This window comes from Adiantum capillus-veneris, chromosome 2, assembly GCF_014529385.1.
Source record: "Adiantum capillus-veneris isolate H3 chromosome 2, ASM1452938v2, whole genome shotgun sequence".
NCBI lineage: Eukaryota > Viridiplantae > Streptophyta > Polypodiopsida > Polypodiales > Pteridaceae > Adiantum > Adiantum capillus-veneris.
In genome coordinates this window covers 109,449,009-109,563,067 of record NC_140932.1, presented here as the reverse complement: position 1 = coordinate 109,563,067, position 114,059 = coordinate 109,449,009, and the positions used below count along the sequence as shown (strand labels likewise).

Genomic DNA, 114,059 nt, shown 5'->3' with positions numbered 1-114,059 from the left:
CCTTAGTACCTTTATTTGCCCTAAGTCCCTTGGCCTTGGGCGTTCCCATGAGAAACGGAGTCTGCAACAGTAGTAGATGGCGATGGTGGCCGCTCGGAAGACAGCACAGGCCGCTACAGGCCGCAAGGGAGAGAGATATAGAAACATGAAATATACCCCTGCCCAACGCGAGCTCATCGAGCTCAAGAACTCTTAATTCTGTGCTGGTCGATTTGCACCCTCCCCGGCTAAGCGAGCCTGCACGCGGCTCGATTCATCGGCTTGCAAGTAGTCAGTCCCACGCCCGACACAGTCGACTTTTGTTTGTTCATGGAAGTAGCCAATCCCACACCCGACACAGTCAAATTTTTTCGGATCTCGACTTCGTCCTCTTCATCTCCATAGAATGCCTGCCCTTGCATGAGAGAGAGAGAGAGAGAGAGAGAGAGAGAGAGAGAGAGAGAGAGAGAGAGAGAGAGAGAGCGAGACCATGCAACACCATGCAAGTGCTAGGCTTCAGTCTTCTCCTTCCTCCATGGCTACTCCTCCATGCCCTTCGCCCCTGAGCTCTGATACCAATGTTAGACAAGGGGAACTAGAACCTAGGAGTCCTCCACCCAACCACCCATTATATAGGCAAGCCCCTGGCCCTTTGCCCTAGTTGGACTCCCCGTTCCACACCGCCTAGCCCGGCCCTGCCCTTGTCTAGTCCAGCCTTGCCGGTGTCCTGACAAGATAGAGAGAGTTTCCTAGGTTATCCCATGTTGTAGCCTTGGCAGCAACACTATTGAGGGAGGGAGAGGGAGAGAGAGCCTTTCCCGTTGCGCACTGAGTCGTGAAAGAGAGAGAGAGAGAGAGAGAGAGAGAGAGAGAGGGAGGGAGAGGGAGATAAGAGAAGAGATTGTGGTCTGATTATCTTTTGGGGAGACTTTCTACTTAAAAAATAGTAAGTTTCTTCCTTTCAATTTTACAATTTTAAAGAAAACTCTCTGCACCACATTGTCTTTGATTCTTCAAAATTTGTGTATCAAAAGTTAGAGCAAATTTGGCGAGCTGCACTTAAAACAACTTCAAGTTCACTGAACGTAATCAATATCAGTCACTCTAAAGAGTATTTGTGAGCGATACCTATATGCCTTGACTCCTCTTGAAATGTATATTCAATCTGTGAAATCGGGTCATGTTGTTAACTAAGCCGATGTCAATTAAGAGAAGTTGTTGAAGACCTAAGCCCTATGAATGCACATCAAGGACAAATATACAGAAGCAATAAAGATTGGAGTTACACATTTTTTACATTTTCTCAAAATGGCCATGTATTGTAAATTTTTGATTTATTTCAAGCCATTGTAATATTGTTATGTGTTATAGGCTCAATGAGAGTTCCAAGCTATAAAGAATGGGTCAGTTAATGTTCTTAGGTTGTAGATTCAGTAAGACGTGGAGCCTTGAAGGCCTTGGGCGCCTGGAGAATGCATATTTTTACCTTAGGTATATAAGGTAGTGTGTAAATGGAATTAGGGTTCTCAACCTCATTTGTTGAGACCGCTCTTTAGTGAGAGCTCATGAGGTGTGTGGCTATGAAGTCCTTGAGCTTCTCCTTGCTCATGTGACTTGATTAACACTAATCAATGTTTAATTCTCTTTCACTATGCCTCTCTCATACTTTCTATGATTGTCTATGATGCTTTGATTAGCTAGATTGCAACTAATTAGTGGTTAATCTTGCTCTAATCTTGTGTGATTGCCCTTTACTCTTTGTGTGTTCATGTAGGTTTGATTGGAGTGTGGATGTTCAATAGATCTATGTGTGTGCGCTTTGTGATTAGTGTGTTGCATGATGGGATTAGTGATGTGTGCAAAGAAAAGGTGGACATTTTTGAAAGAATTGTCCAAGGAATCCGGACAACGCGAACATAACAACTGCGAATCGAAGCACATAGAAAATTGGAAATGCTAAATTCGATGTAAGTGCATCTAACTTATCATTTTTTATGCAATCATATGATTTTGCATCACTGTTAGAAGCACTAGTAAAAGCATTGCAAGTTCAAAATCTGCGTAAAGATGCACAGGCACCTCAAAAAATTAAATTCATCCTCTGAACAACAAATTCTTGCGTGAATTTAGTCAAATAGTCTAGTTATCACCGAAGGTCGAAAAGAGTGTTAGGTTTTCAAGTGATTCTTCATCCACAACCAATAATGTGCAATCATTCACGAGTCTAACAATTAATTATGTCCAGTGATAGATCTAGAAAGGATGGTTCATTTTAGAGGAAAGAATCTATTACAGCCCATTCTCTCTAGAGTTGAATGACATTACTCGAGTGAACCCAAAAATCTGTCCAGAGCCAAACTCTCATCCATCAAAAGTCAAGCTTCAACGCCCCTTCAACGTTACGACCAAACCAACATATACTTTGACCAAAATAAACATAGATATAAACGAGAATCTATAATCTATGATGCCTTGGGTTCTGAAACCACATAATCTCATGTCATAGGAGACCCACGGGATAGACCTATGACAAGAACCTCATGTCTTTTTGCACTTGGAAAAAATGTGGCCTTTCAGCTGTGGCCAACCACAGCTGGAAGATGCTCCTAAATTTGTTAGCATATCCAGAAAAAAACGAGCAGAATACTGAGAAATCATTTTCACCACCATTCAAATAGGTTCAAAGACCATCATAGCTCCATTTCATGTGGTAATAGCAAAAGATATACCACATAACATCATATTGGGAGTGCCACTAGCCCAAAAGGTTTTAGAGATACAGAGTTCAAACAAGATGCAACAAAGAATGAGGTTGACAACACAAAGTCCTCAAGCACCATATGCCGTGTTTTTGGTTTTGGTATCCATATCTGCATGCTACCTCTATAGTAATCCTGTTCTTTTAAACTACACTGTGATGCTACCCATCCCATGTGTTTGTCTGTTTGTGTTAATTTTTTGTCTTTAATCCACACTGGATCACTGACTTTTACTAGACTGCTTGGAAAAAATACTTGCTTGACTCTCATTTGCTTCGATGAGTGCATGGGCTGAAATACCTTTGCTTTTTTGGGTGGCTGCCTAGAGATTTCATTTGGGTCAGTGATTGATTGGGTGTTTATAAAGCCTGGCTTGCTTGAAAAATTTGATCCATGGTTCTTTGATGTAGAGGCATATGATGTCACACCTTTTGTGCTAATCGATGATAGGTCCACTTTAGCTTTACCTTTGTCTGTAAGATGTGTCCTTGATTCTTGTGACATTTGCAACTCTGAATCCAGCATTAATGGTAACTGTAACTATTGCTTGCTACCACTTGGAAATAAAGTAATAGCATTGTATCTTACTTGTAGGCTTTGTGTTGGTCTAACCATTGATGTCCAAGGATGACATCTTCAGGCATGTCTTTTGAAGGCTTTACTTGAAACTTTACCTACTCTTCATGCTTCTGAATGCTAAGAATAGCAACCATTTCTCCTTGACTTGTAGCCTTACCTCGCATTGCTTTGCTATCTTGTTTGCATGGAGTAATCTCAAGTATTCTCTAGATGCTCTCTGAAACCATATTGCACTTTTCTTCTTTATCCAGTATCGCATTGCATCTGATGCTAGATTGATTTGCACTGCGGAGGATTATAGCTATTCTCATTAGTGGTTCTCTTGAAGATCTTTGTCCAGCTCTTGCCATATCTCTCATCTTCATCTAGCTTAGTCTCTATGGAAGGTGATTTGAGACTTTGGGTTCCACTAGGATTTCCATATGTTCTTTCAACTAACATTGACTGACAAATCTTTGGACTTCCTATTGCTTCCTGGCTGTCTGCAACCATGATCTTCTTAACTTTTGGCTTTGATGACATTTTCTACTCAATAGCTTCCATGGTTTTTTTTTCTCTGTTTGATCTGCACTTGCTATTGCTTGATTTGCTTTAAGCTCTTCATCACAGATTGGAGATGAATCATCTTCAATAAACTCTGCTTCAGCATCAATGTCCATTTTAACAGGGAAATCAAGAGCCTCCCAAAGTAGAAGGCCCGCTAGGTATCCACCTCAACAATATCCCAGGATACCTAAGAAGCGACAAAACAAAAGAACAACACCAAATGCTACTCAAGTCTACCACGGTTCTCAAGAGGATACAAAACAGAGATGGATTTTAAAGAATCTTGTTTTTGCACAAAGGTTCTACAAAGGCTATACAAAGATTTGGCTACAAGTCAACCAAAGGCCACTTGCAATTGAGACATAGCTGCCTAAGTCTTCCAATGATCCTAGTCAAAAGATAGATTCAATAGTCAACAAAGGCCAGCAAGAACATCAAAGACTCCTTTCAGTAGGCCCAATTGGAAAATCAATCGGAGAATGGAGTCTTCAAAGTATAAGAAGAACAACCCAACCAACACAGATGCAGATTCAAAGATGAAACAAGTATGGCAAAAGAAACCCTCAATGCCAACTTGGTCCTTCACTAACCCACTTTATGAGGATTCAAGCTTATTTTTACCAGAAGAAATGTTTGTAGTAAGCTCAAGAATGTAAAAAGTCGTTGCCATGGTGCAAAAAACACTCTTTGGCATAGTCAAAGTCAGGTTGCTGAGCCGAGAAAAGAGCAAAGCGTTACTCCCAAAGCTTCAAGTCTTAATAAACTCCGTGCTAAGAGTCATAGTTATTAGGCTTACGCTCATGCACAGTGCACTGTAAGATGATAGCACATATCCTCGACAACGACGACCCTTCTTAAAGGGGTGTCAACTTGTAAGTCACGTCATATGCTACACCTTCTTTCTGAAGAACCTCTAAAAAATCTTTCTTGCACAACAGATTGTTTTCCATGCATTTTTGTGTATGCATATATAGAATGTCCCATCATTGGATATATGCATTAGACACTCTTTTTTGCTTCCACCTATGCACCTTGAGTAGACTACAATAAGCAAACCAATGTTCCATCATACTACTCTCATATACTTGTTGCCCTCTTATTTCTATATCCATCAACAAATAATCTCTTCGATACTCTATTAATATTTCCCATGCTAATAAGTACTCCCATAATGCGCGTATCCCAAACACACTTTTTTCCCACTAGGTTTTTTTACTTTGGTAATTCAGGTATTAGACTCTAATTTTCTCATCATTCTACTTCCCTTGTACATACTCATTATAAATAAATAAACAATAGCCTCACCATTATGCTGCTATAACAGTGACAAATGGACATCATCACTCCACTAGAAATGACCTTGATCAATTAAGATGCTACAATGGTATGAATCTCATTAATAGATTCAACGACAAAAGAAGCAAATACAGCCCGTCAACAACCAATCAACAACCTTCCACCCTCTACGAACACTTCTCAACAGTTCTCGAGGATGGACGCTAAAATTGAAAGGGGAGAATGTTAACTGAGCCGACATCAATTAATGGACGCTGCTAAAAGCCCAAGCCTTATACTCGGGGGGGTCACTTAATATTTATGTGACTATCATGCGAGTGAAGCAGAAGGGGTTATTTTTCTCATATTTTTACATAGAAAAGGGTACTGTAAAATGAAATTGGGAAAAAAATTACAGATTCAATAGATAAAGGGTGTATTTTATTTGCCAAAAATTCACAAATAAGGATTTTTAAAAACAGTCCTTGAACGCATGTGATATACACAATTTATACATAGTGACCCCCCCTCCCCTCCCAAGGCCTTATGAATGCACATCAAGGACGAATGCAATGAAGCAGTAAAGATTGTAATTACACATTTTTTTAACATTTAAAAAAAATGGCCATGTATTGTAATTTCCCGATTTATTTTAAGCCATTATATATTTGTTATGTGTTACGAGATCAATGAGAGTTTCAAGTTATAAAGAATAAGCTAGTTAGTGTGCTTAGGTTGCAGATTTAGTAAGATGTGGAGCACTAAAGGTTTTGGACGTTCAAACAATGCATATTTTTAACTTAAGTAGTTTGTAAATGGAATTAGGGTTTTCAGTCTCATTTATTGAGACCACTCTTTAGTGAGAGCTCATGAGGTTTGTGTCTATGGAGTCCTTGAGCTTGTGCTTGCTCATTTGACTTGATTAACACTAATCAATGCTTAATTCTCTTTCACTATGCCTCTTTCATACTTTCTATGATTGTCTATGATGCTTTGATTAGCTAGATTGCAACTAATTATTGGTTAATCCTGCTCTAATATTGTGTGATTTCCCTTTACTCTTTGTGTGTGCATGTAGGTTTGATTCGAGTGTAGATGCTCAATAGATCTATGTGTGTATTAGTGTGTTGCATGATGGGATTAGTGATATGTGTGTTGTTGCAATTGTTAGTGTGTGTGACTGGGTTGATTTGAGGTGAAGAGAAGTGGGTGTGGAGATTGCTAGACATCGTGGCTTAGCTCCTCCATAGGTCGAGAAGCTCATCTCATAGAGTCGTCATTTGTGTTGCCATGATTAGCTCATCAATCGTGGGAGTGTTTTTATACCCTAGTCGGGTAGCTCATCACTCCGGATTAATAATTGTTGTTGGTCATTGGAGTTATGTTACAATGGTACTCCCAACACATGTCATGATGACAAACGCTGTGGATCTTGACCCATGTGTTTCCAAAATCTTTAGCTATGGCTGGACCACTCTCTTGTGCTAGTCTTCAACTACCTGTTCTAGTTCACACCTACTTCACACTGAGTGTACACCAATTTTGGTGTGGTGTGCCTACCCTCCCAAGTTCACACCAAACTCACACTTAGTTCACGTTGAGTTCACACTAAATTCGGTGTGGTGCACATACCTCCCGAGTTCACACCTAGTTCAAACGACCCGAATTGCACCTGCCTCGAGACGCTTAATGTGGGCCATTGATCCCACCTCCCTAAGGAGGTGTAGTGACGAGGCCCTCCTTCAAATTTCCTTCTAATATTAATGGCTGTGTAATAGTGTGGTGTGTGGTCGTCTGTCCGACCACCTAGTGTGGCAGGACACCTCTGTTGTTCTTGGAATGTAACCTTTACAAGCTAATATAAGGAGGTGCGAGACGGGAGAAAAGGAGGCTCATTTAGTCTCAATCTTGCTCTACATTTGGGTACACCACATTGGTGGAGGAGACGGGCAAAGATTGGTTAGAGACCTTTTCTTTATTTTCTTGGGGGATCCCTGCGTCAATGATGGTGTTCCTGCTTGACATGGGGTAGGTGGGGTAGGTAGAGAGAGAGAGAGAGAGAGAGAGCTGTTTCGAGAAGGGTTGGAGTTGCCATCCCATAGGCTCAGCGGCTTCTAGGCGACTTCCAGCTTGATCAGAAGGAGAATTTGCTACCCTCATCACCCTTTCAATATTGTTCATCCCCTGCTTCACGAGTCAGGTAGCCGTCAAGAACCCTGGCAAGCGTTCATATTTCTTGCTACCTTTACTTGGAGTCTCTGCAGATTACCGGTGTTCAAAATTCCACGAAGTGCAAGCACCAACAGCAACGTCAACGTAAGCTTCTGCTCCTCCGAAGCCCTTCCAAGCTCTCCTAGCCCAACAACTACCAATTGCTCTTGCTACACCAACTGCTCTCGCGGCTCCTGTTGTGTCGGCTACAACACTCAAGGAAGCATCAACGTCAAAGACAGCAGCACCTAAAAAGGAAACCCCAAAGAAAGTTGTAATGCCAAGCCCAAAACTGCTAAAGCTGCCCCAAAATCACGTGCCAAATCCTTTACATCAGCTTGCTACACTTTAGAATTGAGCAAGGTTTCTAAAGCCTTGAAAAATGTGGAACAAAGATGCAAGAGAGTGCAATGGCCAACTTGTTAATGCATTTGGATTTTTCATGTTTGACGAGACGGGAGTTGCTGCATTTTGGTTGCAGAGGTGCCCAGTCTTTATTCTCTCATAGTTGTGATGTAGAACCCCACAGTAGATCTTTTTTACGCATTTAGTGATAGTCTTTTGTCATTTCAGTCTTGTCGACCAATCCTTATCGTCACACCAAACCCCTTATGGAGATGGATGTATGTCGCAAAAATAACATGTCAAGTCCTCAGTTTGTCCTTCCTCGTCTTGTCCATTTCATTGGGATAGCGACCTAATGTTTGCACAAGCGAGATGTATGAGTTCCATGCCTTGATGATGATCGGCATGATGTCGAGTCTAGTCCCCCAAGCTCAGTTTCTTAGCCCCGAAGCCGTTGTATGATCACTCCCCCCAGATGAGGCGTTGGAGTTGATCCCTCTTTTGTCGAGTCCCTTCTTCGTCCAAATTTGTAAAAGATGTCCATCTTTTTATCCCTAAGGAGAGAGGTGTGGTGTGTGGTCGTGTGTCCGACCACCTAGTGTGGCAGGACACTTGTGTTGTTCTTGACATGTAGCCTTTCCAAGGCTCAATATAAGGAGCTGCCTCACTCGTTGAGGGCAAGCTTAGTTTGGTCCAGTCTCTCTCTCTAAGTGTCTTGTAGTGAGCACACTAGAATAGCATCTTTATTATATTAGCTACATATTAATAGCATAAATTCTTTTCCAGCGCTCTTGCTCTTCGATGCTGCGTGTTTCTGCAACGAAATGCATCCGAAGCCGGCTTTCTCAGAGCTGTTGTCCTGCATGGCGGGATCCATTTGAACCGCTCTACGCTATCGATCTACCATGCTGCCATATAAGAGGTAAGACACTCTCTCTCTCTCTCTCTCTCTCTCTCTCACACGCACACGCGCACGCGCACGCACACGCACACACACACACACACACAGGCGTTAAAAGTAGCTGTGCAGTTCTCGCGAGTGCACTACTTTTAAACACCTGAGAGAGAGAGAGAGAGAGAGATTTTACTACCGTCTTTCGAGGTTATGAGACAAATCAATATACAACTGTGATATTTTCTAGTATCTCAGAAAATGTTGACATCTTAAAAAATGGGGTAAAACTAACAGAGTTGCTGAAATTGAGAGCTAAAGCTACAGGGGTGACCGACTGGAGTATACAATAGCTGATAGAGGGTGAAATAGATGAGGATGGAACTCTATGGCTAGAGGCTCAAAATGCAAGACACTGTGATGGGCAAGACTCCTATATATCCGCCCCCCCCCCCCCCCCCCCCCCCTTTCCCTTTCCTTCCTCCTCCTCCTTCTGGTTTGGCTATGGCTCCTCTCGATTCTCCCCTCTGTCTCTACGCTGGTCCAGGAGCTCCTAGTATTCAATGGCATTTGAAAACTTACCACCCATTCAAATCGACATTCACTTGGAAGTGCTCTTGGGCTTGCTTCCCATAGGGCTTGACTCGTGCAACTTTCCCTCTTTTGGACACCAACCCCTGAGCTGTTAGACTTACACCACTCTGCTGCTTCACTCAGGTCTAGGGAATACATGTATGGCTAGTGTGTCACCCGGGCTGGCCACCCATTGCATATGCATCCAGGTTGCACCATTGTCCGGCCCGATTTTGTCCGGGTGCCCATACTGTCAGTATTTGGTCCACTCACTTATATATTTCCCAAATTATTTGGTCGTGGGTTTTTTGGCGGTGTGACTGACCCAGCGCTGGCATCTTATTTAAGCATGCCCAGGGGGGTCTCCTCTACACACACTGTACATTGCAGGTTTGTGGTTGGTGGTAGTCACGGAGGGTTGATCGCCCCCTCCTCTCACATCTAGCTTTTTGTCTCTCTCTCTCTCTCTCTCTCTCTCTCTCTCTCTCTCTCTCTCTTTCGCACACGCGCACTCTCACATGGTATCAGAAGCTTCAGGCTCTCCATGGTCTGGGTGCTTCCGCATTAGGTTCTTCTCCTCCCAAGATCAGATCTGCCAGCGTTTTTTTTGCATAAGCCAGGCAAGCGACAGGATGCTGAGTTTTCTGTCGTGGAGGACCCCATCTCCACTTGTGTTTTTGTCTCCACACATGGCGATCACCAGTTTTGGCTGCTGGCGCTACCTTTTTGGACACTTTCCTCGCCAGAAAAACCCTCTGCTCCATTTGCATTTTTTAGCCAGATTTGCGTTTTGGGCAAAAGCAACATTTTCAAGACTGATTCCATAGTCACAGGGGACGCCCATTTCCACTTGCCGTCCCGCCCTCTTTTTTACACAAAATCCATTTGAGCCCCGTCCTCTGTCCCCACTCCTCGGGACGCGTCCCTTGTGACTATGGCTGATTCAGCAGCGTTTTTGCAAGAGGGGGGCAGCGCATCCGGTGCCTTGCCGGTGAGATTCCTTTGATTCCGCTAGAGATTTCAGCCACACATACCTGCTGTTTTCTCTGTTTTCAGCCCACTTTGGGTTGCTACATTGATTCCCTGCCCTCCCAAACCCCTTGCACCTCTCCGGACCATGCTGGGAGCGTACGAGCACGCTGAAAATCGCTGGACAGCAGCGTTTTCATCACCTCGCAGTTGTGTTTTTGAGTGGACAACAGCCACATGGTTTGTGTTTTTTACAGAGGACGTTGTAACAAACTGCTGACGTGTCAAAGCCTAAAGAATGGAGCCAACTTACAGATGAGAGCAGAAACCCTAACCCTAATTTCTGCTCCCCGGCTGTTGTACTTTGCGAATCAGCAGTAATATAAAGAAATACCGAAAGGGGCGCCAAGGTTTGGGACCAATACTCTCTGGGGTGGAATTTCGCCACTCCGTGTCGCGTGTCGTCTCTCTCTCTCTCAGTTCAGTTGTTATTGAACAATTGTTATTGAAGTGCTAAAAGTCTGTTCAGTCTGTTCTTTTCTATTGGCACGTGGTGCGTGCCTTGTGACAGTGGTATCAGAGCATCAGGCGTGTGCTTTTCTGAAAGCATACCGGTCCTACAAAAGGGTAGACAGAGCTATTGGAATTGAATTATATTTGAGGTATCAGCCACTCCCACCCTTACTTCATCGCGCATCGGGCGCGCTCCTGTCTTCACTGCTCATGTCTTACATGGCATAAGCCATGCAAGAGAAGGATCCAGATTTGTTTCAAGTCACTATTTTTCTCAGAAGCAGTGCCATGCAGATGTTGATGTCTATAGCTACCAAGCAGCATACTCCAAGTACTTGGCAAGCTTTCAAGAAAATTTTTGCCCGAAGTTATATGGTTTCTGACATCTTCCTTCGGAGTGCAACTTCTGGCAGAGTGGGGTATCCGGAAATGCTTGCCATGAAAATCCTTGCAGATCATAACTTGAAATTTCTCGACATCTCTCAGTAGATGTCTCTTCACAAGCAGATGACCTTGGAGATTCGGTGCGATTGCTATCTTGGGACTACCATCGCTGCCAAAGAAACACAGTCTGTCCAAGAGCTGATGGACCATGCTGTGCTCGGCTACGGCCTTACGGAATGAACCTAACCCTAATTTTTGGTGCAGGTTCCAGGATGGAAAGTCCGTCGACTTTTCGAGCTCGACTGATGTCGAGATTGCGTTTTTAAGTTTGAAATCTGTTTGAGAACTTGTTTGGTGATCCTGTTTGAAATTTGTTTGAAATTGATGGTATCTGTGTTGAACCTGGCTTGGTGCCGATTTGAATTGTTTGACTCTGGTTTTAATACTGGTTTCAATGATTGGTGATTTTACTCCCGAGTGGAGTAGTGAGAAATTATGTTTGAGAATGCTTGTTCATACTCATTGCCCGGACCCTTGTGGTTATTTGCGGGGGGAGTATTGAATGATTGAAAAGTGTTGTTGTTACTCATGGCCCGGACCCTTGTGGTTATTTACGGGGGGAGTATTGTTGTTGTTACTCATGGCCCGGACCTGGATGGTTATGCGGGAGGAGTATTAAGAAGTCTGAGCAGTGGTTACTCTCAGCACCTCCAAACGACGCAGGTTGCGGTCTGGGGGGCGTTTGGTTGTAAAAGGCCTCTATATCTCATGGCCCGGACCTTTTTAGGTTATTTGCGGGAGGAGTGATGAGGGAGTCGTTGAACAGCTCATGGCCCGGACCTGGATGGTTATTTGCGAGGGGAGTGTTCATCGGCGGCTTTATGTTTCTATGTCTTGTAACATGCATATGTGAGCATTTGTGTTGCATTGTGATGTGCCAACCATTGAATATTCCTAATTGGATGAGATTGCCTGGGTATGTAATTTTAGTGCATCAAGACACCCGAGGAAGATCAGTACGGTCTGGGTGTGATGGCTAATTTTACTACGCCGGAATATCAAGAGTTCCGATCTGGACGAAAGGAGAAGCTAACTCCTTGATCAAAACACCCGATAGGAGCAGCTAACTCCTTGATCAAAAGAGCAGAAAGGAGAAGCTAACTCCTTATTAAAAGAGCAAATTGATTGTCCCTCGGAATGTCCCTCGAAATGACCCTCGAAAATTTTTTGAGCTAACTTGAGTTGTTTTGCAGATATGGTGTAATCGCGGACGATTACTCTTTCAAGAAGGGGAGATGTAACAAACTGCTGACGTGTCAAAGCCTAAAGAATGGAGCCAACTTACAGATGAGAGCAGAAACCCTAACCCTAATTTTTGTCAAAAACCCTAACTGTTGAAACCCTAACCCTAAAAACTGCAAACCCTAATTCTAGAAACCCTAAGAAGAACAAGCAACAAAAGAAGAATTCCTACCAACTTATGGGGATCCCGTCCGATGGGGTCCCAAGTGGCATAAAGGCATTAAAAATAAAGCAGAACACACTCAAAAGACTTTGCACATCAAAATATGATGATGTGGCACTTGTACGGACGTCCCGGAATTCGAGGCGGATTTTTAGGGAAATCCCGAAATTTTAGGAAAGTGAATTTTTGGGGTCAGCTTTTCATATTTGATGCTTTTAGGCTTTGGGCCTTTAAATATGAGCCTTGGGGGCCCTCTCTGGCACTCTTCAGCGCGCAGATTGCAGAGGAGGTGCTCCTCGGCTGTTGTACTTTGCGAATCAGTAGTAATATAAAGAAATACCGAAAGGGGCGCCAAGGTTTGGGGCCAATACTCTCTAGGGTGGAATTTCGCCACTCCGTGTCTCGTGTCGTCTCTCTCTCTCTCTCTCTCTCTCTCAGTTCAGTTGTTATTGAAGTGCTAAAAGTCTGTTCAGTGTGTTCTTTTCTATTGGCACGTGGTGCCTGCCTTGTGACAGACGTTGATACCTCCTGCCAGGCACCATCTGATGGTGGTCCATGAGGTCTCTCAGTGACTGTTGCAGTACACGGTATCTTCGACGTCAGCTTGATCATCTATGGGCGTACGATCCTTGGGAGATCCATTCATTCCAGCCATCATTCGGCGGTTGCACACTCCAAAGGGGGTGGTGACTTGTGTTTTGCTATTGACACACCTATGCACTCATCAGAGAAGTTCACACGAGATATGACCATGCTCATGGCATATGGGATTCCGACATTCCCAGAGAAGACACCACGATCTTGGGTGGACAGACACTTACCACTTGACCTCGACACGTCAGATCACTTGCTTACACAGGAGCATATACATGGACCTATGGAGAGGATCTTGGATCTCTTCTTGGACAGGTTTATTACTTGGATCTACATACGGGAGTGGGACTTCAATTCTTAAGACTCTTTTGGAAAGTTTACCCGCAAGATACGGGAGATCAGACATCCCACGACTACATTCGAAGTTACTCGGAGCTTGGCTTGGATGGTAGTGCAGTCTCTCTTCTACACTCCTCTCATATCTAGCATTTTGTCTTCTCTCTCTCTCTCTCTCTCTCTCTCTCTCTCTCTCTCTCTGTGTCACAAATTGATGACGTGGCAGTGCCCGGACATACGGACGTGATGACGTGGCTGACAGTATGGATCTCGGCAATTCACGTTGATTGATTGACATAACAGCTGTACGGAATCCCGCGATTCACACTGACCTGCTGACGTGGCAGTGCGTACGGATCTCCACGTTTCAGCTGGTTGTACAGAGTTCCGCGATTTTCGCTGGTTGCTTTTGGCAGCGCTAGTTTTTGGAAAAAGTTGCTTTTGAAGTTTAATGCATTTGGGGCTCTGCTTTTAGCATCCCTTGTAACCTTTATAATGAACCCAAGGGACTCACTCTGCAGAGCATCTAGGTGCAGAGTCTGAGAGCGAGCACCCACGGGCAGTTGTTTTTTGCTCAAAGATCAATATAAGAAATACTGAAGGGGCACTAGTCTTTGGGGCCAGTACCTCTTGGCACCGAACTACGCCGGGCCGTGTCGACTCTCTTGATTTGGTGAAGTGTTTTGAACTGAATCTCTGCTATGTCGCGATTGAATCTTGACTTGGGGTGTCCAAGTTTGTTACAATGGTATGAGAGCACGACCGATTTCTCCTCTACTGGGAAATCCGATCCCTTTTCTCGCGACACTCATGGATTCCGAAAAGAATCAATCGACCTCTTCTGCAATCGCTGAGGCGGGAGGAGGCAACGTAGAAGATTTAAACGACTTAACAAAAGACGAGCACGGGCCACCTCGGCCTACACAGTATGAACTTTTGGAGATACAACGTCGACAACAAGTTGATGAGTGCACAAAAAGCAGATACTTCAGTTTGCTAAAGATCCCTAGTTTGCAAAATTTTTGACTCAACAGTTCATGGTTGAAGTGCATACTTAGTGGCAGAAAGCTACCGAACCACCAATTAAACCGGCAATCAAGAAACCTCCTACTCCGAGGATGTTTACAGAAGAACTTTAAGAGGTGGTTCAGACCCAGATGAGTCAGCTTTTGGATACGAAGAATCAATCGAAAAAGCAATTGAAGAAGGGGATTGACTACCCTGGTTACTTGGGCTGTCAATCTTCTTTTGCATCTGCAAGAAAGTAGAAGAAGCTTGTGCGTTTTGAAGGACTACCCAATTCTTCTTCTCTCTTCTTATGATAGTTCTTCTAGCTCTTCCGACTCGAGTGAGGAGGACAGAAAGAGCAAGAAGCGAAGCAAAAAGCAAAGCTTTGGAAAGAGCAAGAAAAGGCAAAGAAACTCAGATTTCGGCCAGTTTTTGATAGCTCTACGGAGGAGTCATCCTCTAACCTCCGACGACCACATGTTTTATGCGAAGAGGAAGCACTTTTACAGAGCCAACCAATACGACTTCCTCGAAGATAAGAGCAAGAAGACAAAGGCATTTAAAGAGGGTGGACAATCAATAAAATTTGAATCCTTTTTTGGATTCCGAGATGCTCCGAGGGCTTTGGCGTTCATCCAGCAGTTTGACATAGCCTTCACTGGAGGGCATTACTCAGAGCCCTCCATGATCAGGAGGGCTGCATCTTTTGTAAAAGAAAATGCTTGAACATGGTGGTCCGCTCTTCTTCTGAGGAAAGAAGCTCTAGTCAAGTGGTTGAAATTCAAACGGCTCTTTATTTCTTCTTGGTTGACTTGGGAGTACGAATGAGATGTAAGAACCGCTTGGAACCATCTTCGGATGACCAAGGGAGATTCTTTGGATGCATATTGCGAGAGGTTTTGGGACTCTTTTCTACCGACCTCTTCATTTAAGAAGGAACAAATTGAGCGATTTTGCTGTGGACTCCCTACAGAGATGCGAGACTATTGCCTTGAACAAAAGTCGGACTCTATTCAAGAATTAATGGATCCTGCGAAAAGGGGTTTCTCGATACATTCGGGGAACTTGACTTATCCCATTGATGAAATCTTAACTCAAAGGACGAGACAGACTTCGAACAATGAAAATAGAAAGAAAAAGAGTCCCCAGGAAAAGAAAGATACACGACCCCGACCGACTCTTAGAGAAAGGGCTAACTATCTCAAAGAGGGGAAGTGTTTTGGTTGCGGGGAACAAGGGCACATCTCCGCAAAGTGCCCCAAAAAGACACAACAATGATAGACTTCTAGAGCGGTAAGAGGAACGTGGCAGAAAAGGCAAGATGAAAACAGGACTGATACCAGATTGCATGGGAATCGACCCAAGCCAGATAGATGAAAGTATAGAACTTTATCGAGCTTGGGGCAAAGTGAAAGATCAAGAAGCCCTTATCTTTTCGATGGAGGAGCCAAGGCCAACTTCATTCCACTTGAATTGGAGGCGTGGCTCGAGATTACGCCCTACAGGATAGGGCTACCAGTAGAGGCAGTTCTAGCGGCGCCTGGACGAGATGTAGCCATTACGCTTGTCATTGGCAAACTTCGTTTGCATTGTCAGGGGTATTTAGGGCACGAGGACTTCTACATCATGCCTTTGGAAGGGTGTGATGTCCTCCTAGGAGTCCCTTGGTACCATAAGAACAACGGCGTGGTCGACTATCGGGCCAAGAAAGCAACTTTGACAAATGAAAAGGGTAGAAAAATTGTACTAGATGTAAAATTGAAGGGCGACTCTGTCCCTATTGTGTCGGCTTCCGCCATTTTAAAATTAATAAAATCCGGTCTTTTTGTTGACTTGATCTATTTGAAAGAGTTGGATGATGAACATCGCACAAACATGTCTGAACTAGACAAAGAACGCCAAGATTTTCTCCACACACATGCTGATTGTTTCTCTGAAGGCTTGCTAGGTGAGTTACCCCTATCTCGTCCTGAGGATCATATATTGATTTGATTCCTGGAAGCACACCACCGAACCGGCCACCTTACTATGTTAGCCGAGCCCAGAATGAAGAAATCATGAACCAAGTGAAAGACCTTCTTGAAAAGGGTCTTATCCAACCAAGTACTTCACCCTACTGCTCTCCGGTTTTGTTGGTATTGAAGAAAGACGGATCTTGGAGAATGTGCATTGATTATAGAGCTCTCAATAAAATCACTAACAAGAAAAGATTTTCGATTCCAAGGATCGATGATATTCTTGACTGACTTCAAGGATCCTTTTGTTTCAACAAGATTGATTTGAAAAGCGTATATCATCATATTAGAATCGCTCCGAGAGATGTCTACAAGACAGCCTTTCGAACAAGTTTTGGTTTATACGATTTTTTGGTAATGCCTTTTGGACTTACCATTGCTCCAACGACTTTCAACCAAACGATGGAGCATCGATCTTTTGTTTGCATTTTCTTTGATGATATTATAGTTTTCTTCAAGGATGAAGCAGAACATCGACACCAGCTGCTACTAACATCTTGTCACAATTTCACTTCTAGATTGTCCATGTTCAGGGACAGAAAAACTTGGTGGTAGATGCATTGTCTCGGAAGCCCCTAGTCTTGGCTATTTTCGCGATTCATCATAGAAGCTTCGATTGATCAGTACGCTACCGATATGGATTTTTTCGATGTTTTTATATGGGATGGCTACTTGATGAAGAAAACGATGTTGTGTGTTACACAGCTGTTGAGGAAAAAGGTTTTGATTGAGTGCCATTGTTAAACTTTTACGGGTCACCGCGACATCGACACCACCTTGAAAGGTGCGGAGCGTTATTTCTTTTGGCCGAGACTGAAGAAAGATGTGGATGACTTTGCTCGCAGTTGTTAAGTATGCGAGAAGGTCAAGTTTGACAGGCATAAGGCACATGGATTACTACAGCCTTTACCTATTTCCACTTGCCCCTGGGAAAGTATTGCAATGGATTTCATCTTTGATCTCCCGAAGACACAGAGTGGGCACGATGGCATTTCGACTGTCATTGACAGATTTAGCAAGCAAGCTCACTTCATTGCTCACTTCATTCCAGTGAAGAAAACAGTCAAGCCGGACCATTTAGCGAGACTGTTCATTGCATAGATATTTCGATTACATTGCATACCTGAGACAATAGTCTCCGACATAGATCCCCGATTCACGAGTTTGTTTTGGAGGGCCTCCGCTCCTTTGTCAACAGATTACCTTGATTTTGGAATAAGGTCACTGATGTTCCCTTTGGGTTTCAGGGATACTAATGGGCTGACCAATATTCTGCTGTATGACTTTATGAAATGGAATTCCTGAAACTGAATATGATTGATTTGTACTCTCTCACTTGACTTGTTTGAGTGCAGGAATTGAAAGACGAAGTGACTGCAGCATTTCGGTCTCATAAATCTCTATAGACATGATCGCAATAAGGATTAGTTAGTCGAGCATCAGTGAGGTCCGAACTGGATCTAGATGCGATTACTAAATACGTTGCTGGCAGTCATGGTTTGAGATTTGGAATGAATTTTTCTGTGATTTGTCATTTGATGTCTTGTGATGTCGAGTGATGCCCTGTGATGTGACTGTCGTTTTTGTACAAGTGCTAGATGTGTCGTGTCTAGTGCGTCGGTACTAACAATCAATGTTTACTAAGACAGTTTATGGCCTCTGTCTGTTTTGCAGACGTAATCGAGGGCGATTACAATTCTTTCAAGAGGGGGGTATGTCACAAATTGATGACATGGTAGTGCCCGAACATACGGACGTGATGACGTGGCTGATAGTACGGATCTCTGTAATTCACGTTGATTGGCTGACGTGGTAGCTGTACGGAATCTCGCGATTTGCGCTGACCTGCTGATGTGGCAATGCGTACGGATCTCTGCGTTTCACGTCGATTGCACGGAATTCGGTGATTTTTGCTGGTTGCTTTTGGCAGCGTTGGTTTTTGGGAGAAGTTGCTTTTGAAGTTTAATGCTAGGGCTCTGCTTTTAGTATCCCTTGTAACCTTTATAATGAACCCAAGGGGCTCACTCTACTGAGCATTTGGATGCAGAGTCTGAGAGCGAGCACGCGCGGGCAGTTGTACTTTTGCTCAAAGATTAATATAAAAGAAATACCGAAAGGGACGCCAGTCTTTGGGGCCAATATCTCTTGACACGGAACTACGTCGGGCCGTGTCGACTCTTGATTTTGTGAAGTGTTTTGAGCTGAATCTCTGCTGTGTCGTAACAAAATCTTGACTTGGGGTGTCCAAGTTTGTTACACTCTCTCACGCTTCCGCACACGTGCACAGCTTGGTCTGACTACACCTCTTCTCAGAGGCCCTTCACAGCGCAGACTATTGAGTCTGGCTTTCCCCTCATCTTGGATTACCCAACCTATTGACAGGACACCATCAAGTGGTGGTCCGTGTGGTCTATCGGTGATTGTTGCAGCTTACGGTAGCTTCTACAGTGCAGACTGCTTAGTCTGGCTTTTCTTGTATTGGAGGACGTTTACGGCGCAGATTGCTACATCTAGCCTTCTTGGAGTTTTTCACAGCTTAGCCACCTGGCCACACTATTTTATAGGTTCATGCATTGACAAGCTTCCGGTTTTTGTCATGACGGTTCCTAGGCTTCCCCATTTTCTCGAGATGGTTTGTTGACTACAGACACCACATATCCTATTAGGCAGGACACTTGCAGGTCTATTGGCACTTCTTTTACGACAAGGAGTTGTTTTCACACTCAGTTCGAGACTTTCACGCAGTACCTTCACACTGTATCGGCGGAGTACATCAATTTGCTACACTGCTCGTGACGGCACTTTACCATGGAGATTTCTTGGCGGTCGGGACACCGTAGACTGTTGCTACACTCATGGAGTATCCTTTAGTGGACATGGCAACAAACATTTTCATCATTTGCCTCACATCTTCGGCTTCATACGGTTTGTTCAACATCCGATGCTGAGAGGGGGTGTTAGACTCACACCACTTTGCTGCTTTACTCAGGTCTAGGGCTTACATGTATGGCTAGTGTGTCACCCAAGCTGGCCACCCATTGCATATGCATCTAGGTTGCACCGCTGTCCGGGCGTCCATACTGTCAGTATTTGGTTCACTCACTTATATATTTTTATTTGGTTGTGGGTTTTTGGAGGTGTGACCGACCCAGCCCTGTGTCACGTGACACATCCAACCCTATGTGTCCGTGGACAAGCTACAATACGACAAGGGTTCAGTCAGTCCAGTCAGTCTAGATTTAGAAGTGATCTGGCACTTTTGTGAGTCTGTTCACAGATCGTGCATGTCCAGGCACTTAGTGTAGATGCATATCCCTGGTTGCACACAGCATGATCATAAGCATTCCCATCAGAATCCATCAGAATTCTTTAGGGGAATTTTCCAGTGCATTTAGCCTAATTTTCCTATTTTTGACATTTTTCACTTATTATTTTTAAGTGACTTTTGTTGGAAAGTAGGTAGGGCAAATTGAGTAAGTTTGTATATAAGCAAACCTAGGCTAGCACTAAATGCCAGAAGAGGCAGCAGGAGCCAAGCTCAACAGGCAACTTCTCAAGCAAGACCCTTGGTGGACTTTCCTCCAAGCAAAGACATCATCGCCAAAGACCCCCTTCCCTAGCGTTTTTCTCATCAGCATCAGCCTGGCGTTTTTCTTCATGAGGATCATCGCCTAGCATCACAGATACATAGCGGTTGCAGCAAATCTTCACCGCAAGAAGTCCCAACACCTAGCGTTTCCAGATGGCAGCCCTAGCGTTTTGCAAACCAGATCACCCTCCCTTTCTGGCTGGCGTTTTTCAGCAATGAAGCGACAACAGATTCAGCCCGAAAAGACCATCAGTTTCAGCCCTTAAGAACATCAGTCAGTTTTCAGCCCTAAGACCGCAGAATTTCAGCGACAGATCAGCAGAAATCAGCCTCAAAACCAGCGTTTTTGGATTTGCAGCAGATTTCAGCCCATAGCGTTTTTGGACAGCAGATAAAGACCTTCAGTTTTCAGCCCTAGTGTCGGCCTTGTCATCCCCGTCGTCGTCGTCGACATAGCCTAGACTTGCATCAGTCTCATGCATACCGTTTGTACTAGTTTGTGCAATCATAAGTAGACCACTCTCGCCGACGAGAGTGGGGCCTTTGGAGGAGGGTTTTACAACGTCTCTGGTGTCGTATTTCTCTTCTCTCTCTATCTTTCAGTCTCATATACTTGCACGCACAGTGTCCATTCACTTTGTTTGTGATCATAGCATTCTCTCATTAAGAACGGAAGGCTCTCCCTTCCATAACAACAAAAGGAACCTTGAGCACAGTTCGGAGCACTCATCTTGAGCAAAGCGCAAACATTCATTCCGTTGCACCTAACACCTTGGCATCTTATTTAAGCAACCCGGGGGGGTCTCCTCTACACACATTGTACATTGCAAGTTTGTGGTTGATGGTAGTCATGGGGGGCTGATCGCCCCCTCTCACATCTAGCGTTTTGTCTCTCTCTCTCTCTCTCTCTCTCTCTCTCTCTCTCTCTCTCTCTCTCTCACGAGTTGGATCTTGGGTCCTGTGCTCGAAAAAAGCTTTTGTCAAAAAACTTTCCAAATCTACATATGAGAAACAATAGAGGTAAATTGACTACATTTGAAGGTTATTACACCAAATCACGCTAATTTTTAAAAACTTTTGTAGGTTTTCTCGCCTTAAAATATAAAATTTAGTGGTAAATCTCAAAATTTGTAGGTGGGATTACACTAAACCTAGATGTATTTGGAGCACTGCTTGGGTCTCAACGCCTCTCGCCCAACATGGGTGATCCTATTCACGGGCTTTTCAACCAACCCGTTTGGACGGTCCTCATTGTGAACTCCATTGTTATCTTCTAACATTCTCTCCCCCTTCAACAAGATCATTGTCCTCAATGAGCAATTTAGGGAAGTGTTGACAAATGAAGTCCTCTCCTTCCCAAGTCACTGTTAAGAGTTTTGGCATCTCAAGTGAGCTGCCCAATGTGAACCCATTATTTAGTTTGGCACTTAGGTATTTATTTTACTTATTTGTCAAAGTTTGGGTAAGTTATTCATTGCTAAGGTTGGTTGGTTCAGGAGACTCTCTCGTGCTTTCTTCCCTTGGTCTCTACGCTTCCACATTGTCAACTTTGACATGGTATCAAAGTCTTGGTGGAGCAAGGCGTTTTGCTGAGAAGAAGAAAACCCTCGTCATCGCCAGCATCCATCTCTCTCCATGGTGTCCCCCGCGTTTTAGAATGTTGACTGCCGGATCACCCTTTGCTTCTTCCCGGAATCTTGTGGAGCGCCAGTGAGCCATTGCTGTCGCCGACGTTTTGAAACGCATGCGTTTGCAAGTGACACCGCCATCGGCGCCAGCTTCCTTTCCTAGCTTCCCCAACCCCGGCGTTTTGAAGCCCTTGACAACGACGAAATTGCCCTTTGTGGTGCATGCAACACCCTCCCCTGTCCTTCGCGTTTTGAAACACCTACGACAACGGCGCCTTTACCCTCGGCTGCGTCGGTGCACTGTCCCACAGCTCCCAACGTCTTGAAACGTTGCCCAGGGCATAAGCCATAAAGAACCTCAGACTACACGTGTTCTTGCGGAAAATCTAACAGAGATAACACGGCAAAGGAAAGTTGGAAGTTTGGCGTGGGAACTGAAAAGAAGAATGAAGATTTGGACAAATTCTTGGTGGGAAAGTTTGCCAGAGCGGAGTACAAACATCAACTGCAGGTTGACACATGTGTGAAAAGATTGATCAAGTACTCTAGAGACCCCAGATTTGCAAAACACCTGAAGAATTACTTGATTGATGAGATGGCGAGAAGCCATTGATTCTCCTCTTAGGTCAAGAGGAAAGCTGAAAGGACAGATGAGTGCAGAAAAGCGGAACCTATACTCGCAGAAAGAGCTGGACAGAACTCTTTGAAAAAAGATGACCCAGAGGACCACTAGAAGATAAGCCCGAGAGTTACAGAGCAGCTACTGAGCGTGGAAGGAAAGGAAAGACAAAAGCAGGACTGGTACCAGATTTTGTGGGACCGTTGACCCTGATCTGATGAACGAAAGTACCGAACTTTGCAGAGCATGGGGCAAAGTACGAGACCAGGAAGCCCTTATCTTCTTTGATTGAGGAGCCGAGGCCAACTTCAACCGAATTGGCGGCTCAACTTGGAATTACGCCCAAGGAAATGGGTCCACAGACCGAGGCTGTTCTAGCGGCACCCAAACGGGATATTGCCATTACACCTGTTATTGGCAAACTACGTTTGCATTATCAGGGGTATTTAGGGCACGAGGACTTTTACATCATGCCTTTGGAAGGGTGTGACGTCCTCTGAGGAATCCCTTGGTTTCCCAAGAACAATGCCGTGGTCGATTATAGGTCAAGGAAAGCCATTTTGAAGAATGGGTATCGGCTTCAACCGTTTCAAAATTAATGAAATCCAATCTTTTTGTTTTACTCGATTTTCTTGAAAGAACTGAATGATGAACAAAGGATCTACAAAAGGAACGAGAAGAATTTCTACATGCGCAGGCTGATTGTTTCTTTGAAGGCTTACCAAGAGGGTTACCTCTGGCACGTCCAAAAGATCATAACGATTGACTTGATTCCCGATAGAAAACCACCTAACCAGCTACCTTACAGAGTTAGCCGAGCCCAAAATGAAGAAATAATGAATTGGAACAGATTCCCCATTCCGAGGATCAATGATAAACTCGACAAACTTCAGGGTTCTACTTGCTTTAGCTGAATTGATCCGAAAAGTGGTTATCATCAGATCCGAAGTGCTCCTGGAGACGTCTACAAGACAGCTTTCAGGATGACTTTTGAGTTTGTATGAATATTTGGTGATGCCATTTGGCCATACAAATGCTCCGGCTACATTCAACCCCATGATGGATAGGATTTTCAGAGTATACCGATCATTTGTGGGCACTTTCTTTGACAACATTATTGTTGTCACGAGGCTGTGGCAACCACTCACCTTAGTTGTTGGTTTCTTTCCCTTGATTTTTATCTAATTTTTGGGACCCTCTTTTTGAAGTCACAATTGGCCGGACATTGTGTGGCTAGTGCCGACGATTGAGAGTTTCACCCGCAGTCCGCAAGGGCAGGTCACCACGAGATGGTCGGCCTGTCACAACACTGGAATTTGAGTAGTAAAGGGTGTCTAGGACTCTAGGCTCAGCTCAAAGTCATTTAGGCCCCTCTCTACACTTTAAAAGTCGGTGGGTACTAGGAATTTAACTCAAAAGAGGCAAAGTGGACACTTGGTGGTTGTAGATGCAATTGCCAGTCTCATCTCAAGAGGGGCGCCCAAACTAAGAGAGGAGGCTGATTTTTGTTCTTTAAGTGAACCACTCTGTGTGTGAGTAGTGGGTGGAGGTGATCATAGCTTTAATGGAAAGCTTGCCTTCTCCCTTGTCTTATGTAGTGCGATGATTCCGCTCGCGCACCTCTCCCCCCCTATGAATATAGAATTGTAATGCCCAACTCAAGGGCTTTCCATCTGTGTGTACATTTGTGTGGGTTCCTGCGCGTATGTTGAAACAAGAGCCTCTTGTTTAGAACTGGATTAGCTAATTGCTAATCCCTTGCAGGTACATGTGAATTCGAAGAGATTTCACGCGAGAAATCTCGTCCGATTCAAAGGGCAAGTAGCCCTACAGGTGCGGGAGTACGAGGGCTTGCTACATATGTGATCGGCACGTGAAACGGAGCCCAAAACAGTAAAATACAGCCTGCTGTGTATTTTTGCAGGTTTAGGGTTTTGACCCTAATTGATCCCTAATACCCCCGAGAGCTTTGGGGAAGCGATGGGATCGCTGCATGGGTGATCTGGTGCATTTTCGGGGCAAAAAACAGAGAATTCAGCTTGCTGCAGATCCTCGTCAGGTTTGGGAAAGTACTTGTATGGGCCGGGGAAGTCACCTTTTGCTTGGGGATTTTATCTGTGAAGCCTCCTACTGCGGTTATGTTATTGAAATCGGGCTAGAGTAGGCCATGTTCAGTCGGGTAAAAGCAGGACAGTTCGTAGGAACTTACAAGTTCTCTCCAGGTTGTATAAGAATAAAGAAATACGAAAGGGGCACCAGTCTTTGGGGCCTACAGGGTTTCTCTGTGTGCTTGGGAGCGCTCTAGCTACCAATCCGTGTTTTGTTTTGAAGCGTTGAATTCTAGTCACAAGCTTATTCATGAAGTTCCTTTGTGTCGTGAAGCTCAAGTAAAGCTCGTCAAGAAAAGATTCTGTTCGTGTGTTGCTATTGATTTCTCGCTTGGAGTGTCCAAGCCTGTTACGGGATCACAAATTGACGCAGTGTTAGTAGCATCAAGTCATGAAGTCACCATAGTGCCTGTCTTTGGCAAATTTCGGTTGCATTACCAGGGTTACTTAGGGCAAGAGAACTTCCTCATCATGCCTCGAGAAAGGTGTGATTGTCATAGTGATGACGTGGTGATCGACGAGAGAGAGAGAGAGAGAGAGAGAGAGAGAGAGAGAGAGAGAGAGAGAGAGAGAGCTGACACGTGGCAGTAGACCCTTAAAATTTTGGCGTGATTCATGGGTTGTATGGGTGCCGACGTGGCAAGCCATACGAAGCGTTGACGTGGCCTTGCTTTTGACTGCTGAGTTTTATGTGTCAGCTTTCATTAGCAATTGCTTTTGTAAGGGGCTCCACGTTTTTGTATTAGTTGCTTTTAGGTGCAAAGTCTTTATAAGTGAGAACTTGGAAACACTCTAGCATGTCAATGCATGGTCACAGAGTTGAAGAGTAGCTTTCTGGTAGTTTTGACTCTGTGACCCATCAAGATAAAAGAAGTACCAAAAGGGGCGCTGAACTTTGGGAGATTACGGCATTGTCAATGCCAAACCCGTTACAATGGCATAGAGTTTCAGTCGATTCCTCCTCTAGGGAGGATTCGGTCCAACTTTTTGCAGCACGCACCATGGATTCTTATACAGAATCTGATCAGGTGGCTGCATTGTCAATGCCATGCCGGTTACAATGGCACAGAGCTTTAGTCGATTCTTCCTCTATGGAGGATACGATCTTACACACGCCATGGTTTCTGACAGAGGATCGGATCAAGGACGGGGAGTCATCCCACCTATTCTTCTATGGGATGAAGAATTAACGGCACTAGAGATTCGAACAATGACATATCGAAATTGACGAGGAGTTGAATGACCAACTTGAACAATCACCTTTGAGGATCCACAGGTTGCAGATATTCAACGGAAATTGCAAGTGAGCACTTTATGAAGTATTCTAGGGATCCCAAATATGCAAAATTTCTAAAGCAACAACCGCTCCCAGAATTTTATGAGAGCTTGTAGAAAGTGAAAGCAAAGCAAAATCTAATACGAAGACTTCTCTTTCGACATCAGAGGAAATTGATCGAGCTGTGGAGCGAAAGATCAATGAAATCATGCAGTACAAGAAACACTCGCAAGGGACAAAAGTTTGAGTCTTTCTGTCATATTTTGAGGATTTGGCAGAGAAGGGGTAAAAAAGGAAACACTGTTGACGTATTCAATTTGAGGACAACTCGAGTTCTCCTTCTTCTAGTTCCAGTTCGAGTGAGGAAGAAAGATGGAAGTCGAGGAAACAAAGCATCGGAAAAGCAAATCAAGAAAGAACCACAATAATTCATGCCGTTAGATATAGATATTCCATTTTCTGATGACTCCAATAATGACTTTTACAGCTTCATAACTACTTTTGGCAGAAGAGGAATCACTTGATTCGGGTACCAAAGTATGACAATTTGGTACGTACAAAGGGCAAGAAAGAATTAAAGGATGATGGTCAAAGCATAAAGCGATACTTTTTCAAGCAACAAGGATGCTCTAACGACTTGTCCCTTATTTAGCAGCTCGACACTGCTTTCTCAAGAGGCAATGTCACATGCGGGAGCGCATAACAATATAGAATACATTCGGATAAATAGGATTTATCACTTAATACTGAAGCCAAAGGATATAGAGAGAAATAAATAGAGAGAGAGAGAGAAGATCGACACAGTACTGGGGACCAGAAGATGGGCTGGCTCCCCCCTTAGAGAGAATTCTTTATTAGGGAGAATCTTTTTACAAGCACAAGAACCGAAGAAAACCCCTCCGTTCTAAATCTCTGACTCGATGGTCGTTCCTTCCCGTAAGGGAGATCCGACGAGCTCTCAATCCTTTTTCCGTTTGTACTCGGAGTCAAGACTCCGCAGACAATTTCTGAATTTCGTTCCCGGAACTCCCAAGCGTAGGCCGAAGTCTTCTCGCTTCTCCTTCGCAATGAAGTACCCGCAAACACACATGCAAACACGCGACAACAATTCGTATGGCGAATCCACAATAGATACTAGTCGCTCTTGCGCGGGAAAAGCGACTTCCTTGCTTCGTAGTCTCGCGATCTCTCGCGTCTTCCGGCAGCAGAGTCTTCTCTCGCTGGCGTTGGTAACTCCTTTTCAGTGAGGGCATGTGGTGCTTTTATAGCTCCTTGACCATGGCACGAATAGCTGCTCGCGTAGAGATCGCGTTTGTTTATTATCATTTTTTTTTTGTTGCTCTACCTGAAATAGGGAGAGAGAATTCGCTGGCTGGTTTTGTTGCTTTATTTTCAAAGTGGCTGCCCACTTATTAAGTGGGCGGTCGGCATATTTTAAAATTGGTATGAACCTGCACAAAAACTCAATAAAACCTTATAAGTTTAAAACAATGCTTTTTCACAACACTTTCCAGGCGTCCCTGAATGCAACTACATGCACAAATGCAATGCAGACATAGATTCCTCGTGGGAAGCGTCTGCTCTTCCCGGAAAACTCGTTAAAATATTCTGCTTTTTAAGAAAAGCTTCTCGAAACCCATCTTTATCCTTGTGCTTGCATCTTTACGCGTATTTCTCTTTTCCAGTTCGGATTTTCTCTCGACTATGGATATCCCCTTTCCGATGGACTCGTCACCCACCTTGTGACGCATCAGGAATACCTATCACCTAGTTCTTTCCTACCGAACTTACGGTACAATCCCCTTCACGATGCTCTATGTCACCCATCCTATGACGCATCAGAGATGTCCGTTCCTGGATGGTCGGATGCTTCTTCCCGATGCTCCCTGTCACCCATCCGATGCGATGCATCAGAAGTACCCGTTCCTGGTGGCCTTACAGATATTCCCGTTCACAGTGCTCCCGTCATTACTTTGTCTGTACTCGGATGTCTCCAGTGAGAAAAATCCTCTTACTTAAAATTCCAATAACTCATTTAGAATTATTTTTCCTTGGTGTTCCAAGCGAGAAAACCCTCTTACTTATAAATCCAATAATTCATTAAATGAATTATTTTTCTGTCAGATAAAGCCAATTTAGCAGCATCCCTCTCACTTATAAACAGTTGTCCTCAACTGTAGAGGTCCAACCGAATTGCCGGGGAGAAACCGGAAAGATTCCAAATCTTGCTCAATGGTGAGTTAAGCTAGTCCTTTCTCAAAAGAGAACTTAAAAATTAAATTAAACAATAATTCAATAATTCAATACTTACCTTACCGGTTTGTCTTTCCTCTAGTACCTCGAGGATATCCTTCACCTTTCATTAAAGTTACGAGCCATGTAAGAACTCGTCATTCGCGTCTTTCCAACAGATTGGAAGTTTCCTCATCCGAGAATCTGTTAACTCAATTCCACCTTCTGAATTCCGACAAGAATAATCCTCCTAGAAATAATCTAGGTCTATGTCCTTGCGCATAATTTTGCGCTATTAGTCCAGAGGGTATTAAACCTCTTGTGTCCTCCCACATAGGGAATGCCCAAGTCATAGAGCATTAAGCTCGATGTCTTTCTTTCACAAACACAGTTTGGGATAACATTAAAGAAGGTTCTTGTTCCGGGCTATTGCTCAACGTAGGCGGACGGTTCCAATCCGAAGATTCTTTGTGCACGGCGGCACTTCCTTCCAATCTTTTCCTCCTGCAAGTTATTACCACCAACAGTGTTTTCTCGACGCCCATTAGAGTCTCTTTCTTACAGAATCATAAAAAATGATTCACCTCGCGAGCATCAATGACGCCTTGCAAAATCTCAGGCAGATAGGATTCTAGCCATAGCATTTTCTGAACGTACGTTCAAACCTAGTTCACGATAGAGCTAACCCTCTTTGATTCTTACCATTTTGAAACGGTTGGCGAACTATATTCTTACGAACATAATAGTTCGAATTTATTCCAGCAGCATGTAAATGCTACTTGACCTGCTCATGCAGAAACATATACCGTAACCAAAAGTTGCTACTGTAATCGTAAAAGCACATAGCGTACTCAATGATCAACGACCGTAAGAAAACCTCTTCTCCGTAGAGAAACTCAAATTCCTTCTACCAAACACATCTCAAATAGAGATTCTCGTGTTGGAATATCCTTGCACGCAAAAAGGCGCTCAAGAGAGTATAACAAACTCTCATCCAGTTCCTTGGCATAGGTCTGCATCTTCGTGTGTTATCCATGTACTCAAAGGTGTACATAATTCTTAAGCTGTGTTAGAGTTTCGGTGAACCTAGGAAATTTCCTTCCCTTCATAAGATCCTTAGACGAAGACGCTCAACGTGACGATCCCTTGGCTTGATCTTAGAGCAAAACCGGCTCATCAAATAAACTAGGATTTCAATCCTTGGATTCCTCGAGCACAGGCAGTAGTCGTCACTTGTTGCTTCCCTCGTAAAGAGTGTTCATTCACTTGTGCGAAAACCACTACCATGTCTTCCCTGACTGGGTAGGGGGTGTTGGTTCATAAGCTTAGTGAAAGCTCGGAATGGTTCCTTGGTTGAAAGCTCGGAATGGTTCCTTCCTTTCTGCCGTCCTACCCGCAATAGTAGGTAATTTGTTTGTGAACTACCGGATACGAGATCAATAGTTGACTTTCCGGATGGTTGAGCAAACCAATTCATCTCAGAAAACAATGTTTCAAATTGATCCTACTCTCATATATACTCGAGAGTGATTGTCCTGGTTAGACACATGCATATCTCTTGCATAAAAGCAATACGCATTTTATGAGTTCCTCAAAGATTTAACTTTGATCAAAGACCTGCCCTCTCACTTAAAGTTTGAGGGTCAAAAACTCAGGAGTTAGATTGAATTCCCTTACTCCAAACTTTCTCCGGATAGCAATGTATCCTTCGAGGAGAGGTAACAAAAATTCGTTGTTTCTGTGTTCAATGGTTCTCGTCCCACTGCGGGGATTGTATTCTATGTACATCAAGGTGTACACTTTCAGCTTTTATTGCTGACTCCACCATCTGCTGCAAAGTATCTTGCAGATGGGTTTACAAGTCGGGCAAAAGTCCTTCGTTAAATTTGTTCATCTTTCCTTCCTCAGAGAGGATCAAGAATGGAGCTACCTTGGCAAAAGTGAACCACTACTTGCTTTGACTCGCTCGTGTTCCTATTGGGCAAACCAATCCCAATCTTCTTGAATGCCTTCCTCAAAGCATAGGGGAAAAAAAAATTTGTCCGAAAATTCAGCCTTGAATTGAATCCAAGTCTTATTGTAAGTTCCTTGCAAAGCTTTGGTATACCACCAAGTACTTGCAATTCCCCTTGAGGTGTTTGGTCACATGCCTCACCTTAGACACTTTTCAAAAATTGCCGCTTGCAAAGGCAACTTCAAACTGTCGAATGAAAGCGTTAGCTTTTGGGACATCTTTCCATCTGTCAAAAGTATCACACTTGACCGGAGTGTTCTGAGGTCTAAAGACCTTCTTCATATCCTTCCCGGAATGATGGGATTTCTTGGCTATGGTTATGGATTGATGTTCATGGATATTTTCTGGATTCTGAAGGATCTTGAGCATTCCGCTCCTTGGATTCTCTAGGTTCTTGAGTATCATGCTCTTGTTGCCTTCTCAGAGAATCCCAAGTCTTGTGTCGACTTCTTGCAGAGAGAAAAAAAATTCCAACTCTGCGAGCTTTTTCCTGCAGGACTTAGGTTTCCGCCTGCTTACTTCTCTCTTGGCTTGTCATGGCTTCTTCCCGTATCTTCCCAGAGTCGTCCTCCTTTACGGAGAAAGAGAGGAGACCATGCTCTGATACCACTGTCACATGCGGGAGCGCATAACAATATAGAATACATTCGGATAAATAGGATTATCACTTAATGCTGAAGCCAAAGGATATAGAGAGAAATAATAGAGAGAGAGAGAGAAGATCGACACAGTACTGGGGACCAGAAGATGGGCTGGTCCCCCCCCTTAGAGAGAATTCTTTATTAGGGAGAATCTTTTTACAAGCACAAGAATCGGAGATAACCCCTCCGTTTTAAATCTCTGACTTGATGGTCGTTCCTTCCCGTAAGGGAGATCCGAGAGACGAGCTCTCAATCCTTTTTCCGTCTGTACTCGGAGTCGAGACTTCGTAGACAATTTCCGAAATCCGTTCGCGAAACTCCCAAGTGTAGGCCGAAGCCTTCTCGCTTCTCCTTTGCGATGAAGTACCTGCAAACACACACGCAAACACGCGACAACAATTCGTATGGCGAATCCACAATAGATACCAGTAGCTCTTGCGCGAGAAAAGCGACTTCCGTGCTTCGTAGTCTCGCAATCTCTCGCATCTTCTGGCTGCAGAGTCTTCGCGTCTTCTGGCGGCAGAGTCTTCTCTTGCTGGCATTTGCAACTCCTTTTCAGTGAGGGCATGTGGTGCTTTTATAGCTCCTTGACCACGACACAAATAGTTGCTCGCGTAGAGATCGCGGCCTTTTTTTTTTTTGTTGCTCTACCCGAAATAGGGAGAGAGAATTCGTTGGCTGGTTTTGTTGCTTTACTTTCTAAGTGGCTGCCCACTTATTAAATGGGCGGTCGGCATATTCTAAAATTGGTCTGAACCTGCACAAAAACTCAATAAAACCTTATAAGTTTAAAACAATGCTTTTTCACAACACTTTCCAGGTGTCCTTAATTGCAACTACATGCACAAATGCAATGCAGACATAGATTCCTCGCGGGAAAGCGCTTGCTCTTCCTGGAAAACTCGTTAAAATATTCCGCTTTTTAAGAAAAGCTTCTCAGAACCCATCTTTATTCTTGTGCTTGCGTCTTTACGCGTATTCCTCTTTTCTAGTTCGGATTTCCTCTCGACTATGGATATCCCCTTTCCGATGCACCCGTCACCCACGTTGTGACGCATCAGGAATACCCATCACCTAGTCCTTTCCTACCGAACTTACGGTACAATCCCCTTGACGATGTTCTATGTCACCCATCCTATGACGCATCAGAGATGTCCGTTCTTGGATGGTCGGATACTTCTTCCCGATGCTCCCTGTCACCCATCCGATGTGACGCATCAGAAGTACCCATTCCTGGTGGCCTTACAGATATTTCCGTTCACAGTGCTCCCGTCATTACTTTGAATGACGCACTAGGAATACTCTGTACTCGGATGTCTCCAGTGAGAAAAATCCTCTCACTTAAAATTCCAATAACTCATTTAGAATTATTTTTCCTTGGTGTTCCAAGAGAGAAAACCCTCTCACTTATAAATCCAATAATTCATTTAGACTTATTTTTTTGTCAGATAAAGCCAATTTAGCAACAGGCAACCTCATCGAATTCTTCAAGGTTTCTAGAAGGAAACTGATGAAAGCCAAAAGTGCATGATATAACAAACCTAAAGTAGCATGAAAGAAAGAAGGCGAAACCAAGGAGTCAAAACTACATGTAACGGGCAAGAGCCGCGTGCCAACGGAGAAGAACAAACTGGACACATTTTAGATGCTTCAAAACAATTGAATTGAAAGAGATGCACGACACATGAGACGGGTGGCGGTGGAATTCCACCCCAAGAGAGCACTGGCCCCAACCCCAAACCTTGGCGCCCCTTTGAATATTTCTTTATATTGCATCAACAAGGTACAACTCCCATGGCTTTGCTCTGCATCTTCTGCGGGTAGATTGGTAGTATTTAAAGGCCCTTGGTCTCTAAAAGCAATTTACATGAAAAGCATCAAGTTCTAAAAACATCTGGTCCAAAAGTTAGCACCCAAAAGCTGTGAGCGCGATTTGCGGAAATCCGTATAGTTGCCACGTCATCAACCAACGCAAAACACGGGTCATCCGTACAACTGCCATGTCATCAGTTTTACACAAGAAAGTTTGTCCTGCTTTATTTAGGTCACTTGGGCCCCCATCGGACGGGGTCCCATAAGTTGGTGGGAACTTCTTTTAAAACTTAGGCCACATGACAAGACTTTGTGAGTTGGTCAGAATTCTGCTACTGTTGTTACTTCTTCTGCTGCTTCTACTCTTAGTGTTTAGGCCTCCTCAGCCGAGATTGGCAAGTCCGTTCAAGTCTTCAATGGCTTGACACGTCAGTAGTTTGTGAAACTACATGCGAGGGAGTCGAGAATAAACCATCAATGAGCAAAGCTAGCTACAACTGCAAGCCTATGTAGAGGCCGGAATGAAAAACGCAACATATTAGTCCCCTTAAAAAACTTAATAAAATCCTTTTCAAATAGTCAAGTACGGTAAACTTTTTCACACGGGTACGAAATCAAACCATGGCGTGGGCTAAAGTACAAGATCCAAGTTCATTTCTACTGAGATGACGGCTCGCTTAGAAATCAAGCATGAAGATATGGGACCACAAATGGTTGCAGTATTAGCGGCCCCAGTGCACGAAGTCGTTGTCATGCCTCTCATAGGCGAACTTAGGTCTCATTGTTAGGGCTACTTAATACGTGAGGACTTCAACATTATGCCATTGGCTTGGTTTGATGTACTTTTAGAAATGCCTAGGCACCATAAGAATAGCGTCATGGTCGACTATGCGGCTAGGAAGATTCAATTAAAGGATAGTAAGGATTGTAATGTGGTTATTGATGTAAAGCTCAAAGGCAAGTCAGCCCCCCTTTATCAGCTTCGGCCATTTGAAAGTTAGTGAAATCACGTCTTTTTGTTTACTTGATCTTTCTCAATAATGTGGAAGAAGAAAAGGATTCTAGTTTCATAGAGCTAAGAGTCAGAGCGGCAAAGTTTCTTTCAAGCTCATGCCAACTGTTTCTGAGAGGGTTTGTGTGGCGAGTTACCTCCTGAAAGACCAAAGGATTACAATTTACACCATAGAGTTGATCCCTGGTAGGACGCCTCCGAATCGACCCCCTTGCAGAGTGAGCCAAGCCAACAGGAAGAAATTATGAGCCAAGCACATGACCTTTTGGAAAAGAGTCTGATCCAGCATAGTATCTCACCTTCTTGTTCTCCTGTGTTACTTATATAGAGGAATGACAGGTCTTGGAGAATGTGTATTTACCATCAAGGAAATTTTAAATACTCGAAATCGATGATAATAGATATACTTTGGGAGATTGTGATGATATACTTGATAGATTGCAGGGTTCTACTTGCTTCAGTAAGATCTATCTTAAAAGTGGATATTATCAGATCATGCACATTTATGGTTATGTATACAAGAGTGTGTTCAGGATATCGTTCAGGTTGTAGAGTATTTGGTGATGCCTTTTGGTCTCACAAATGCTCCTGCAATGTACAATAGGATGATGGATTGGATCTTTAGAGCATAGATAGTTTGAGGGCACATTTTCAACGACATTATTGTTTTCTCCAAATCTGAAGAACAACATCGAGAGCATTTGTTGCAAGTATTCAAAGCCTTATGAGAACATAGATTGGTTATCAATGCGAAGAAAAGTGAGTTCTTTTTATGTGAGATACACTCTTTGGGACGTATTGTTTTATCCAAAGGTGCTAGCATAGATTCAACTAAAGTGACGGCTATTTGAGATTGGCCTCCTTTGAAAAATGTATGTGGTGTAAGGAGCTTATAATGCTACCATGCGTAGTTCATTCGAGAGTTTGTGGAGATTGCTTTGCCGTTGCACACCTTGACTTACAAAGGAGTACCTTTCACTTGAGACCTTCACAGATTGTAGCTTTTGAGAGACTTAAGACGAAGTTGACTACTGGGCCAGTGTTGAAGTTACCGGACATGCAAAAACCTTTAGCTCTTATTCATGCTTTGACTTAGTGGAGGCATGAGTTGCTCAGTGCAGACTTTACGGTGTACACCGATCGTCAGAGTTTGAGGTATTTATTTGTCCTAGGGCAGGTTACTAACAAAACACATGAGATGGGCGAACATTCTCTTGCAATTTCATTTTCAGATAGTGTACTTGATGGGAAAGAAAAATATAGTGGCAGATGTGACAAAACTGATAACTTTAACGCTTGAACTTTAAATCAAACAACAGTTGTGACACGAAATGGGGGAGTTCCTCTTCCATATGCATTGGTCCCGAAGTTTGGTGGCCCTTTTGGTACTTTGTTTATATTGATAAGTCATAAAGTACAACTGCCAGAGAGTCACTTTGTCTCGCACATTTTTCTTTTGCATGGGATGCCTATATCGATTGTTCCAGATAGAGGCCACACATTTACGAGTTTTTTATGAAGAGCAATGTGTGAGAATGTGGGTTCTATGCTCAAATTCTCGTCATCGTTTCAACTTCCATCCACAGACCAATGGACAGTCAGATTAACCAATTCTGTGGTGTTGAAACTATTGAAGTGCTATATTTCTGACAATAAACTCAGTGAGTGAAGTATTTGCCATCGGTGGAGTTTGCTTACAACAAAGCTCAGTGGGAGAAGTATTTGCCATTGGTGGAGTTTGCTTACAATAACATTGTTCACACTTCTACGAGGAAGGCACCATTTGAGATTGTGGAGGGTGGCAATAATGTTCTGCCTATTTTGTACACCTAGGACAAGATGTTACAGGCAGATCATTTTGTACAGGTCCTACGATTAAACCTAGATGTAACGCCTCGAGGAATACTATTTTGGAAAAGCTTTCTAAATCACTTGATTTTGTTTGGAGATATTTTTCTACCATCACATTTGTGTATAAAGTGGTTTTGGGTATATATGCATGTTCTTTGTTCTCCTTTTTGAAGAGATCTTGCGTCCTCAAGTCGGATGGATAAACCAGAACCTTCGGGCCTGTGTAAATGCTGAGAGGAGGAGGAGGGCGGGGGAGGGGATTTTTTTTTTTTTTCTGCAATTCTTTTTCCTTGTTCCTACTTTTGAGTGGTCTTCTCGTATGTCTTCTCAAGGCTTTGCTTTCAACTTTAGAAGATTTTTATGTACTCAATGGTCTGACTGGTAAGGTGAGAAGTCCTTTGTTTTAATAAGGTGTATGTTGCTATCTCCGTTCTAAGATTGTTTGACATCAGCGTGGACTTCTGGTATGCGTTACTTTATGACCACAACGGGAGAACCTTCTTCGTCAAGAGCCAAAGGACCACATAGTCGTTCAGGTGCATTTTGGAAATTCTTTTATTCAAGTTGTTTTTTTGTCCTTCTATCCATTGATTTTAATCTAATTTGTTTTCCTGCTTGAGCTTATTACATGAATTTTGGCTTATATTGTGGTCTTTCACTGACAAAATTGTTAGCATTTTTCAAACAAGTTATCTTAGTCTTTCTTGTCATACCAAAAGGGAAACTAAGTGAAACGTATGTAAACTGCCCTATGTTTTCTTTAAATGAGAAAATATTCTGTTGAAAACTCATACCTTGAAAGTAAATACGAGAACAGGGAAAGAATGATGGAGGCTTGCAACAAAAAAATTCATTGCAGAAAAAAATAGGCTTAAGGGAAAAAGCATTGCCAAAATACAATGTGCTTGCTTAATTTTAATGCCAGCAGATTTTCTATGCTCTTCAGGAGCTTTACTCATAGACTCAGCAAAGGAAAAATTGTTATGGATATGTGTAACTGCCACCTTCTTGATTGTTGCAACCTCAAAACAATCTATTGTACTCAAATCTTGGAAGCAGGAAGAACAGACTAGTATAGAGAATGTTGTCATTGCACCTTTCTCCTTGCCTCCCTTTTCTTTTCTACATTTCTTTCACCTACTTCCCCATGTCTTTCTGCTTTTGAAGAGGATCCTCGTCTGTCGTTGCCTCCTCTCTCTGGTCCAAAGACACTCTTCATGTAATGACCTTTTCTGCCACGGCCTAAAGTGTTGCGGGGGGGGGGAGTTTCAATTGAAGTACTGTTTTGCTTGTCTCTTTATATTGCAATGTATATCCACGCAATTCTATTTGTATGATTATGGTTGTTCATTCAAGTGTTTGTCAATCCGGGAGGTCTCCAAGCACTCTAGAGTTCTAGGAACAATCCCAATAGACCTGAAGGTCTATATGACGAGTCTTGACTTGGGTATTGACCAATTGACCACACGTGGGTGATGGAAAAATAATTCCATCTCTCTCTCTCTCTCTCTCTCTCTCTCTCTCTCTCTCTCTCTCTCTCATATGCACATACAAAAGAAGAGAATTTTTAATGTCATAAGAACAATCTCGAGTTATCTGACGAGTCTTAAACTCAAGATGTGGGTTTTAGGGTCAGGGTTTCTACATGAAGGTCAGAGAAGTTGATTGTTGTGTCTGTCTGACCAATCTCTAGAGAAAGCTTCCTGTTGAACTCTTTGTTAGAGGTAGAACCCTCCCATGTCACACATTGACTTTCTTTCTCTACATTCTAGCTCCTCTCTCAAGAGAGTGCTGATTTTCTCTGTCTGGATTGGTTTTGTCCTGGAAGATTCTCTTTTCGCTCCTCTATCTAAATTTCTGAGAGATTCTCTCCCCAAATTCTGAGAGTTTTTCTTTCTCTAAAAGTGCTCTTGAGAGAGAGAGAGAGAGAGAGAGAGAGAGAGAGAGAGAGAGAGAGAGAGAGAGAGAGAGAGAGAGAGAGCAGTTTATGTTTCTATTCGGATTCGGGAATCTATCATTGGTTTTATGTCAGTCTATGCACCCACTACTCCTCGGGAGAGGGCTACTTTTTGGTCCTCCTTGGTTGTTGTTCTACCTGCTGTAGACTCTTGGGTTGTTGGAGACGACTTCAACAACGTCGAGAGCGACTCTGATTGGCGATCCATCACACCTCCAGTTCTATCATCCATTTCTCTCGATGAGCAACCAGCTTGGGATCGATTTCTTCTAGCTATTCAAGGTGTTGACGCCTGGCACATACCCTCTTTTGGTCACCACCCTGCTACACTTCATTACTCGTGGGGGTTTCAGAGACAGCAGGGGAGATTATTAGAGAGACTTGATCGTTTTTACATTGGTCCTTGGGCAGCAGCTCTAGGTGGATTTACTACTATTTGGAGAGGGACCAACTTCTCAGATCATTTACCCATCTCATTGTTTATCTCCTTCACTAGATCCTCTGCACAGAGACGAGGATGCCGCATCCCTGACAGTGTTCTCACCATTGAAGTTTTGCAGCAGCAGATTTGTGACTTATGGTCCACGGGTGCTTCTTATTGTGGTCCCCCTGGAGAGTTTCTTGCTCATTGCATCTCAGTCTAGTATTTACTGCCGTGATCAGACTGTTATTATTCATCGTCAGTTGAGAGTACGCGAGTCTGATCTTCACATTCCTCTTGGTTCCACTCAATGCTTGCTTGAGGAGTGGCCTCAGGATACTTATCTCGCTGCTAGACAGACAGAGCTCACAGAGGAGATTCGTCGCGTACAGGAGGCTAGGTCTGAGTTCACTCATCATGCTTCAGTATCTCATTGGATAGCTAAAGCTGATCGAATGAATAAAGACTTCTTCGTTGCGCATAAAGAGCGCCCTCCTGGCACCACCCTTCGGACTTTGTGCGATGCTCAGGGGACACTACATATGCATCCTGATGTTATTCTTGATATGTCTGCAGATTATTTTGAGACATTGTTCACTGCTGATGTATGCACTACTGAGGTTTTACTTGCGCGTGAGCAGATCTGGCATCACACCCGACACCGTTGTACAGACACTATGGCAGAGATCTTGTTGGCACCCTTCACACTTGCAGAGCTCCATGCTGCTATCGAGAGTCTTGATCCATCCTCCTGTCCAGGAGAGGATGGCCTCACTAGAGCTTTCTTTTTGACTTACTGGGATGTATTGCATATACCACTGCTTCGGGGTTGTCAGGACATCTTTGCATCAGGATATATGCATCCGGATCTTTGTTCAGGTCTCATCTCTCTTATTCCGAAAGGGGGTGATACCACTCAGCTCCGCCAGTGGAGACCTATTACCCTACTCCCTTCGGTCTATAAGATATTAGCGTTACTGATCAGCCATCGCTTGCGACCGTTCTTACCAGATATTATTCATACTTCTCATACAGGCTTTTTCATGGATCGATGCATACTGGATAATATCTTCACTTTTTATGAGGTAGTAGAGTGGGCCAGATCATCTTTTGAACCTCTCGCTTTTTTCATCCTTGACTTCGAGAAAGCATACGATCGTGTTGAGTGGGACTTTCTCGAAGAATCATTAGCCAAGATGGGTTTCCCTTCGAGATGGATCTCAGGCATTTCCGCTCTCTTCAGGACTGCCAGCAGTGCTATTACTATTGGTGGCCGTGTCAATCGCAGTTTTGAGCTTTCTCGATCTGTCCGTCAGGGATGTCCTTTCGCAGCATATCTGTATCTGTTTGTAGGAGAGACTGTCCGACTTTCTTCGTGCTCAGAGTCATGCATTTTGTGGCTTGACCATGCCAATACCTACAGCTCCGGACCTTATCGATAAGGAGTTTGCTGATGACACTATGCTGATGTTGCGCTATTTGCTAGCTGCTCTTGATGCCATGCGGGAGGCCCTAGAGGTTTTTTGCATTGCCAGTGGTGCACGCATTAACTGGCATAAATCCTATGGGTTACTGGTTGGCAGTGATGACATACCTACTTGGGGGGTAGCTGATGGTTTCACATGGCTGTAGCCGGGTCAGACATGCAGATATCTGGGCTTTCAGGTTGGATTTGACGTTTCCTCACAACAACAATTTGCACCCGTACTACAGTCTATTCGCAGGAAGCTATGTCATTGGTCTTCACGTCATTTGTCGTTGGCTGGTCGTGCATTGGTCGCCAACCAGGTCATTCTGGCTACAGTATGGTATACGGCCTCTTGTTGGATGCTACATTTTGGTGTGATAGCTCAGCTCCGTCGACTAGTGCGGAACTTTTTATGGAGTGGCACAGATGGGACTACTGATACTCGTGCTCGAGTTCGCTGGTCCACGATTATTCGTCCTAGGTCAGAGGGAGGCCTTGGCATTATTGATCCAGAATTACAGAGCCGCGCCCTTCTTACCAAGCTTAGTGTTCGGGGTCTTTTTCCCGGCCAAGAACCTTGGAAGATGCTTCTTCAGGCCGCTCTTTACACAGCGACTCTACGCCTCGGCACTAGAGATGGTCATACTTGGCATACAGGGTATTGTTTTCTCTTTACGGATGCTCCCTTGTCCACCACCTCCCTCTCACCCTTCATCTGATCGCTCCTTCAGATTTGGGTTTCCATGCGACGGGCTATCATACGCTCACCTTCCTCATGTCGTGAGGAGATTGAGCGCCAGCCTCTCATTTGGAATGATGCAGTTCTTGATTCTTCGGTTAATCCACCTCGTCAGCTTGGAGAGAGGACTCACATTGATTGGGCTGCTTGGGACACTGGCCCTGCTGCCTCTATGCGGTTGTTTCATGAGACACGTATGTTGGATGCAGATTTTGTGGCAGAACATTATGGCATTGGTCGTGGGGTGACAGACAGACTGCTTGAGATTGACTCCGCCGTTCTTTCACAGTGGGATGCAGTCATGCGAGGCACGATTCAGATGTCTCCACATTGTGGCTGGGAAGGCCTCTTTGCTCAGGGCACTCTCTTATTAGTTCGTTCAGACACCATGCTGTTCACAGTTGATACTGACTACTCTCTGGGGATTCATGCTAGATTCATGATGAGACAACACCCAGAGCAGCCCACTCGTATGTGTTTCTGGTTACATTCAGGTCTCTCCCATGCCTATCTACAACAGTTTTGGTCAGCCATCTGGGATTTACATGCGGCTCGTCGTATTTCTTTTTTCATGTGGATGATTGCACATGCAGGACTTCCGGTTGGGACTTGGCTAGCTACTATGGGTCATGATCCGTTATGCACTCGATGTCCTTTGCGACTACTTGAGTCACCTGCACACTGTCTTTGGTCATGCTCACCTTCTCATGTAGTGTGGCTAGCGGTTTGCTTTTTACTTAGCAGAGCGGGTGTTCAGCATGGATTTCTCACTTGGGGATCTGTCTCATGGTTGATGCCGATGCTCGGACCGCATCTTTTCTACGAGGGCTCAGACACAGATCCAGCTCTTATGCTTACCTTGACTGGTTATCGGCGAGGGACTTTGGCTATGTTACCATAGATTGCTTGGCAGGGGGATCCTCAGACACGTGATGAAGTTTTTTCAGTCATCACTAGCATTACACTATGGAATGTTTGGAGAGCTCGTTGTCTTCACATTCTCAGTGCGGCTCCATAGCTCCTCCAGGATACCCTCACGGCCATTTGGCTGGACATCATTCACACCCTGATTTGGCAGTGGGATTCTTCCTTAGGTACATCTTGAGTAGCCGAGGCTCGTCGATTTGCCTTCCTTCGGCGTTGGGCCCGATCCCCACTCTTCTTCACACTTACAGGTGGCCAGATTACATGGCATTATGGCCCACCCTCGGTGGTTTCTCCTCCACTCATCACACCGACCACCATGAGATTGTTCTAGTCGAGTTGTCAGTATAGTGGCTCTCATCCTTACATTCAGCTTGTACACCCCACGTGATAGGCTATTTTGGCATCCGCTAGGGATTATATTGTACTCAGTAATATACAGCCCTGACTTTTCCCAAAAAAAAAAAAAAAGAGAGAGAGGAGCATTTGTTGTGTGTGTGTTTTTCTCTCTAAAAGTGCTCTCTCGCTAGATGAAGAGAGAGAGCATTTGTTCTCTCTCTCTCTCTCTCTCTCTCTCTCGCGGAGAGAGCACTTTTAGAGAGAGACTCAGAATCTCGCAGACAGCACTTTTAGAGAGAGACTCAGAATGAGAGAGAGAGAGAGAGAGAGAGAGAGAGATTGATCTCTCTGTGTGTGTGTGTGTGGCGAAAAGGAACCGTACTGTGTGTACAAGAGACAGACGTATAGGGATGCTCAATGGAGCCTATTTCCTAGAGAAACTACATGATTGTAAGACTGCAGTGTAGGTGCTACATTTACATCAAGGTGGGATGTGTGAAAAGTGCAATATGAATTACCTAGAGGGTGCATAATGCCCATATGATGTGCCTCCGATCCATGTCGAAGTACATTGAAGTTCGTACCATAGTCTGAGAAATAAGTGTCTACGCCGCTTGAGGAGCCGGCTAGCCGGCTAAAGTATAGTGTCTCGGTTAGTCAAACTTGAAGAATGACTGGCTGTCTATTTTGCACCAAAGTTATGGTTCGGTTCCTTTCATAAGGTTGTAGCCGATTGAGCGTGTTCCATAAGCTCTTCCATAGTAGAAACTTGTTTGGGCAAACATTATTTTTGAAGTGGTGATGGCAGTCCAAGGATATAGCGTTCACATTGGGCCTCCAAGGTTATTTGTCTGAAGTGAAGACACGTGAAGGTAGATATCTAGGAACTTCTGGTTGTAGTTGTCACAAACTGGTGACATGGCAGGCCCCCTGTAAGGTGCAGCGGAATGAATGTTGTATTTTCTCAAGATTAGTGATCTTTATTGCTCAAGGTTCCTTTTAGTTCTTAGGGAAGGAGAGAGCCTTCCGTCTTTATGGAGAGTGCTATGATCACGAACAAAGTGAGTGGATATTGTGCGTGCAAGTGAATGAGACTGAGAGAAGGAGAGAAAAGAGATACGACACCGAGAGGTTGTAAAACCCTCCTCCGAAGGCCCCACTCTCGTCGGCGAGAGTGGTCTACTTTGATTGCACAAAGGTGTACAATGCGTATGCAATGGACTGATGCAATGGGACTATGCCGATGACGACAACGACTTGATGGCTGAAATCTGAGATCTTCTAATCGCTGAAATTTGGGACTGTTTCGGTGGCTGAAAATGACTGTTGTGGCTGTGTTTTTATGGTTGAAAATGGGGGAACATCTGCAACAATCTTGGGGGCTGACCTGCTACTGTGTCATAGGCTGAAAACTGCGAGTATCTGCGGTGGTTAGGGGCTGAAACCAAAAACGCTGACCTGCTGGCTTTTCCCTTGCCAAAAACGCTGGGATATATGCTAAAAAAACGCTGATCTACAGCAGTTCCTAGCGTTAGTAAAAACGCTGATTTGGGCCAGATCGTTGGTGAGCAAAACGCTAAGGAAGGGACTGATCTGCAGGGGAAACAAGCGCCAGAAGGGGGAAACTGGATGGCGACCTGATGTTGAGAAAACGCTGGGGGTGGGAACTTGCCCGGCGAGGATGGGATCCAAAACGTAGGGGGTGCTGGGGGATACTGTTGAGAAGTTGCCTATTGAGCGGGAAGCTCCTGTTGCCTGTTCTGCCATTTAGTGCTAACTTGGGTTTGCTTATATATTAACTTAGCAAAATTGCCGTACCTACTTTTGTTGGAAAGTTACTTAAAAATAATAATTGAAAAATGTCAAAAATAGGGAAAATAGGCTAAATGCACTGGAAAAATCCCCTAACTGATTCTAATGGATTCTGATGGGAATACTGATGATCATGCTGTGTGCAACCAAAGGATATGCATCTATACTAAGGTGACTGGGCATGCACGGTCTACGAATAGACTCACAAAAGTGCCAGATCACTGCTAATCTAAACTGACTGGACTGACTGAACCCTGCTGTGGTGTAGCTTGTCCACGGACACATAGGGTTGGGATGTGTCACGTGACATCGCCTCCTTTTCAAAGTGAGGTATTGGCACCGAACTGTATGGCGTCGAGGGAGATCGCCAACAGCATCCGGAATCCTGGAAGGGACTCTTCGCCGGCCCACTCTGATGTGTGGTCGTGCGGTACTTTAACTTCATAAAGGTATGCAACGCTTGCTTCTTTGGGCCGCGCCGAAAGCGACACAAAGTCGTTTGGGCTCCTTCAACTTCGTCTAGATTCCTGCTTCTTTCGTCTTCAAGAATCTTCATGGCTGAAAATTCCTGAAACCATCTCCAACACAAAACCATGAACATACCTATTCCATGTAAAGTGAAGGAAAAAAAATCTTGTCTTCTCTAAAGACTGTGCATGCAATGTAGATGAACATATAGACGGAGTGACAACCCGTTCATCAAACACATGCAAACTATGAGATCGAATCTTCTCTGTTTGATCGAAATCAATCAATTGTCGCAAATCCCAATGGAAATGCCCATGCTTGGTGCTCATACAATCATGTGCTCTCTCGGAAACTGTGTCATGCCAAGGAAGAGACATGAAATGTGACTTCCTGATATACAAAACTTTCAACTTTTCATGAACAATCCGCATACATTCGTGCTCATCCATGAGAGAAACGTGCTCAACATGTAATATGTCATGCCTAGGAAAAGGGATCACATAATGATGCTGACTAAAATACAGGAAACCTTCACGAATGAAACACTCGAACAATGCGTGCGTATCAATCATGCGAGCACATAATACTTCCTATGAGGGTTCTTTGGACCAAGGCTCGAGAGCCAAGATCGCCTCTTCTTGAATGATCGAATCGTCTTGTGTGGGGTTCTTTGGACCTCGACTCGAAAGCCAAGATCGGATCTTCGTGATTGATCGAATCTACAACGAGGTTAGCTTCGCTAGGAAAAGCATCGACTAACACATCATCATTGTGAACAATCATATCTTGTTCATGCAATTCATCATGCTTGTCTTTATCATCCAAATCATCATGCAAATCATGGTCAATCAAATCATCATACTTCTCATAATCATGCAAATTCTGTGTGTCATGCTGTGGAGACAAAGAGACTGAGAGTCTCTCCCTCCTGAATCCTTTCAATCTTGTCCTGCATATTAGCAATGAGAGATGGAGAATGAACAATGTCCTCTCCATGAATGACAATGGGAGAATCACTTTTGGCATTGAGAGTGAAAGTGTTAGCCTCCCAATCAACTAGAGGGTTCACTTCATGAAACCATTTCATGCCTATAATCATATCACATCCTGAGAGAGGAGAGACAACAAATCTCCGAGTGAAGGCAGCTTTTTGAATTGCAAACAACACATCAAGGCATTCCTCTGTGATGAGAGCGTCCATACCGGGACGAAAGCCAGAGACCTCGATAGGAGATCTCGGACTAACTTCGAGGCGGGCTCTCTCAACAAGAGAGGAACTGATCACATCATGCATCCTACCTAGGTCAAACAATATGACAAAACGGTGCCCCGACGTACGACCATAACATTTAATGAGAGAATCATCAATGGGAGGGTCCTGAGAAACTTTGGGTCCACCCGTGTTATCATTCATTGTGTTGACAGATGTAGTGGGTGCTGTGGGTTCTTTAGACTCATTCGATTCAAGCTTAGGACATGTTCGTTTTATGTGACCCTTAATGTGACGGTGAAAACAACGACCTTGCTTAGAATAAGTGCTTTGTTCTTCCGAAGTGATGTATCCTCCTACAATACCTTGTGCTACCTTTTCATCTGGAGTAAGCTTAGGTTTAGCAATTGTGTTAGCCTTACCCTTAGATTCATTGGAAGAATTCTATGATGAGATACTGTTGGTAGATTGGTTAGAAGAGTTATCATTCTTACCATTCTTACCGTTCTTACCGTTCTGAGGGTTTTGAGAAGTCTGCGAGGTACTTGTGGAAGTCTTGTTCTCCTTGGGCTTTCCCTTGTTGTGCTTCATCTCCTGTGCGAGAGCAATCGCTATCGCCTTGTTGAGATCGATTGGATCGAATACCTCGACATCGTACTTGATATACTCATCCAATCCAAAGAGAAAAGCCTTTTTGCGCTCATCATCCAACATGCGTAACTGGGTACCTAGCTGCAAAACACGATTAGAAAAAGACATAACCGGCAAACCACTTTGCTTGAGAGCGTGCCAATCGTCCTTCAATCGTGCGAGGTACTGAGGTGGCATAAACCGCGCCTTGAGCTTGTCTTGGAAATCAGCCCAACTAAAAGAGAGGGGCGTGAAATCGTCGGCTATCTCTAGGTGCGTGGCTAGCTGTGCCTCTTGCCATTTGTGGTACTAATTGATGGCATCACCGGGAAGGTACATAGCTGCCGTCAAAACTTTGCTATTTCCTGTCTTCTTAGTTGTTGCAAAATAAGCATTAAATTGATGCAACCAAGAATGAATAACCGTAGCATCCATCTTACCGTCATACTTACTGAAAGTCAACTTTTCTGTAACTGGATGGTTGGAATCCGCGTCGTGGCTTGCTCCACTTGACGAACTCCCACGATCTTTGGGTGGTTCGGTCTTCGAGGCTAGCATGTGGGAAATAAATTCTTGATGGCGAATCTCCCTTTGAGCTTCTCGTTCATCGTGCTCGCGTTCGAAAGCAAGTCGATTTTCTTCCTGTTTTGCTGCAAGAGCAAGGCGCTCACGTTCCTGATCAAGGCGATTTTCTTCTTGTTGTGCGGCAAGAGCAAGGTGCTCACGTTCCCGAGCAAGGCGCTCACGGTCCTGAGCAAGGCGATTTGCTTCTTGTCTATCCATCATGGCCATCATCTGCTTGACCACCGCCTCCATAGGGTTTGGTGCACTTGGTGGCGTAGATGGCGAAGTGGGAGGGTTGAAGAAATCATCTCCGAGTGGGGACGAGTCTTCCTCGCCTCTCTCATGCTCATCACATGTATGCGAAGTATCCATTCCGCTTCAGGTGACGACCATGCACTATGATCTTGGGGTCTTAAGCTCGCGAGAAACTTGGGTTCTTGAGGGTCTTGAGGTTCTTGAGGTCCTTGATTCGTGAGAATCTTGGGTTCTTGAGGATCTTGAGGTTCTTGAGTCTTGAGGGTCTTGGGTTCTTGGGGTTCTTGAGGTTTTCTTTCGCTTGCAAATCGCATTGGAGAAGGATCTTCTCTTCACCCAAGCTCTACTCTTTTCTGCGGGCGCACCCCTTGGCGGCCTTGCGCTCACAGCAAGGTTGCTTTTTCCCACCTCAGGTCGATTGGCCGGCCGCTAAGTGCACGGTCCGCTCTCAATGAGTGAAAAGAGACACAAGGGGAGGTTGGACAAGCCCTTCTTTCTTGGGATTCTTGTCACTCTTCAACAAAACACGATTAGGAATCGCCACGCCCAAGTAAACTTGGGTTCGTGCGACCTCAACAAGCAAAAAAAATTCTTGTGGTTCTTTCCTTGAGTAATGCAGAACACTTCCAAATCTCTGATACCAATGTAAGGTGTAGCGGAATGAATGTTGTATTTTCTCAAGATTAGTGATCTTTATTGCTCAACGTTCCTTTTAGTTCTTAGGGAAGGAGAGAGCCTTCCGTCTCTATGGAGAGTGCTATGATCACGAACAAAGTAAGTGGATATTGTGCGTGCAAGTGAATGAGACTGAGAGGAGAGAAAAGAGATACGACACCCGAGAGGTTGTAAAACCCTCCTCCGAAGGCCCCACTCTCGTCGGCGAGAGTGGTCTACTTTGATTGCACAAAGGTGTACAATGCGTATACAATGGACTGATGCAATGGGACTATGCCGATGACGATGACGATGACAACTTGATGGCTGAAATCTGAGATCTTCTAATCGTTGAAATTCGGGACTGTTTCGGTGGCTGAAAATGAATGTTTTGGCTGCGTTTTTATGGCTGAAAATGGGGGAACATCTGCAACCATCTTGGGGGCTGATCTGCTACTGTGTCATAGGCTGAAAACTGCGAGTATCTGCGGTGGTTAGGGGCTGAAACCAAAAACGCTGACCTGCTGGCTTTTCCCTTGCCAAAAACGCTGGGCTATATGCTAAAAAAACGCTGATCTACAGCAGTTCCTAGCGTTAGTAAAAACGCTGATTTGGGCCAGATCGTTGGTGAGCAAAACGCTAAGGAAGGGGCTGATCTGCAGGGGAAACAAGCGCCAGAAGGGGGAAACTGGATGGCGACCTGATGCTGAGAAAACGCTGGGGGTGGGAACTTGCCTGGCGAGGATGGGATCCAAAACGTAGGGGGTGCTGGGGGATACTGCTGAGAAGTTGCCTGTTGAGCGGGAAGCTCCTGTTGCCTCTTTTGCCATTTAATGCTAACTTGGGTTTGCTTATATATTAACTTAGCAATATTGCCCTACCTACTTTTGTTGGAAAGTCACTTAAAAATATAAAGTGAAAAATGTCAAAAATAGGGAAAATAGGCTAACTGCACTGGAAAAATCCCCTAACTGATTCTAATGGATTCTGATGGGAATACTGATGATCATGCTGTGTGCAACCAGAGGATATGCATCTATACTAAGTGACTGGGCATGCACTGTCTACGAATAGACTCACAAAAGTGCCAGATCACTGCTCATCTAAACTGAGTGGACTGACTGAACCCTGCTGTGGTGTAGCTTGTCCACGGACACATAGGGTTGGGATGTGTCACGTGACACCCCTGGACAAACACACATACACACGCTGATTGCTGGCGTGGTAGTACGAACATATGCTGACATGGCAGTACGGACCCTCAGAAATTCCACTGACATGCTGACGTGGCAATTCCGTACGGACATGGCCAGATTTTGCGCTAACAGTTGTACAGAATTCCGCAAATCGTGCTGATGCTTTTCTGGGCAGATTTTTGGGATCAGTTGCTTTTTGGAGAAAAATTGCTTTAGGGATTACTTGCTTTTGAGTTTAATTGCTTTTGGGGGCTCTGCTTTTGGCATCCCTTGTAAGAATAAAGAGCCCTAAGGGTCTCACTCTTCAGAGCATCTGGACGCAGAGTCTGAGAGTAGAGGACCCTGCGGGAGTTGTACTTTGCTCAAAGATTAATATAAAAGAAATACCGAAAGGGGCGCCAGTCTTTGGGGCCAATCTCTCTTGGCACGGAACTATGCCGGGCCGTGTCGACCAAATCGAATAGTGAATTTAAAGTTGTGAAGTATTCTCTCTCTCGTGTCGTGACAGAATCTAAACTTGGGGTGCCCAAGTTTGTTACAGTGGTATCAGAGCATGGTCGATTTCTCTTCTACCGAGAAATCCGATACTTTTTTCTGCGACACTTATGGATTCCAATAGAGATCAATCGACTTCTTCTACATCTGAGAATGTGGGAGGAGATCGTGGAGAAGATTCTCATGATCAAACAGAGGAAGAGTACGGTCCACCTCAGCCTACTCAGTACGAACTTAAAGAGATGGAACGTCGACAACAGGTTGACGAGGCAACGGAGCAGATGATTAAATTTGCTAAGGATCCCCAATTTGCAAAATTTTTGACCCAGCCGGCGATGGCTGAAGTTCATACTCTGTGTGGCAGAAAACCACCCAGCCACCAATCAAACCGGCGATCAAGAAGCCTTTTACTCCAAGAATGTTTATTCAAGAAGAAGTCCATGATGCGGTCCAGGCCCAAATCAATCAGATTCTGGATACGAAGAAGCCGACGGAAAAGCAATTGAAGCAACATAACAAGGGAACTAATTTCCCTGGTTACTTAGCTCAAAAATCCACTTTTGAAAACGCTAGAAAGCAGAAGAAGCGTGTACGATTCGAAGGATTGCCCAGTTTGTCCTCATCTTCTGATAGCTCGGACACCTCATCTTCTTCTGACTCAAGTTATGAGGATAGGAAAGGCAAGAAACGACATACAGAGCACATGTTTTATGAAAAAAGAAGGCATTTTTACAGAGCCAATCAATTTGATCTCCTCGACAACAAGGGCAAAAAGCCCAAAGAATTCAAAGAGGGAGGACAGGCAATAAAGTTTGAGCATTTTTCAAGGTTCCAAGATGCTCCCAAGGTTTTAGCCTTTGTCGAACAGTTTGACATAGCATTTTCTGGAGGCCGCTATACAGAGCACTCCAAGATCAGACGGGCGGCATCCTTTCAGAAAGGCAATGCACAGACATGGTGGTCCACTTTGCTTTAAGGAAACAAGCGCCGACAAAGGGGTTGAAATTCAAGAAACTCTTTATTTCTTCATGGCTCACACAAGAATACGAACGAGATGTGATTACTGATTGGAACCATGCTTGGATGGTCAAGACAGAATCTTTGGATTCTTATTGTGAAGGATTTTGGGAAATTTTTCTACATATTTCATCCTTTAAGAAAATTGAATGGTTTTGTTGTGGGCTTCCCAAAGAAATTCGAGACAATTGTCTCGAAAGGAAGTCTGAGTCTATACAACAGTTGATGGGACATGCGAAGCGGGGATTTGCTATACATTCGGAGTCATGATAGAAACTTAGTACATTGAACTTGTGTTTGATGTATGCTCATGTGTGTGTGCGTGTGGTGGGTGTTGTGTTTGGGAGCATATGTTAGACCTAGTTCTACACCCACTATTGGGCACTGCCGACGTTAGTGGGGATGTTGTGGTATTTAGTGAATACTATGCATGATGGAGCTGATGGTTATATTGTCTTGTGGGTGACTACCATGGGTCTATACCTTGCACTTTCCTTCAAGGGTGAATCTTGGCTTATCCTAAATTCATCTAGGTATATTTGCTATACATTCGGGTAAATTGAATTACCCATCAGATGAACCTTCAACGAGTCATAGCAAAAACAATTGATGAAGAGATAAACGACCTTCATTGACAAAAGACCAAAGAGATGAATATTTCAAAGCAAGGAAGCGTTTTGAATGTGGAGAACAAGGACATATCGCTACAAGGTGTCCCAAAAGGGCACAAGAATCAGAATGACTGGCAGCAGGATGAGGCGATACTTGTTCCAGAACAGCTCTTTGAATTAGCATTATTTTGCTTTATGAATTTATGAAACAAGACTTTTTGGAAGATGATTTGAATTTTGAATAAAACTAATGTTTTATGAAAGAATCTATTAATTATGGAAAAAGAGCAGGATTAAGAATGAGATGGAGCAGTGACAGCTCTTGAATGAACCTGATAATGAATCATGAATCACGATTGATTCGATGGAATGAATGACTAGACCACTCTGTTCAGAATGAACTTGGTGATAATTTGGGATCCCCGGAAACGATTCTCGCACATGATAGTGCTTGAGGCGACAGATTCTCGCACACGACAGTGCTTGAGGTGAAAGATTTCTCGCACACGACAGTGCTTGAGGCGAATGACTACTTGCACACGACAGTGCTTGAGTGAAAAAAAATCTCTATAGACATGATCGCAATATGGGATTAGTTAACCGGACATCAATGGAGTCCGGAATGGATCTACATGTGGTTACTAAATACGTTGCTGGCAGTCATAGTCTGAGATTTGGAATGAATGTTTCTGTGATTGATTGTCATGTGATGTCCTATGTTGTCATGTGCAGTGATGTGATTGTCGTCTCTGTACATGTGCTAGATGTGTCGTGTCTAGTACATCAGTACTAACAGTCAGTGTCTACTAAGACAGTTTATGGCCTCTGTCTGTTTTCCAGGCGTAATCGAGGGCGATTACAATTCTTTCAAGAGGGGGGTATGTCACAAACTGGTGACGTGGCAGGCCCTCGGACAAACACACACAAGCTGATTGCTGACGTGGTAGTATAGACAGATGCTGATGTGGCAGTACAGACAGCAGTACGGACCCCCGAAAATTCCGTTGACATGCTGACGTGGTAGTTTCGTACGGACGTGGCCGGATTTTGCGCTGATAGCTGTACGGAATCCCGCAAATCGTGCTGATGCTTTTCTTGGCAGATTTTTGGGATCAATTGTGTAAGGTGCAGCGGAAGTGAATGTTGAACTTTGCTCAAGATGAGTGCTCCGAACTGTGCTTAAGGGTTCCTTGTACTTACGGAAGGGAGAGCCTTCCATTCCTTTAGTGAGAGAGTGCAATGGACACAAACAAAGTGGTGAACACTGTGAATGAAGGTGCATGAGATTGAGAGATAGAGAGAAGAATACGACACCAGAATGTTGTCAAACCCTCTTCCGAAGGCCCCACTCTCTATGGCGAGAGCGGTCTACTATTGATTGCACGAATCTCTACAATGCTTGGACTTGCCGACGATGTCGACGACGATGAGACGGGCTGAAATTTGAAAACGCTAAGGGCTGTAAACTGCAATTCTTTATCTGTTGAATTCTGACTCTATGTCGATGACGACGACGCGCTGAAAACGCAGATGCTGAAATCTGCGTTTTCCGGGTTGAATCTGCAAACTTCCCGGGATCTGACCGTGCAGCGAGGATCTGTTGCGGGAAGTTGAGATGTGTGAGGTTTGGGAGTTCTACTGCGGAAACTGGCTGCTGAATACTGAAAACTGTGGTCTATGGGCTGATTCTGTCGTGAAGATCTGCAAAAACGCTGAGGGTTGAACCGAAGCTCCTGCTGCCTCTTCTGCCAGAAAGTGCTAGCGCTAGGTTTCTATATATACAAACTTAGTAAATTTTCCCTACCTAGTTCCCAACAAAAGTCACTTAAAAATAAAAAGTGAAAAATGTCAAAAATAGGGAAAATAGGTCTATGCACTGTAGAAATGCTACTGATGGGTTATGACTGAAATCTGATGATCATGCTGTGTGCAACAAGAGGATATGTATCTATTCTAAGTGTCAGGACATTCACGGTCTGCGAACAGACTCACAAAAGTACCAGATCACTTCCTATTCTAGACTGACTTGGCTGAATTGAATCTTGGTCATGCTGTAGCTTGTCCACGGACACATAGGGTTGGATGTGTCACGTGACATCCCCTCCTTTTCAAAGTGAGGTACTGATACCGAACTGTATGGCGTCGAGGGAGATCGCCAATAACATCCGGAATCCTGGAAAGGACTCTTCGCCGGCCCACTCTGATGTGTCGGTCGTGCGATACTTGAACTTCATAAAGGTCTGCAATGCCTTCTTCTTTGGGCCGCGCCGAAAGCGACACAAAGTCATTTGTGGCTCCTTCGATGGTTCAACTTCGTCTATAGTCATGCGTCTACCTTCTTCAAGAATCTCCGAGGCTGAAAATCCGTGAAACCACTTCCAACACAAAAACATGAACATACCCATTCCATGTAAAGTTAGTGGAAAAAATATCGTCTTCTCTAAAAACTGTGCATGCAATGTAGATGAACAAATAGACGGAGTGCCAACGTGTTCACCACACACACGCAAACAATGGATCGAATCTTATGTTTCTGATCTAAATCAATGAACTGTGGCAGATCAAATGGAAGTGCCGATGCTTGATGCTCAATCCTTCTTGTGCTCTTTCTGATACTGTGTCATGCCAAGGAAGAGACATGGAGTGTGAATTCCTTGAAGGGCCGAGTAATCATGCATACACATAATACTTCCTGTGAGGGTTCTTTGACCTAGGCTCGAGAGCCAAGATCGGTTCTTCTTGATCGATTGAATCTTCCTGTGGGGGTTCTGTGGACCTCGACTCGAGAGCCAACATCGGTTCTTCGTGATTGATCGAATCTGCAATGAGGTTAGCTTCACTAGAGAAAGTATCAACTAACACATCATCCTTGTGAACAATCACATCATCTTCATGCAAATCATCATGCTTGTGAGAAATCACATCTTGATGATCATGCTTGTCCTTATCATCCACATCATCATGCTCATCATTATCATGCAATTCATCATGCTTATCATCATGCAAATCTTGTGTGTCATGCTGGGGAGAAGAAGAGATCGAGAGAGTCTCCTTTTCCCGAATCTCTTGCATTTGTGCTTGCACTTGAGAAAAGAGTCGCAACATCTCTTTCATTCTTGCTTTGTTCTCGCGATCAAATTTTGCTTCTCTTTCGTCGCGATCATGGGCTATGGCTGCCATTCTGTCTTCGTATTTACGCTCTATGGCTGCCATTATTTCGTCGGTTTCTAACTTCCTGTCCATTATCCTCTTGTCGAAAGCCTCCATAGGAGTTAGTGCAATCCTTGGCGTAGATGGGGAAGGGAGAGGGTTGGAAAAACCTCCTGGTGGGGAAAATTCTTCTTCGCCACTCCCATGCTCACCACCTCCATGCGAAGTATCCATTCCGCTTCGGGTGATGACCATCCACTGAAGTCTTGGGTTCTTGAGTTCACGAGGAACTTGGGTTCTTGGGGGTCTTGGTTCTTGGGGTTCTTGAGGTTCTTGAGGTTCTTGCGGGTCTTGAGGTTCTTGCGGTTCTTCTTTCGCTTGCAATCTGTGTTAGAGAAGGATCTTCTCTTCACCCAAGTTCTGCTCTTTTCCGCGGGCGCACCCCTTGCCTTGCGCTCACACCAAGGTTGCTTTTTACCCACCTCACGTCGATTGGCCGGCCGCTAAGTTCACGGTCTGCTCTCAATGAGTGAAAAGAGAGACAAGGGGAGGCTGGACAAACCCTTCTTTCTTGGGTTTCCTGTCACTCTTCAAAAACACGATCAGGAATCGACACGCCCAAGAGGACTTGGGTTACGTGCGACCGCAACAAGCAAAAAAAATTCTTGTGCTTCTTGTGGTTCTTTCCTTGATTGATACAGAACACTACCAAAGCTCTGATACCAATGTAAGGTGCAGCGGAAGTGAATGTTGAACTTTGCTCAAGATGAGTGCTCCGAACTGTGCTCACAGGTTCCTTTACTTATGGAAGGGAGAGCCTTCCGTTCCTTTAGTGAGAGAGTGCAATGGACACAAACAAAGTGGTGAACACTGTGAATGAAGGTGCATGAGACTGAGAGAGAGAGAAGAATACGACACCAGAATGTTGTCAAACCCTCCTCCGAAGGCCCCACTCTCTATAGCGAGAGCGGTCTACTATTGATTGCACGAACCTCTAGAATGCTTGGACTTGCCGATGATGTCGACGACGATGAGGACGATGACGAGACGGGCTGAAATCCGAAAACGCTAAGGGCTGAAATCAGCAATTCTTTATTTGCTGAATTCTGACTCTATGTCGACGACGATGTCGATGATGACGATGCGACGACGATGCGCTGAAAACGCAGATGCTGAAATCTGCGTTTTCCGGGCTGAATCTACAAACTTTGCGGGATCTGACCGTGCGGCGAGGATTTGCTGCGGGAAGGTGCGATCTGCGAGGTTTGGGGGTTCTACTGCGGAAACTGACTGCTGAAAACTGAAAACGCTGGTCTATGGCTTGATTCTGTCGCGCGAAGATTTGCAAAAACGCTGAGGGTGCCAGGTTGATGCAAAAGCGCTAGGCTGATCTAGTCTTTGCTGTGGAAAATCTGCTTAACGCTGGGGCTTTTGCTGTGTCTTGCTGCGGATCTGCTGATCTGCAATGCAAAAATACCAAGGCTGAATTTGGATGCAAAAACGCCAAGGCTGAATTTGGATCTCCCTGCAGAAAATGCTAGGTCAACTGTTTGGGGGGGATCTTGCTGCGAAGGTGCCTGTTGAACTGAAGCTCCTGCTGCCTCTTTTGCCAGAAAGTGCTAGCGCTAGGTTTCTATATATATAAACTTAGTAAATTTGCCCTACCTAGTTCCCAACAAAAGTCACTTAAAAATAATAAGTGAAAAATGTCAAAAATAGGGAAAATAGGTCTATGCACAGTAGAAATGCTACTGATGGGTTCTAACTGAAATCTGATGATTATGCTGTGTGCAACTAGAGGATATGAAATCTATTCTAAATGTCTGGACATGCACAGTCTGCGAACAGACTCAGAAAAGTACCAGATCACTTCCTATTCTAGACTGACTTGATTGAACTGAATCCTGGTCATGCTGTAGCTTGTCCACGGACACATAGCGTTGGATGTGTCACGTGACAAGTTGCTTTTGGAGTAAAATTGCTTTAGGGTTACTTGCTTTTGAGTTCAATTGCTTTTGGGAGCTCTGCTTTTGGCATCCCTTGTAAGAATAAAAGAGCCTTAAGGGTCTCACTCTTTAGAGCATCTGGATGCAGAGTCTAAGAGCAGAGGACCCTGCGGGAGTTGTACTTTGCTCAAAGACTAATATAAAAGAAATACTTAAAGGGGCGCCAGTCTTTGGGGCCAATCTCTCTTGGCACGGAACTACACCGGGCCGTGTCGACCAAATCGAACTGTGACAGAATCTAAACTTGGGGTGCCCAAGTTTGTTATAGTAGTCTTCCATGGTGCTAGGTGCAACGGAAGTGTTTAAGAATTTTGCTTGGATCTAGTACTCCACACACAAACACATGGTTACTTTACTTCACTTGAGATGTTTGGTACTGTGACGACGACGACGACGATGACGATGACGATGACGACGAGGCTGTGGGCTGATTTGCTATAGCCCGGGACGGCGATGGGCTGAAAACTGAAAACACTGAAGATGAAGATGGTTGAAATCTGAAAACGCTGGTGGTAATGCGGCAAGGACTGCAGCTGTGACGAGGCTATGCTGAAAACGTTGAGGGCTGAAACCTGATGGCGATCATAGGGCTGAAAACGCTGATGGCTGCTGGAGAAAACACTGGTACTGTTGAGAGGCTCTTCTACTGCGCCTCTTCCTTCTCCTAGCGCCCAAGGCTTCTTTTATATGTCCTTTAGCCATTTGCCCTACCTACTTTTAATAAATGTCATGTCAAAGTCAATTATAAATAAATGCTAGGTCCTAAGCTAAGACTGAGGCTAGACTAAAGCAAAAGCTTGTCCACGTGGCGCAATTGTAGTGTGCACATGACACATGGTTTTTGGTGGCAAGCATTTTTAGGTTACCCCATTCTGCTAGAAGCTGCATTTCAAAAGAGGTCATGTAACTTCGGCCAAAAAGTTTCTTGAAAGCTTGCCAAGTTCTTGGAGTGTGTGGCTTGGTCGCTATAGAATGGAATCACTGCACAACGTTGTCTTTGAGAAAAGTGGTGGCCTCGAGAGATCTTTCATTCTTCGGTGTAGTCCCATAAGGCACAGATAATGTTAAATTGATGCAAGAATTGTAAAGCTTTCTTTCTTTCTCTCCTGAAAAGAAGAAAAAAAATTATGTAGAATTTGGAAGCGCCATCTTGCTTTGTCTGTTCTTGTAGGGACCGGTTTGCTTTCAGAAAAGTAGACACCCGAAGCTCTGATACCACTGTAACGGGAGGGCACCATGTGCCAACTGAGTAGAATAGACTGGATCAGACTTAGCACTTCAAAACAATTGAATTGAGAGAGAGAGAGAGAGAGAGAGAGAGAGAGAGAGAGAGAGAGAGAGAGAGAGAGAGAGAGAGAGAGAGAGAGAGAGAGAGAGAGAGAGAGAGAGAGAGAGAGAGAATCCACGAGAGACACGGAATGGCGGAGTTCCACTCGCAAACGACACTTGCCCCAGTTCCTGGCGCCCCTTTCGGTATTTCTTTATATTGCTCCAACAAAGTATAACCGAGGAGAACTCTGCTCTGCTTCTTGCACTTGAATGCCAGAGAGAAACGTTGGCTTACATATATGAAGGTCCTTGTCACAAACTTTTGACTTGTCAAGCCACTGAAGATCTAGCGGTTAGGGCTCCCCGAGCCTAACCCTAGCCAGCTTGCAGGTCCTAGCCGAGGGGCCTAAACCCTAGCTGAAGCAGAAGAAGTCTTTACTAACTTACAGATCCTCGCCGGCCCAAATAACAAGCGCGGTTAGGATTAATAATCCTAACCCCAACAAACTTATGGGACCTTGTTTGATGGGACCTAAAGTTAAAGCACCCACACACACACACACACACACACACACACACACACACACAATTGTTTGGACGCTCATGTTTTTCATTGCTGACGTGGCACGGTGGCATGTTTTACAGATTTTCGAGTTTTGCGCTTGCAGCTTTTGGGCGTCAACTTTTGGACCAGATGCTTTTAGGCTTGATGCTTTTCATATAACTTAGGGCCTTTAAATATGTACTGTCGGCTCTCTCTCTTTGGCATGCAGATGCAGAGCGCAGAGCCACAGGTTTTGTACGGTGTTGAAGCAATATAAAGAAATACCGAAAGGGACGCCATCGTTTGGGGCGAGTGCTCTCTTTGGGTGGAACTCCGCCACTCTGTGTCTTGTGTGTCGTGCATCTCTTTCCTTTCAGTTGTTTTGAAGCGTCTAAGGTTTGTTCAGTCTGTTCTTTTCTGTTGGCACGTGGTGCCGTCTCGTTTCAGTCATATCAGAGCTTGAGTTGTGTATAGACAGAGCAAGATGGCGCTTCCAAATTTTATAAGATTTGTTTTTTTTTTTTGCTTTTCGAGAGAGAAAGATCCAAAGAAAGCTTTACAATTTTTGCGACAGTTTGATAACATCTATGTCATTTGGAATTACTCAAAAGAATCAAAGATCTTTTGAGCCACCGCTTTTCTGAGAGACAGTGCCATGCAGTGGTGGATGTCTATAGCTACCAAGCCGCACGCTCCAAGGACTTGGCAAGCTTTCAAGAAATTTTTTCCCAAAGTTATGTGACATTTGACATCTTCCTTTGGAGTGCAGCTTCTGGTAGAGTGGGGTATCTTGAAATGCTTGCCACGGACACCCTAACAGATAACAACTTGAAATTTCTAGACATCTATCATCAGGTGTCTCTCCTCGAGCTGATAACCTTGGAGGTCCAATGTGATTGCTATATCGCTGGACTACCATCACCTCTATGGGAACATTGTTTGTCCAAGCCAGTTTTGACCATTCAAGAGCTTATGGACCATGCTGCGGTCAACTACAACTTTATGGGAGGAATCTAACCCTAATTTTGGTGCAAGTCTCAGGATGAAAAGCCAATCATCTTTTTGAGCTCGACTAACCAAGATACACTGAGAATGCTTTTTAAGTTTGGTTTAGACACTTTTTGAACTTTGTTTGAGAATTTGTTTGAAAATACCATTTGAAATTTGTTTGAAATGGATTTTATGTGTTTTGAACTTGTATTGGTTCCGATTAGAGATTGTTTGACTCTGGTTTTCATATTAGTTTCAATAATTTGTGATATACTGCTGGGAGGAGTACTGAAGAGAATTGATAATGCTTCCACATTCTCATGGCCTAGATCCTCGTGGTTATTTGCGGGGGGAGTATTTAATGATTGAAAAGTGGTATTTTTACTCATGGCCGGACCTGGATGGCTATTTACGGGGGGAGTATTAAGTATGAACAATGGTTTCTCTCAGGACCTCCAAGTGATGCAAGCTACGGTCTAGGGAGCGTTTGGTTGTAAAAGGTCTCTATGTCTCATTGCCCAAACCTCTTTAGGTTATTCGTGAGAGGAGTGATGAGGGAGTCGTTGAACAACTCATGGCCTGGACTGGAATGGTTATTCGTGGGGGGGGGGGGGGGGGAGCGTTCATTGGCAACTAAGTGTTTGTGTCTTGTAACATGTATATGCAAGCATTTGTGCTGCATTGTGATGTGCCAACCATTGAATATTCCTAATTGGGTGAGATTGCTTGGGCATGTAATTTTAGTGCATCGAGACACTTGTTAGAGATCAGCGCAGTTTGGGTGTGATAGCTAATTTTGCTACGCCTGAATATCAAGAGCTCCAATAGGGAATGAGAGAACTGAATGACCCTCGGAATATTTTTGAGCTAACTTGAGTTGTTTTGCAGATGTAATCGTGGACGATTACTCTCCTTTCAAGAAGGGGGGATGTCACAAATTGATGACGTGTCAAGCCATTGAAGACTTGGCGGGTTAGGGCTCCGTGAGCCTAATCCTAGCCAACTTGAAGATCTTAGCTGAGGGGCCTAAACCCTAGCAGAAGTAGAAGAAGAAGAAGTCTGTACCAACTTACAGATCCTCGTCGAGTGGCCCAACTAACAAGTTGGGTTAGGATTATTACTCCCAACAAACTTTTTTTTTTTTTTCTAAGAAAAAAATTCTTCTATTAGTTAATGAAATTTCCCATAGGGCTACAACCACCTCTGCAAGAGAGGGCTAAAACAAGCATGATGGGGAGACTCTCCCAATGAAAAGACATCAAATGTACAAAGAGGCTAAATCAAGAGTGGGAGGAGGGAAAAGCCACACAGGTGGTCGGTAGTGCCATCTGAGTACACCCTGGACCATGGTGTAAAAAGGCTCAGGACGCCAGAGTCGAAGGAAAGCCTCTCTGCGCTCCCGCATGCGGTCGGAGCTGCCCTGGAGTCTCTCGAGCTGTCCTCTGAGAGTGTGGATCAGCTCTAGCCAAAGATCACGAACAATCTCTGCTGGTGGCATAGGGCGAGCCTCAAAGATGCGGATGCAATGGGCCCGCTAGATGAATCAGAGTGTTAGGCCACTGATGAGCTCCCAACACTCCTCTCTCTCACTGCACCACTCTTGTGGAGTAAGCTCTGTGGCAGGCTGGAGTGTAGGTCGCCCCCCTTGCATCACTATCATCCTGCTGGTGGAAGATAGCTCAAATTGAAGTGCCGGGTCCGTGAGGGTGGACCAAGCAGCTGCTCCCCAAGTGTACTGTCGAGTCGTGGAAAGAGCAGGCATCAACCGAAGAACACGAAGCCACACTTGCTGTGCCAAAGGACAGTCCTAAAGACAGTGACGCTGACTCTCTACAAGATGGTCACAAGCTGCACATGCGGCTGAGAGACCACTATGCACTAGCCAGCTCCCAACTGCTGTAGCTCTGTGTGCGACCAGCCACTGAAACAAGGTGACTCGCCTCGGCTGTCTAGAGTCCCACAACCTCTCCCAAAAGGCTGCCAAGAACTCAGCTGTGAGACCCTCCTCCTGCCAATGAGGTGCTGCAGCGGGGCGAGCCTCTCTCTGTGCTGCCAGTATGTGACGTCCCAGTCGAACAGTGTACTGAAAAAAAGGGACACCTGGGGGGTCTGCAGAAGAGAAAGGGTCCCTCCAAAGCCACTCTCCAGGATCCCACTGTACTCATGCCAGTGGACAACACTCTCAAGCCCACAGTCTCCAGTGTCCAGTCTCAAGAGCTACTGGTCAGGATCGATGACACAAGTCCTCCCACAGATGCCCACCACTCAGATCCTCTGAAAACAGCACTCTGCCACCTACGGGGCCTCTACTACAACTTGTTGTAAGCGTCCCTCACCCTGTAACTCGAAAAAAAGGGAGGCAACAGTCTCTGAGCAGGCTCGGACTGAGATGAGAACCTCCAGTCGTGTGAAGGCTCCCATCCACCTGGGTGCTATTGGCTCGAGAGGTGTGAGCCAGTCAGCTGGAACTGCCTCTGAGATGTCCTGGCACATGCTCTGCACCCCTCTCATGCCCTGAAGCTGGAAACCCTGCAACTCCTCTGACAAGCCTGAAAACTCTAACCAGTCACCTAAAGAGTGTGTTGGACCCGCTACCATGGGACCCCGGGAAACATGAGGCCGACTACCAACCAAGTGGCCTCTCTGTTGCTCCCAACAAACTTATGGGACCAATAGAGAAATCCAATTGATTCGAGTCTCCTCCTTCCTCAAGTATGGTCCTTTGATGGTCCTTTGCAATGTTGGGCTGCTTTTCTTCCAAACCAGATGGGCCCAAAACTTGGCAAGACTTCTACGAGAGTTTCCTTGACAGCTCCTCCGGTTAGATCTTGTTCAGGCTTGGCCTAATCGTTGGATGTATCCTCCAACGAATCGGTGATACATAGTTAGATTTGGGACCCCTTTTTATCTGTTTCTACTTTTTGTGACTACATTTTGGCAAATCGTATTGAGGGGTACACATTGCATTAGGTGGTATGAAATATGCGGCAACTTATGCACCACAATACAAAGAAGGACTTGGTTTGTTGAAGAAGCTTCATCCTCTAGTTAAAGAGATCTAATGTTTCGACTGCCACCAGATCGGACACTTCCGTGGAGGTAAGGCATGTCTCAAGCAAAAGAAGAAGCCATCTACCTCACCATCGACGACTACTTCGGTAAACGCCATCCACAATCCAGGTACTTAGCCTTCGTTTGATTCAGAGATTTTCATGTTAATGCATGTGTTGCCCATGTTGTCACGTTAATAAGGCTGTATTTGGCCCGCATGATTTTCTCTGCGTTAAAGAAGAGAGCAATGACCATGCTGTGACGGTCTTATTTGACAATGGCTCTACTCATAATTTTATTTCTTCTCGGTACTTAAGCTCAACACGTCACTTGCAAACCATCCTGTTATGTATAGCAGAAGTGATTGATGGTGTGTGCTCAAGATGAGTGCTCAGTGCGTACTCAAGGTTCCTTTTAATGATTGAAAAACTTCCTTTTACTTCATGAGAGTTGTGCAATAGACTAGCAAGAGAAAGGGAATGATACTGTGAGAGAAGGTGCAGACAGAGAGAGAGAGAGAGAGAGAGAGAGAGAGAGAGAGAGAGAGAGAGGATTGACACAAGTGGGGTCCCAAACCCCCCTCCAAGGGCCCTCCCTCTATCGCTAGAGAGGTATTTGCTTTCCATTGCACAAATGCTGATACACTGGTCCTAGATGTTGAAATGCTAATAGGTACTTGCTGTGGATGCTTGGTATTGCGAGGCTAAAGGTTGAAATGAAAACACGCTAATGGGACTGATGAAATCTGTGAATGACGACGAGGCTATGGGCTGATTTGCTAACACCGATGTCGGCGATGGGCTGAAAACTGAAAACGCTCGCTTGGTCTGAGGGCTAAATCTGAAAACGCTGGCTGATCTGTTGTTTTGGGCTGAATTCTGGAAACGCTGGCTGATTTGGTAAGATGGGTTGGATTTTGAAAACGTTAGCTGATTTGGTGCAAAAACGCTAGGGTTGTTGCTGAGGTACTGTGGGTACTTGTACTACGGATACTGACTTATGCTTGAGAAATGACTCCTAGGGTCACTTATATATGGGGTAAAAGCTGGGTAGGGCAGTGTCACTTAAAAACCCAAGATTTCTAAATGATGATAAAATGTCACTTATTAATAAGGTGATGAACTACTAATAAGAGGTGCTTCGTATGCGGTTCTTGTCTAGGCTTAGTACTAATGGTGCTATATGAAATGTGCAATCAGAGGGTATGCAACTACTCTAAAGTGCCTGGGCATGCATGTCCTGCGTACAGGCTCACAAGGGTGCCAAAACACTTTCCTAGGCTAACCTAAACCCTAGAAATAGGAGTTATAGCTTGTCCACATGCACATAGGGTTAGATGTGCTGCCAGTGCGTTTTGTGGAAATCTGTACAGGTGCCACGTCAGCATGTCAACGCACATAGGGTTAGATGTGCTGCCAGCGCGTTTTGTGGAAATCCGTACATGTGCCACGTCAGCGTGTCAGTGCGTTTTGCGGGTTGTTCGTACAGCTGCCAAGCCATCATGCTCCACCAGATTCTTTTCTTTGTGTGTGTGAGTGGATCTTGCTTTATCTTTAGGTCTCTTGGGCCCCATGGGATGGGGTCGCGTAAGTTGGTGGGAACTTCTTTTGGTTCTTCTTCTTTTGATGCTATTGCTTCTTAGGGTTTAGGCCCCTTGGCCGAGATATGCAGGTTGGCTCCGTTCTTGACTGGCTTCACACGCCAGCTGTTTGTGACAGATCGCCACACTTGGACTCTAGGCCCTTGGCAGCTTTGCCCGCACACCCGTACTTGGGCTTGGTGGTATGGGACACCGACCCTTGTGGCAGAGGCTCTCCCATTGGCTGCAAGATCCCAGGCTCGGGGGAGAGCCTATATTGGCTCTATGGCTGGGAGATGAGTGTGATGTCCGCTCACTACGTGTGTTTAGGTGTGAGTTTGGCTTGTGTCATGTCATGTGTGTAGGGTGGATCCGCCTAGGGACTAATATCCCCCTCCAAGGGCCCCGATCGCTAGAGAGGTATTTGCTTTAGATTGCACAAATGCTGATACAATGGTTCTAGATGTTGTGATGCTGATAGGATCTTGTGGTAGATGCTTGTATCTGAGAGGATAAGGACTGGAAATTGAAATAGGAGCAAAAGTTTGGGTCGAGCAGTGTCAGATTGAGTCCCCAAAGCTTTATAAAATGATGCTACTATATCACTTATTAATAAGTTGATGAACTACCAATAAGAGATGATTCGTATGCAGTTATTATGTTGCTAATTGGACTATTTTCTAATATTTAATGATTAATTTCTTTTCCTAGGATATTTTATTGTGTACACTGAGAACTGTTAAAAGATTGTAGCTATAGGAAATGCCATCAAGAAAGGACAACTTTGATGTGTCATTTGATGGGTGACGGTAAACATCGCGAAGGAGTTTCCGTAAGTTCGGTGGAAAGGGCTGGGTTACGAATGCCCCTGATGCGTCACATGATGGGTGACGGGTGCATCAGAAAGGGGGCATTCCGTAGGCTGAGGAGGAAATCCGAACTGAGTAAGAAAATACGCGTAAGAACGCAAGCACAAGAATAAAGATGGGTTCAAAGAAGCTTTTTACAAAAAGCAGGAACTTTCGCGGGTGGGCAAAAGCTTTCCCGCGAGGAAGCTATGTTTCCATTGCATCTGTGCCGTGTTTTGTACCCGGGGACGCCTAGAATGTGTTCGTGTAGCATTCTTTTCACTAACTGAGTGAGTTTTTAAAGTTTAAACAAGTTCACACTTTATTTTATAAAGTGGCCGGCCACTTTTATAATAAAAAAAAGCAATGCTCTAAAAATCCTACGTTAAAACTCTACAAAAAAAGCCTACGCAATGCTGGCTGAATTCAGCGATCTCTCTCTCTCCTCTTGCTAGGGGCGCCAGGCTTTTGCTTTTCGGCTCCTATTCCCGCCGGGTGCAAGGGCAGTTAGCGTTCCAGTTTTACACACGCCAGGAGCAGCAAGAGGAGTTAGCGCTGAGAGTTGGAGCAGTCATTGCGAAGGAAATTCAGCAAGTGCTCAGTGACGACGGAGTACGGAGGTCGCCTTTCCGAGCAAGGAGCAAAAGGTATAATTTGTTGATACGCATTGCGAGTTGTTGCTTTGTGTGGTTTGTTTTGTAGGAATCTCCCTTTTTTACGGGAAAGTCCCTCACGGGAAGTACGGCTTCACGCCTAAGTCCCTTACGGGAAGGTACGGCTTCGCGCCTAAGTCCCTTACGGGAAAGTACGGCCTAGTGCCTAGGCCCTTTACGGGAAAGAACGACCTTCGGGTCTAAGATTACAGAACGGAGGGGTTTCCTCGGGTCATCGTTCTTGTATACGAATTCTCCCTGAGTAAAGAATACTCTTGATGGGGGGGGGGGGGACCAACCCATCTTCTGGTCCCCAATACTGTGTCGATCTTCTCCCTTCTCTCACATTTGCAAAGTATTTTATTTTTCAGATTTCTAAGTGCTCGTGTACGCTCCCGTTTTGTGACAGTGGTATCAGAGCTTGGACTCCTCTCTTTCTCTGCAAAGAAGGACGATTCCGGGAAGAATGGGAAGAACCATGTCGAGCCAAGGGAGAAGCGTTGAAGAGGAGCTTCAACAAGTGCGAGCTCAGCTTGCGGATTTGCAACAAATCTTACTATTGCCAGATGTCCAAAAGCTCTTGGGCGGAATGAAGAGAACGAATGGAACCGATGCAGCCGGGCATCCAGACCACACTGTTGGTGTGAGACCACAGGAAGAAAGAGAAGAAGAAGGTGCCGAGGTGCACAAAGGACCTTCGGATCGGAATGAACGGCCTACTCCAAGGAAAGGCCAGGAAAAAGCGCTCTCTTTGCTAGACGAGAGCAAGGACATCTCTATCTCATCTCCATCTTACTCTCCTGATTATACTTCTACTTCTCAATCGTCTCGCCAGAAGAAGGAAGCCGCTACTACTACTACTCTACATCAACCTAAAGATAAGCCTCGATTCAAAAAGCATGGTTGCAAGTCTCAGCATTGCATGAGAGTCTTCAAATCGGGCGACAAGGACATCAAGTTCGAAACCTATAACGGACGGAGAGATATCTCCAAAGCACTGTCCTTCATCAGACAGTTTGAAGTCGCCTTTACCAATGGGCACTTCACAGAAAGATCCAAATTGCGCCATGTGGGGATGCACCTCAAGGAAACGGCCAGTAATTGGTGGTTAGCCAAGATTCTGGAAGGTTCTCAGGCCAGAACTTGGGAGAGATTCAAATCTGAATTTTATGAACAGTTTCTTCCGCTTGACTTTGAGCAGGACATACGGAAGGAATGGGACTGACTCGCCCAGAAGGAACATGAGAGAGTCACGACCTATGTGGACAAGTATTGGTCGGTTCTTCTGAAGGTCACTCCCTTCATGAAAATTGCCGACGAGGAAAAGAAACCAAAGTTCGAAGCGGGTCTCCAACCGCAGCTTCGAAAGAGTATGAAAGTGTATCCGCATGACACTCTTCAGAGGATGATGGAGTTAGCAATCATTGCTGAGGATTTGCACTCAACTGGGACGCCCAGAAAAATGGAGCATAGCACTTACCGTGCGAGACAAAGAGGGGTCTATGATGACCAAGGGGGCCAAGGAAGAAAACGTCCTTCATCTAGGGACCATGATCATTCTAAGAAGCTAGAGGGCAATGGCAAGCGAACTAAGTATCTCTCTTCTACTCAACTCCAAACCTTCAGAGAGGAAGGAAGATGCTTCTACTGTGGAGAGAAAGAACATATTAAGCCAGACTGCCCTCTAAAGCAGCAACGGCAAGAACAAGCCTCTATGAGGCAAGATAAAGCAAGGAAGGAACCCGCTCCACCAAGCTCGAACTCTATTCCAGATGTTCAAGGAAGCACAGAAACGAAGAAAGGGAAGCGTCAGCTTCTGAAGGGCTGGGGTCCTCTGAACAACCAGCGAGTACTGATTCTTTATGATCCAGGATCCACGGATAACTTCATCTCCGTGGATATTGCGGAACGTTTGTGCCTCACCCTGGCTCAGCTTGGCACACCGGTTACATCCGGATCGGCATTCGAGGGGTTGACAACCAATGCAACTCCCGTGCAAGGACAGCTCAATCTTCGGATTGGCGAGTACAAGGACCGCGAATCATTTTTGATGGCACCCATCGAGGGATGTGATATCATCTTGGGTATGCCATGGCACTTCCACATGACACCTGTCCCCGATTATGTGGAAAAGACCCTCACTTTTGATCAGGGGGGTAAGAAAATAAAGATTCATGTTGATGTAGGAGATTGGCAGTTCCCAATTGTAAGCCATATCTCCATTAAGAAAGAAGTGAAGAAGTGTGTTTCTGCTTACTTGATTTTTGCACGTGAGAAGGATAAAACTAGTGGGGATTCACTCTCTAGTCTGGAAATTAAGCGTTTTCAATTTATTGAAAAGTACAAAGATTGTTTCATAGAAACACTCCCTGATGAACTACCTCCGGTACGCCTGGAAGATCACCGCATAGATCTCATACCGGGTAGCTCGCCTCCCAATCAACCCCCTTATGGGGTGAGTCTTCTAGAGAAATTTTGAAGCAAGTCAACGAGCTTCTAGAGAAAGGGTTAGTATGGCCAAGTGCTTCACCCTACTGCTCTCCAGTTCTACTGGTGCAGAAGAAAGATGGCACGTTTCGAATGTGCATAGACTATAGGTCTTTAAACAAGATCACGGTCAAGAATCGCTTTCTGATCCCTCGGATTGATGATATACTTGATAAGTTGCAGGGTGCAAGTGTCTTTAGTCGCATAGACTTAAAGAGTGGGTATCATCAGATACGGATCGCCCATGAGGATGTCCATAAGACTGCTTTCCGCACAACCTTTGGACTATATGAATTTTTGGTAATGCCTTTCGGCTTGACCAATGCTCCTGCGACATTCAATCGCATGAGGGCCGCATTTTCAGCCCGTATCGAGCTTTTACGGGAGTATTCTTTGACGACATACTCATCTTCTCTAAGTCAGAAGAGGAACATCGGAAGCACTTGGACCTAGTGTTTCAAGAATTGCGAAAGCATGAGTTGCATGTGAATGCAAAGAAGAGTGAGTTCTTTCTCGCAGAGATACACTATCTCGGCCATATAGTCTCTCACAATCAAGTGAGTATGGATCCTGCCAAGATCCGAGAGTAGAAGATTGGCCTATTCCCACTACGATACATGATGTACGTAGCTTCCTTGGATTATGTTCGTATTATCGAAGGTTTGTCCGAGGATTTGCCCATGTAGCAGGACCACTTCATGATTTGACAAAGAAGAAGATTCCTTTCAGATGGGGATCGAGACAACAAGGAGCTTTTGATCGGCTCAAGTACTTGCTAAGCCATGGACCTATTTTGATAGTGCCTGACTTAAGGAAACCATTTGAGGTTTACTGCGATGCGTCAGGCAATTGCATCGGAGCAGTGTTAAACCAAGAAGGCCATGCAGTGGCCTACGAAAGCAGACGGCTCAAGGATGCAGAGTTGCATGCATCAATCTACGAAAAGGAACTCATGGCTGTGATTCACGCCTTATCCAACTGGAAGCACTATCTTCTAGGAGCGGATTTTGTGATCAAGACTGATCACCAGAGTTTGCGGTATTTTCTTACGCAAAGGAAACTATCTGAGAAGCAGATAAGATGGGCAAACTTTTTGTCTATGTTTCACTTCCAGATCCTTCACACGGCTGGGAGTAAGAATGTAGTCGCGGACGCATTGTCTAGGCGGCCAAGGGTGAACGCTATCACTTCGGTGTATCACCAAGAATTAGAAGCACTACCGGATTTGTATCCGAATGATCCAGACTTCTCCACCGTTTGGGGAAAGCTACATTGTGGAGAGAATGAGTTTCCCCGTTCCATTCGGGACGGTTATCTCTACCACCATCAGGCCATATGTGTGGCGGAACCATTAAGAAAGAAGATCATGGATGAAGCACACGCTTCGTCTTATGCGGGTCATCGGGGTATTCTCCCTACGACCTTAGCAATGGAAAGATATTTCTTTTGGCCTAGCCTTAAAGCAGACATTGATAAGTATGTCAGGGAATGCTTGGTTTGCCAAAAAGTGAAGTATGATCGGCATAAGACGCCTGGGTTGCTACAACCATTGCCTGTGCCTAATGAACCTTGGGAAAGTATTGCCATGGACTTCATCATGGACCTCCCTAGAACTCAGACTGGAAATGACGCGATCTGGACCATTGTGGACAAGTTTAGCAAGCAAGCACACTTTGTACCAGTCAAGAAAACGATCAAAGCAGATCATATGGCTAGGGTCTTTCTGGCACAGATCTTCAAGCATCATGGAATGCCTAATTCTATTGTGAGAGATCGAGATCCTCGCATGACATGAAATTTTTGGCGTGCCTTGATGGACAATCTTGGTACGAAGTTGAATTTTTCATCTGCCTACCATCCTCAAACGGACGGGCAAAGTGAGGTAGCCAATTCCACAGTATTGGATATGTTAAAATCTTATGTGTCAGACCGGCAATCTGACTGGGAGAAATATTTGCCTCTTGTCGAGTATGCGTATAACAATACCATACACTCATCGACGGAGAAAGCACCTTTTGAGATTTTCTATGGTAAGCCTTTGCTTCCACCGATCCTTTTAACTAAGGATAAGATCTTTGCAGCAGATGAATTTGTCCGGGATTTGGACACAGCCTACGGGCAAGTTAGGAGAGCTATTCTACGCTCTTAGGAAAAGCATAAGAAAGCTGCAGACAAGCACAGGAGGAATCTAGACTTAACAGTCGGACAGTTAGTCTTACTCAAGTTTGAGAAGGCAAGACTTAAGAAACAAGCTCTCATAAGGGGAAGGTGGTAAAACTTTCTACCCGTTATTATGGGCCGTTTAAGATCACTGAGCAAGTGAATGATGTCACCTTCTGATTAGAGTTACCGCCTAATTGGAGGATCCATAATGCTTTCCATGTCAGTTTACTCCGACTGTATGTGGGACCGCCTCCGAGTCAGCCTAGTGTTGAGGAACCTTCTGAGGTTGAGGAAACAGAAGAAATACTCCAACCGGAGCAGATAGTAAGTCATCAGGAGCGGCCCCTCAAGTCCGGAAAAATAACACGGAAGTATTTGGTTAAGTTTAAGAACTATTCGAATCTAGATGCTCAGTGGATGACGCACGAGGAATTAGCAGCTTATCCCGAGATACTGGAGGTATATGTTCAAGCACTACAGTTGAGGTCAACTCTTTAGAAGCCAGAGGGATGTTGCTATTTTCTAATTTTTAATGATTAATTTCTTTTTCTAGGATATTTTATTGTGTACACTGAGAACTGTTAAAAGATTGTAGCTATAGGAAATGCCATCAAGAACGGACAACTCTGATGTGTCATTTGATGGGTGACGGTAAACATCGCGAAGGAGTTTCCGTAAGTTCGGTGGAAAGGGCTGGGTTATGAAAGAGCCTAATGCGTCACATGATGGGTGACGGATGCATCAGAAAGGGGGCATTCCGTAGGCTGAGGAGGAAATCCGAACTGAGTAAGAAAATACGCGTAAGAACGCAAGCACAAGAATAAAGATGGGTTCAAAGAAGCTTTTTACAAAAAGCAGGAACTTTCGCGGGAGGGCAGAAGCTTTCCCGCGAGGAAGCTATGTTTGCATTGCATCTGTGCCGTGTTCTACACCCGGGGATGCCTGGAATGTGTTCGTGTAGCATTGTTTTCACTAACTGAGTGAGTTTTTAAAGTTTAAACAAGTTCACACTTTATTTTATAAAGTGGCCGGTCACTTTTAAGTGACGAGCCCTTTTATAATAAAAAAAAGCAATGCACTAAAAATCCTACGTTAAAACTCTACAAAAAAAGCCTACGCAAGGCTGGCTGAATTCAGCGATCTCTCTCTCTCTCTCTCCTCTCGCTAGGGGCGCCAGGCTTTTGCTTTTCGGCTCCTATTCCCGCCGGGTGCAAGGGCCTATAAAAGGGAAGTTAGCGTTCCGGTTTTACACACGCCAGGAGCACCAGGAGGAGTTAGCGCTGAGAGTTGGAGCAGTCATTGCGAAGGAAATTCAGCTAGTGCTCAGTGACGACGGAGTACGGAGGTCGCCTTTCCGAGCAAGGAGCGACAGGTATAATTTGTTGATACGCATTGCAAGTTGTTGCTTTATGTGGTTTGTTTTGCAGGAATCTCCCTTTTTTACGGGAAAGTCCCTCACGGGAAGTACGACTTCATGCCTAAGTCCCTTACGGGAAGGTACGGCTTCGCGCCTAAGTCCCTTACGGGAAAGTACGGCCTAGTGCCTAAGCCCTTTACGGGAAAGAATGACCTTCGGGTCTAAGATTATAGAACGGAGGGGTTTCCTCGGGTCCTTGTGCTTGTATACGAATTCTCCCTGAATAAAGAATACTCTTGACGGGGGGGGGGGGACCAACCCATCTTCTGGTCCCCAATACTGTGTCGATCTTCTCCCTTCTCTCACATTTGCAAAGTAATTTATTTTTCAGATTTCTAAGTGCTCGTGTACGCTCCCGTTTTGTGACATATTACCTAGGCTTGGTACTAATGGTGCTAGCAGTATGGGAACACTCCCCAGTGCCTACACCAAGCAGACACTAGTTGTGCTCATGTGCAATCAGAGGGTATGTAGCTAGTGTTTGGACATGCACGGCTTGCGTACAGGCTCACAAGGATGCCATAACACTTTCTAGGCTGTCCTCCCTAGAAATAGGAGTTACAACTTGTTCACATGCACATAGGGTTAGGTGTGCACGTGACATCCCCCCTCTTTTTATGGTGAGGTACTACTACGGAGCTGCATGGCTTCCTTGTAGTCTGCCAACAACTCTCCGTAATGTGTGAAAAAATCTTCATCGACGCACATTGCCTCGTGTGTTCCTTGATCCTTGAACTTCAAAAAGTATTGTTGTGTTTGTTTCATTGAGCCATGGCGAAAACGATGTAGCAAAATTTGCTCCGATCCTATGACTTCAACTTCTTCTACGATCTCGGGTTCGTCCTTTTCAGGATTTCTTCTTTGGGAGATGTCCCTGAACCAAGAAACATAGAAAACTTTGTGCATTGACTATACACACATCACTTATCTTTTTAATGACTAGAAATGGACCGTACATCCTTAAAGACAACTTTGGACACTTCTTTCCTACTTGCTTGCTTAAGACGTTGCTTCATGACTCTTAAGATACGCCCAATCCACTTCCTTCATAGTAACATTGTGACGATGCTTATTAGCGTGCCATGAATAAGATTCTTGAGCCTTTCTTAGGCGAAGATTCACACTCTCAATAATCTCTTCCAAGGATTGTCTCTCAACATTGGCATCAGGCAACTGGCTGATTGATCTAGTCAACAAAGACCGAAACGGACGGCCAAATGCTACCTCATACGGAGTTCTACCAATGGCAGTGGAATAGGAGTCATTCAAAATTGCTTGTACTAACGTGAGATAATACTCCACTTCCCAATCAGAGTGTTGATCATGCACATTTGACTTTAATACATCGAAGATTGTAAATCTCAGTTTGACCAATGGACTCTGGATGGAATGCAGATGAAAATTCACTCAGTGCCAAAATTTCAGAGAGTGCTTGCCAAAAGTGCGACGTAAACTTGACATCTCTATTTGACACTATTGACTTTGGCAAACCACAAAGGGGATACCAATGCTTAATGAACAAACGTGCTACATCTTGTGCTATAAGTGTGGCCTTACAAGGGATTAGCATGCAAAACTTGTTGAAACGATCAATGATTGTTAAAACATTGTGTATTCCTTAAATGTAAACTAGGTGGAAGATTAGTCACAAAATCCATAGAAATGTCCTGAAATGGACCTTTGGAAATAGGCAGCGACATCAAAAGCCCTTGCTGCTTATCCCCGAGGGCTTTTACTTTTTGACAAATGGAATAGTGTGTGACATACTTAAACACATCTTTTAGCATTTCAAGCGAATAAAAGAATCTGATTCTAAAGTGGTATTCATGCGTGTGTGTCCACTCGTGAGTGCATTATGTGCATCGTGCAACATGGCTTGCCTAAGAGAAGGTAACACACAAAGACGGTGATGAAAATACAAGTGACCATCACAAATGAGATAATTACTGGCGCCTTGGGCGGCAAGAGCTTGGAACCATTGCTTGCCAAACTCGGAATCTGCATGTTGATTTTTCATGCTGTCAAAAGATACTCCCTGGATGGAGGCTCTATAACTTGACTCAAGAGCCAAGATCTGTCCTTTGCGACTTAACGCATCTGCAACTGGGCTAGCTTTACTAAGAACATATTCAATCAAACCACCAAATTGCTCAAAAAGCTGAGACCACCTTGCTTGGTGGTCACTCCCATGTACACTCAGAGTCACTTGAGGGCTTGATGATCAAAACGAACAAAAAAATATTTGCCATACAAAAAATGCCAGGAGTGAATCGAGACACTTTAATGGGAGTTGCTAGAGTAGCTTCTAAGCGTTCCCTTTTCACAAGAGAATCACTAATCACATCATTACATCATGCACACTGCTAGGATCAAACAAGATTACAAGACGCTGATGATTCACATGACCATAACACTCAATGAGAGACTCATCAAGGTGATCGTCAGAAACTTGAGTGCACTACTTGGCTCAAGCATGACACTAACAGAAGATGTGGGTTCTTTCTTAGGTGATTCCTAAAGACAATCTCTTTTCATGTTACCCTTAATGTGATACTTAAAACATCTTTCTTCTTTTCCATAAGCGGCTCGTTCTTCAAGAATAACTATTCTCCTACTATTCCTTTAGCATATTTCTCATTAGGTGCCAAACTTACGGGTTTCCTGAGCTTTAGCGTTTCCTGTATTATCACTGTTAGGTGTAGAGGAAGAATTTCCGTTGTTCTTACTATTCTGTTGGTTCTGCTGGGTACTTGAAGTTGCTTTGTTCTTCTCTTTGGGTTTATGTTTGTTGTGCTTCATTTCTTGCTTGAGAGCCATTCTGACAGCGTCATTGTTGTCAGTAGGGCAGAAGACGTTCACATCGTATTTGATGTACTCATCTAAACCAAAGAGGAAAGCCTCCTTACGCTTTTCGTCTGACTTACACAATCGAACACCAATTTGCAAGACAAGGTTAGAAAAAGACATAATTGGAGTCCCATTTTATGATGAGTACATCAAATATAACTAGTCTCATTTTATGATGAGTACATCGTATTTGATGTACTCATCTAAACCAAAGAGGAAAACCTCCTTACGCTTCTCGTTTAACTTACACAATCGAACACCAATTTGCAAGACAAGGTTAGAAAAAGACATAACTGGAGTCCCATTTTGCTTGAATCCCACCATTCCTCTTTCAACCGATCAAGGTACTCCTAGTGTAGGGATTTCTTCTTCTCCAATTCCACTCTCATCATCTTCATGGAAAGTATCCATCGCGCTTCTAGTAATGACCATGCATTGAGTACTTGGGGTACTCTTGGGTTCTTAGGGTACTTGGGATACTTGGGTTCTTGGTACTTGGTATTGCTTGCAATCTGCGTTTAAGAAGGCATCTCTCTTACCCAAGCTTAACTCCAAGTGGTCTTGGGGTGCAATCTCAAACAAGCAAAAAACGTTTCTGTGGTTCTTTATGGATTAACTGCTTTAGACAGAGTGATAAAGACGAGCACGCCCGATGCGCGATGGACTAATGGTGGTGGGAGTGGCTAATAAGCTCGAGGCAGAGGCACCAAGATCCTGAGAGAAAAGAGAGGAGCCCGGTGCAGGGACACCAAAATTCTTCTCAAGGGACAAGTCCATGCCAATTTGACAACCCAAGTAACGAACTGCAGTCCCTGGGGGAATTAATCTAAAACCCTCACCTGGTGACCAATCAGGGGTAGGAGCACTGCCAACCCAAAAAGCTACCGTCTTCCTCCAATTGATCAGTGCTCTTGATGCTGCTCACATCAACGGTGAGTCATTGGCAAACTCAACGTCAAGAAGCTCATCTGCCCTAATAGGGAGCTCAAGACCACGCAAGCCAACCTACTGAGAAGTCAAAAATCTGCTCATCACCTCAACATAGAACAGAAAGAGGAAGGGGGCTAGAGGGCACCCCTGTCTGACCGAATGCGTGAGCAAGAAGCGTTCCCCTGTATAGAGCTAACACACCTCTGTTCCAAGCATCTGAGAAACCCATCCTGTGTAGAGTGCCCTCCAAGAAGTCCAAATCAACTTTGTCGTAGGCCTTCTCAAAATCGAGGAGGAATATCACCAAATCCTCTCCTTAGAGACGCGCAAGGGCAGAGCCTCCCAAAAAGTGAAGATGTTATCAAGGATATTATGCTCCTTGACAAAACCTGTCTGGGTCTCATGTATAATACTCCCTAGTAGTGGCTGAATCTTCAAGCTCAAAGCCTTTGCTAGAATTTTGTAGGATGGGTTGAGGATGGTAATGGGTCGCCACTGTCGAATCTCATCCAAGGAACCTCTCTCCTTGGGAATGAGGCATATCAAGCCCTCACTCATGCTGTCAAGCATCTCGCCAGTGTGCAAAACGTATTGGAATGCGCTGCAAAGATTTGAACCAAGAAAGTGTTAATACTCCAAGAAAAAGCTGGGATTCAAACCATCCTTGGACAGCTACCTTGGGGGAGTGTTTTGAGGGCCTCACGGAGCTCCTCTAGCTGGAGGGGAAGCTCAAGTCTCTATCGCATCTCCTAAGTAACAAGGCAAGGCATCTGTGCCCAAACTTGCTCTCTGCATGCATCCTGACGCTCTGATTGAGGCTTAACTGACAACAGATCACGGTAAAGGTCAATAGCAACTGGCATATCCTTAGGCTTTGAGGCAATTGAACTGTCGGGTCTCCTCAACTGACTTAACACTGTTGTGCGCATGGCGTGGCCCCATCGTCTCAAAAAACTCCCTAGTAACTCTATCACCCACCTGGGTCCACTGAGATGCTTGGGGTTCCCTGCGTGTCCAAGCTCTGTGTCCAAAGTGCCTCCATTCGCTCTCTAAGCTTGGATCTAGCAAGATCCTCTCAGGAATGCGTAGCATCCTAGTTCCCCCTCCTCTGTCTGTTTGTCACAGTGAGAATCATTGGCGCATGGTCGGAAAAGAAGTCCTTGCCAGGATACAAACAGATCCCCCTCATGTCACAGTGTGGTCACTGGCGTAGAAGCGATCTATCCGAGATAGATTCACTCCTCCTACTTTGGGGTCAATGTCCGTTCTTCAGTGGCTTGACACATCAACAATTGGTGACAGTCAGAGCGAGAGAGACAAGCTGTCTGGGGGCCTCACAAAGCCTGAGTGTTGCCAAACATTAGAAACCCTCAAAAGTCATACATAGCCGCTCCCAAGCTGCCAACTCAGCCCCGTGAACAGTAGCATGGCCACCTCCAATCCTGTCAGAGGGGTTGAAATCTCTCTCAACACACCACTTCTCTGCATGCGGCAAAGACTCAAAAATATGAGACCAAAACTTTACTCGTGCACTCGCCACATTGGGCGCATATATGTTTAGGAAACCAATGAGGCAACCCTGAACCTGCATAGTAATCCACTGAACTCTGCCTGGCACAATAATACCTCTGCCCACAATGGCTTGCTGCCATGAGTCCGCAATAGTCATACATACCCCTCCCTAGATACCTCCAGGTCCAAATGCTCTCACAAAGATGATGCTCCTGTAGCATAAGAATATCAATCTCACCACCCACAGTAGAGAACTTTGCCGAGCTTGGGGCAAAGTGAAAGACCAGGAAGCCCTGATCTTCTTTGATGGAGGAGCCAAGGCCAACTTCATTTCACCGGAATTGGCGGTGCGGCTCGAGATCACTCCCGATCGGAAAAAACCATAGAAAAGGGCAGAACCGTTGTACTCGATATAAAACTTGAGGGCGAGTCTGTCCCTATTGTATCGGCTTCGGCCATTTCCAAATTAATGACATCCAATATGTTTGTTTACTCGATCTTTTTGAAAGAGTTGAGTGATGAGGATAGGACAAATATGTCTGAACTTGATAAAGAACGCCAATATTTTCTCCACTCTCATGCCGATTACTTCTCAGAGGGCCTGCCAGGCGAGCTACCACCCGTTTGTCCTGAAGATCATACCATTGATCTGATACCTGGAATCACACCACCGAACCGGCCACCTTATCGTGTCAGCCGAGCCCAAAACGAAGAGATTATGAACCAAGTGAAAGACCTCTTGGAAAAGGGTCTTGTCCAACCTAGTACTTCACCGTATTGCTCTCCAGTGTTGTTGGTTTTGAAGAAAGACGGATCTTGGAGAATGTGCATCGATTATAGAGCTCTCAACAAAATCACCATCAAGAACAGATTTCCGATTCCTAGAATCGATGATATACTTGACCGACTTTAGGGATCCTCGTGCTTTAGTAGGATCGACTTGAAAAGTGGATATCATCAGATCCGAATCAAGCCAGGAGATGTCTACAAGACAGCCTTTCGGACGACTTTTGGGTTATTTGAGTTTTTGGTGATGCCTTTTGGCCTAACTATTTGGGACACATTGTCTCAGCAGCGGGAGTGCAGATGGATCCGGCCAAGATAGAGACTATCTGTGTTTGGCCCGATTTGAAGAATGTCCATGAAGTTAGAAGCTTTTTGGGATTGTGTTCGTACTACAGGCGGTTCATTAGAAAGTTTGCAGAGGTTGCTTTCCCTTTGCATGTTTTGACACAGAAAGGAGTCCCTTTCTCGTGGGGACCCACAGAGGTGACTACCTTTCAGACATTGAAAGAGAAATCGACTACGGGACCAGTTTTGACTTTGCCGGACTTGCAGAAGTCATTTGAAGTATATTGTGATGCTTGTGATCGTAGTCTTGGTGCGGTCTTAATGCAAGAAGGCCATGTCATTGCTTACGAGAGCCGATTGTTCTCAAGGCCGGAAGTGACAACACAGATTTATGAGAAAGAGCTTTTGGCGGTTATCCATGCTTTTACTCAGTGGCGGCACTACCTACTCCGAGCGGATTTTACTGTCTTTACAGACCATCAAAATTTACGCTACTTCTTGTCACAAAAGCAGCTATCAGAAAAGCAGATGCGGTGGGTCCATTCGGGATGGCTACTTGATGAGGAAACCATGTTGTGCGTTACACAGCCGTTGAGGGAAAAGGTTATGACTGAATGCCACTGTCCGCTTTTTACGGGTCACAGCGGCATTGCTACCACCATGAAAGGGGTAGAGAGATACTTCTTTTGGCCGAGACTCAAGAAGGATGTGGACGAGTTTGTGCGCAGTTGTTTGGTATGCCAGAAGGTCAAGTTTTGACAGGCAGAAAGCGCAGGGATTGTTACAACCTTTGCCCATACCCACCCGCCCATGGGAAAGTATTGCAATGGATTTCATTTTTGATCTCTCGAGAAGACACAGTGGTCACGATGGTATCTGGATTGTTATTGACAGATTTAGCAAGCAGGTTCATTTCATTCCAGTAAAGAAAACACTCAAGCCGGATCACTTAGCGAGACTGTTTGTGGCCCAGATTTTTAGATTACATGGCATGCCCGAGACGATTGTGTCCGACAGAGACCCCAGATTTACGAGTTCGTTTTGGAAGGCAATTTGGGATAACATTGGCACGCGGTTGCAATTCTCGTCATCTTTCCACCAGTAGACTAACGGGGCAATCTGAGATTGCCAATTAGTGGTTTTAGATTTATTGAAGTCTTTTATCTCGGATCAAAACACTCAATGGGAAAAGTATCTACCTTTGGTGGAGTTTGCCTACAACAACACGATACACTCTTCGACGGGGAAGGCGCCATTTGAGATTATTGAAGGTGCTGCGAACGTCCCATCCTTCTTAAGCACGAAAGATAAGATTTTTGAAGCTGATGAGTATATGTGCGACTTAGACACGGCTTTTACCAAGGTCTGTGAGGCTTTGCAGAAATCTTAGGAAAGACAAAAAGACAGCGGATCGCCATCGTCGATATTTGAAATTGAAGGAGGATGATTGGGTGCTCTTACGCTTTGAGAAGGCATGTCTGAGAAAGAAAAAGTGAAACGAGAGGCTTTTTCCAAAGCTTAGTATGAGATACTACGGACCTTTCCAGATCTCCGAAAAGATCAATGATGTCTCCTTCCAACTGAAATTGCCTGACACTTGGAGGATTCACAATGCATTTCATGTGAGTCTAAAGGAGATGTGTCCGAAGATGGGGAGCCTGATGAGCAACTCGAAGTGGAAGAAAACGAGGAGATCCTTGTTCCCAAACAGGTTTTGGCACATAAGGACAAAAAGAATAAGGGTAAAGTCAGAAGGCGGTTCTTGGTTAAATTCAAGAACTATCCTGCATTGGATGCGAAGTGGATGGAGGAGGAGGACCTAGCAGATACTCTTCAGATTGTGAAACTTTACCTTGAAGCTTTTGGTTTAGCATAGTCTACTCCAAATAGAACCCCGAATTCAGCTTGGCCGAAGATCTAGTTCAATGGGTTGCACAAGAGGGGAGTTACTCCGCTCCTCAACAGATGCCTTGATTTTTGAATACTAGAGTCACTGATGTCTTTTTGAGCTTCAGGGATACTGAGAGCTGACAGTATACTGCTGTATGACTTTATGAAATGGAATTCTTGAATATGAAACTGATTTGTTCTTGACTTGTGATAACTGCAACATTTAGTCTGAATGATCTCGAATAGACAGGGTTGCAATAGGGGTTAGTCAATCGGGCATCTATGAGGTCTTGAGGGGATCTAGATGCGATTGCTAATTGCATTGCCGATAAATCATGGTCTAAGATCTGAATGAATGTTGAATGTGATTGGTCATGTGATGTCCTGTGATGTCATGTGATGTGATTGTCGATTGGTACATGTGCTAGATGTGTGTTCCTAGTACGTCGGTACTAACAGTCAGTGTCTGCTAAGACAGTTTATGGCCTCTGTTTGATTTGCAGGCGTATCGAGGGCGATTACAATGATTTCAAGAGGGGGGTATGTCACAACTCTGCTGACGTGGCATAACCCTAACACACACACACACACACACACACACACACACACACACTCTCGCATGGGAAAATTGCAACCGAATATTGACGTGGTAGGTTCAGTACGGACAGGCCGAAAATGGCAGCGCCCTTCACGGAATTCCGTAGTGCATGCTGACGTGGCAGCCCGCAAATCGCGGCGGAATTTCTGGCGTTGTTTTTACAGACGCAATTGAGAGTTAGAGAGAGAGAAGCTTTTGCTTTTGCTTTATTTTGGGGCTCAAGAGAGCTTGAGAGAGAGAAACTTCTTTTGCTTTATTTTTTATAAAAGCTTTTGAGTTTTCCAGCTTTTGGGACTCTGCTTTTGGCATCCCTTGTAATCTCTTTAAATATGTGGGTAGGCCACTCACAACTCAAGAGCATCTGGACGCAGAGTCTAAGTGTGAGCGCCTGCCTGCACTCTTGTACTTTGAACACAGATTAATACAAAAAGAAATACTGAAAGGGAGGCCGGTCTTTGGGGCCAATACTTCTAGGCACGGAACTCCGCCGGGTCAGTGTGCAATCAATTGTGAACTGTGAACTGTTTTGAAGTGATCTTTTGTGGTGTCGCGGTAGATTCTCGACTTGGAGTGTCCAAGTCTGTTACATTTTGATGGGGAGTAATCCGCATCCGAGCGACCTCTAGACAAAGGCATGTGAAGTGACTGTCCCACACAGGCCCAAGCCGAGCGTGCAGTCCGTAGGGCTACATCCTCTGTCCAAGAATCCTCATGTACAAATACATAGCAAGGGGGCTCTGAGTGTCAGCTAACAAGTGCACCACAATGTGTTTGCAACCTGGTGCATCCGGCGGCGTCACTCTAAGCTTGGCTAAAGGCCAAATTGTCTGTATTGGATCTGTCACCCCCAGGTGCCCTGTGTGGTGTGAGAACTCAATAGCCTGGACTTGGAGCCAGTCAAGAACTGTGTGCAAGGTTGACTCTGTATGATCCCTGCCGACTTGAACTCGAAAGCAAGTTTCCTCTAGGTCGGGAGAAGAGTCACCAAGGAAGCGTGTGAAGGTGTAGTCGAAGAAGTCCCATCGTGTGCGAATGTCAAAGTTGGTCAAACCCCGAGGGACTGTTCCAAAAGGAAAGGTCTGAACCAGAAGTGGCGTCCTCAGGTGGGGCTGTCCCTCTCGAGCCATGCGACTCGTAGCGAAAGCACTACTAAGAGATCGTCTAGCTGCGGATGTGTGTCCTGTTCCCTGCCTCTGAGGAGGAGTGTGGCATGGGTTTGGTGATGAGGTTGAGGGTCCCATCAGGGGGACAGGAGCAGCGGGAGGTGGGGTGGGGGTGGGGGAGGAGAAGGTGGCGGAACGGAGGAGTCTAAAGGTGGAGGGGAGGGAGGCGGTGGAGCTGAGGTGGAGGGGGCCTCCTGCTGGAGGGGGTCAAAATGGTTCCCTGTCGGAACCCAATGTTGTTGAGCTGCAGGAGGTCAGCCACCAGGAGGGGCAGTGTGGCGAGTCCCTCCCCCTCGACGGCAGCTGGGCACCTGCTACCGCCGTCAGCTGTCTGATTGGTGGCCACTGTCGAGGTACCAGCCTGTATGTCCGGGGTACCATTATGAGGTTGTGGCAACCACTAACATTAGTTGTTGGTTTCTTTCCCTTGATTTTTATTTAATTTTTGGGACCCTCTTTTTAAAGTCACAAATGGCCGGATATTGTGTGGCCAGTGTGAAACGGTCGACGGTCGAGAGTTTCACGCGCAGTCGGGAAGGGCAAGTCACCACAAGATGGTCGGGCCAGTCGGCATTGGAATCCGAGCAATAAAAGGGTGTCTAGGCTCTGGTCAAAGTCGTTTGAGCCCTTCGCTACACTTAATTAGTCGGTGGGTACTAGGAATTTAACTCAAAAGAGGCAAAATGGACACTTTGTAGCTATAGAGCAAAATTTTCAAGTCAACATGAAGAGGGGGCGCCCAAAATGAGAGAGGAGGCTGATTTGACTTCAATAAGTGAACTATTGTGTGTGTGAGTAGTGGGTGCAGGTGATCACAACTCTAATGGAAAGCTTGCCTTCTCCCTTGTCTTATGTAGCATGATGATTCGACTCTCGTGCACCTCTCTCCCCCTTTGAATACAGAAACGTGATGCCCAACTCGAGGGCTTTTCATCTGTATGTACAATTGTGTAGGTTCATGCGCGGTTGCCGAGGCAAGAGTCTCTTGCACAGGTACTTGATTAGCTAGTTCCTAATCCCCCACAGGTATAGGTGAATTCATAGAGATTTCATGCGAGAAATCTCGTCCGATTAAAAGGGTAAGTAGCCCTACGGGGGGGGGGAGCTCGAGGGCTTCCTACGGATGCGAGCGGCACGCGAAATGGAGCCCGAAACAGTGAAGTACGGCCTGCTGTGTATTTTTTGCAGGTTTAGGGTTTTGACCCCAATTGATCCCGAATACCCCGAGGACCTTCAGGGAAGCGTTGGGATCATTATACAGGTGATTTGGTGCATTTTTGGGGCAGAAAACAGAGAATTCAGCGTGCTGCAGATTCTCACGAGGTTTGAGAAAGTGCCTGTATGTGCTGGGAAACTCACCTTTGGCATGGGGATTTTGTTTGTGAAGCCTCCTACTGTAGTTATGTTGCTGAAATTGGGCTAGAGTAGGCCATTTTCAGCCCGGTAACAGCGGGACAGCGTGTAGGAACTTCAGGTTTTTCTCCCAAGTTTTATAATAATAAAGAAATACCGAAAGGGGCGCCAGTGTTTGGGGCCTACAAGGTGTCACTGTTTGCTTGGTAGCACTCTAGCTGCCAAGCCGTGCCTTGTTTGAAGTTTTAATTCCGGTCACAGGTTTATTCGTGAAGGCTTCCTCTGTGTCGTAAAGTCAAGTAAAGTTATTAAGTAAAGAATCGGGTGAAAGCTAAAGTCTACTGCTCTACGGGCCGGGTTCATGGTTCCGTTGCCGGGACTTGAATCACTCTTTCCTTGAAGAGTTAGCTGGTTGGTTTGCTGCGAAGACACAGAGCTCAGGAACTTGGACTTGCACTATGGCAACCAAAAGTTGAGGAACTTGATGAGATCTTGATACTTGAGCAGGTTTTGGCACATAAGGAAAGAAAAGTTAAGGGATAGGTTGCAAGACGGTATTTGGTAAAGTTCAAGAACTATCCATGTATGGATTCAAAGTGGATGGAAGATTGCACCAAACGTATTGAGGCCTTTGGGTTACAGCCTATGTATGCCCCAACTCAACGTGCTCAAAGGAGGGGTAATGATGGAGCTAGCACATCAAATGTAGGTACGGATTCAGTGCAATAGAAGTGGACACTGCTCTACAAATGCTAAAGGTATTATGCTCACTTCTATCGTAGATGAAATGACAAAAGTATGAAGGTCTCATTAACTCATTTGTATCTATGTTTCATGACCTTTCCTGTGGATACATGTGATGATTAATGGGTGCTAATTACACTAAATCATCTATGGCATGTATATTTGGCATGCAATCAAGGACGTTTGCGATTTCAAGAGGGGAACTATGTCACGAGGCTGTGGCAACCACTACGTTAGTTGTTGGTTTCCACAAATGGTCGGACATTGTGTGGCGAGTATGAAACGGCCGACAGCAGAGAGTTTCACCCGCGGTCGCGAAGGGCAGGTCGCCACAAGATGGTTGGGCCAGACGGTGGGTACTAGGAATTTAACTCAAAAGAGGCAAAGGGGACACTTGGCGGCTATGGAGCAAAATTTACAACTCAGCATGAAGAGGGGGCGCCCAAAATGAGAGAGGAGGCTGATTTGACTTTAATAAGTGAACTACTGTGTGTGTGAGTAGTGGGTGCAGGTGATCACAGCTTTAATGGAAAGCTTGCCTTCTCCCTTGTCTTATGTAGCGTGATGATTCCGCTCTCGCGCACCTCTTCCCCCCTTTGAACACAAAAACGTGATGCCCCGTTTGAGGGCTTTTCATCTGTATGTATAGTTGTGTGGGTTCATGCGCGATTGCCGAGGCAAGAGCCTCTTGCACAAGTACTGGATTAGCTAGTTGTTAATCCCCTGCAAGTATAGGTGAATTTGGAGAGACTTCACTCGAGAAATCTCATCCGATTCAAAGGGCAAGTAGCCCTTAAGGTGCGAGAGCTCGAGGGCTTGCTACAGATGCGAGCGGCACGCAAACGGAGCCCGGAAGCAGTGAATTACGACCTGCTGTGTATTTTTGCAGGTTTAGGGTTTTGACCCTAATTGATCCCTAATACCCCGAGGACCTTCGGAGAAGCGTTGGATCAATGTACAGGTAATCTGGTGCATTTTCGGGGCAAAAAACAGAGAATCAGCGTGCTGCAAATTCTTGCCAGGTCTGGGAAAGTGCCCCTATGCGCTGTGAAAGTCACCTTTGGCATGGGGATTTTGTCTATGAAGCCTCCTATTGCAGTTATGTTGTCGAAATCGGGCTAGAGTAGGCCATTTTTCAGCCCAGTAAAAGCGGGACAGCGCGTAGGAACTTGAAGGTTTATAATGATAAAGAAATATCGAAGGGGCGCCAATGTTTGGGGCCTACAAGGTGTCACTGTCTGCTTGGTAGCACTCTAGCTGCCAAGCGATGCCTTGTTTGAAGTGTTTGTTTATTCGTGAAGTCTTCCTCTGTGTCGTAAAGTCAAGTAAAGTTATTAAGTAAAGAATCGGGTGAAAGTTAAAGTCTACCGCCCTATGGGCCAGTTTAAGTACCTGTCTGTTGGGCATGCTCAGCCTTGGGAGGCTACGCATGCGCTGTGGGGGAGATCTCCTACGAGGACATGCCTTGGTTAAGTGGCCAATCTGCCTGCAAATGAAGCATTGGTTCAGGAGTCCCGAATACTCCACCCTTTGGCGTAACCATCCCCCACTCACCCTAGGTAGAAGGACCACCTTCGGGAGAATATTGGTGTCAGGAACTAGAACGCGTACTGAAGGAACACCGGCGGCCTTGGCTGCTACTGAAGCTGCCGTTTGCGTGGTCTCCAAGACTGTCCCGATTTCGGAACCAATCTTGAAAAGAAGCGGTAAGTACTCCCTCCGCAGACCAAGGAAGCAGACCGAAATAGGCAAGTCTGTCTCCTCGACAAGGAACATCCGATGCTGGATTGAAACCATGGTGCCATTGTTGGAAATGAGCTCTGACCGCTCGGATGGCCAACGAGCTCATCGAGATGACCTTGGCAGCCATCTCAGGAGTCTCAAACTCTATCTGATAGTATCCTCGCCCGAGAAGCTAGATGTCAATGATCTTCCCCACCTCTACTAAAAGGCGGGCCTGCATAAGGTTGCGTAACTCTCCGCGACTGGGACGACTGCCAATAATCTTGCAGATGACAGAGGTGGCCTGAAGGCGCTCCACCTGTGCTGCTGTTGGCGACAGAGCAAGTCGGATGGTGGGCTCAGTGGGGTCGGACGAGGGGGCTTCATGTGAGTCCCTCTAAGGTGGAGCACGAGCTTCCATCTGTGTCTGCTATTGCAGGTGAGGGCAAAGTGGAGGCGGCGTTCTCTGGTTGGACCGAACATGCCAAGCAAAGCTGCTGATATGCTAACGAAGCCCGACAACAGACCCGGGGGGGGGGGGGGGGGGGGGGGGGGGGGGGGGGGGGGGTTAGGGGGGCAGTGAGCGGGGAGGATAGCGAGGAGGCGAGGAGGGGAGGGAGAGCGCAGCGAGGTGAGCAGGAGGGGCTGAGGGCGATGTCCAAAGCAGGGCAGAGGGGCTGCGCGAGCAGCAGCAGCGAGCTCGTTCTTCGCTGGGTACTGATCTGGATTTATCTGTATCTCTCATTTTTCTTCCATGATCCAATTTTATTCCGGCAATGCTCTAAGCTCTCATGTCAAATGCTCTCTATGCTCTTCTTCGGACTCAGACAAAACAATGATATCTTTAAAGAACGTGCCCGCATACAGTCTATGCTCTTAATAGATTCTGTCCATCATCTTGTTGAACCTAGCAAGAGCATTAGTGAGCCGAAACGACATCAACAAAAACTCATACAACCTGAAGATTGATTAAGAAAAAAGACTTGATTTCATTAACTTGGAAATGGCCGAAGCCAATACAGTAGGGGCTGACATGCTTTTGGTTCCAAGTTCGTGTCGACTCTTTCAAAATTAGGAGAACTCTTCTGTTTTGGGGTTCTTGTGGAAGGATGACTGTTTATCCTTTGGACAGGTAATTGGCGATGGTCAGGGATACTGCTTTTCATACCAGGGATTTCTACTTTTGGCTTGGGTACCTGGCAAATTATGAGGCGCAAATGGAAGGTAAGGAAGTGCAACATTAATTTATGTCTTTGGGCTTTGCACGCAGCATTTTTGTGAGAGGGCTTGTGTGATTGCAGATGGAGCTTTTGGATCATCGAAGAGAACGGCTGAAAGATGATGTTCAACCTCTTGGCCTTTCAACTACCACGAGTCAATTGGATTCTAAGCAAACTTACCAGGATGTTCTGCAAAATTTGGAGTATAAAAGAGTGCAGTGTGAAGGGGTTTTTTTGGAGGAAAAGTCCATCTTTTTGGGACCTCGAGGGCGTACCAATCATGGTGTGACTGAACGAGGCTACTTTCTTATCACACCTCTTGTTTCAGCTGAAAAAGACCAGAAGTAAGCACTTGAATTTCCTACAGAGTTTTACTGAGCTGTGGATGTTGTTTCTTTGTCTTTCATGGGTTCTTGTTTTAAGCTACGTATGGGATCTTTTGATTCTTTCATGTTGCTACCATACTCGCTTTTAGCACCATCATTAAGGTTGTGTTTTCTGTTTTAACGTCTTGGCTTTGTCATGTTATGTTAGACCTTGATGTTATGGGTGTTTTAACAAAATCTCTCATCTTAGTGCACAGGTGAGTGTTCTAGTCAATCGTGGCTGGGTGCCAGGAAGTTGGCGGGACAATCCTCCAAAAGATGAAGCTGACAGCAGTGACAAGAACTTTGCTTCAAATGATCAACAAGCAGCAGCTAAGAAAGGGCTGTTTGTTTCACTGTGGGGTAGTAAAAAGCAAGAAACCCTTCAGGTTAGCTCACAAGTTCCTTCCCAGTACAGCTGCTTTTCTTTATTTCCATAAATAACACGTTATGCATGCTTTATGTATGTCATGGAGGCAAAAGGTTGCAAGGAGTAATAATGGCATATTTTTTTTGGAGAGAGAATCTGTTTCAGTTCGTTGTTTGTTTGTTTTCTTGGTTTTGAGGAAGAGAGCATTATTCATACTACTCTCCCAATCTGAAAGCTTTTTCTGGCATGTGCGCACGTGTGTATGTGTAAGAGAGACCATATTTTGCTACGTACTTCTATGCCCTCTGTTGGGAATGTTACTGTGGGTGTTGTAGTATTTAGTCAATACTATGCATTATGGAGCTGATGGTTATGTTGTCTACTTGCACTGTCCTTAAAAACCTGAGTCTCATCTAGATATGTGTGTGTGGGTGTGGCAAGAGATATCAACTAAGTGATTGTAATATACTTTTTGAAAAACAATGGAAGTAGCAATACTTGAATATAAATGAGTCTTTGTTTGTGCATTTGTGGAGTATGTGACCAGAAGCAACCCCAGACAAAGGCAAGGAGTGTAGTTGCTGTTATCAGATGCAGTGAGAATCCAAACATGTTTGTACCACCAAATGAACCTGCAAAAGGGCAGTGGTTTTTTGTTGATGTGCCCGCAATGGCACGTGCTGTTGGACTTCCGGAGAATACTATTTATGTGGAGGCATTGCGTGACAAGTCTGATGACTTCAAAGGGAAGCAGTATCCCGATCCGAAGGATCCTGAAACGCTTATCCGCTCATCTATCATGCCCAATGACCACTTAAGTTATGCATTCACATGGTGAGATTTATGTTTTTGGGATGCTTATCCTTGTTTGTTCTTTCTATATATGTGTGAGCGAAGTCTAATATTTCTCCCTGTGGTGCTGAAAAACAGGTTTACTCTTTCTGCAGCAACCTCTATCATGGCATGGAAGAGGCTTTCAAAGTGAAATCGAGCAAGTAGTTGTCCAAAATGATTGTGATGATGAGTGAAGTACGTTTTGTTTAGTCAATTGATTGAGTCGAATGTTTTGTTTTGAGGAAGTGACCTGGTCCACAAATTTTACAAAATTGTTAAACAAAGAGTGAGTTATATGTGGAAAAGGACTCGTGTATCATCATTTTGGTCTGTTTGGATACTTACAATAGGATTCCCCTCTTTTACTTTTAATATTTGTTGATATGAGGGAGTTTGGCCTCCTGACGGGGATCTTTTGCGGAGAACATTGAGCCATTGGGCTTTCTTTAGGTGGCTAGAGGAAATGGGCCCATAAAGGGTCACTTAAATGACACCCTAGACTTTTGGTGAATGAGTAGATTGACCTAGAAGCTTGTGATTGTATAAATGTCATGTGCATGTACTTGGTTTTCATTGAAATCTTTTGTTATGTTTCTTAGGTAAAGGTTTCTCTTCATGAGAGGGCTTAAGGTCCATCTCATCTGTTTCTTCAAAAGCCAGCAAAAATATACATGCCATGTAGTGCTACTTGTAACACTTGAAATGTCATGTCTCAAATCATAATCCAGTAATGTCATCATTGACAGTCCTTTTTTGTATGTTATATATCAATATAAAGCTATTGAGAATTAGGTTCAAAACATATCATGCTGGACAAGTTTTGAGTCTACTTTAGAAACTTTACCCCCCTTTTTTTCAATTGTATCAAATGGGTAAAGGAACTGAATGACCCTCAAATCAATTCAATAAATAATGCAAGAAAGCTACTATGGAAGATGAAGAAAGGTAAGATGTCTGTCTTCACACATACGTGTTGTACTCAAGTCCTTGTCATATAGGTTAGATGGGCAAGTAAGAAGGCATATATCAATGGCCAAGTGTGTGAGGCCCATTGTTAAGCACTCCTTGTTCCAATAAAAAAGGGCAAAATCTTGAATGGTGATTGGTTGAGAGCCTAACTTTTGGAACTTTTGAAATACCAACTTGCACAAATTTCTGAAACATATCAAGATTTGCCTTGAGAAATGCTCCTTAAAAAGACGGATCCAAATATATCTTCTGATGTTAGATTTGCGTTAACAAAATCCTCTCATTTTTTGTTAGGTGCACTTAAGATTGGTGTGGTTACCCTTCAAAAAGACTTTCTAGTGCACCATTCAACATACTCTCTTCATGAATCGTTTCCACACCTCTCTCTTTGCCTCTTCAGATTTTTAAAAGAGTTTAATTTTAGAAAATTGTAGTAGGTACCTACGTGTGTAAGGAGTGAATGAGTGCAAGAAACATTGGGGTTCAATGCATGCACAAGTTTATAATCTAAAGAGTGGTACACCCAACATGCATCCTCAGTATTTGAAACACCTTGGTACTTGATTACCTACATGATGCAAGTCTAATGTCATATAGGTTTCTTAGTTTAGACCCACAAAATTATCTTTGAGCTCAATGTTGTGAGACTAGTGTAGCCTCAATGACCAAGTTCCAACATGTAACCCTTTTTGTGATTACAAGGTGCTATGGGAGACAACTAGAGGAGAGCTTGCAAGAAATGTGCAATACATAGGGTCTAGCTATATAGGTGGGGTTGCTCGTGATTCGGTAGGCCCTCACTCCACTCCACTTTCTCATTTTGTGGAACCTCCACAGATTCTATTGGAGCTTTCACGTTGTTGCACATCCATAAAGCGAGCCCTCTCTTGCCCTTGTCTTTTTCCATATTCCTCCTAAAATCCATAGCGAGTGTTCGAACACGGGCCGATACGTACGGATGACTTCATTTCCTCTCGACAAGCCATTCAGGTTAGCTTTGTTCCTTCTTGTCCATGGTCTTTTTCCTGTTTTAAAAAAAGAGATGGAGTTGCCTTGCCCTTGCCACTCAACCTTTTCCCTCCCCATTGGACTACATCATGGAATCTCCACTAGAAAACATAATCTAAAAGTTGATAAATTTTGCTTCATTTTTTCCCCAACCAATGGCTATTCAATTGTCTTAGAATTGATAACTTTTGCATCAATTCTTTCTTTGAAAGTAATCGCTATTCAATAGTTAGAAGGTATAGTATATTATTCAAGCACCCCTTTTAAACCATTTTCTTCTTTTATGCAAAGCATGAGAATCCTTCTTTATCAGTTATTATGGTCATTTTATTGCTATAAAATTTTCAGGGCTTTCCACTTTATCTTCAAGGCACACAAAAGCTTGGTTATTTTATTGTTGAGAAAAATCAGACGAGATGGATTTTGAGCAATATGCACTCCTTTAAATGTGAATCCTCTAATAAGTTCTATTACAAATCTGTTGTGGATTGTGCTTGTCTATCAAGTTTGCAAATTCATTTAGGCGCACACGCTTGTAAATTTCAAATTTGTGTAGATGCTCAAAGACCATACCAATTCTGTTGCGGTTTGCCAAGGCATAGAGCTGCATCCAAGTGGAACTACCAAAACTTGATTGCAATTTATACGATCAAATTTTGGAGGCAATTGATGAATTCCATTCTCGAAAGTCAAGTTTTTGTGCTTTGATAGATGCAACACACTTTGAAGATTGTGTGTTTCTGAGTATGAAGAGAATATCAAGTTTTTGGAATCTTTGCACATGCTTCACTAAATTTAAGCCAATAAGAGATTTTCACCGAGGAACGATACAAGTCAAGAAAACCTATTGATATTGTTTTTTATTCACGCTCTCTTTTGGCACAAAATTTGGAAACACTTGATGAAAGGAAAATTGATGTTGACAAAAGGAAACTTTTATTAGAAATCACAAGGTAAAGTAATCATTAAACTATTTATACCTAATTACACTCTTCAAAAGAATAAGTGGTTAATCACCTAGGCCTTGGGCTTGAATAACTCTTTTTGGTATGGAACTGGAAGAGTAGGGAGATGGTGATAGTATTTGACAAAACACAACAATAGGACTTTTTGGTATGGACCTAGAAGAGTACAAGGCTTTTTGGTATGGAACTAGAAGAGTACAATGATATATTGAGACTATTTGACGAAGCAGTACAAGAGGATTTAAGCTAACTTTAACCATGGGTAACATTAAGTGGCTAATCATCACTTAATCACTCAACATTTAGGCTTCAATACTCTTTTTGGTATGGAACTAGAAGAGTGGTGAGATAGAGAGGCTATTTGTCAAAACACTACATTAGGAATTCATCATATCTAGGCTTTGATGCAACTCATCTTAAGCAGATCTCCTAAAGATATTATAGGTTGCTTCCTCATCGCGATGAATGAACCTAGCCTTCCATTGAGTGTCACCATACAAAAATGAAAGGTATAAGAGAGCTAAGCAACACCCTATACAAAAGAGAACCTGTCATTCTAATCAAGATTTCTTACATCAAATTCTGTTTTGACTTCATACTGTTAATCTCCAACTCATGCTCTTTATTTTGACTATTCTAACCTTGTGATTCATGTTGTTTTGGGACGGCTTAAATTTTTTAAGCTTTCTTTTTTTCACTAATTTGTGGTTGGAGAGGGGTGATCATAGCCTAATGCAAGCTTGCTATATCAGTCCTTTGAGAACCTCTGACGAAATAGGGTCTGTTGTGCCGACGGCTTTGGCAAGCATGTAAGAGCTAGGGAGTGCTTAGAGGAGACACCGAGCATGGTGGCACTGCTTGCTGTGAGGGAGAGACGTACAACACAGGAGGAGGGGGGTCCCGGGGGTTGTTGGGTTGTCCTTGCCCTCCCTCACGGAAGTCTCATTGCACCCCCCGCCCCCCTCCTCACTTCAGTTTGGGAGCCACTCGATACATACAGAGGCCGCTTGCGTCTGATCCAAAACGTGTATCCCTCTTTCATTGGAGTAGCAATCTTTCTCTAAGTGTAAATATGCAAATGTTTATTAAGTCAACTATTTCAAACTACTCTTGCTTGGTGGACGTTGCTATATAACATCTATAGCGATCGAATCCAACTTATTAAACTTAGGGTCTAGATTCTAGAAGCCACTACTGAAGGAAATTTATGTTACCCACGTTCGTCTTCATTTCAACTTTTGTAATGTCAGTTTGATTGTACAACTTATTCAAGGCAAGGTTGTTATAGTGTTGGACGTTTCATCTGTGAGTACATATTAATTATCGTAGTAGAGTTGTTGATGTAGTCATGCACATGCACTTTATCTATAATACATGCACCCAAGGTACAATTGATCTCATCTAAGGATGGTTTTCTTTCACAAATAATGGTCAAGAACTAAAGCAATTCAGGGTCCGTTGCATGTCTTACAAAGCATGACATCTTGTACAAAGTTGCATGTAGCTAGTGGATCAAACTTATGATATGGCATGTGTTACAAAGCTCCCGTGTGTGACTACAAACTGGGGGTAGTTGGGCAAGATCATCGAGCAAGAGAACCCATTTGTTGCTGAATGGATCTGCCAATGTACTACTTGTTACATTGACATTTTTTCTTACGATAAGGTCAAAAGTCGTTTGGGTTAACATGGATAGCTCATCTATAATTATAATATCTGCCTCTTTTACATTGGTCTCATGAATAGAGAGGGGATACTGTTGATTCGTGGTTGGTATCTTGAAGTGGTAATGGACTGTAGATGCAATGGTGCTAAGTCTTGTTGCTACCGCTCCGATGGCAAAGCACCCAACAATAATACAGAAGTGAGGGCAACAGAAGTGTCTTTCATTTGTCTGTCGATCTCGTTTATCACTATATATGTGAGGTATGCCGTCGTGTAGGAAGGACATATTTATAGATTGTGAGCAAAGATGTCTCATTGCATGCTCATTTCTTTATACAATGCAGTAATTTCAAACCATGACCTAAATATGGACGATAAGCTAGTTTCAAGTTGGTTGTAGTTTGCTCCCTAGCTTATTGAGAACTTCATACTGACACCTCGTACGGGAGAACGAGGACATATATAGTATGTCATCAATTATTTAGACACCTAGTATGGTATCAATTATGTAGAGCTAAAGTAAAGATGCACAAGGTGAATTCACTATTGCGATACACCACATTCATTCACTACTTGTGTATTCACTATTGTAATACATCACATGCATGGTCTAGCAACCATATGCAAAGAGTTGTGTGTCTAACCAACATGTGCAAATGTTGATCGACATCGAGTGTACACTTCCGAAAACGAGATCCAAATAAACCGAAGTAAGGGAAGTAATGCGGAAAATTCTAAAACAAGCAAATAGGTAAAGCATGAATGAATTGCAACAAAAAATGAGGTGCTTTACTGGCCTGCAATGTTGTATTGCTGCTTTTTGATTGTCCAATCTATAAGCCGAAATTTGAGTGAAGCTACAAAAAATCAATGTGAATAGTTAAACATAACATCTTGCAATGAAATGTCACATATTGAAAGTGCAAAGTATACAGTGCACATCATACGGAGGTGCCATACAAAAATATGGTGGAGAGCTAGCACTGTGGTCTCTCCAAAAAAATATAAGAAACGAAAGCCGTGCCCTGCCCCGCAGCGTTTATGTGTTGCGCCAAGCAAACATATGCGCATGGTAAATTGAATGCAGATAACGGACCTTGCAAAGTTGTCAAGCTGGAGTAGCGCTTGTGCAATTGGAATGTGCAGTGTTGTGAATATATGTCCTTCTTGCCATACACAAAACACGCAAATGTAACTTTATGTTCTATGTCCTCTGATCACTATTATCTTCTCTCTCTCTCTCTCTCTCTCTCTCTCTCTCTCTTTCTTAAGTTGCTTCCGTTAGCAATTATGTCTTCTTTCCTCCTTGCTGACTATCTCGCATTATGTATCATGCTTCCTAACTACACATGATAATGGGCATCTTGAGATCGACGTCCCCGTGTGGCAGAAGGCACTATATTCAACTTCTCAACACATCAACTTGCAATTCAAGGTAACACGACAACGAATTTGTCAGTCCGTTTGATGTATGTTATTTCCAAGGGGTTTTAATCAGGATCTCAATCAAGTAGCAATTCTCTTCAACACCGCCCACCACAGGTGAGGGTGTAATGAGTGTGTTTGTATGGCCATAGAAACGGTATATTCAAGCTCGTCACCAACAACTGTAAAACATCTATTGATGCGCTTGACAACAATCTCACTTTCAAGAGTAATAGATTGCGTCCGCTTTTGAACGTCCGTGAGTCTCGTGCTTTGAGAAGTAATGAGAAAAAAAAACTCTAAAGATCCATCAATTTTGGGCCTCCAATAACCACTTTTCACGTGCAGGGGGCACAATAGCCATCCATTAGAAATTAATATCTCTAGTCGAAGGATGCGATTTGAAGTCTATCAAGGTGCGATCCCTCCAAAAGACGCAGAAGCTAGTGCTTGTGATAGAGGTACTAGTAGTTCTGTTAATGATGCAATTGAGGTGGCGACATGAAGCCTGCGAGAAATCTAGCCCTTTTTTGCATACAACCAGATTCCATATGTTCAGTTCAATCAATGTCGCCGCCACCACCTCATGCGGCCAACTCTCCTTCTCAAGCCCTGGCGGCCCTCCAATCCGAAACACACCAGCCAACCCCTCTGTCCAGACAATCTTCTCGAATTTTTGCCGATGTCATGGATCTTATATGCTAAGCCAGTAAGAGATGCAAAGAAAGTTGAATCATCTCTACAAGAAAACCGAGATAAGATGCAGCATCATGAGGAATGTATTTGCACAAGAGGGCGCTTGGCACCCAACGTATATGATATATGGACTGTATAACTAAATATAATTATTTATGAATCTTGAGGTTGCAAAATGCATTCAACAGTAAACAAACTCTTTCTTCTTAGCACTGAAATTGGTTCCGCACTCAGACAATATATTAACAACAACATGCACTGCGCTATGGAATGTTAAGTCGTTGTTGGCAGTATTTGCACTCGGCCTGTTCGGCATATTATAGCTGCACAAAAGAGCTTTGAGAAGATGTGAATAGATTTTCACTGCCCACCCTGGAGTAGCTGGACGAGGAGTGCAACTGAAGCCAATGGCTCATCAGACCATGGCTTGCACTAGTGGCAATATTCCCCAATGCCTTTCCCTCGACATTGAGCTGTCTACCACTAATCCCCTCACCCTCTTTGCTAAAAGCGCAAGCAACTAGCATTGAAGCCGCTAGCTAATTAATTACTTGAGGATAACCATCATAAGCTTTGGTGTGATCGATCCTGCTAAGCTTTTTTGCCTTCATGTCCACTTCGACGTTTACTCTTTCCATTTCTTCGGCCTCTGTTGTTTACTCCGCCAATAGCCTGATAGCATCAGCAATGCGTTTTGGTGATTCAACTCCAGATTAGGCCAATTGATCATCGATCAAAATTTGATATTTTCTGTGTCAGTAGCACTAGAACAGACCTCTGCCATGGGTTGATTACACAAAATATCTGATCTTTGAGAGTGCCCATCATGTCGGCAAGCATCCGAAGTACCCTCTAGCATGATGATCTGCAAAATATTATCACCTGGGTTTGAAAGGTCTCTGGTACTTCTTTAATCCGTTCTGCTCGACTTGTTGTTGCATGGGCAAACTACATGGAAAATAATTGGTGTGAATGTGGAAAATTATGCATGGGGACCTGCTTTATATCATTTCCATGAACATTGAAGGATGGCCGAGGGCACATGGTTGTTGAATCTGCATGAGCTATACTTGGAGTAGCATAATGCTGGCCATAACTAATTGCACCTGCAGAAATGAGTAAGGTAGTTGAAGCTGGACATACTGTTCAGTTGGCCACTGGGCCTTGTTGCACACAAAGCTGCTATGATCGCTACGTGGGGAAGGTGCAAGTACGCTTATAATTAGGTATTGAGGCTTCACTGCAAAAGAAGGCCGATTCCAATATGCCGATGGGGCAAACAATGACATTTTCAACCTTATACTGCTGGAATGAATAGGGAGGAGCTTGGCCTACAGACTCTATGTTACTGAAGAATGCTCTCGTCATGTCAACAAGGTAGGATTTTCTTCATAGGTCTTCGCTTTCATGTGAACGGGTATAAGATGCAAGTAAAGCTAGCTGGGCGTTGCCACTTCCAACACCATAGATGGGCGTTGCCACTTCAGCACCATAGATCAGAGGATGAGAAGGTAGTAGGGTCCGCGTTTGATGGTTCCATTAAAGCTCATGCACGATCAAAGCCATCATTGCCTACTAGCGTCATAGCTCTCTCTCTCTCTCTCTCTCTCTCTCTCTCTCAAAGAGTGGCTAGAGACAAATTACCTGCAAACAAAACTCCGAGCTGCTTCTGGGAAACCTGCGACCTGCTTGTGAAGAAGATCGAACTGCTTCTGAGAGCAATTGAGCAACAAAGAGTGCTTCTTGTATTTTATTCACTTGGTAGCTTTTCACGCGGAGTTTTTTTTAGTTAGACCAGCGATGTTTTCCTCGACTGGCAGAGCTGCTGCTTGCTCTTGCTCCTTTCAACCTCCTCACTCTCTGCTACCTTCACTGCAACCCTTCACCTTTTTGGCAGAGCGTCTGTGGATCGCTTTTAAACGTGTTGCTTTTATTCGCTTGTGCTGCTGTTTGTTATGTTTTTTTGGCCTGCTAAAGCCCTTGTATCCATATGGGTGAAGATCGTTCAAATTTGTTTGCTTGATTTGTGTCCCTTTAAAAATTGAAGAGAAAGAAAGGATTTCCTTTCAAATGCTATTTCCCAAAGCTGCTTTCATTTTTTTTTGGCATGCTGAAAAAGACTTCAAAGAACAAAGGATTAAAGAATTGGAATTTGATCCATAGTCTTTTTCAAAACAAAGGATTAACGACGAGTATTCATAGGATTTTGATCCATAATGTGAAATATTGATTCAATATATATATATTTTTATACTCTCACTTGTAGAGAGTTCTTTTATTTATAGACTTCAGAAAGATTCATTTTATTAAATTATTAAATTATTAAATTGATTTACTATTCTCTAGCTGATTAAATCTATCTTTTTTAATGAAAGAATTAATATATCACTTTGTTTTAGTTTTTATTATGTTTTTTAATTTTATTATTTTTATGTTATTTTGTTTCATTTAAATTTATTTCCAAATAATAATATGTAATATTTTTATACTCTCACTTGTAGAGAGTTCTTTTATTTAAAGACTTCAGAAAGATTCATTTTATTAAATTATTAAATTATTAAATTATTAAATTGATTTACTATTCTCTAGTTGATTAAATCTATCTTTTTTAATGAAAGAATTAATATATCACTTTGTTTTAGTTTTTATTATGTTTTTTAATTTTATTATTTTTATGTTATTTTGTTTCATTTTAATTTATTTCCAAATAATAATATGTAATGTGCACGTTTCACCTTATTATATAAGTGGAGCCCTTTCTAACATGTAAACCATTTGAGATTATGTTTGGGTTCACAAGAGCGGATGAAAGACATTAAAAAAGAAATGTGCCTTCACCATGGAGAATGTTCATTGGCACAAAAAGAAAATACATTTCTTTGGACCCCCCAAAAAATTAGCAAGCCTTCCCTCCCCCCGAAAGAGCAGATCTTCTGTCCACTTTTCACCACGAAACGTGGATCGGTGTGATTGGATTGAATCCAACAGCTACATACTCAACAACACTATCACTACACTACAACTCGTTGGATATTAAAATCGTACATAATAAACTTTATAGAGCTTCCGTCCTTTGTGAAAGAAGAGAGAGATGGAAGAAAGATTGTGAGGTTTTTGCTGCTGACTCTTGTGAATCTAGCTTGTGTATGCATAATGTATATATAATGAATAATACAATATATATTTTTATTTTTATTTTTTTCACTTTATTTTGTTTTCAAATGATAATGTGCAATGTGCATCTCACCTTATCATTTAAGTGGGACCTTTTCTAATATATTGTGGTGTGTGGTCACGTAGCCCGGAGTCCGACCACCTAGTGTGGGAGGACACTTTTGGTGTTCTTGGCATGTAACCTTTCTAGTACTCAATATAAGGAGCTGTCTCACTAGAGGAAGGCATGCTCAGTTTGGTGTACTCTCTCTCTCTCTCTCTCTCTCTCTCTCTCTCTCTCTCTCTCTCTCTCTCTCTCTCTCTCTCTCTCTCTCTCTCTCTCTCTCCCCCCCCCGCGGTACACCACATTGGTGGAGGAGGCGGGCATAGGTTTGTTACAAGTCTTCTTTCTTGAAATCGTTTCTTGCTTGTCTGTCGAATAGCTACAGCTATGGCGCTATTGTTCGACCTAGGATAGCTGCTACCTTCAATTTGCATCCCATTCCATGCAAGATGGTGCACCTAATGAGTTGAATCTCGCAGTTGCTTCTTCTTTATCTGCTTGCAACTCTGCTACAGCTAACGCTACCTGAGAAAAAATAACCGGGCACGCCAAGGTCTTGTGCTAACCTGTGTAGAAAAGGTCACCAATGCTCCTCCTCCCTTACGAAGGGTTTCCAGACCACTGTATGAACGAACCTTCAACTTCCTTCCAGCCAATTGCAAGAGGAGGCAGCCCTATTGCAGCTCAAGCTCTCGTCACATTTCCGCCCTTCGCTTCTCGAGTGAAGTTGCATGAGCTACAAAGAGCTGTGGAGGAGGCACACCGAGTGCAAACAATGAAGGAGCTGGGGCGAGAGCGCATAGAAGGTGACGTGTGCGAGGTGTTGTTGAAGACGAGGGCCATCAAGGTGCATGTGGGGGACTAGGACACCTCCAAGGCTAGTGGTGCAAGAAAGATGGACGGTTACAGCCCTGGCATGTCCTCCAATCACACGTCTTGCACCTGCATTACACATGCCTTGTGCAAGAAGGTGAAGCAGCTATTGGAGGAGGTACACTATGCTCATTTGCCCATGTTACGCTATGCTCATTTGTTGGTGCTTGCTTTCCTTTCTGCTTCTAGCAAGAAAGGTATGGGAGCGCAAAGGGGGGCATGAAAACAATCGGTATCAATGCACTCGTCCTCGGCCGATTCGTGGCGACTAGTTTTGGAGGTCCAGAATCTGGTCGCAAGGTCTTTCTCAGCCTGCATGTTTAATTCGGTGATGCCCTCCAAGAAACCACAACGATGGTCAAACATGCTTCTGCAACCCCAAAGGTTATGCATAGTCTTGAGAAGCTGGATCAACCAGAACGAAGGCAGCTTCTTGAGGAAACAGAGAATCAAGGCTTTCTCCATTTTTGGTTTAATTCACTGGAGTCTTTAGCTGCTCAAAGAAATGGAGTTGCTGAAGTGCTAGAGCTGAGGTGCCTTTTATGGATGACAGTGCTCAAGAGCTGCAGACCTTTTTCACTTAGTTAATTGTTTTTGCCAAACAAAGCAACACCTCACCAAACCCTCTTTGTGAAAAGATGCATGTCACAAAAAGATTATCTCTTTGTTATGACTTAGCCCTTGGTCGTTCCTCGTCTTGTCCATTACATTGGGATAGCAACCTAATGTTTGCACAAGCGAGATGTATGAGTTCCATGTCTTGATGATGAGCAACACGATCACAAGTCTGACCCCCCAAATTTAGTCCCTTAGCCCCTAAGCCGTTGTATGATCACTCCCCCCAGATGAGGCGTTGGAGTTGATCCCTTCCTATCGAGTCCATTCCTAACCCAAAATTCTAAAAAGATGTCCATATTTTTCTCCCTAAGGGGGGAGGTGTAGTGTTTGGTCGTGTAGCCCGAGTCCGACCACCTACACTTCTGGTGTTCTTGGCATGTAACCTTTCTAGTACTCAATATAAGGAGCTGTCTCATTGGAGGAAGGCACGCTCAGTTTGGTGTACTCTCTCTCTCTCTCTCTCTCTCTCTCTCTCTCTCTCTCTACTCCTCGTAACGAGTACACCACAATATAAACCATTTGTGATTATATAAATATAATGGATAATATAATTTTATTTTAAAAACAATAAAAACTTCATGTGATTGTAGACACTTATTTAAACTTACTTGCCATAAATCTCATCCCCCCCTTAACTTAGCAGGCCTTCGTGCCTCTTCACCTTGTTATAATATAATTTGCTGATGCCAGGTGGCCATTTGTGAGCTCAAAGAGCCAAAAAAGGACCCTCGGCTCACCAAGTAAACATTAACACCCTTTTGGTTTTGTACAAAAGGTAAATCGTTATGTTGTGAGGCTCCATGCTTGCGAATGCTCAAATTTTATTGTACTTTGAGAATACAATTCCTATATCCAAAATCGTAGAGACATACTCGATACATTTTAGTAGCATCTTAGCAAGTCAGCTGAAACCTCACATATACGATACTCCTTTCTTGATAGCTAAGAATTCTTGAAACCAGTGAAAAGATTTTTGTGAAAAATACCACCAAGGACTCGATGCTTTGGCATTGGGCCAAATGGGAGTCTGTCGCTAGGTCAATGGAGTAAGGTGATATTAGGATACTCCACCTTGCTATTCATGCAGAAGGACAACGTGCCAAATTTGTGATCTCAATAGCAAAACAAGACTAGACATGCATGGTTATGACAAAGGATATGATGGACAAGGCTAAGCTCTTCTCTCAAGGTGGCCAATGGAAAGAGATAGAAGTAAACGACAAACTATTGGCCCCTCAGCTTGAGATTAGATGGCACAACGGGTGAGCTGGTACCCAAGTGTACGAGAGCAACGGAGTCATTGGAGTGGAGAGAGATAATGAGAAATTTTCAAAACTCCATAACACACTGGTCCTCTTGGCTCTCTAAAGCAGAAGGCGAACTATTGGACCCATTTTAGAGAGAAATGGCAAAAAAGGTAAATAACAAAGGTCTCCAACGACTAGCCCATTTTTGGGCAACAACAACAAGAGCTGGAAAGAATCAGACCAACTGGCTCCACCTCAATGGAACTAAAAGACTGCTTGTAAATAGGATTGTTGAAGGGTTGGACAAGTGCTTGATGCCTATCTGCAAGTTAAATTTCGAGTGGAAAGCTTGGTGATGGCTCAAGAGCAAGCATTTTTGTACACCTCAAACCAAGAGTATGTACCACACACCAATGTTCAAGAGTGTTTGGTTATGCCCCCTCAACAAACAATGGGGTTTGCAATTGTCAGAATGAAGATGGGTGATATTAGCAAATAACAACTGGAATCCATAGTGGCCACTATCAATGAATACTTTTTGTGTGGAAGGTGCTATGAGGGGCTTTGTTGATAGGCGTGAAGATTCTAGCGAGAGGAATTGGCTCAAATAGGTGCTTGGGGTGCAAAACGGCAAGTGAGGACTCCTCTCACTTATTCAAGGAGTGCTCAACGATTAGATGCCTAGTAGGTAAGATATGCAAATGGGTTCAAAGGACCCGAAAAATAGGGTTTTTCAAGAATGATTTGTTCTTAGGGGGGAAGGTGATGAAATGCCAAGCACTATTAATTTGCACACAAACTATTAGATTCTTCTACTTTCAACAAGTTTGGAAGGCTAGAAATCATCGGGTATTCTAAAATGACATCTCAATAACTAGCTTCATGTAGATCATTCAAGAAAGCAGGGAAGTGATTATTGCCTTGGAAAAAAGGAAGAACTCATACGAGTGGGATCGGGCAATTCTCATCGTCTTAATCGGTAATGGTGGGTAAGTGATTATAGATATTGGCTTGTAGCAACTGGAGATGTCGAGAGATACCTCAAGGCTAGGCACGAGCTTGAGGTTACTTTTTGTTATATTTCTCTGTGGAGATTTTAATGCATACATCCACTCACAATTGTAAGTTTGGCCAAAAAATAAGAAGCTTAAAATAACTTCTTTTTTGACTCCATGGCTCTATTGGAGCATGGAGATGATGTATGGTTGTCTTTTTTTAATTTATCGCTGCAAAATGTTTTAATAAAAAAATTCACATATATATGATAGTTAGACCTCCATACATCAGTCCTCATATGTTGATCTACAAATGAAAAATTGCTTGGAGTTACGAGAGCACAAGGCTAACCTAGAAGAGAAACTGTAAGAGATACATTACGAGTTGTCAAAAGGAACACCAGGTTGCAACAAAAGATCATTTGGGGGTTCAATAAGAACTGCTACAGACATAGATGTAACAATCAACGACAAGAACTTTCAAACTCTAAAGAAAAGCCTACCACAGATTAGTAGAAGTGCAAAATGCATGCATAATTTTGGTCCACACATTGATTAGAAGATAGCTTACAATGGTGGCCAACTAGCCCTTGGTGTTCGGTTTTATGGGCAGGGTGCCATCAAAATCAGTGCTCATCAATGAGCTTTCTGGCCCTACAGTCGTTAATCATGGTGGGACGGTTGATTATATCCAGTACCTAACCAAGGGTTTCTTCACTGTTTGGTTCAATGACCCTACTATTACTACCAAGGTCATGTCAAAAAGGCCGTTGTACCTCAATCGGCCCTTGGTTTGCATTCTACCATAGGATCTTGCCTTTGAATCTCCTGAGTCCTTCAAGGACATGTGCTCGATGTGTGTTGAATTTGTGAACTTGCCACTCTGATTGTGGAACAATATGAAAGAACTTGCAAGTACTCTGTAAACTCCACTTTATGTACCAAATTGCAAAATGTTTCATTTAGAATAATGGTCAATGGTAGAAGACATGCTATGCCAAGTGTTATCTAATATTTATCTTGAATTAAATCTATGCATCAAAGCCTAAGACCACTACGAACATCCTAGCTGCCTAGGTCTCTTGAATTGCAAATTGAGCCCATGTATTAGTGCCTCACTACTCAAGCCTATCCTTGTGATAGGATTGCACTATGATGATTTTGACAAAAACTTTGCATAGACAAAATTGTTTGCATAGATTTCCTGGTTGATAGACATGTCTAAAGATTCAAGCTAAAAGAGCTTAGTCTATGGTATGGACCTTAATATTTGAAGATACAAAAACCTACTACAAAATTATCTATGACCTAGCCTGTAACTCCCTTGCGTTCTTCTCGTGTGGATTCGCTAGAGAGACAGAGAGAGAAAAATATCTCCAGGGCTGCCCATTTGTCATATCAGCAGCTTCTCAAACCCACTTTACCCTTCTTTCTCTTAGCACAATAGGATCTCCCTTGATTCCAACTAAACAAATTAACCCAAAATCGTAGAGACTGCCTCGTACCAAGCATTAGGCATCACAAAAGGTTCAAGGGATGTAGGGCATAGAAAAGTATGCATCTCCTTGGGAACATTGTTGTGCTACTAAAACCAATAAATTTTCCCATTAAGGTTTTGCAACTTAAACTTCTTTCTTTTGTTTGTTTGTTTTGTTATTTTTGGCTGGGATAGAGCTGTAAAGGTGCTCATGGATCACCTGTAGTGGTGGTACATATATCAAGTAGGCAAGCACCAAGAGCAGTCCACTAGAGAGTGGATGTAGAGTGTGTCCAAGGTGAGGGTGGATCGTTGTGTCTGTGGGTAGCCAAGCTAGTGTGGACAAGATATCACCTTGAGGTGTTATCCTCATACCATATGAGGCATATCATGTGTGGTCCCTAGAGTGCTCTCTAGCCCTCTACAATTAGGTGGTGAATTCAAGCTCCTTATCTCCTCGTCCTTATGGCCATGGAATAGACCGTGGAACATTACCCCATGTAAAACAAGTGCAAGAACGATTTAAATTTTTTACATATTATTAATTTTTATTGGTTTTCCAAGATTGTACATAGAACACTACTTGTAAGAAGAACATGTGAAACTCCCTATGTATTGACAAATGACATTAAATGGTTTGAATAGATTTCTTGAATTGTGTGCACAACACAAGTGTACCTTTTTCACATCTTCAACTCCTACTCCTTCTTCCATGAGATAACAAAATATAATATAATGGTTTTCATGTGTGGGCATTTTAACGCCCCACTTACCTATGCGAATGGACCACTCCCTTCTTATTTGTGCCCCCCTGCCCCCCCCCCCCCCCCCCCCCCCCCCCCCCCCCCCAACAACACACACACACACACACACACACACACACACATGCCCCACCACCACCACCATGGAACCACCTCTATAATTATTGATGAAAGTAATGGTTGTAGACCAAAAGACTTGGAATTTGGAGGACTTCCTCATTGAACCATACTTCTCCACTCTTTGACTTATAGATGTGGTCTCTCCATTGAGGCACTCTGTGATGCACTTTTTGATCAAAACATGCGGAGAACATTGATAACAAGTGCCTAGGGAAGATGACATATGTATCCAATGTATCAACAAATACTAACTATCTTTGATCAAGATAGTAGATATCAACAAATAAACTATCTTTTATCAAGATTCAAATCATGTGGATGACATTGATAACAAGTGCCTAGGATGATGACATATGTATCCAATGTATCAAGAAACACTAATTATCTTTGATGAATGATGGATATAGGTGCCATTCTTGAGTTTTTTCATAGCGTCACGCACAATTTTGTAAAAGAGACACACAAACAATTATCATATGGTTATAGTTGCACATAATTGTTGTAAATGTTAAGGGTGTCAAATACTATAGTCTTCTTTTCATATAGCTATCATATATGGTCATTGAAATGTGTCATATGTGATCGAATAGGGAAAAAAACTATAGTTGTGACTTGTTTATCGTCATTTCTTGATGCTTTGGGTCTGTGGTTATCAAAATGTACCAGTTATCAATTGACATGTATGGTCCCATGTAAGGTGTATGAAAAAACATATGTAGTCATTGGTATAGTCGTCTATATATAGGTAATGTGGTTTTGGAAAAATGTCTACAATCCAATATAAGGTACACTATATGCTTTGATGGTTGAATATGGCCAAGAAATCACAATTATGGTCGTGTTTAGCATCATTTTTCTATGGTTTTGGGACTATGGTCATAAAAAATGTGTCTACGATCAAATAATGCAGCCCAATATACATATATAGTCCAATAATGTGGTCCAATATACATATATGGTCTTATATGATGTTTTAGGAACACTTGCTTGGCAATAATAGGCAATTGTAATAAGTGTCTTTCAAGAGATTACATCCAATATTTCCAACCCGCATTTGGCACTTGCTTGGTGTGGCTCAACCCTTTCTTTCAATATACAAGGGAATGGTCGACACTCTAGCAAAAACCATATGAAAACCCATATTGGTCATCATTATGGCCATTTATAGTCAAATGGATGGTTATATATAAGCTCTTGTGATTGAACAGGGAAAATTCTTGCCATTGTGGCCATCTATATTGACGTATCCATGGTCATATATATGGTTTTCTATGTACTTATCTATATCAACATTGCTATGGTCATCTATATATTCATCTACATGATCATCTATATGTTCATATATGGCTGTGAATGATCGTCTACACGGTCATTTCTCTATGGTCATCTACTTGTTCTCACTTTGACATAGAAATCATCTATATGCTCTATATGGCCATCTATATTGTTGTCTCTATGGTCATTTACATTGTCATTTCTCTATGGTCATGTATATGGTCAACTATGGCCATCTATATGGATGTTTACATTGTTGTCCTTCTACCACAGGGCACCTCAAAATGTAGAAGTGTAGCACATGAGCTCACTTGGAGGGATTTTTTAAATTTCAAAAAGTTACAAAATTAAATATATGAGGGGTTAAAAATGGAAATCTGAAAAAAATATATTATAGAATTATGAGGAAGAAGGGGCCATTTTATTTATGGTAGAGTTTGTGTGTAGAGGGATTTGTAAATACCTCTTAAATGCATGCACTATAGGTATTTTTGGAAGGTCAATCTTCGAACCTTCTACCATAGACATCACCTATATAGTCAACTAAATGTTTGGCAATGGTCACCTATATGGTAATCTCTATGCTCATATATATGATCATCTCTATGCTCATTTATATGGCCATTTATGTCTGCCACCGATCAGCTATGTGGTCATTTCTCTATAGTCACCTTTAAGGTCAGCTATGCTAACATCTACATGGCCATCTATATTGCTATCCTTTTGCCAAAGAGGTCTAGTGGGCATGTTTTTTTCTCACTCTATACTTTCGCGTAGTAGCAATATATCCATTTTTTGAGTCCAAAATTAATATACTAAATTTGAGTTTTTGTGTTTCTCTCTCAAAATCATTAATGAAAACCATGAGTCTGTGTGAGTGAGTGAGAGAGAGAGAGAGAGAGAGAGAGAGAGAGAGAGAGAAGAGGAGAATGTGAAGTAGGATCATGATAGAGGGATCTCTTCCTCTTTTCTTGTCCTGTGTGTGTGTGTGTGTGTGCGCGCGCGCGTGTAATCATGGGGGAACTTGGCAACAAGATACACCAGTTTAGGAGGGCCTCTTTTTTTGGTAGTTTATGCAATCAAAGGACATCTTTTGAATTAATATAGGCAAAAGGTGTAGTTTATTTGAATTCACATTTTACCCCAAAATGAAATTTAAAATCTAGCGGGTAAAACCATGTGATATAGCATATCTACAGAAAGATCTTGGTGTGTAGATTGTAGATCTATAATCTTCGCTCAAATCCAAGTTGGTATCTAGGAGTTATGGAAGTCCAAAAATATTAAACTTTTTGACCTACTTTTTGGGGGAAAGTGCATCCTTTGACATACTTCTTTCTTGTAAGACTACTCCTTGTTCCTCTCAATCTACTCTCATACCCCACTAGCTTTCACCATCTTTGAAGGTGTGTAAGGTCTTGGGTCTGAGAGCGTGAGGGAATTGATGTTGTGTTTGTGCATGGTGCTTGAAGCTTCATTGCACCAGCAGGATATTGAAGGAACACAAAGTATTGTATTGTGAATTGTCCCCCTTGAGGAAGGAAACCTATAATACGGAGCCTTTTGGAGGAGGGACCGGCTCCACGTAAATTTGGTTCTCTCTCTTTTGAAGTATTGTTCATGCCTATCTAACTAGGTGTTATGATTTTTGTTGCTCTCTCCATCCAAGCACTCTTGCTCATTATAGGAATCTATTCTAATGAAATGCTCACTATGTCTATGCTATTTTCTGCTACACACACGTTAATAGGCCATTAAATGTTACATTGGTATCAGAGCACAAGGTTTCTGTTTTCTTGCTCAACAAGGGAGGTCCTCAAGATAGCTATAAATGGTTGGTATTATTAATTGCAATTGAGTAAGTAGAATAGGGATTTTCTAGCCTTGCAATGTGCCTGCCTTCATACAGATAACGGGGCATCACCGTCAAGAGCTATGGTCTTAATAGTGGAGTAACCACTATTGAGCTATTAGAAGCTTGATGTGCACGTATGTCGCACGTGTCAATGCAAGGAACTTGCCGATACACTGTGTGCGAGCCACAAATGGCTCCAAGCACACAACAAGCTTAAACTAGTAAGCTCAAAGTTTGCGATGGTGTGTCACTCACCACTCTACGCTTGCTGTCGTGGAGAATTCCTCGCCACGAAGAAGAGGGAGACGCCGTTATGCCGCGCTCAACCGCCTCGCCGCCGTCGTGCCTCCGCAATGCTCGATCGCACACTCTCTCTCTCTCTCACGCATACACACACACACACACACACACACACACACACACACATACACACACACAAGGAGATGATGAAGAAGAAGATGGAGATGGAGCAAGAGCACTCTTCAATCGCACAAATGAGAGAATAAGTGAATTTTAGGTTTAGTTGACTTTTATATGAGCTTGCCCCATTCACACTTGGGCGCCCATTCTTAGCCAACTAATCCCTTGAATGTTCCAGTTAGAGTGCGCCTCTCATCGGCGATCACTCTTACCCTTTTCCTATTGGACCGACAAGCCCGGTACCTGACTCTACCAAATAAATAATACGGTGTCCATCTTAGGTGATAGGAATGTACGTGAGGGTTAACATGCCCCCCTTTTGATGTAGATTCCATCCTTGGAAGCTATTGAGTTGAAGCTCGTTCGTCGAGGTGGAAGAGAATTTGAGATGAATGTCCTTAGCCTTCTTTAGTCACTGCAAAATCAAACAACATTGGCACAGTAATTGCATTCTCATATACAACTAAAAATCATATGCACTTGTAGGCAGACAATTTGATTGGTAACAGAATTTAAAACCATTTGTCAGTAATAAATATTAAATTGCAATATAATTAAACATATAAACAATTGTAAAGGTAAAAAATTAAACAAGTCTGGGGTCGCTAATTTAACAGTCGAGAAGGCGCTAAAGATCGACTATTAATACCATGGGTAAGCTTCTTAATTTGCTTTGGTCAATTAAGTTATTTAATCGCGAGAGCCAAGTATTTCATGTTCGAGGGCTGACTAGAGGCTATACCTAGAAGACCTTGTAGTTAAGCTACGATAAAATGAATTTCTCATGAAATCATCACCTGACTGATTACCTTTTCTTTGACCCCCCAAAGTCTTTTCACAGTGATTCAATTTTGATGTGGTTCCTTATTTTGTATGCCTTGGGTTTTTTGCTTTTCAAGGAAAAGCGCCCACAGTGGGAACCTCTAGGGCTCTAGTACCATAGGCGATACATGTGAGTGAAGTACCAAATCAAGCTGAGATTTCTCTTCCAGCTTAAGATTTTACATTGTGGCACTTTGATTTTTTTTTTGTTTGTTCGTTTTCAACATTTTAATTTTGTAACTTTGGGGGGTCATATAACGCTGTTACCCTCCCCAGGCTCATCACACTAGTTAACTCCCTTTATAATACTTAAGCTAAAGGTCAATAGGGACTAAGCCCACTAGAAAGCCGTAGTACATTTCACACAATGCTGCCTAAATCGGATTAAGAACCTAAGTAACCATTGATTATTAGGAAGGCATTCCCCATGGTATTAAGAGAAAATCTCTAGCGCCTAGCTTGGTCAAACTAGCTTAGTCGGTCTACTTGATTTTTAAACCTAGACAAGTGATTATGACAAAAAATTACATTGAATTTAATTTTTGATACTAGAAAACGCTCTAAATATTATGCTATCAATCACAATTAAAGCAAACAACATGGATGCAAAAAAGATAAGGGGCCATGCTAATGGACAAGAAGCACCTGTTTGTGTTGATGATCGCACTTGATTTGAAGAGTGATCGAGAGAAAGCTTACATGAAGGTCCAAATTCTAACCCCAGCAGCACGTTTTTGTACACACAAGGAAACACAAAGAATACCTCTAGGAGGCACATCAGTGGAAAGAAAGAACTTTGCTAATCACTAAAATCTCAAATAGAAACACTCCTATCGTACTAATCCTATTTACCCTCCATCACTTGAGTGATGAGGATCAAAGGTTTTTTATGACATAGGCTTCTGTTTCAGTGTACCAGATGTGAATGTGTAGGTCTGGGTCCATGTTTTGAATTTTATTGTGCATACTCGTTTGCTAATTGCTCTTGCACTTTAATTTTTTTCTGTTTTTTGTGAGTATAAGGCTTTATATATACATTCCCTAAGATTGGGAGATTGAGAGGTCAGGGAGGAAGGTTGAGAGGGGAGTGAGTGAATGATGACTGTTAGCAAACACTCCCCCCTTCCTTGGGTAGATCATACCGTTTGAAATGTGCTCATGACTCTTTGAAACCAATTGTTCCAGTTGGTACTAGGTGAGGATTTTTGCTAGTAGTTTTCTATTACCTTAGGTGCCTTGTCGAGTTGCAAGGGTGGTAAGGTACTCTCTCAGGATCAAACTTGAAGTGGTTCATCACGTGATTCTTGAACATTGGGAGGTGTGGATTCCTTTGTAGCTTCATGGAGGTCCACTATTGTAGGTGGAGGCAGTGGAGAAGCTTTTACCTCTATGGATGCATTACATGAGGAGCTAGAAGATTCATGGGACTCCCCTCTTCCTGAGCTAGGTGGAACAAATCGTTCTTTCTTCGGTACCCAAACTAGCTCTGCAGCGGGTGTGTAGCGTTCTGTGGTTTTTTTCTTTCCACAATTGTTAATTTGTTTTGGAGATACAAGATTGAGCTCACATGGGCCCGGTGACAAGTAAGAGTACAATTTACATTTTGGTACCAGATTTGATAATTTCCTTGATAGTAGCCTTGGGCTTCCAATAGTCGTTTAGGAATCCAACGCCACGTTTCCTTACATTTGTTGGAGCGAGGGGGACGTTTCTTACTAGGCTTTTGTTTTTTAACACTAGCTATGGTCGCTAAAGAAGCTTTAGGGACCCACTTGTATCTTTTCTTCGTTATATTAGGATGAGTCTTGTTAGAAGCTGCATGCATTGCTTGTAGCATATTTAAGGGTACGAGCATTTCATCCCCCTCAGGTGTTACCTAGGTCGTCCCCCTGTTTCTCCAAGTGTCTATGGTTGTTGCTAGGTGGATCCAATCCTCATTGTCCGACTCAGTCATCCCAGGTAGTACATCCATATAAGGAGAATCTTCCCCAACATCAGTGTCTGCTTTACACGTGTAACAATACTGCAATGGGGCCAAGTGAATTGTGGTGTCAGATCTATGATAAATTATAAACCTGTTTCCTAGAGGATGTGCTCGACCAATTACAAGATCCACTCTAATGATGACAGAATCTTGGAACTGCAAGTAGACATGGTTTTTAGACCAGTCATGCACCATTTTTGCTTCCCTCATGAACGGACGTCCTAAGATCATCTCCGATGCCATAGTGTGTTTGGAGAAATCCATAACAATGAAGGTAACTCTTATTTATGTCGAAAGACCTTGATCTTGAGGTCTTCTAGCATCCCAATAGGTTTAACAATAGACCCATTGGCCATATTCACTACTGTGGTTGTGGTCACAAGGTGAGGTCTTCCCATAGTTTCCCAGCAATTTTTAGTCACAATGCTAACCCCAGCGCCACCATCAAGGATTCCCTTCATAGTTAATCCCTTAGTAGTGATTGGTATGGTCGCATTGGATTCATCACCCTCATAGTATTGTCCCAACTTGTTAACATGTATTTCTATAACAAGGTTCTCATCTAGGTTGGGTTGTGGATCTAGGTGTTCCCCCTCTATTGGCATCTCCCAAGCTCCATCCATCTGTGCAAATTGTGGTAGCCCAAACTTTAGTTCTCCATTGAGGAAGGCTCGAAGAGCTGAGACTAGCTCATGGTCTTTATATAGTTTGGACATGATGGTGGTTCTAACTTCTGAAGAAATGAAATCCATAAATTTGGCAATGTTTAACGGCACCTTTTGGACTTTAGTCCCTTGACGTGGGGAAGATGGGATCTCCATTTCTTTGATAGGATCAGGTAGTCTCTCTGTAAACATTCTTTCTATCAAGAAGTGAGTACGCCCACCTTTCCATGACTTTAAGTCACTTTCTTCTTGGATGACATTAGGTATGGCTAAGGGTCTATGGACTTGGTGAGGTTTTTGTTGCGTAGGGAACACGTTGTCTGGATTTTGGATCTACCTAGGTGCTAGTTCTAGATCCCTTTGGGTATCTTCTACCAAACTTCTTAATTGCTTGACCCGCTTGATCTCCTCTGTAGGGTTTGGATAAGTTCCTATCTTCTTCTTGGACCCTGGCCATTGTGGCTCATGAAGATCTTCCTTGTTGGTTTCTATCTTAGTGGTCGTTTTGATCTCCACGGTTTCACCTGAATCAGAATCTTCTTCAGCGTCGTTCATATATATGGGGTCGTCACCAGTCCCTATATTGGTCTTTGAACTGTGGTCTGACTTCGCTTCTTTTTGCGATCTCTTCCTTCGTGTTTTCTTCTTTTTCTGAGATTAGGCAATTGATGCCGTGTCTCTTTCCTCAAGAATATAATTTTGTTTTTGGAGCATCGATCGTGTGAGTACGTTTACTGGTACCACAGGTGTATTTTGTGATGGCTCCTCGGTAACTTCAATCAAGTTTAATGGCGTGATCTTCGATGCATTTGGATTATTTGGACATTGGGCAATCAAATAATCTATGCCATATCGATTACACATGAGTATCGGCATTGTAGACGTGCTCGCTTGATTAGTTTGCATTAGTGTGGCGTTCTTTTGTAGCCTAATAGGACACTCGGCTACACGATGTGGACCTCCACACTCATAGCATTGAAGAGGTGGTCTCTTAGCAGTGTAATTGATATTTTGGCCTCTTGCCGCAAGAGCAGCTACTTGATAGACAAGTTTGACTTGTCCCCAATAGTCCTCCATGTAGTATTGTGGACTTTCTTCAAGCACATCCATCCCATAGACAATATTAGGGTCCATATCTTCCTCACAGCCTTCCAAAAAAGCAATAGATGACTCACAATCTACTTGATTCATAGAGTGATTCTCGGATGTGGTGGTTGCAGTCCTAGCACTGGAGGTGGTAAGGGTGTTGTTTGAACAACATTTTGGGTCCTAGGGACCACATGTTGTGCTGTTTGTTCAAGAGGTGGGGCCGACTTCAATGCAGGCACTCGAGGTTTTTCTCTCCATGCTAAGGTTGGTCTATTGGCCATCGGGCGCTTAAATACTATGCAATCCTTAGCTTGATGACCATACCTCCCACATGCATTGCAGTTTCCATTGAATTTTACTCTAAAAGTAGGGCATTCACTGGTACTATGCAGTCCATAGCATACTGAGCACCAGTGTTGCTCCCTTCTTGGATACGTATGATTGTTTTGCGGAGCACGATTGTCTCTAAGACTCTCTTGAATAGCCTTGGTGAGATCTGCTAAAGTCATCTAAGATATCTTTGGCTCCTTAGCAATAGGCTTTAGGGTCATTGGCTGATGCCCTGAGGCTTGCGAGCTAATCGATTTAGGCTAAACAGACACTCTTTCTCCTTGAATCATTAAATTATCCTAGAATTGGATCTCATTGGTGGTGACTGCTTCCCAAGTGGTGATACCTCTAATGACTAAGCCATTGTAGATATCCTCATGTCGTAATCCCCTAATGAATCTATCAAGCAATTGATTATTATTGAAGCGTTCATTTGGATTACAACCAGAATTCAAATGCTTCAAGCGACTAATAAAGTCTCTCACCGACTCTCCTTCCTCTCGTTGGGCTTTCTGGAGCTGAGAGGCTACACCCCAAAGCACTCCCTCTCGTATGTATTGTTTCAAGAACAGTCTCCTAAGAGTAGGGTGAATCGTTTTTTCTTCCACCCTTAGGGTTCTATACCAATCCCCAGCCTTTCCAGTTAAGGTTAGGCTTAAAGCATTACTCTTATTGAGGTCATTGTGTTCTTCTAAAGAATCGCATATTTGTTCAAACACTTCGATATGATTTCTCACATCCCCGTCTCCACTAAATTTTTGTGTGAGCTTGGCTATTTGTACTGCCTTACTTCTAGGCTCTTTATCAGGCGTGTTACGCATATTCTCAACAATAGATTGACCAATAGCTTGAGCAAATGTTGCCAAGTCACCTAAGTGAGCAAGAACCATGGGTGTAGGCGCCATAGAGACTACATGTGGAGTAGGTATTGGCATTGGGCTTGGTGCATAGGAATCCCTTGGGTTCGACGTTGGGTACGATATTGTGCCATGTGGTGGCCCAAAGTTCATATGTGTGGCCCTAGGCATAGTAGACGTCGGAAGTGACATGCTAATGCTAGCCGGTATAGTCCTATGGAAATAAGAACTTGGGTGTTGTGGTTGTGGAGCATAGTTAGTTGAAACAATGGGAGGGGTAGGGACTACATGAGTATGGAGACCCATGGGTGTATACGATTGGTACACACTTGTAGGTACTATTGCATGCATTGAGCTACCATGTAGTGGTGCTTTGCTAACAAATGAGGGGGCCATGGCGTGTTTCTCGGCATGCCCATCATTGGGGTAGGCATGGTAGCTGTGGTGTCATCAAGGGAAAGATGGGCTAGACTTGGAAAGGTAAAGCTATCACTTGTGGGCTCAGATTGCACTGAAATCCCTGGCGAAACAACATATGGAGGATCCATCGGACTTACTGAGGGAGTCTCCACATTTGTGATAAGGTCGATTGTTTAGCTTTCCCTGTATCGAAGAATCTCATGAGACCCATTGAATGCATGTGGATCCCCTTGTTCTGTCTCTCTAACTCAATGACACTATGGATGACCTCACAAACTCTTTGTTGTTGAACCTCCACACTAGTAGCACCCATTGTGGATTGTAGGAAATCTAGCCAACCCACATGATAGGTGTGACCTGTGTATAGGTCGGTTAGAGTTTTCGTTTGTAGTTCGTACTCCCAGTTCTCATTTAAGAACACTCCATCTAGGATTGAGGTGCTAGGGGTGTCCTTTGAGCTAGATGAAATGTTGCTTTCTAAGGGTTGCTAAGTCATTAGCACTCAATTGCTCTTTTAGCAAGGATATTGACATAGGGGCTTTCGCTTTTAACTCTCTTCGTTGCTCCACCTTGCATAAGCTCTTGACTTCCTTTTCCCTAGCTGCAGTGATATATCGCTCAACCTCTTGCACTTTGGCAAGGCTTCTACCATCAGGTAATATAACCTCAGAGGAAAATAGTTCTAAAGAGTTAGGATGTATAGCAAATGGAGTATTCACGTGCACACTCTCTAAGGGCATAGGGTCTACATTGGTCATGAATGACAAATTTACTTCCCCACCCCCCTCATTTACATCATTAGCTCCATGTTCGGAGTGAGTGGCTCTACTAAAGGTTTCCTTCAAGCGGCTAAGCACGCTCGACCCGGATCGTGGGCCCATGCATGGCATGCATGTCTTGGCTTGAGCTATCAGGATTAGGCATTGGGAAACCCTCCATGATGTCATACTCAGAGGAAGACTCACTAGGTGCTATGTTCGGGTCTTGGTTTGTACTAGCTTGGGTCCCTGCCGAGGGACCGGAACCTAAGGTAGGTGGATATTGAGAACTCGCGTAAGTCAAAATTCTCTCTAGTTGCTCCGTCTCAAGCACAGGACTAGAGCACAGATGCATGTGCTTTTGGCACCCTACAAGAGTCCGCGAATAACCTCGAAGGTTAACCGCTTACTTTTTTAGGCGTCTGTTTTTACTCGTTTTTAAATGTTTTTTAATGATTGGGTTTTTTGATTAAAGTGTGTGATAGCTCAAAACGAGCATATCACTCAGAGGGTCATGGTGTGCTTTACAGCACAATGTTCGGTCACCTGAAGCTCCGTTGGTCCTCAAAGAAGTCGATTTTTAGCTACGTGTGAAGCTAAGATATGTAATTTCAAAGGGCGACTTAGGCTTGAGCCTGAGCGTGAGCTTGGGCTTGGGTTTGAGCTTGGGTCTGGGAGATATTTCCAATCCCAGTCCTACCTTTAATTTTTGTTTATTTTTTGGGATAAGGCCGCCGCGACCTGCGCACGAGCACACACACACACACACACACACACACACACACAC

General features: G+C 43.8%; 1 protein-coding gene across 2 annotated transcripts; it reads left to right on the top strand.

The window, feature by feature from the left end:
- Positions 1-8,458: 8,458 nt before the first annotated feature.
- Positions 8,459-87,365, top strand: LOC147463378 (surfeit locus protein 1-like). Of its 2 annotated transcripts, none has more exons than XM_086488521.1 (7): positions 8,459-8,616; positions 35,678-35,761; positions 85,105-85,196; positions 85,274-85,536; positions 85,769-85,946; positions 86,475-86,761; positions 86,858-87,365. In XM_086488521.1, the coding sequence occupies exons 1-7, from the start codon at positions 8,496-8,498 to the stop codon at positions 86,910-86,912; spliced, it is 1,080 nt and encodes a 359-aa protein (XP_086344647.1). In that variant the 5' UTR covers positions 8,459-8,495; the 3' UTR covers positions 86,913-87,365. The 2 variants fall into 2 exon arrangements, with proteins under 2 accessions (XP_086344647.1, XP_086344639.1); XM_086488513.1 differs by having other exon boundaries at positions 8,474-8,616; positions 35,663-35,761.
- The last annotated feature ends 26,694 nt before the right edge of the window (positions 87,366-114,059 follow it).

Coding starts and splice junctions, on each gene's coding strand:
- LOC147463378 (XM_086488513.1), top strand. CDS start 8,496: ATGCTGCGTGTTTCTGCAACGAAATGCATCCGAAGCCGGCTTTCTCAG. Junction 8,617..35,662: donor ACCATGCTGCCATATAAGAG/GTAAGACACTCT, acceptor CTCCGTTCTAAG/ATTGTTTGACATCAGCGTGG. Junction 35,762..85,104: donor AGGACCACATAGTCGTTCAG/GTGCATTTTGGA, acceptor TCCTTTGGACAG/GTAATTGGCGATGGTCAGGG.